General features: G+C 34.4%; 1 protein-coding gene and 1 long non-coding RNA gene across 2 annotated transcripts; one reads left to right on the forward strand and one right to left on the reverse strand.

Annotated features, from left to right (window-relative positions):
- The first annotated feature begins 48,135 nt into the window (after positions 1 to 48,135).
- Positions 48,136 to 112,285, forward strand: LOC138317551 (sex peptide receptor-like). The gene is made up of 3 exons (XM_069259303.1): positions 48,136 to 48,845; positions 103,813 to 103,841; positions 108,342 to 112,285. The coding sequence occupies exon 3, from the start codon at positions 108,402 to 108,404 to the stop codon at positions 109,560 to 109,562; it is 1,161 nt and encodes a 386-aa protein (XP_069115404.1). The 5' UTR covers positions 48,136 to 48,845; positions 103,813 to 103,841; positions 108,342 to 108,401; the 3' UTR covers positions 109,563 to 112,285.
- A 28,775-nt stretch (positions 112,286 to 141,060) lies between these two features.
- Positions 141,061 to 143,167, reverse strand: LOC138319917 (uncharacterized). Its single transcript, XR_011208043.1, has 4 exons — positions 143,142 to 143,167; positions 142,429 to 142,446; positions 142,206 to 142,229; positions 141,061 to 141,170 (listed from the first exon to the last, which is right to left on the reverse strand). It is a non-coding gene; the product is annotated as an uncharacterized lncRNA (long non-coding RNA).
- Between the last annotated feature and the right edge of the window lie 1,012 nt (positions 143,168 to 144,179).

Consider the following 144,179-nt stretch of genomic DNA (forward strand, 5'->3'; position numbering starts at 1 on the left):
AACTCGGTTATCATTCCTTTGGGTAGTCGCGTGACGTCATATAGGTGTTACATTGACAACATCTGTGTTACATAAACGCAGTCTCCCAGGAAACACACCTCTCACTTCACACATGCTACGCACTGCATACATGGGAGGCCGTCCTTACATGACCCTGGCTGCTAATAGGAAGTTAAAAAATAAAACAATCCTACATTTGGTATACAGTTGTTTGTTATAAAAAATGGGGGATTTCTCATGTGGAAGTTTCAATACGAAATAGACTTGTAGTCACTAAAGAAATTGGACAACATGTTACCGAAGTAAGGCACATAGCTGTAAAGTATAAATTTCTATTTTTAAGCGCCTAAGCGGCCCTGTCATTTGTTTACATTTGATGCCATAAGCGACTACCGCCAAATGGAATAAATCAAAATTTGTTACCGCCATATTGAGTGAGAGTTGTTCTTCCAACATCACAATAGCCACCTAATAAACACAGACTTTCTTATTATTGAGACCTTTTTTGCAACTGTTTCCACATGTTATTGACCACGGGGTATATATATTTTATTGACTTATTCCAAGTTACTCGGGGAAAAGGGTGCGCCGAACCTCTTTACGGAAAATAAGTTAATGATGTCAACAGTTTTTGAGCTCTTCTGTGTTCTACAAAAGTATCTTAAAGGTGCGAAAGTGAAACATTCTGACGCGAGGTATCATTGTAATAGCATTGTAAACCGCCACAACTACAGCGCATGACTGTTACACTTACGTCAGACATCATTACATAATATCCCTGCAGCTAATGCGTTCGAAATGTACCTTCTGCTCCTATCGATGATCGTAAAAGGCAACAAATTTTAGGATCTTACCTTTTCTTTCTTCCTAACGCCTCCCCTGACCTTACTTTGGCCTTTTGTTGAGAGCTCGCCCCTGTGAAGAAGGCTCTGTGTTCTGTTCCCTGGCCGAGACACACCAAAGTCTATAAAAGTGGTAGTGTCTGCTCCTGCTTAGCGCGTAGTTGTCAGTATAATGTGATCGGGTGGGATGTGTTGTTTGGTGTCTTAGGCGGCATGTTTCAGTGATATAGCACTCTAAAAAGGGCGATTGTTCAACTATACAAGAAGACACAACACGAATATTCCACAGTCTCCCAAAACACGTACCTCGCACACATACACGCAACACGCCGCATACATGGGAGGCCGTCCTCACATGACCTTGGCTTTTAATAGGACGGTAATTAATCAAACAAACAAAGTATATTTTTACAGTGGGCTACTGAACGATAGGCAGCATGAGCTCCTTTGATTTTGAAAATATTTATAATGTCAAGCTTGCCTTGACTTAATCGTAAGGCGATAAAATAACCTATTGAGGCAGAATCTAAAAGTCACAAGGTACCAACAAAACAGTGAACATTGTATTTTGTACGTTATTGCAGCTTTGGAACTGTTTGTCTAAATATTGATGTCGCCATTTTAATGTTTATTCGTTGCAATGATACTTGGTGTGGATTTATTCGTTCTTTGCAACCACAGTCAGATTATATGGCTGTTGATAAGACTTTTACATCACTAACACAAACTATCGAATTTCAGTGCTATTTTTGAGCTCAGTTTTATTGTAATTATACCATTGGTAACGTGATTTCACACCAATAACACAGTTTCATGCCCAGCAGGAGACTTCACCTCGAAATGCGCGATTTATAATTAAATTAAACCCTTCATTTCTCAGACAAGTATCAACACCCTGTGGAGTATCTCAGCATCAAGTGGAGAATCCGTCTGGAGCGAGACAGCTATCAGTCATTACACTGTCATTTTCACGACGCCTTATGCATATGTCGGACTGGGATTTATGACGTCTCGGTTTTCATTATACTGCCAACTTGATTGATGTATTAAGTACATACGAATTATGAATATATTAATGTTAGCTTCCATCATCACCATCATCACCTTTCCGGTCGTCGTCATCATCATCACCACCACCACCATGATAATCATCATCATCATCATCGTCATTATCATTACTATTATTATCGATCTCGTTTACACGTATGTGTCTGTAGATAGCAATATTCTAATCAACAACATATACATGTTGATTTAATTCATTAAAATGTGAAAGTGTGATTTAGACATAAAAATTCCATTAAAGGTGTTTCTTAGAAGACATTAGAGACTCACTGTTAAATTATTATGATTCATATTTCCCAGGGTAGAATGAGGGACTCCTAGATAGGAGGTGTATGGCCGTGCGGTTTCAGCACGTGATTAAAAGATTACAACACGTCGCATTTGTATTATAGGCTAGACATTGTAACACGATTTTACTTGTTTACCATGATGCCATGGAAAGACAAACTGAAAATAATTCATGTCTATTTCATATTTCCGCCATAGTGCCCTCTTATGACAGCTTTCGAAATAATCGTATGGAACGGCGCGTTAACTACCACAAAAACTGGGCACTGAACAAATAAAAACCTACTGTAAAGTGGCCATCACAGTTGGCGTCGCCGCTCTGCAAATGTTACTGCCGATCATAAATACTGTCAGATTCCCCCCGATGGGGAAATCCAGCGTTTATTTGAGTAGTCTTTCTTGGAAATGTCTCCGATGGGACGAGTTAACTGCTCTCACGTGAAAAGCTCCGAAGTAATCAAAGACACCACAGTGAAACTATTCAATATTCCAGCTAAAACGTGGCGATAACGATATCAATTTACAAATTTCTCATACCGGAAGTTACACTACATCACCAATATGAAATAAATAATGGCATTTTCGAACATAAAAGGAGTTCAATATGTATATAATATCGCATCGTTTATGTATTCTCCACTGCAAGCAATCTGTTATCCCACATGCGTTTTTCAATGCTTTTTGATAGTTGTTATCCTGCGAGAGAGGTCCTAGCTTGAACATTCCATGGTTTGAAAATTCTATTCTATTTAAACGTACTCAAACGTGACAGAATACATGTTAAAAGTTTGCTGTAACTCGACACTATTTTGCAGTTTATTTATTATCATTTATCATTTAAAATACACAATAGTTAAAATACAACACCTAGAAAGACCTGTCTTTTAGGTTCTGGTTTATTTTCTTTTTTCCAACATTTATTATATTCTATATAAGATAAAATGCATTTCACCACCCATTTTTAATTTACACGAATATGACATGTTTAACCCGTAGGTTATAGGATACGGTTAAACGTTCCTCTAAAGCTAACAAGTTACTGAAATGACGATCACAGTAACATAGAAACCGAGACCCAATTTTCGTAGACGGTTACTTGTATATTGATGTACTGTAAGAAATTTGATATACTCCCAATAACTGATATTCGTTTAACCGCCTGTAAACGATCGGATATTATACAAATACTGTGTAATATACACTTCCTATTCAGTTTCTGTCAAAATGAGGTAAAAATGTCTTCAGCATATTGTCAGATTGGAAATGGATGCAATTCCCATTGGTAACAGACTAAGACTGGGGCTATCAAGCGATCCTGTACTCTAGTAATAGACCTCATCAACAGAAATTTACGTCAGCAACAGAAAAACAGTATATTTCCCTTAGGGGTGGAACTCTCCGATATAAGTGTGAACTTATCAAGAAAACACGCTAAGGGTTTGGATTAAGGGAATCGGATTTCAAACTTTACAGGAACTTTATATCTCCAAAGGAAATTTTTGTTCAGGCGTTTATTTGTCAGCAATGTCTTGGTTTTAATGTGCAAAATACAGACCGTTTTCAAATGACTTTCAAACATGTATTTATGTAATCAATGTTATATCAAACAAGCATATTCGTGGAATTATATCACTCGCTTTCGTTAGTCGAAGGCCTATAACTCCGCCAAAAATGGTCAAATGAAAGTGCCGATCAAAGTTGGCCAAGGCCCCGAGACATTTAACCATGTTACCAAGTTTCGAGAAAATCCGGTAATATTTGCTAGAGTTATTGAACAAAAACAGACGAAAATGGCGTTTGTCGTTAATCACAGGGCCATAACTTCGCCAAATAGGGTGCAATCAAAGTTCCGATTTGGCCAAGGCCCTATGACATTTAACTATGTACAAACTTTCGAAAAAATCTGGTAATATATCAAGGGTTACTAAACGGAAACAGCCGAAAATGCTTTTTTTTGTTTGTAAATCAAAGGACCATTACTCCGTTAAAATAGGGTCCCATGAAAGTGCCAAGCGAACTCATCCGAGCCCTTGGCATATTTGACTATGTAACACAGTTATAAAAAAAATAAATCGCTAAAGATTTGTGGCAGTTATTGCACGGAAACCAAATATTACAGAAAGACAGATGGACAGACCCAAATTAATATCCCCCGTTTTTGGTGAAAGCGGAAAAAAAAAGAAAAGTGCTTTTGCACCAAGTTAAATTCAACCTGATTAAAAACTAGTTATTTTCAATCCGTCTAAAACCATTTAATTAGAAGTCTAATTAAGGCGACCTTTATGCTTTCTGCACTTTAGTTCAAATGCGTATGCTCCATCTTGCTACATCTTATCAAAAGAAACGTTGGTATTACAACATCCAAACGCACTTAACTATATTTAATTTTCGATTGTCAATAAATGACATGATACATAAATACCTAAATACTTCCATGCACGCCGTCATGAGATTAAACAATCAGAAGGTAAATAGAACACAATTGTAATTAACATGCTGTCAGATTCATTACAAAACGTAGCGAAAATATGGATCTATTTGAATCAGATTAAAGCAAACCAGGGAACAACCAATTAAATAAAAAAAAGACCTTCGAAATGGCCCCTGTGTATACAAGATTGAGGATAGAAATGACCCGGCCGCTGATTTGCTGGCTAATTATGAATTTCAAAAGTAAAAATGTTTTCTGACAGGTAATTATTCCTAGATAACCATGTTTTGAATTTGGAAATTCATATTGAGATTTAGGTTCAAAACATCAATTTTGATAATGAATAGGTAAAAATATTAGAATTTCAGGATTTTTTTGTGTGCAAAATGCGTCTGATTTCAATAAAGCTACCCTGGTTGGAGTTTGAGCAGAAGGACCCAAACATTTTTCTATCTAGTGTTATATGAGAACCTAGACTTTAATTATAAAACACAATAGCTAACTAATATTCCTTTGTTTTAATAATACAGTACAAAACTTTAACAAAGTTTAACACTGTGCTCTATTTAAAATTATTTAGTTGGTTGCTCTCTACCACAGTCTACCAAAATGTATCGGAACTAAAAAACGAACGGATTTATAGTCACGCACGCCTAAACATACATCATATTTTAAACGCCAGGAAATGAGATGAAAAAAATATTAATTGAAAGCAAACTATAGGTACACATAAGTATATATCAGCGGTATTGTAATATACATGAAATTATTGATGAAATTACAACCAGACACGGTATGAAAGATGTAAAATATTGTTTTATATGTAGTCGCATTATGTTAACATGACATATTAAATAAATGATCTTAATGGTAGGCTGTTTTATTTTGCATTTGAAAACAATCTCTGAGTTTCCCAGTACATTATATTCCATTACATAAAGTATTAACAAGAGATCCTTCTCATATGAATATACAAAGTGCATTTAAAGAGGTAACACAAATAGTGATATAGAAGTGATTCTACGCGAGCTGGTCATATTTTAAATGAATTGTCGAGTGTCTTTAAAAATGAGTATATTTAACAAGTACGAGTCATAAGACCTATTCCTACCACAATCATTATGTTAAGATAATGTATTTGGCGACATATGCAAATGAGGGGTAATTATATTCACATAAGCAAAGAGGCAATAATCATCCTGTAAAGTTCGTCATGATTTGACGATGAATCCATTGACGACAAGTTACAATACAACTTATTAAAACGACCCTCTAAACTTACATTTTTTATTTCTATGTAACCATTAATGGACTACATAAAAACCTGTACATCTACTGCCCGCTAATTAAACCGTTGTGTTCAAGTCCGGTCCAGGATCGTTTTTTAAAAAATGTACCACCATCACGGTACTCATCCTTTTGTATACCCGACAATAACGTTGGGGATGTATTGGAATCACTTTGTCTCTCTGTGTTGTCCTGGCAACCAAATGTATATTATCGCACTCGTCCCACTTCAATTATGCTGAGCGCTAAGCAGGAGTAGAAACTACCACTTTTTAAGGCTACGATGTGTCTCGGACAGAGGACAGGACCCAGAGCTTTCCTCACGGGAGCGAACGCTTAACCAAAGGCCAAAAGTGATGTGGTGACAAGGGCGACATTCGATAGGAGAAAGTAAGGTAGGAAGAAAGAAAATATAGATCCTTCATTTAGTCGCCTTTTTCGATCATGCAATAGGGGCAACAGGTACAATTCGTATGCCCTACTTGCATACAATGGAAATCAATATAGATATTTAAGAGTGCAGAGGAAGGAAGCAGTATTACACTTTGGTTGCCATGATACAATTTGGATATGTGCCTAATCCGTTCCATACAACTCAACCCCTTTGTTATCGTAACTGGTTCACATAATACATGCTTTTGAATATTTGCCATTACTCTTTCGGTCAGTACTATTAAATATGTACCCAGGGTTCTAATTAAACCTAGATTGTCCACCAATTGCAGATTGCAGAGGTATTGGTAAACCATCGCAACCTATTGATAGCTCATAGTGTAAAAGTTGTCTCCGGTGACCTTGCAATAAATAAACAAGTGCCATATCAAATGGAATTTAATACTGTAAACCTTTCAAATAAATCTGATTAGGCAGATGCCACCACGCGCACATGTCTAACTGCTCTTTCAGGTTAAACCTTTACATCTAATTTTGGTGTATTTATCAGAACTATAGTGAGGGCCGATTTGTTTATAAATCAGCACGTGTCTAAGGCTGCCAACAATTAGCTCAATTTTCCGTTTGCCGTTCCTGACACTAGTTATGTCCATAGTTAAACACCATTATCCATGTTGTACTTGGCCGGATAAAAACAGTAGTTTCTATTTTTATACTCTGATTATCAGTGATGATCTGACAGACGCAGGAATGTTTTCTCAGCAGATTTAGATATAAGATAAAATGCTATGCTTCTTCACAAAGCTCATTTGGCCGTATAAATTCCTTTGAAATCGGTTTCTGTTACAAAAAAGCTGTCAATCACATTTTGGACTGAATATTATTGAAACGAAAAATAGAATATGTAAGGAAAATATGTCGTATTAAATATCTACATCATTAATATATCAACATTCACGACCCCCGACTTCTACATCTAATTATCCCACCTACTCTTACTATAAAAAATGTATTTTGTTGTCGCTTCGTAAACTGATTGCTACCATCTCTTCAAATCATCCTAATTGCCTCGACATAATTTTCTCTCGGTTTTTTTTATCGCGACAGCACATACCGCCTCAGACGCCTCTATATTAATACTTATATCGCATTTTACAGGAGTGATACGGAAATACAAGTATATAGGGCCCTTAAAATGTTGATAGCGAATGTTTTCTATACTTTATTATACATATATAAATTACTGCTACAGAAATTGGAGTAGACAAAAGTTACTTTGATCGACTAACACTGGTTCGGATACGGACGCAGAGTAAGCTAGATTTCACATCACACACCTCATAGTTTTTTTCAGAACAGATTCATTTCCAGCGTAAATATATATACTGTTTGACTAAATATTCCTGTATCGCCACTTTTTTATACTAAAATGCACCTAGTGTCTCTACATGAGCACGATTATCACAGTCTCCTGTCTAATGATACTCGCCCTCTCGTTATACCGAGTACTCGTCTTTGAAATATTCGCCTCAATTCACTTACACACGATCGCTAACATATGTCAAATGATCGCCATTGCCGCTATATTAAAACCTTCTCCAACTCCTCATCTCTCCAGTTATTAAAACATCCGTACCGCCCCGATATCAAATAGGAAACATCGCCTTGTCATCACAGGTACATGTATCCCAAGATAAATTAACTGTGTTCGCTTAAAGCATGATAATAAATATGTTTACTACATTCGCAAAGAAAAACAAATGTTTCAGGAAGACATAAAAATAGTTTCATTATGCCAATCGTTTAATTCCTACACATATACATGTTCACCAATAGCAAATGTATTATTTTTTTATTCAATCACATTCAAAATTCAAAGGCGTTTTCGAGGTACCAAGCTGTGAACGCCAGATCATGCTAGTAAAGGAACTCTTATTTTAAGTTTTATCATCTGGTGCTATTGTCAGTTTGGATATATTGATGAAGCGCCCAGACTGGGTTTTAAAGGCAGACATTATTCCGTGCCAGTTCCTAGTGTGATCTGCCAAGCGCATGCATGGCGGTGATTTCACATAGCTTCCATTTATTACCATTGCAAACGTACACATGATGCATTTGAAAACAAAATGTACTGACGAGTTGAACAATTTATGTTCCTAGAAAGGGCTTGACATATGCGTTTGATGCGGGAATTCTGACATTTCTGAGAAGACAGAGTCAGGAAATGAGATGAAAAATATTTGAAATAATGCTTTCTTAGAATCGGTTTTCGGTGTTTTATTATCTAATTAGACTTATTCTGGGTTTTTTTTACAAATAATTTTGTCAAATACTGAGTGTAATATCGCTTATGAAATACAGGAGACAAAAAGAAAAAAAAAAAAACAAAAACTGATGGCAGCATATTTGCCCTTAATAGTTGTTTTTAAGAAATATATTTTTTGTTATTTGTATTATTCTACAATTCAACAAGATGTGGCCTTTATTCGTGTTGTTTAAATGTTTTATCAAACTTCTCAATGCATATGCTAGAAAATGAGATAAACATTTCGGGGAATGTTTATCTGATCAAACTTAATATAAAATAAGTTATATGTCCCTATCTATACCTCACAATATTTTAAGAATAGTTGACTACATTTTACTCGCATGATAAATGTGGATTCCTTAATGTATAAGGCATTTTCTCAATCACAACCACATGTGCGCCTGCGTATACGTCAGCTGGATTTCGTTTGGATCATTAGATTGAACATCATATCCACAGACACGACCTGCCCTGTGTGCTATGTGTGAACGTCAGCATGTTTTACAGTATCTTTGTGTGTAGTGTCTCTTTGTAATAGCGGAACTATTGACCATTTTATTAAAGGATTATCTCTTAATTTGTTTAGTTTATGAAATGTTAAACCCAATGAAGCACGAGGTAAAATGCGTAAATGCGAATCGTTTACATTGAATTTGCCGACTGCTCTATTGAGATTAATCATCTTATAAACAAAGCAAAGTGAGATGTTAATCCTTATATTTACAATAAAATCAACCAGAACGACAGATACAATCATTCACCGTGTGCTATTCGCCGTTAAAATTAAACTGCCGTCATGTTCAAAAGTCATTCAGAAAAAGCGCGCCGTTGACTGCAGCTTAATCCCGTGTCATCATTTCTCCTTTTCTCCTTGACATCACAAAAATAGGTCATATATTTCATCAATATAGCAATTTGAAAAAAATAAATCTGTTTTTGTATGTTTTCGATTGTTTTGTAAATGTGTTATTTGTAAACATTGACACGTGATTTTGTGGAATGTCAAAAGAAGTCTGCCAATGTTTACCTGTACAAATTGTATTCATACGCACTGAATCAGGTCATGGTCTGCACTCAAGTTATTGGGAAATAAGCAGATCTGCTCCTACTTAGTTTACCGGTATAGAAACAGTGGCAATGGTAGATATTGTGTTAAATCACTAAAACACGCCACCGAATACACTAAAGCAGTATTTCTTAACACGTCATACGGTGTTTCTTGTTCTATTTCTGCAGGACATGGTTATAATTGAAAGTCTGAAAACCAATTAAAATGTGTTAATTGGAGAAAAAAACAAAACATCAGTGTACATTTCAAGTGTCACTTTTAATCAAACTAAAGTTGCTATCGCTGATTCACAACCTGAGTGTCCGTAGCTTATCGTTAAAAGGTGGAAATCGAGAGTTTATATGTTTGCATTTATCCAATTAGACAATTATAACATTTAAATCATGACGAATGACGACTGCTTCTTTTTTCTTAATACAAGAAAAAAAGGAGAAAGAAATGAAGCATACTTATCTCCATTCCAAGATGGATTGTAGCATTTTGAATAATATGTCCGTGAAATAATATTTCTTTGATATAAACTCACATTTGGTGATATTTATTATAAGCACAATCCAGTCGATGAAGTTTAGTTTTAAACCTAATGTTATTTCATCAATCTAGTAGTCTGGTGTTAGGCCTCAGTAAGGAGGCTGTCAACCACATATAAACGCAATGGAGTGAGCTGACAAATGTCGGAATCATCAGTCAGATTTACATAATGTGAAACTAGAAAGAGGAATTTGAAAAGTACACTTGACATGTGGATTACTAAAACAGATCGTTAGTTTTAAACTAATGAAGTAGTCTTGTGAAGGACCACTTCCGGACAAAAAGAGTTCCATTAGGGAGAACACGAGATTAATTAGAGATCACTTTAATTAGGGCTCGTAAACGCCCTTCTCTGCCGGAACACATCAGGTGAAATTATAAAAAGTCACATTAAACATCCTATGTTTTCGTAAGAATCTCACATAAAAATATTTTACATTCAGGAAATTAAAGATGTCTCCGTGAATCAAGATGATATCATTAGGAAGTTTCATCAAATGGTAGAGGTTTTATAAATGGATTGAAGCCGCAAATTAGGAAAACGAAAAGGTCGACAAAAAACAGGAAGAATACCTCTGGGAGTGACAAAAATGCTGAGAATATAGTGAAAGAGCGAAACCTGTAAATAACGTCAATAACAAATGAGACACTTAGAAGAATATCACTGAAGAGAATAGTCATTTATTGAAGGTAAACAGCTAAACCTCTTGTGAAGAAGGCAGACAGATGTAAGTACCGACTTGAACGATATAAATGTGTAATGGGAACGAAAGGGAGAGCAATATCTAAACTCTAATCCGCCATATGCACTAAAGATATCTGAAAGAGAAATGACAGTTTCGTTTGTGAACCATGAACAGGGAACTCTCACATTAATGTAACTTATCACACTAGCGGAATTCGGGTTCATGGAGTCAGAATTAGAAATCACTCACCACTACTCACATCAAAACAACCCTCATTAGTGGACCTTTATAGTTAGTTATCTCTGTGTAAATGACACCAAAGCCATTTGTCTCTTATAACAACACATCAAAGACGTGTGTTTACATCCGTTTGGTGACGTCACCATTTCCTGTGCACAATGTTGATAGCGTTGTTATTATCTTCGCCTTTCTCATTTGTCTGCGTACAAGTACAACCTACGGCAGTAGAAATGTATCATTGCTAGACTGATGTGTTTTGTCTTATTTTTCAAAGCCTGGTGGCTTCTGTCATATACATTTCGAAATTATTTTTTTACATTTTACAAGAAGCACGGATGTTACGCTTTTATGGAAAAGTTTTCATTTGGTAAAGAGGATTATGGTATACTGATACATATAAAGATGGAAATTATATTAATGAAAAAAACTTTCGCATCCAGTCGAATACCGTAACTCGAAGTCGTTTAACTTTCCAGAATTTTTTTTAATGTACAGAGCCCAATATAAGGAAGTCGGTTAGAGCGGATTTCAAAGCATAAGGATAAAGCATTTAAATTAATCTCCGACTGCAGCACTACATAACGAAGTTTTACTCATAACGAAACGTTGTCGTTGTAATTAACACTTATAACACAACCATAAAGCAAAACAAATAAACTACATATTTACATGGAAATTTTTAAATAAAACGTCTTGGTCCCTCCTATAATTTCCTAATTGATATAAACGGAGTTAAACTATGATTTCAATATATTTAATGATTTTGATTATTTTGGCGACTCTCATTCCATTGTGACAATTTATGCATAACACTGTTTTTATATTTTACATCCTGTTATGGAGTTTAAATTATTGACAGCGCCAATTTTAGTCGCACCATATCACTTTGTCAAAAACAAACACTGTTCCCTTCACTGCGTTAATTTTAGGTCCCAAGGGAAACCACGACCTTTCCCTCATAACCAGTGTGCCTAATTGGTTCTGTCGATGTGTAACCACAGCAACAAGATATGCATTTAGATTGACAGATTATAAGATCACGTGGTCTCATGAATTTGTATGACGTGACGGTAATAGGTCACCGTCATGTCATATTGGTGACAATATGTTGGACTGGTCGGTAAAATGGCTACATCGTTATTTAGTGACAGCAAGCCGATGAGATAAAACTTGAGGAGTTTTAAAGTTCGAGAGAGCATAGGGAACAGGACAGTGTGTCGGACATCACATTAAAACTTTGTCGTCATTACAGTTATCATCATTACTGTCATCTTACATTATTAAATTTCTCTGCATAACCGTCTTATTTGTTTTCCTTGCCGTCATAAGATTGTCAATGCATTATGTTGTCGGTAGTATAGTCAGAATTGTCGTTGTTTCCATGGGCTGTTTTATCACGGTTATCATAACAGAAGTTATCCCCATTGAATACGTCTTCATTATTGTTATTGGTATCAAGCTAAGTTTGTGTTTCAAATTTAGCATGGTCTCCAATGCTCCTGGGCCAAGGATCATGGAACAGTCTTAAGTCCAAAACTGGTTTATGTTTAGACTAAGCAAATCAAAGATGACGTTATAAAATGTTACATAATTAATGACAGGCTAAATCTAAACTTAAGTCTAAGAATATTTCATGATCCTGGAGCATGGTGTCATAGTCTGAGATTACCTCTCCAGTCACCGCATCGATTGCTGTCCTCATGTCATGTCGACAGGGCTGTCATTGTGTTTGTGTTTTTGAAAAGTTTATTTTGCTGTCAAAGGCCAATTGTAAACAACATTACAAAACATACTGCAGTATGCTTATTGTGTTGAGACAAAAACAAAATCTTGTCTAAACACTTATTTTATAATCCTTGATCGTCTTGACTGGATAAGTAGTTTGCTGCATATATTTTAAAACAATTCCGAGATTTCGAGAAACAATGACAGAGATAACTCTGAATTGATTCGCCGCTGATCTACAATATTTATTGTGACAAGTATCACTATTGTTGCTGGACTGCGTCGAAGTTTTCATCTATACTGTATGTATCGAAAGTTCAATGTTTATGGTTGGTTTAAAACGCTCGACGCTCTGGTTTAAAACACTGAGGGCCTTCTCTAACTGATCTAAACATTGTCCAACAAACTTGTTTTACAAAGGGGCCATAACTCTTGATAATGTTCTATCTAACTAACGTATATCATCCTCAAACATTAAATATATAGTAAACAAGACACGAACATAAAACATTTAACAAGAAAGCATAGATACTATGATGCAGTTATATCAATGATAATGTGATTATTTATAGAAAAATTGCACTCGTTAATACAGATTTAAGTTTTAAAAGAATTTTACCCGAGCAAACCATATACTGATACTGCCATCTATCTCGAGCCGACCTTGCAAGATTAAGTTACTTGACGGACCACCTGACCCTAAGTTGTTGATGACTTTCTCAGCAAAGTTATTTGCTAGATTATCTCCCCCTAGTTTGAAACTTGCAAGTCATCGACAGAAGTCACGCTAGGATGTCATACACATACATTTTTATGAACTCCTTTTTAATTTGAATTTTTCACTCGCAATTTTGTTGAAATGATAAAACATGTTATTTTTTTCTACTGTAGTACATACATTTAGAAATTGAGATTGGTACTTTTGCTGTGATTATAAAATATGGCGTGGGATGCTGTGGGAGTGTCACATTTGACCTATTTATAGTGCTACGTTATTGAAGCTTTCCACGTGAAATACTAGCCGGCACATTCTGTTTGTTCCATTACGGCTCTATAGGTAAAGCGTTTTTACCTGTTGGCACAATTATCTTAATTATCATCATAAAGTGTCACTTTCATCCTTAACGTATGCTTTAGCACATTTGAGGAAGGCGTATGAGTCTATCCCTTGCCCGCGACATACTTTACATCCTGGAAGTTGTAGCTATTTCTCCTACGTAGCACTCAGCAAGACGGAAGTGGGATGACTGGTGTGCCCAATGTCAGTATAATGTGACCTGATGGGGCGATGCAAAATTTATGTAACACTATTAAAAGTAATCCAATATCACAATGAGACATATGCAGGTAGTCTCATATAACCATGAAACAATTCGACTTTAAATAACCTTATCAATCATCCAGCCGTCTTATTATATTTATAACCACCAGGGGTGATAATGTTTAAGCATTGATGAAAAGATAAGAACCGAGTGCGCTATAATGGACTGAACGAGTAAGCTAGCAAACATAACAAAGGCTTATATTTTTCTCACTTTGCTACTCTGAAATGAAGGACCATTTCAAGGCAAGGGATGATACAGAAAAGATAATATTAATCGTTTATCGCTTTTGTGATATATTTGAACATTATCAGTTTATTGTTTTACCTTATCTGGTGACCAGGGGTTATCTTTGTAACTCCGAAGGTTAATATTAATAGCAGAAGCTTATATCATTCGTTCCCTTGTGTTCAAATGTATTGTGATATGCATAGTGTTGATGTATTAAGTCTATAATGTCCATTTGAATATTTGAACTCCATTCCTGTAAAAAGCTCGATAAGCAAATAGCACAGCGACTGCACGTGTAAATGCTGAAGGGAATGAACGCTTTTTATTTGTATCAAACTGTGCCTTGTGATGCAAAAGCCGCAATTTGGTTCTTACCTTAGTGAATTAATTTGGATTCTCGTTCAAGTTATTGAGTTTTCATTATGTAACATAGCAACCTCTGTCTATATCCCTTATACTGTATACTCCGATTACAGGTAACATAGTTCGTTAAGAAATTAATTCATTTCAATGCACATAGGTATATAAGCATATCCTACCAATCATGTTTGCATTCATAAATTACACAATGGAAAGCCCAACATTGAAAATGTCCATGAAATCGATATTCATGTACTGAAATCGCGGTCGCCAAGAACACCATTAGTGACCAAATCAACATTGTATTGAGTGAAAGATATAATTATGACGAAAACACATTTTACCGGTATCCCTAAATTATACCTTGGTAAATCCGACCGTAGTGTGTTCCCCTTGGGCGGGCCTCTTTTTTGACAAAATAAGGAGAAGCCTCATATAGATTGTGGAACACAGACACATTACCGGAAGCCAAGTTAACGCCGCTTAAATCACGTTTTTTCCGGGATCTTGTAATTATAACACGCATATTCCTTAGGCTTTGGGCGTTCGCCGACAAAGCAAGAGAGATCTCTAATCAACACACGAAAGTGTCCGGGATTCAAACGTTCTCTTATCTACAGAATGTGAGTCCTTTCTATGGATTCTTTCCTGTAAGCAAGATTTACAGAAGAACGAAGAAACAAGTATGCATTCAGATGTATTTCTTGATTATCATCAACACATCACTTAAACAAAATTAATTACAATTATCGCAAGTCTTTAATTGTACAATTAATTAATTAATATTAAAAATGTACGTGAATCATGTATGTGTTGCGATTCAAAAAATTTGCAATATGTTTTTAATATAGAATTACATTTCCTACATATAATGAAAGTAGGAGAGGGAAATATCTACCTTCTGCATACCTCGGGTAAGGTACGAGGGATGTTCCGAAATAAATGTTACTTGCGCAATATCTCGTGGAAATCGTACTAAATGGGCTTAAAACTACCTCGTGGCGATAGCGTGATATAGGTAAATATCTCTCTCACAATTACAATTGGTGCTGTGTACATTGTTTTGTAGCGCACTCGTTACACTCTATACAAATATGGTTGGCAAGAGAGTTGAAAACGTAATTGAAATTAGGGCCTATATCAAAGGTAGGTTTCTACATGGCCTAAAGCCGGTGGATATTCATCGTGAGCTGTGTGATACATGTGGGAAGGGTCAAATGTCAAATATGACTATTTGTAGGTGGGTTGCTCGATTTAAGTCGGGACACCAGCAGCTTAAAGATGCTGCCCACACAGGTCGCCCTGCAACAACGACAACAAAGCATAACATTGAACTAATTCGGCAAATCCTTGAAAAAGATGCAAGGTACACTGTCCGGCAGTTAGCTAAAATGACAGGCTTGTCTTTAGCACGTATTCATAGCATTTTAAAGAAATATCTTAAGCTGGGCAAGATCAAAGCCAGGTGGATACCCCATTTACTAACTGACAACCAAAAGAGGTCCCGGGTTGACTAGGCCAAATCCTTATTGGAGAAATACCCAAAATACAGCTAAAAGGCTTTTGATAATTTGGTCACAGGTAATGAAACATGGGTGTATTTTTTTCGAACCCAAAAGAAAATGCTCTAATCGAATCTGGGCAAACAAAAACGCCAGGCGCCCTAGCATTGCTAAAAGAATACGCACCGTGAGGAAGGTTTTGTATGTCATATTCTTTGATAACAAGGGTCCAATCATTCAAATCCCTGTTCCAAAAGGCAAAACTGTCACAGCGAAGTATTATAGAGACGTTGTACTTCGAAAACTTACGAAACTCTACAAACGCCGCCGCCCACAGACAGGTTTGAAGTATTCAGGCTCTTACATGATAATGCGCCAGCACACAAGGCGCGCATTGTAACGGGTTTTTTTAAAGGCAGAAAATGTCACTGTCCTCCCCCACCTTGCATATTCACCAGACTTGGCCCCCTGTGACTTTTTCTTGTTCCCCAAACTAAAATTTCACCTGTCTGGAACAAATTATAAATCAAGAAATGCAATTGGCTCTGCCATTTACCAGTATCTTATGAGTATACCAATTCAAGAGTACGAAAACTGTTTCCAAAAGTGGATCGATCGGTTGAAACGATGCATAAATGCAGAGGGGGAGTACTTCAAGGGACAGGGCAAATTAAAATGATCAGAATTACTTCTATCAAAGAGAAATCACCAAAGTAACAATAATTTTGGAACACCCCTCGTAGTAGTGAATATGCTCCTCGGGAAGAAGCTTCTGCGTCCTACCCTGGAGGTAGGCAAATATCCTATTAGTTTCTATTGGTAAACACTCATATGACATCAATAGCTCGTATGTTTGATTACTGAGCGAAATCTCTCGCATTGCCCAATACAAATGTACAAACAAATGTCTATCCCCTATCGGTATTCTTGATACTCCATTGGTAATTCATACTTATCATTTGTTATTTCTCTCACATAATATGCAGAATGAAATTTGAAGTTGTATCTATCAAATAATCAGTGTGTAATCTTTGATGTGAGGACAAATAAACCTGGGAGACATACTAAATGCAACAAAATTTGCTTTCAGCACAGCCTTTGATTAGACGGGTTTAGATTCCCAGCAATATACACATTACTCGCACCCAGATATTGATATTGAACAAAGGCTAAAATATGAGACACGTTATATTCGTGCATAGGCTTTTCGACAATAACCCATTCAAAAATGGGGAATGACACGAACCAATTGCGTCACAGTAATGTGAATAGCAATTTGCAGGTCACTTACGCCCAGACGACTCCATTCCCGTCTGTACATCTGCAATACTGACCAGATATGTAAGATATTAGCAACGACCTTCATTGTAGACATTGGGTGTTCTGAGACGTACATTAAGAAATCCCATTGAAGTCACATCTATGTGTATGTATTTTACAATTAATGAACAATGTATGTACATTATGTATTTTAAAGTTATATGTGCTAAATGTGGCCGAACATTTTGACATGTTATTTTTTCTTCTGCAATCTATTGAAAATAATAAAGTTTGATGAATTCAGCTGTGAAAATCTTTCAAACAGACAGGCAAACTTGTATGATGCCTAATATACTTATTAGTTACAACACAGAAAGTATGCTTTTGTGCACCACCAATCGGCATTGTGGTCTGACCATTTGTACTTATTCAAATGCACCGTATATATAAATATAATGATTTTTGGAAGTACGGCCAAATACAGTTTTTAGCTCTTGTTTACATTAGTAAAATAACTATACATTGTAAATTAGCAAATATGTTAATACTTTTTGGTGGCGAAGGAAAATATTAAAAGCTCTTCTTGATTCATGGGTATGAAAATAAAGGCACATATAGATTAATTTATTTATTCATTTACCATAATTTAAACTCTTTGGAAATGTTTTTTGTTTTTGCTTTGTATTTTATTAAGTATATCTTATTTAGAAGTTTAGAAGAGGGTCATTATGTACTACAAACGAACTTGACTTGAAGTAAAATTTATGATAAGGGTACCGCGAGAGCCACAGCCGTAGGAAATGAGTTGTATAGCTGTCTGTCACTGGATGCCATCAGCCCTGCAGGTAGGGCGTTAGAATTGTACCTGCTGCCCTATTGCATGATCGTAAAAGGCGACTAAATTTAGGGATCTTATCTTTTCTCGTCTTCCTAAATGACTTTATCTTTCCTAATGCCTCCCTTGGCACCGCCTCACTTTTGGCCTTGAGTTGAGCGTTCGCCCCTGTGAGGTAGGCTCTGGGTTCTGTCCCCTGGCCGAGACACACCAAAGTCTATAAAAGTGGTAGTTTCTGCTCCTGTTTGGCGCTCAGCATACAGGGAGTGGGACGACTGGTTCGCCCGTTGTCAGTATAATGTGACCGGGTGGGGTGTGTTGCTTGGTGTCTTCGGCGGCATGCTTCAGTGTTATAGCACTATAAAAGGGCAATAGTTCCACTATACAAGAGGACACAACATAATATATACCGCAGTCTCCCAAAACACGCACCTCCCACAACATACACGCAACACATCGCATACATGGGAGGCCGTCCTTACATGACCATAGCTGTTAATAGGACGTTAATAAATCAAAAACAAACAAAAAAACAAGTCTAATACTGACACAGGTAAGGGATGTTATCTATGGGTACACCGTCTAACAAGGCATTGTTTGTAATAATAAAATCAATCGTTAAAATGTCTAATTTTCAAAAAATATTAAATGGGATAGTGCATTCGCTTTGCTGTACCGTTAACCATGTTCTTTTTTAAACCTCTACCTAATAAGTTGGAATAAGATTGGAAATAAAATATGTGTCCTTCATTTGATCTAGTTTCATAGAACAAAGATGTTACAAGTGTGCTCCCAGAAATCCTTTACATTTCTTTGGTTTATGATTGCATACAGTTCTGCATTATGTTATACATGTTCGACATAACTATACCCGCATGAGGTATGTTTATTCTTCAATGGCATCTTTTAAGCTATTTCATGAATTCACGGAATCTGTTAGGCTTCTTTGAACCATGTTGCCAGATTTCCTTATATCTTTAGAGCACTGACGTTTATTAGCACTAACTGTTATGTATTGTGTTCTGGATGGTCGAGTGTTTATAGTTAAACATCATATCCAATAATTACTGTGTCTTCCTAATAGACTTATTGACCTAACAAGTTGTTTCTGCTATCACGTCGGCACATGTTAGGCGTGAACATCCTACAAACCAAGTACCAGTCACGGAAACGTGCGAAGATTCAAGATGAATGTTAATCTAGTGGATCGCAAAAAAAACATACATTAAATAAAATTATTACATGAACTGTAGCTAGTCACGTTGTTGAATGTGAGCGTCATGAACATTTTTAAATTGTATTTTGTGGAAATGGCACAGGAATCTTATAGCAATGCCAAAGAGTCACGATGCAATTGCGTGTATCATGCACGAACAACAAAACATATTATTTTGTATATACAGACAGCTTCGTATCTTGTACAAAATTTACTTAAATAAATAACATTAAATGTCGTTACCAAACATCGAGTTATCGCATGGTTTGTATTGTTCTAAATCATAAGTCTAATGCAAATATGAAATGTAGCTATTTGACATGACTGCGGAAACACATCCATTTATATTTGTTTGCGATACCAGAACATTTTTTATCACAAGAAGTAGGATGGATGTCCATTGTAGCCGACCACTTTATTTGAAAATAACGTATTTTATCATTTCATCGTCCAAGCAACTAGGTCATTGTCAGAGCTAAATTGTAATGATTGCCTTTTACAACATTTATAATGAACCTTCATGTTAAGTTTCATATTTTGGCTTTAAAAGCGGATAGTTCATCATTAAATAGTGAGCGGTTTCCGGGAATGGGTAATTTCCAGAAAATTCAACACAGTAAAAGCGTGAGCAGGCGTCAAGAGAGTTAGCTAGTTTGGTTAACGTCGTGTCATTAAAGGACTTATCTGGTTAAACGTCCTTAAATGACACGACGAAGTGGATGAAAGCCGCAGTTCACAGATAAAGAAAACCAACCGAATACAAATTTTTGTTTGTGTTAATGTGTCAACATCATAACAACTCGGACATAGCAAGAACAATAGCATCAACTAAGATGTTTTTATTTAAGCAGGAAATAAGTTTTATAAAAAATCTTAAATAAAATCATTTAAAAATTTCTAAAACTTCGCGTCTTCAAAACTAATTTGTCTAGCTCAATCGATATCATCATACTTTCGTCTGTATGGATTCAAATTAATATATTGAAGGCGTTTATTGAACTTCAAGAAAATGGAAAAATAAAAGGAAAATTGAAATTGCAAAAATAAAAATGGTAAAATTGGGCGCCAATGGAGTCTTATTGCGTGTTAGAGATTATTGGAATCTTGTTTCCCGACAAAATGATTTCAATTTTCGAACAAACAATTACATTTGCCATTGCAATATGAATTTTTAAGCCAGTTATGGCGAATCTGACACGTGGTATAGCGCGTGTTTTTGACATAAGGCGGACTTCATTAAATCGCGGAGAGGAAAACATCATTTAAGCTCATTTTGAATTGCTTTCCATCCAGAAATTCTCCCGGAATGTTTGCTGTGAAGGATCTATGTCATCCTTAATTATATATATTAATAAAAGGCTGGAAACAAGCTGGCTTTACAAATGTTTGATTTGAAATAACATTTGCAAACTGAACCCTGGAACGAAACATTACAATTTAAATGCTTTGTTAGTTTGACAAATGTCTTCGTAACATTTGGATATTGCGAGAGAAAATAAAAACAAGCAAGAACAGGCCATTTATCGGAGTCTGGTATAAGAAAACATTTATAAGATTTTTACGTAAGTAATGGAATAAAAACCGCATAGCCGAATCTATACCATTCATTCAAAACGACTATGTAGATAATGTATTAATCTGAAGATACACCCACGCATTTCTGTCACTGAATATGAGGAACAGTTTTGAAAAATAATGCAATCTGTTTAGATTCAATGTATTATATTCACACATGTACAAATTACATTAAAATGGCGAATTAATGGCCATATCCATGTTTTCAGTATTGTCATTTTTTCAACATAGGTAATAAAGGACATTCTCGTGAACCAGAAGCATGCGTGCTCGCGGCAAAGCTGGAACTACAAAACGTTATATTAACTGTGCATGCGAACATCAAATCGACAAGTATGTGACGGAAATGCGCTTATTTCTTTCGTTTTGGCGTAGTACTTTTTCGCATAATCCGGAGGAAGTTTGCATTTATTTGATAGATTCGACACTAATTAGAGTTTAATCCAAACAATTCTTTTAAGTTTTATGGAAAAAATACAAATATAAAATGCTGTAAAAGTTCATACCATCCGCAAAAGAGTTTAAGCAGAAAACTACGCTGATTAGCAAAAAATATGGATGTCACTTAAAAGCCCTAACTTCCCCTAGAAAACAAAATGGATTCGTAACCTCCATTTTAATAAGTTTCCCTTATTCGTGTCATAATCTTCACTGTTTAAAAAGAGCAACTACAGGCAATATTAATCCCTGTTGTACAAATAACAGTGTATGGCACTGTTTATCATATCATTATAATTATCATTAGGAACCATTGCAGAATAATAGTAATCGTTTTAATATTCATCTAGTCGTTTTAGTCCGACATTCTAAAACTAGAAAATCATGAGTGTGTTCCTCCAACATCAATATGAAGATTTGATTTTTGTGAGATTGTCCCACTAGCACTCTATTGAAGAAGTCATTGACCAAGTGCGTCTGGCACAACATGCGTAGTAAGTAAGTTTTCATGAATATTTATTTTAATGAATCACGATTAATAAAAACTCACCATAATCCATGAAAGTGGTAGAATCATGCTTAGTGTTCGGGATAAAGGGAGTGGACAACTGGTTTAGCCGGCACTCATTATAATGTAGCCGGTTGGTGTCGTCGGCTGCATGTTTTGTACAGTGAGATAGCGCAATAAAACGGACAAGAGTTCCAATATCACAAAGTGACACAACACCATTAACCATAACCTCTCAAAGTATACAGGGATTCAAACACCGCGAAACATAGATATTACACCAAACCAAATAAAACCAACGAGAAAAACTCTGTATCAACGCTTACTACCTAATTGATTAAGTCTTACAGGCAAGGGAAGGTGTATCTATGACAAATGAAATGTTTATTTTTTATTGTTTTCTTTGGTATTCCAATAAATGTTCCTCCATTCGAGAAAAAAATACTTTTTCTAAATATCGTAATTTATTGGCCCTTCATTGAGTAAATCAGATCTGTGTTTATGGATGCGTACATAAAATAAATTGCCACCTCGTTCGCGATTTGCCTTTATCCATTTTGTTGATATAAGACTAATGCTGTTTAATGTATCCTAGCCTCAACGACTCATACTATCTCTGTTTCTCGCCCTTAACGACTGATACAAGCTCTGTTTCTGAATTGATGGTCTTTGTGGTCGGTGAATTTTTTATTTAGATGTATACTTTAAAATCTAATAGCTTACTGTTTCTAAAACTCTGCGGTGTCTCACAATAAGTCACAATTGGTATTGCATTATACACCTATTTTTTCGTAGTGTTTTGTCAAATTACAGCATATGAATTATCGTAAGATTTGTGTTGTGTCACCTTGTTATAGTGGATATAATGCTATTTACATAATATTATCCAATTTATTTATGTATTTGCCTGTTGGCAGTATACTTTGAGCGGCTGGGTTGTGCTGGGGTGTCTTTGGCAGCATGCTACAGTGGCATAGCACTATTAAAGGACAAGGAGATACCACACGAATACATTGGAGCTCCCACAAGCTGGATTCTGACTTTAAAATGTCACAGCAACTTTCAAACTCCGAGCATGTGTCCCACATGTAGACACTCAGTTAAGAGCCCGCGCTTTCCCAGCAGAATGTTCGATGACAATGACTACCAACACAACTGCCCGGCAGGGCATCATTCTATATTTAACTTTAAAATTTCCATCTTAAATTCAATCAAACATTGTTTTACTTTCTTCGCGTTTCACATTAATGTAGCATTAGGGTGTATTGATAAATAAAGAGGGAAATTAAAATCTGTTTTCCATTCAAAGGGGAAAATTAAAACTGTGGTTGCCGAAACATAACCAAAGACGTTCTCCAGCGATATTAAGGATTGGTATCACTGTGAAGGACGGTCTTTCGAGTATTCGGTGTGTTGCGTGCGTGCGTTTTTATAGTGCTATCTCACTGTTGCATGCAATTTAATAACTAAACAACAACACTTGGTTTGGTTTGTTTAGTTCTGCGTCCTATACAGTCATGGCCGTATAAAGAGGTGCCAGAGGTTTGATGGTGGAGAAAGACCGGAGTACCCGGAGAGAAATCCATCGATCAGTGGTCAGTAACTGACGACTGCCACACTTTAGAATCGAACTTGCGACCCAGAGGTGAAGGGCTTATAGTAATATGTCAAGACATCTTAACAACTTTGCTACCGCGGCACCCAAACGTAAACACCATTCCCGGACACTATACTGACAATAGGCAAACTTGATGTCCCTCTACCTTTATACTGAATGCTAAATAGGAGACGAAATCACCAAAATATAGACGATAGTGTGGCTCGGCTAGAGGACAGAACCCAGGTTGGTGTCAAAAATGACTTTAGGAAAAGGAGAAAAATATAAGAACTTGAATTCAATCACTTTTTACGAACAGCGGCCGTAAATCTATTGACCTAAGTAAGTAAAAAAACATGATGATCTAGAGAAATATCATCGGCACGGTACACAAAATAACAATCAAATATAATGTCGCTACACACATATATATATATATATATCAACGTTGTTTACTGAAATATTGCCTTTTGATAATGTGTGATCGTTCTTTCTGATGTGCAGAACCTCGAGGGATTCGAATAACACAAATACTGGTGTAATTCTAGACTTGCTTGTCATATTTCTTCATCCACTGCTTCCCGTGTCAACTGTTGCAATCAAGCATTGAACGTGACGAAGGGATTATGCATTCGACTGTGTTACATTATTTCACAGGTATGTTCCCGACGGGGTCTAATAAAACGTTATGTGATACTCTGACACACACCGATGTTTATTCTAGAGAATATTGGATGACGGGATTGGTTTCGTAATTGTCACTTAGGCGGTACAGTCCTCCTGAGTATTTAATGGCCGATATCACAAACTCAAAACAATGCCCGAGAGTACCAAGGGAAACCCGTAATGGTATGTAATATGAATATATACAATGTAACACCTTAACTTGAAAAAAAACAGATAAATATTTCATTGAAGTGTAACAGGGTGGGAGTAGTGTGTCGCCAGCCGGGTCCCAACCCCGGACACTGGACTTACTGTACCGTCACTCAACCAACAAAGTTTAAAGACCTTCTACAAAAGAATAATTACACACTTAAACTGGTCGTAATTAATGGGAAAGAGTATGTACTTATAAAGAGTGATCTCGTTTAATGAATTTGTTATTAAATTCTCAGACATTAATTTGAAAGCCCACTAGTTACATTTCCGAAACGGATTTTAATTTTCGAAATTAGAATGTGAAACGAAATTGATAATTTTGTAGAGCTGCAAAAGTTATTAGTTTACCGTTAATAATACTACACTTACATGAAATAGCAACTTAATGAAAATGAATCGAATGGTAATTTTCATAACGCGGGTCGTCTTGTATTTCCCGCCTTATCTCAGTTATCACAGCGCATATTTTGACAATCCCTACCAGATAGCAAAACGTCGAGAATAATAATCTTAGCTTACATAAATTACGCAGGGAATTTTGAACTTGTTGGCCATCGATATATAAATTTTGGTTTGTTATTGATTTTAAGATTTTTCTTGGAAATGTAGCAGGTCTTTCATATCATTTGTAAATTAAAGCTTTCTCAACATTAAAGCCGCTACTCCCGCAAACATATCACAACCTTCTGAATATTAATAATTGTTTTAATCTTAAATAGATACCTACTACATACATCCCTGAAACCGAACAGTCAATGTTTTCTTTTTGGTTTCATGATTTGTTTTTTTCGGAAAGTTGTTTCTGATAAGGTGGCATTTTAAAGTTTTATTTTGAATCATTTGGATAATCCCTAGAAGGTTTTAACATTTCGATGAAGACGTTTAACATGTACAACGACAAACCGCTTAAGGTACATTGAATTCTTAATCAACTTATAAAATTATATGTTCATTACAAAGAACAAATGGATTTAAGAATAAAACAGAACCACAAATTGATATTGATACACTCACTTATGAAAAGACAAGTGTTAATCATAGATGACAGACATTACAGAAGTCTCCAAAACACCCCGCAGGCACAATGCATACGCCATCCCTGGTATACCTATATACCAATTTTCATTGAAATAAATAAATATCTAAATAAGTACTGTTCTAATGCAATATCAAGCAAATAAGCAACAAGGATTCAATATAAATATGAAAGGCTTATTCGCATAGTTACATCCATGGTTCGTTCTTGTTATGTTTTGCAAACCTTACAGTGGTTAATATGTATTTATGAGTTTAGACAGTGACCTTACGTCACGAAGGCTAATACATTGACAAAGAGATTCCTCAACTCTATGTTATACCACACTTTGCGTCCGGATAGATTCCGCTATAACGTGATACAAAGCCTACGTGGTTGTATATTTTTTATATGTCTATCATTATTGTCAAAAATGATATAAATATGTCTAGACATCCAGAAAGCCCCTATAGAGATTACACGTTATGTTTAAATATATAAAACAAGATATATGCCTCTATGGCAATAATAATGACATAGACTATGGAGCCTTAATTGTATAAATGACGCAAACCTGAGAGTCTATGTATACATTCTACATCTAATATCTATAAAGCCTACTTGGAATTTGACATTTCAATAATGTTAACTGCTCGCTTGAATTTCAGTTTTTGGCTTTATTGATATTTATTACGAAGTTTTTGAACGATGAATTAAGTATTATTTTTATTTTGAAGCTTCTGTTGAATTTACAAAGGTGACTGCTGTCTAACCATTATTTACAAAATCAGATAAAAACGCACTACATAATATCATTTGGAAAAAAACTATGTACACAAATGCTTTCAGATGTTTATTCGTTTCGTCTAACTTTTGAGAGTGTGCCTTATCGTTTTAGTATCATGGTTGTGTTGGGTTTTTAAGACATTGGTGAAGAGATTTTACAAAAATCATATACGTCAGGGAATTCCTCACATGAAATACTAGTTTAAAGCAAACGAGAGATCAAAATAGAACGATTAAATTTCTGGGTTTTTTAACAACACGTCAATTTCATAATCTATGCATGATTTATATATACTAGTATGCAGACACGTAAAAACAAAAAAAAAAAAAAATCAACACAAGATTGAGTATCGGTTTGTAAGTATAAATAGAAATATTTGATATAAAATAAAACATTGTTTGTTTGATTAATTAACGTTTTATTAACGGCTATGGTCATGTATGGACGGCCTCCCATGTATTCGATGTGTTGTGCGAGGTGTGTGTTTAGGGAGACTGCGGTATATTCATGTTGTGTCATCTTGTATAGTGGAACTGTTGCCCTTTTTATAGTGCTATATCACTGAAGCATACCGCCAAAGACACCAAGCAACACACCCCACCCGGTCACATTAAACTGAAATTAAACATGCGGTTGCAACATATACCAGCTATGTTTTAATTTAAAAAAAAAACTGTATCTGATATTGTGACACATATCAACAGTTTACGTAATATCGCCTGTAGTAGGCCATTATCTATATCAGATAGTGGGTATGGACGTATTTGCCTTATTTTATAACATCTACCATACACTTTAAAGTTTCCGTCATTGGATTACAACACGAGATTTAATTTAAGAACGAAACAGCACCATATTGATACAATCAGGCTTTGCTTTGATTTGCTTTATAATATTTACGTCCTGTTAACAACCAGGTTCATTCCTGGTCGGCCTTCCGTGAATGTGATGCATTGTGTGTGTAAAGTGCGTGGTAGACGGTAGACTATTGGTGTTGTATCTTTTTTTATATAAAGTTAAATTCTTCTATAGTTCTATATCACTGAAGTATGCCATCGGAGACACCAAGTAACATACCATATTATACAGACATAGGACGAACCAGTCGTCCCTTTCCCGTTATATTGAGCACTAATCAGGAGTCAGAAGCTAATACTTACATAGACTGTATTGTCTCGACCAGAAGACAGACCCCAAAGCCTGCCTCATAGGGCCGAGCTCTAAATCGCTAGACCACAACTGAAGTGATGTCCAGGTAGACATAATGAAGGAGAAAGTATTAACGGAGAAGAGAAAAGACAAAATCCCAAATTAAGTCGCCTTTTACGATCATGTAATAAAGGCAGCAGGTATATTGTTGAAGCTCTACATACAGTACAGTCCGCAAAGAGTTGCAGTTAGAAATTAATTATGAAGCAATGACCGAGTGGTTAATGTGTTCCATTACACCGCTCTTTGATCTTAAATGTCTGATTGTTTATAGACAGTACAACAGACATAAACAAATCGATTCACAGGATGCGTGGGTTAGTAGGGCAATATGTGAAAAATAAAGTTGACAATACTGTGCGTATAAAAATATTACAATGCAAATTTCCACTTCTAGTAAATCTGGAAACGACTATTGCTACAGTTAAAAACATACATGCAAACCGAAATCATTACCTTCAAATTATAATGCATCGCTCCTCCGAATAAATTTACTGTCATTTCATATCATAGATCAAAACATAGATTTCGCTTGACCACGCTTTAACCTCTACATGTTCATAACATGATGTATATGATCATATCGGATATTCTATAATTTAATTAGCGATATTGATGTTTATGCTGGACTAATCAAGATCTAATCAGTCATGTTTGATTATTTCTGTCGAATTAGGCTCGTAATAGTTAGGTTTCCAAGATGATATAAAACGTGAGATGTTGATATATAGCTCAAGGCCAAATAACTGTATTAATTGTCATTAGCAACCCACTCACAATTCATGACCATGTGGAACTATGGAAATAATGCTAAAATATTTTTTTATGTAACAAAACGGTATCACATAGGTTGTGATTATCTATTATTTTTCTTATAATGACTTATATTGTATGAGTTTAATGGTATTTTTTGCTCCCGGATAGATTCCACTCTCACGTGATACAAAGCCTACGTGGTTATACAGTTTTCAATGACTATCATTATTGCCAAAAATGGTCCAACAGTATAGGTCACAAATGTGGTACATGTAACTATTCTGCTACACGTATGGATACTATCTAATAATAATAAAATGGTCGTAAAATATATTCCCTGCATAGACACTTCATTTCAACTAATTTATGTTCTAGTACCGTCATATATAGGCATACAAAAAATTACTAGTTTAAACCGGGTCTTAAAATTTAATAAGATGTCAAACCGACATCACTCCTACACGCAATATACCGCATACATCAATATACTGCATACATGTGAGGCCGTCCTTACTTGACCCTGGCTGTTAATAGGGCATTAATTTATTTAAACAAACAAAAAACAGGTTATACCTTTTTAGGATTGAAATTGATCTTAAGAATCACTAATATCTTTCTTGGCAATTACGTATGAAATGGTTCCAATAAGATAACCATTAATATTGTGTGGCTTGTAACTCTTAAATCCATTATCTTAGAAAGAACAGAAGGCGGACGTCGACGCCATTAACACTCAGATCCATCGTTCAACGTTTTAAAAGTAAAAGTGTTTTACGAGACACTGGTTGGAATTTTATGAAACGCAAATAAATGACAAACTAGGAAACCGATGTAGAATAAGGAATGTATACTGTATTTATTAGTAGTTACCAATTGTTTTAGTGACTGTTTTCATACCGGGAGAATGTTAAACCCTTTTAATTATGCCTATAATGGAGAGGAGATAAAATGGGATTTTAGGTTGATTTTGTTTTAATGTCCTATTATCCTATAAGGTCATCAAAATGTTTTTGATTTGTTGATATCGTTGTGTTAAAAGGACAACTTTATCACTTGTCCGTCTGGCACAAGTACGTGTATTCTTTTAGCCCCTCCCTCACATCACGTCCGGATGGTCGAGTCTGATGCGGGAGCTTTATCCCCGACATTGGCGACTGATTCAGCTATGATGTTAGCCAAAGCCGAGAAGTAACGGTATTCTCCTGATCCACCATACCTTATAATAATACTGTAGTGATCAAGAATCTGTCGAACATTGAACCACTAACCCACAACATCAGTGTATCGTTCACCATACTGTCGATGTGAACTCTCTATCGCTTACTCTTTACATCGGCGTTATAAATTGTATAGGTGTTAAACCAATCTTTATCACTAGCCTTGAACATTGAGATAGCCATGACCGAGTCCATCAGTTTTCTTTTCGTACTATATCTGCGCAGTTTATAACAACTTTATACATAGCATGTACTAAGATGGCTTCGGCTTTGTAGATGACGACAATGTTTAATATAGCGACGAATTGTTGTTTATATTCTTAAGCATTATAAAGCCTGCAAGTGACATATTTCCTCATGGGCTACACGAAAATTCTGAATTTTTATAAGATGGCCTATATTTGCTGTGCACTGACCTGTCGCGGACAGAACCCAGCTAACTAATCCCATATCGTGGTTCAGGTGACATTTTCATTACACAATCTGTAGGGTTTAATATTTTTAATAACATACCATTTGTATAAAAGTTCTGTCATCTTAAAATTCCCCTCGTGGTGAGCACTAAAAACCAATATATCTTTAATTCAAATCTATTGACAGAAATGGTTTCCAAGATATATACAAAAATAACTCGGTTATACTCTTACACCTTAGGTCAGACACGAGTCGACACCTTATATGTGAAGGCAGATTTTGTTGTTGTTGTATATCGAGTGGATCAATTTTCTTCGCGGTAGCAATAAGAAAATCAACATTTCCCGAAATAAAATCACGCTCATCTACACTTTAGCTTCACAAAAATACGTCCTATAAAAACCTGACTTCTGTTCGGCATATATTTCAGTATTTATTACCATTGTGGATACCTAAGAGTATAAATACGTTGTTTCTTGAATGCATGTCACTTTTTATACTTTCAACAGCACTCCGGCGGTTTGAAAGGAGTACTGCAGTCGAGTGCTATGACTGTAATCTAATTTCGTTTTCTCCAACTACCAATAATTGGGGAATGAAACGACAGCATGGAGTGTTGTTTGTAATTTATAGGGTCTGTTTGGTTAAGGCGTTATGTCAATCACGTGGCCTGAGAGCTTAACCTTTCAATACTCTCGTCTCTCGATTATAGTCTTTTTGGTATGTTATATCTTGTTAATGTCGCAATTATTGTGCAGTACTTTGCGAACACGTAGATTTTTATTTCTTTTCAGTGATTTGGTTTATGTGCAAACGGGATTTAGGCCTGAGAAATGGCGTGTGCTTTAATGAGTAAATGACCACATTTTACACTGTACAGCAGAGCTACATTATGTTACAGTAAAACTGTGTTTAGTAAATCTTTCATGAAGAACCAAGAGATCTGTCCTAACTCGTACTATAATTGGCTATCAGATAGCCCGTCTGTTCTATTTGTGACGTCATCAATGAAATATGTTGGCATACATGTACAGAAACTTTGTTCAATGACTGGCCAGATAAGAAATCCGTTATGACGTCATTTTAAGGACGCTACGCCCGGTTGCAAGAATGGCGAGATACATAATAATAAGACTCTCTTATGAAAATACTTTGAAATCCATTTTTAAAAATGTTTTTGTATGTTCTCGGATGTGGGCGTCTTATTTACAACTCTGGATCACTTATAGTATGTATAGTTGTGAAGTGGCGAGGCAATGATGACAATTCCATGTTTAAAGATACATCACTGTGTCGGTAGATCCAGACAGGGAATCAGGCTTGTGTTTACATTAGACTTGCTGTAGGCCTATTGGATTCCGACTCCAAAGACTGGCAAAATCCTACCAAACTAATATACCAGACGGATATTTCATTGTTGTCACCAGAACGTCTATTAGATTAGAAAAGGAAAACTGCTTCCGGAACATTAAGAAAGTCCTCCTTGCGTTTCTATTTAATGTTGCATTGCTATATTTTGCGTTTTACAAAAAAACATCTTTGTTTTTAAAAACAATGTCTTAAAATGGTTTTGTTTGTTAACAGAAACGATCCCTGTTAACAGGAGGAACATTTATCCGCGTTCTCATACCAGCATTATATCACTTGGGTATTTTGGGTATACGATTCTTGTCTAAACCAATGTAGGATTATGTTAACATCGATTTGTGTTACCCGCATATCATTACACGATATATAAATAAAACATTTCAAATGTGCGGGAAAAACGTCAGATTTCTGTGAGAAGGAGTATTTCTTCCCCTTCTCAGCGAAACAAAAAAGGCATGATACAATTAAATCTGTTTATTTTCCTAGTAATTTTTAAACAGGATAAATAGTAACCAAAATCATGCTGTGGGCTTGAGACAGCCAGTAAATGATCACATATTTTCAAAATCATCCGAATAATTTAAACTGATATGGTTGAGCCATTAATACTTAAGTTTTGTCCAACAGTTTCTTATTTATTTGGTTGATATATCGGTACTTATAATATATTCGACCTTATTATCCACGTGAATGATAAGTGCATGCACACAATTAAGCATCGGTTGTCTTATTTGTTTCCAGTGGTGCGCGTTAGTGCACCATGATAGATATGCTTGAACATCCAAAGTGTGTTACACGCCAATGTATGTGAAAAATATGAAAACCAATGTTCATATTTACATTAAAAGTAACCATTGTCGTTTAAAAAAGAAAATAGATAAAAATAAAGCATGGAAATAAGACTTATTCGCCTGCATAGAGAAAAATATCAGTCGATGGAACAGCCTATGATTTGGTGGGAAACACTGTGTGGCACTGACTTCCGGTATGTTGTCATAGACAGCCGACTAAACATAAATACAACACTTCAATCTATCTAAAATATATTAATTCGAATTTATTATCATATTGGTCAATTTAAAGAATATTTTACCAGTTTTTGCAGAGAATTCTCACACTGACTTAAACCCAGTGTTTTCATGACCTTTTCAACTTTGATTGTGGTATTAGTACGCCAAAGCCTAACTGCCAATGTTAATATTAGAAAATAGCATACATTGGGCTTAGTAGTAACATATTGGCACTGTGCAGTGGTAATGTAAATATAAAACTGTAAACGAACTTATTATGCCACAGTCTAATTTTAACGAAAACTTGCCCTTCAGGTAGGGCGTTAGAATTGTACGTATGATCGTCAAAAACGACTAGGATCTTTTCTTTTCTCTTCTTCCTAACGTCTCCATTGACATCGCCTCACTTTTGGCCTTCTGTTGAGCGCTCGTCCCTCTGAGGTAGGCTCTGATCGAGTTCTGTCTCCTGGGCGAGACATTCTATGATATCTAAAAGTGGTAGATTCTGCTCCTACTTAGTGATCAGCATACCTGAAGTGGGACGACTGGTTCATCCGTTGTCTTTATAATGTGATTTGGTGAGGTGTGCTGCTTGGTGTCTTCCGCTGCATACTTCAGTGATATAGCACTATAAAAAGGGAAAGTATATATACATGTATATAGAAGAAACAACACGAATATACCGCAGCCTCCCAAAACACGCACCATACATTATATGCTACACTTCGCATACATGGGAGGCCTTCTTACATGACACTGGCTGTTAATAAAACATAAATTTAAACAAACAAACAAACATTTTAACGAAATAAACAGATAAGTGGAATAATTAATACGCGCATCCACAATCTTAGCTACCCCAGCGATATAAAGAAATATCATTTAGCGGAATTATATTTTTAATGGAGTAACATGTTATATATGTTTACACGGAACAAAAAAAACAAAAACAATCTTGCTCAAACTTTGAAGTTTATCATTCAAATTTAAATTCAGTGTTGAATATATTTGATATCAAAATCAAAATAATGTAAATATCGAGAAAAAAAACATCTTAAGACATGGACGTCAAATTCTCACGATTATATGAAACAGTCATATAGGGATTGGATTTCGTTTTTATGTTAACCATGCTTAACATAAAAACGAAATCCAATCCCTATATTTACACTCACACGACTTTTTATTTATATTTTATGCAATAAAATCGTCATTTGAAAGTGACGTAATTATTCAATAAAAGTCGGTCAAAAGTGGGAGGAGCTTACTCAATTGAACAGCGAATGATGACGCTTCACGTAAGGTAGAATTATTCATCCGCGACGACAAAAAGTTCAATATTTTAGTGTAAAATAAACATGACAAACAAAGTAAATTTCAGAGATAATTTTATTTAATCAGATCAGAACTTTAAATATATATTCAATTTTGCTAAAAGTTAATATATAGCGTAATAACATAAAGAATTTGTACACGGCCACATGTGTGAACTCGGTGACCGTTATTGTGCAGCGAGGCGAAGCTGACGCACGCTTACACACTTTAGTTTGCCGAAGTTGTCAAAACACCGATTTTCAAGTAGCTCAATGTGTTTGAGATGTCGTCTGACTTGACGATATTACATCCTTGGGAGCCATGTGATTATATAATCTACGCTTAGATCCATATCTCCATCGATAGATGAAACAAATTCACTTGTGTTCGATGTATTCAATGTATTTGTGGTGACGCGGAACTGTCAACACGTGGATTATTAGCAGTGCATGTTTTATAATACACATGATTAAATACTCAAAGAACAAAGACAAGAGGATATGTTTATAACTGACCTCTATCAGAGGGTCTCACACCCGTCCAACCCAAAGGCTCGATCGTAGGACGAACATAGGCACAGAGGTAATGTTTACATTTGACACCCATCATTTTTAACAAAAATGAAAGCACGTCGCCCCGGTCAGGATATTTTTTCCGTTTCTTTATACAATTGTTAATTTAAAAATTGTTTGAATCATATATAAATATAAAACATGTATATATTGTTTACATTTTCCCAAAATTCTATGAAAAACAACAATATACACGTAATGTTGCGTCAAAATGTAAACAAAGCCATGTGTTTCTTTTTAAAAGTAGTCCTTTTACGTTGCACAGAACATTTCCTTACGCAAGTTCAAAGTTCAATGTTACCATGCAGTTATGGTAAACAAAATCGGCTAGTATCAGCGTATAGTGACCAAGCCTAGCAAGTGTAAATATAAAGGAATGGTGAAGAAGATACTATACTCGTGTCGTAAAAAGATACTCGTCTGAACATAATGCATGCCTATTGATGATTAGAATATTTATGATATTGGTGATAATTGGCCAAAATAATTGGAGAAACCTAACTGAAATGCGATTTACGGCGGTTAATACCGTAAACACTCGAGGGTAAGCGACTGTAGACGGACATCATCGAATTATTGAGTGGAATTACCAGATATAGTGGAGAGGCCGTATTCCTAAGTCGTGTAGGGCTGAATAGCATTGTTTGGTGCATTGACGCTGACAAGGGCTTAACAATGCATATATGGAAAGGCTCGTAACTGAATTATCATGTCGTCGTCATCTTTATGAAGTCAGAACTTTATAATATCCCAGAGGCAAACTGCGTAAACTCTTTGATAAACACACGTCCGGCAGTGTAATAAGCGCTTCTTTGATGTAGATTAGTGCATGTCTGCTGGTTGTAGTTCGCAGTACTTCTGCTACAAGCTTGTCAATGATCTACACTGCACGTGAGCATAATGCTGGCTTTTTTACTAATAGACGCTGTTAACGATCCGTACAACAACAGTCTCTCCCTTACAATGTCTTTCCTACATGAAAGGACATCTAATATAGCAAGCAAGTGACTAATTATACAATGAATGTTGTAAAGGACAGAAATCACAATTCGTTATCATTTGTTACCGTTTCCAAAATTCAATATAAAAACAATGTAAATGAATGTCATATATTATCCATAGTGTCTATGTTACTGTGGCAACAGTATCAATACTTTTATTTCGAGTTTTAAAGCGTTTGAAGAAATACGAATGTTGTCAGTTTTGCAGGTCCAATATTCAATACGCGACGTCAGTTGTGACATTTTGATATCATATACGACGTATATGTAACACAGACTGAAAATGATGTTTCCTTTTGTCACTTCGTTGAATTTTTTTTCAGCTTTTAGTAAAGCATCTTTTAATATAATTCTTAATATATACATCACTATTTTTACGTCATTATTTAGCACTTTTATACGCTTCCAATGCATATCGTTTCAGGGTCAGAATCGTGGTGGAGGCGTTTTTTCCATAACGACTTGTAATTGCAACCAAGACAAAATTCTAGCTGTAACTATCAATGCCTTTCAGAAGCTTCTTGCCGGAAGCAAGCGTGTGTGAAACAGATCTCTGCATGAGCGACCCTGAGTAGAATGTGACTACATGTATGCTTCCATCTAATGTAGAAACTATTTCTCGATAATGGCTGTCTACGTCCTATTGACGTTACTATAGTAACAGACAGATAGCACTGGGGGTACACTATTCTGCCCCCTATCTCCGTAGCTCCATATACTACTTCCTTTATCACTATGCACCTTTTGTGGACAGTCGAGTTTCTATGGTAACATAGAGGTGTTAGGTATATATATGTTATAGCCGTAAGCTGGGTAGTTCCGAATGGATCCGATGTGCGCAGCTTTTCACTCTAATTCAATTTCATGTTTTCGTCGTTGTAATTTTTGTAGGAGCTAATGTAGTTTAATGCATGTCGATGGAAACTTTGGAGGTATAGAGAGAATTTTATAACTAGAAAGAACGTAAATACGGACGCAATATTGAGATATTCTCGCATTTACGGCTCAAGAACCTTGTGTAATACAATTAACGTATTAGTTAGCATTACTTTGAGAATCGCTATTCGTATTTACGACCTCCAAATTGTTACTTCGAATGGCGATATAAATAATATAAAGAAGAATTAAGGAAATACACATATAGTTTCTGAATTTGATTTCCTTTTACTCCCTGTCTAAGAAACAAATGATCACTCAATCCATACATAGAGAATTATTTATACTATAGCGAAATACCAAAGGACATGGCTAAGATTGAGCATTCTTTGTCATATAAAATATTTTTAATTAAAGGGTCAGAAGTTTGAGAGTAGTATATTTTAACCAAAAAATTTTTCTAAAAATATTATCAACAATATCACATTCATTGATTCCTGACAGAAAATGGTACATTGATCAAACTAAGGTGCTTATTTTGAAAGTGCGAATGGTGCTGAAATTAATTTCATGGAGTGAGCGTTCGATTGTCAGTACAAATCGGCTTCCATTTATCTATCTCAGTACATTCCAGACGTGTTTTATAGATTTAAGTCTGGAGAAGCCGCTGGCTTGTCCATGTTCTCGACAGTTTAGGCTTTCAGATACTCATTAACTAACCCAGAACAATGAAGACGCGATTATCATTCATGAGCACAAAATCGACACCTGTTGCATCCGCGAATGGCCACATAATATTGTCGGGGTTTCCTTTCTATAGTGTTGTCCACTCAGCGTACCGTTATATACAGGTCCGTTCTTCCGTCTAGAGAGATACCGTCAAAACTATTACCGAGCTTGTGTTTTATCATACAACAGTCGCGGTATCGTTCCTACCGACATCAAAATCCACGCAAAATATTCGTTCCGTCAGTGAAAAGTATTTGTCGCATATAGTGCAATTGCTAGTGGACGTGATTTACACAAAAATCGAGTCTTGCTGTCCCGCGGTCAAAACTAGTCCCCGACGACTGACCAGCTTGTGCGTAGGTAAGCTTCATGAAGACGGTGCATATAGGTTTGAAAAGAACTCTGCAGTCCCTGATAATTGCGAAGGTCTGTATTGAGCACAGCACCAAATGAAAATCGATTACGTTTAGCTTACAGAACAATGACACGGTCCTCACGGGCTGTCGTACATTATCGTTTGAAACTTCGTGATCGTAGATGTACCAATCCAGTAGCCTGGAAGCGTTTCTACACTCTACCAATGACACTTTCATTCATGTTGAAATTTTCAGCAACATTAAGTTGAGTCATTCCAGATTGGTTCAGTAACTGCCTGTGGATCACTCAAGTTAAGTCTTTAAGGCATTTTGTTCTATTGTCACTTGGAATAACTTTTATTATTACAAATCAAATGTAAACAGCTGTGAAATAACAGTCATTTACCAACGTGTCACCATCCCGGTCCCATTTAGCTACGGTATAGTGGGGTGCGTTAACTGGGCCGGGTATACTGTCTACGTGAAATGACCTTATGTGCAAATTATGGTCGAATGTACGAACGTACGATTTAAAACGTTAAAAAACATATATAATTTTGCAACATATATTTCTTTATTTTCAGGTGCCATTGATGTGTGGGTCCTACATGTAGGGCTTTAAAATTGTACCTGTTGCCCCTATTGCGTTACGTAAAATGCGACTAATCCTAACTGACTTCATTCTTAATAACGTCTCCATTAACACCGCCTCACATGTGACCTTCAGTTGAGAGCTCGCCCCTGTGATGTAGGCTCTGGGTTCTCTCCCCTAGCCGAGACGCTCCAAAGTCGACAAAAGTGGCAGTTTCTGCTCCTGCTTAGCGCTCAGCATACCGTAAGCGGGACGACTGGTTAGCCCGTTGTTAGTATAATATGACCGGATGGGATGTGGTGCTTGGTGTCTTCGGCGTCATGCTACAGCGATATAGTTTCACTATACAAGAAGACACAAAACTAATATTTCGTAGTCTTCCAAAACACACAGCTCACACTGCACACACGCAAAACACCATATTTGTGACCCTTAACTTTTTCTGCTGACTACATTGGAAGGTAGAATTTGCATTTCCAATTGTACTCCGCGAAATAACGGTACAATGGAAAAAAAACTTTGCCTGCCCATTCAAGTTTATTTTTAATATATTTTCTTCGGCTTACTTGTGTTTATAAAATATACTACATTATAAACAATGACAGATAAACACACACGATTTCAAATTGTTGTATGTTTTGTCTGCAGCAGGGTAATTAAAGGCGACGAAAATAAAAAAAATAAAGCTGTAAAACCACAGAAAGATAAAATTGAAGAAAAAATCATAGTGACCTTTTCAACCTGACTGATATTTGAGATCAATTCTGATTTATTTCCTCGTGACTGCTGCTTGAATCCTCACGGGAGACAACGTCAACGCATGATCTAAATGCTGACTATATCTGATTTTATCGTATTTCAATCTGATACTTGCTATGTGACAGAAAAACAAACGAATAGCTAGATATAATTCATCCCCATGGGTTTGCATCGCTAATCTTTAAAATCCGATATGTTTTTATAAAATACTTTTTGGTTTATCTAAATAATATTACAATGGAAATGATAGTCCCCTGGTGGGTGGAACAACGTGACTAAAAGAATCGAGTAACGGAAGGATAAAATCGCTTTCCGATGCGATGCAAGAACGATTATGATACATGTATAATTATAACTAAAACGTGTCAACCTGATTAAAAGAGAAAAGAAAAAAAAAAGAATAAAATAATTTTGGGTGGTCTCTTATGTTACTAATTTTCTTGTTGGTATTGAATTATAAATTACTCTTTTTATTGACATCAGACACTTCCATTTTTTTACGTTCTTATAGTAGCTGGAACGATTTCCATTGTTTGGGTTTGCATCGCTAATCTTTAAAATCCGATATGTTTTTATAAAATACTTTTTGGTTTATCTAAATAATATTACAATGGAAATGATAGTCCCCTGGTGGGTGGAACAACGTGACTAAAAGAATCGAGTTACTGAAGGATACAATCGCTTTGCGATGCGATGCAAGAACGATTATGATACATGTATAATTATAACTAAAACGTGTCAACCTGATTAAAAGAGAAAAAAAAAAGAATAAAATAATTTTGGATGATCTCTTATGTTACTAATTTTCTTGTTGGTATTGAATTATAAATTACTCTTTTTATTGACATCAGACACTTCCATTTTTTTACGTTCTTATAGTAGCTGGAACGATTTCCATTGTTTGGAAATTGCACTGTGTTGTTATGACGTGACATCTAGATTTGAGTGACAAAACAGCGGTTTCCGCTTTACTTTTGCAACTCTATATAAACTTGAGTTTCTTCAAGTGTTCATCTTATGGAACTCGTGTTTTAATTGATACTAGCCAAGTCTTGTAATAATAAAATCGTCTTAGACTTCTTCTTTAAAATCTCGTATGAAATAAACACTCATTTAAGTTATTATATACGAGTCTCGACAATCCCTTTGACATATCGCGGTAAGTACTGTCAGCTTTGCATTTCCAGAAAAAAAAGACTCGCATTTCGACAATAGTATTACTTTCACTTTTTTAAAAATGATATCACTTATTTTGATCACGATTCTTATAGTTTATACATCATTTATATGTTTATATTACAATTGGAAGGCATTTGCAAACAAATGTCCGAGAGATGTGTATGAAAACAAAATATATAACATCTCTGCATTTTACACAATAAATTAAGGAGGGCATTCGAGCACATAATTGTGTCGTCTAACGGCCTATGTAATGACTAGAACATCAGAAAATCCGAGTTATTGGAGATGATTGTCTTAGTTATTACAAACTTAGCCGTCCCCGTCTGTCTGTTGTGCGCATAAAAAAAATCATATCCGAGTTTCAGATTCGATTTGCATCAAGGCTTTCCCGGAAATAACAACAATGACTTCGGCTAAATTATCCACGATTACTTTATTTTCAAAACATTGCAAATGTTCAAAATCGGCAAATGAAAGAAATAATATGCAGTAATTAGACGTTTATAGATTTCAAATGCAAATAAAAGGAAATGTTAATAAAATACGACGCGTTAAAGAAAATGAATATAACTGTATTCTAGCAAAGTATTCATAGAGATTGTAATGTACTCAGAGGCTGGTCTTAGACTTTTTATGTAGGCATTCCGTCTTCATACTCTTGTACTTTAAAGGTTGAGGCCAGTTTGTGAGTTCTGAACAATGACCCTGGTTAATTTTAATACATTAATAAGACTTATGATGGGATACTTACATCGCATCGCTATGATAAAGTACATAAATGGTGTAAACTGCAATGAAAAAATGTATCTTTTGTAATCTTAGACCTTTGCTAATTACAAAGACTGTCTGATTCACTGTTTAACAATTAGTACTAATATGATAAACATTAATTATCACAAAGAGGTGCCTCTATTAAACGTGTTTTGATTATTACATGGATACAAATTATAGACTAAACACACCCCTAATAAAGTGATTGTTACATCCAGCCGACCGCAATAGTTTATTTAGTCATATTGCCACTTTTGATGCGATTTATTGGTTTGGGTTGATTAGAACAACGTCAGAAACCTTACCAGTCTTAGAGCTTATCAGATCTTCAATATTGTATTAAGATGAACTCGTATAAATTACGCGATATCTACGTTTTAATGCTATAAATCAATCAGTGACTAGCCAAATTAAAATGACTCAAATTGTAGCTGGTGTACTGATTCAGGAGGCCGAATCGTTCGGTCTTAATAATGTTAATGTCTTTGCTAAGAGGTTAAAGCGGGTTTTTATTTGAATAACGTCAAGCGTGAAAACAAATATGTATACATTGGTTCATAAAAGATGAAGAATTAGACAACTTGTCTGCTTTAACCATAGTCACGTTGTACAACACTACATATCTTAGAATATACATTAAAGCCCGTGGTCATGTGCTATATTTGTCCTACTGACGAATCAGGAATATATTGTTATTCATCACCAAATGTACCGACCTTTTGAGGTTTACAATACTTACAATGCATACGTTTCAATTTTACACCGACAAATATGAGATCACAATGAAGTTTGACAGTACTGCCACAAATCATTTTATCTACGTCTACATTGCAGTAAAATGAGTTTATACATTGCATGGTCTGACCATGGAGCTAGTTTGTATTCTACAATTTCAGTTCACATTTTTAAACTGTTACTAGTATTTGTAAAGTTTTGCATAAAAATAGGAAGAAGAACTTACAGCATAAAATTTCTGTGTTGAAACGAATGTTTATAATGCATCATATATTTTTGTCTATGCCTTTGAATGGAGTGATATTCGTAACTTATTTCATCAAACCTTATTATTATCAATAAAAAACTGAAAAAAATAGAAAACAGAATACCAACATGTTTGCCATGTTATGGAATATATAACTTTAAATATACCCATGTTCTCAATTTAAGCTCGGTGAGGTAAACGAAATACATATGTAGCCCAATGTCAATCAATGCATCCACTTTTAGAAAGTCACTATGTATGGACAAACACAATTATCTATCAGAGTTATCTCCCTTTGTTTTGTCTACCAGTATTACAATAACTGTTATATATCATGGAATGCAATAATGAATCAGGATCACAGTTTAACAACCTAGTATGCCCAATCATGATAAAGTTGATATATCTAAATAAAACAATTATTTTCATTTTTTTTCGATATTCGATACGAGAAAAAACAACTCCATGGATCAACAACTTCTATAATCATTAAGTTCTTACTAAATAGAGCGATGATGTTATGATAAATCTCGGCCGTATCCCGTGTGCATGTCTACGCTAAGATTTAGTTAGATGACGAAGCTGATTGGGTCTATTAACCGAGTTACGTCAGCACTGTTTGAACGAATTAATCATAATAAAGTCATGTGTATTGAATAATATTGTTTGGTACACATAGTAATGATGCATTAAGATTACAGTAATACTTCATCAGAGAGATTTCTTTACAATATTTAGCATGGTAGTGGTACCTATTACACAACACCTGTTAATGTATGAACGGATAGATTATACACCAGTGATAAATGCAAACTAGGTGGATAAGAGTTACGCTGTATACTAAGCATTGAGCAGGAAATATCTAGGAGTTAATTTCTAATAATATCCCCTATCTATATGTGTCGCTGTTGTGAAGATATCAAGTTTGTTTCGACACATAATTGTCACATGATATTGTTTAATCTCTATATGAAATGTATACCAAATTATATTCAATTATTGTCACATTAACAGCCAGGATCATGTAAGGACAGCCTCTTATGTGTATTGTGTGTATGAACGAACAGTGCGTGTTTTGGATGTAAGTATAGAACATGCTAGAGGACAATAGGTAGGGATATAAACATTTTTATTAGTAACACACCAGTCAGTAATGAAGTACTTAATTAGGATTAACATCTATTTTTAGAAACTATAGGTTTTAATAATGTTTGGATACTCAGATATTATTGTCATGGAGCACACTCCGCCGTAAAACGTTAGGAGGAGGACAGATGTAGTGGACGGATGAGTGACGATTTAGCTGGGTTAATTAATTGTTGACGTCATTAAAGAGTATTCATCTCTTGTAACTTTCCATTATAGTGTTAAGTTAATAGGACGGTTCAATTAAGTGTTTCAGCAGGATCCAGTTTCACCAACATTTCTTAACTTTAAAGATGTTACCCCGCTAACTAATGATATTTTTTCGCTATCAAAAACAGGAGCAGGCAAATTAGTATATTTCTTCAGTTACAAAAGCTACGTACTTAACACCATTACTACCCTTGAACGTTTCAGCCTCTTATTTCACTAAAATATGAATATATATATATATATAAATCAAATCGATTGTGTCCCGAAAAAATCCATTCCACTATGGCCTATATGTACTTACTGCGCATGCACCAAGAGCAAAATATTTTAGTTTATATGTGCATTTGCGCATAGTTATTTTTTGAAATGATGAGTATCGTTCATGCTCTGTCAGCGATGGAGCATCTTAAATTAATTCCTTAAATTAAAATTCCCCAAAGCATTTCAGAAAGGATAAGAAAAGCATTAAGGAAAATTCCTTTCCGATTTTCCCGTAACTTCTGATATGCTTTCCAGTGGATTATATTGGTTCCAGGGATTCTTTTAAGTTATTAAATGTTGATAATACTGGACCCTGCTTAAGATAGATGGAATAAAAACAACAGTACTTTGTACATTTTGCGAACTGAATAATATTTCAGGAAATGCAGAGCTAAGAGAAAGCTTAAATTACATCCTAGCTGTAATAGTGCAATAATTGAATCAATTGAAACGACACATTTTTAACATTGAATACTTTTGAGATATAAATGTGCAGATAATATTGCTTCTATAGTACAAACGTTACCAAGGAGACCGTACGTAATATCATTAGACATAAAATTTGAACTCTATAACTGAATAATTCCATCGCGATAGAGAATTATCTCATACGATGTCCTTATAATTATGACTTCTTATCAAATTAGCTAACCCCAAAGACATGTCAGTAGTACTACAGTCTATGTCGTTTCAATTGCCTTGAGGGTATGGTACATTGTACCTATGTAAATTAATTTCATTATGAATACGCGAAATAATCATGACATCTAAAATGTCAATATATATAAAAAAAAAACCCATCACGATTGACCTTTGGATTACCATACTATCACCAGCACCAATTAGACCACACATTTACTGTTGACAAGAGGAGATGGCTGGAAACGTAATAAATTGTGATTTCAGTACGGTTCTCTGTAAAATATGTTAGTAATAGGTAACTACATATAATCATTCACGTTCAGTCTATACATACTAGGCTAGATCTCGCAATAGTACACTGTATTATTTATATTGTTTTCGATTAAATAACGGTATAGTCAAAATGTATTTCTGAAGTTGGAAGATTGCACGAGGTTATTTCAATCTTAATCTTGCATCGAATTCGTTAGCTACGCCTATTCTTTTAACACTTACAACACTTATTACATATTATGTAAATTCTGTTATTGAGAAGTGATTGGTGTAGCCATCTTCTGTTCAACTTGTACTCAAAAGCTTATGTCATTTCCGACCGCCAGCCTCTCTTTCAGTGAATGTGTATTTGCAAGTCCACTTGAATAGATCGTGGTATATTCAAGTTGTATTTCTGGTGACAGCTTCTTTCAAACTTTATAGTTTGTCCAATTTCAATAGCGGAGAGCAGTAACAGAATACAAATACTATCAATTCCAGTTAAAACAAACAATATAAGTACCTGAATGGGGAAATAGTAAGGTTGTTCCAAGCAGTGACATGGAATGGGAAGCAGATTAACAATTCGGTGTATTGATCAGCAATGCATGTCATCACTTATTTGATAGTTGCACCACTTAACCAGAATCGATATCATTCTTATGCTAGTAACATTTGCAAATTTCAGACTGGTAGTATTATATAGAAGTAAGCGATTTACACTTAGTGTCGTGCATGTTTTGTTTGAAAACAAACATGTAAACGAACGCGTTGTGTTAGTGTTGTTTTGGACTGAAGAAGGCCCTATAGTGGCTTAATATATATCCCATAATTATGATTTTGATTTTAATTTGAATTTATTTTTGCCTTTTATTTCGGATTATTAATATACTAGCTTTATACCATTTTTACCTCATTAGGAAATTGATTTATGCTCGTAGTTTAAATGTTGTTACTGTAAAACATTGAAATGGCGAAATATGTGTGAGAATAACGTCGAGGTATGACTGAAAAATAACCATTCATATAGGGATAGGAAGGGTAGATCTATTCTACCACCAGGATCACAAAATGTTGTAAAACCATCCTGTAGGGTATTCCTATCCTTACTGTCCGCAAATGAAAGAGTTTCAAACATGTATATTGATCGCATAATTTTTAATGATTAACGATGATATGAATTTAGTATAGTTTAACATTTAGTATAGTTTAACACGACGGGGGGGGGGGGGGGGACATGTGGAGTACCGTATCTACGGTAACCACGAAGTGAGCGTTGACACAGAGTTTTAACTGTTGAACATCATACGTATATGGAGGCAAGTTAATTTACAAACAGTGAAATTCACATGCTGCTGTGCGAATGACTGCGTATGATACTGCTGTTGACATAACTTAATCATTGCCACCTCAACACCTATAACTAATATCATTGTTGGGTTTTACTTGAATATTAGCTGACATTGATATAAATGTTGTGTGCCTTACACTTACTATTTACGATACACATGTAGTGCAAATACAAAACTCACAATGCAATTAATTTATTATTAATAATGATATTTGTTTTAATAACAAAGGTAGTAACAAGCTACACGTTGTCATAACGGATTAGTAAAGTATCATAAAAGCTTACTACCAGAATATTAAAACAAACAACTCGGGCATCGCGGCGTCTGTTAGGCTTATATTATTGCAATGTTGTTATTTCTCATTATTTTATTACTTCTCTAGAGCCTGCAATTTAATAAAATATTTTGATAAAGGGAGATTAAAATAACAATTAACATGAACTAGATAAATGTCAGGATAACACAACTGCACACTTAATTAAATAATATTTTAATAACGAAATTAATTATTCGATGTGAAACATATGTCACCTAGCCAATATCGTGTACCGAAAAACTCGGCAAAAACATAATTCTATAAATACAACACACTTGCAGGTGAAAGAAGATGCACGTCAGCTACAGTTTACGACTTTATTATTCACTTTTAAATTTCAATAATTATTCAATTATAAATTTCAAGAAGTCTATTCGGAGACAAGGAGAGGATACTGTTTCTTTCTTTTTAAATCTGTTAACCATAAACTCCGTAAAAGTGCACCTGCTCAGATCTGTCTTAATCTGAAATGGCCGTTTCATTATTCGATTGGTGCCAACGTTGTTCCAACAGTACGTATCCTATCAATTGTCATAACTCATCATTATATTCAGTGATTTATTGTAATGGAAAACAAACTGCTGACTCGTGAATTATCGCTGTTTTCTATGTAGTTAACTGTTTCAGTGTAAACGGTGTAATTAGTTAATATCTGAATATGACGCGAACTATTAATTAAGAACAGTGCATCTGAAACTTAAGATATATTTTGTGCTGTCAATAAACAATGTATATTACTTAGTTCCATAGCGTCTTGATAATGTTAACAGGAAGTAAGAATTGACATGCAACATCTCTTCACGTAAAATAGACACTTTGTCGGGATCTCATCTTCTGTGTCCTTTACTTCAGCGGGGTAGGCAACCCAAAATCATTCGCACTGTCCACCTTACCAAGGTAGACACATCATAGTACTCCTTATTGTTTCTGACCAACTGTGTTTTGTTTTTTGACGCATTGGCCTGCATGATTCAGCATGATAACACTGTACACGGTTTTCACTATTATCCCGCCTTAGACAAGAATCTTGAATTCCTATTGGTTAAAATGACGTCACGTGATATCCAAGATATAGTCGTATCAGGTTAGTAGAAATCGTATCAGGTTCGGACAATAGAGTTATCGTTCTTTACCCCTAACGCCATAAGCAACAAGATGGTGGTCAAGTAACGCTTCGCCACGACGGCACTCAAAGAGATGGAGAAAAAATGTTTGGATGATAGCGCTGATGACCACTTTCAAAGCAAACCGAAATCGGCAACACTTATTTCGGATGATTTAACAGAAATGGACCATGACATGGATATACTCATTCGAGTCGTCAATGAGGTGAAAATTGTTTGAAGTTTTGAGTCGTTTTAGTTTCTATACTCAGTACATAATGCATTTTGCAATTTCTACATTGAAAGGGTCTTCGACGGGATAAATTCTTTATACAGTTTGGTTAGTGACCTAAAACGGAAAAATATTTGGTCTAAAATAACATGTATACAAGTTTATTTTAGACCCAATATTTTTCCGTATTAGGGCATTAACAAACTGCGTAACTAATATTAAAAAGATACGCCATATTAATATGTCGGTATCAGGTAGGATGTCAGAATTAATATGTTGCTAATGCATGATATTTAAATGCTTCTCGATTTTGGGAACTTGTTTCAGTTCTGATGCTTCCGTTATGTACCTATGTGGGACATCACCAAAGTATAGAGACCATAGTGTGCTGGTTGTTTTTCTGGAACACCCGGTTTACTCCACCTCACAGATCTGACACGGCCTTAACAGATCCTATTTGTGAATAGGACGCTAAATCGAAACTCCTCACTTTTGACCTAATTTGAGCTTTCGCCCTTTTATGGAATTCTTTTAAACCAAGTCGATGCAAACAGGTCTGATATCTGAGACTGTTTAACTTAAGCAAGGAGGAAATGAGGCGACCAGTTTGTCCATTTTCAGGATAAAGTGACATATGTGGTTACCTATTTGGTAGCATGTTTTATTGAGAAGACGGCATGACAATGTCAAGGGTAATATGATATTGAAATCCCGAATATACCGCAATTTCCATGAACCACTGACTCTTTACACAAGGGTGACTGTCCTACATTTACTGTTGTAAGGATGTAAAGTTCTCTAAATCAAAACTAGTTAATGAAATAAGATATAATTTCCTTTCATATACATGTTTTGGATTCTAGTAATTGTTCAACAGAAGATATTTATCATTAAAACCTGAAAAGAGTATGGCGCGCCCAGATCATGGAGTCTGTTTTCCAAATCATCATGCATAAAACATAACTGGGATCATGTATACTAAGTCATTTATTGACACGTGTCCAACATGTTTCGCGATACGCTACAAGTCTCTCGTTCGTACATCCTTTACATTTAATAATGTGTGAGAGAACGTAGCGAGATACATCTCTCCCTAGAAATCCTCCCGCATAGATCGATACCAGCAGTGTCAGGATCGTTCTCCGACCATTACTATCATAGGCAGCGGGTGTCCCAGAGGTTCGTTCACTGGGTTTGTCTCTCTAGCCACGCCCCTACTCACGCGGCCCGGGGCCATAGCACACTCGACAAAGTGACACTCGACAATGTTCTATTTGGTAATAGAACCTGTACATCTGTGACATAATTAACTAGTAGTTAACTAACACTAAAACCACATCCTTTGGAAGCTATACGCTTAATATATAGCATTTAGTTGTGTTGTAATCTATATGTCACTGCTGTACATATTTGGAGTTTTTTCTGTAAATACTTATGTTGATGTTGAAATATGGCGACAAAAATTTAAAACTGTTGCGTGGACACTGTAATATTTAATTAAGTCTTGTATCAAAATGTGGATCTCTTTTAAGCGATCATGTAAACCGAAAAAGAAGCCTTTCAAATTGTAGGCGAACGAAATTTGTGAAACACATGAGCAGACTGTGATGGACAAAGGACGTAATATCACTATCCAGGACAACTACCTAACATATGTTTAAATTGGTTGGCTGGTTGGTACCACAAAACAATACCCAGAAGTGACGATATGTTATGGCAACTGTCTATACATATACGTACTAAGTAAACATACGACATTGGAGTATATCGTGCGCATCGCGGACGAACGGGACAATAGGAGGATCAGAACATTTAGAATTTGAATCGCAGGTAAGCAAAATAAATCATTTACATCTGTATTGTATCACAATGTCAAGATCATCAGTGCAGTACTTTTATCTAGCATCTGTCTGTCTTAACATACAGTTTTAATTAGGGTAAAGTTGTTAATTAGTCATGTAAACCCTGGTAAGTAAGTCTCTTTGTACAGAAAACCGTTGTGTATATTAACAGATCTTAAAACTTTCCAAAATAATTTACATTTTTTAAACTATAAATATAATTACTTTCATTTAATAACACACAATTACTGGAGCAGCAGTGGTCGATATGGCACATTATCACAAAAAACCCTTAATAGTCGTGACAATCAGTATCTGTGATCTTTATCTCAAGTAATGGTTTTGAATCTATACAATAGATCAGTGATGGTCTCTCTTTATCTATCACCTGTCCGTGCTGTACAATTACATTTCTTTACAATGTGTTAATCTATTACGATGCCAAATAATTAGTATATACCTATGATTAACAATGTTTATATTAAATCTATTGATATTGTAGTTATTTTGTTATAAACGAAACTTTACAGCAATCTTACTCATGGCAATGAGTAATTACCACTTAAATATATTCGGCATTAATCTGTGGCCATTTCCTCTCTGTAATTACTACATAATATAAATCCTATTGACGAAAGTTCAGGATAAAATGTTTATAATTTGATAAAGCATTAAATTCCAACGCGCCACCAAAATACGGATCTCGTAAGAATTTTCATTGCAATTTTATGATTTGCAATAATATGTTTAAATAAGCAACAGCTGCTTCATTGGCCAATTTATAATGTGAACATTAAACTATACCGATACATTTTATACTTAGTATAGCTTACATTTGAAAAAGACATGTCGATAATGCACACGTTATTTGTGACACGTATCGTAAATTGTTGTTATTTACCTTGTCGTAAACGTTTTAAACCATTTTATTTTTATAATCGTAATTTTAAAATGACAATTTACTACATAGATATATTTCAAACGTATGACTTTTTAAAATATTGAAAAAAAAATCCAACCTCCTTTAACAACGGAGTGTTTATATTGCAAAATCGATATGCTTTAGAGAAACATAAATTATACATTCAATCAGAGAGTTATTGTCACAAACCAATTACATTATATTTTGACGTAAAAGTCGCCATGAAACTAGAAGACTTTCATGAAATTACTTAGGCTATCGGTGCAGATGAAATTTATTTTTCATTTTTTTTTATCATTTTCACATTAAATGAGAAATTCTGTATACCGAGGCGGAAATTAAAGTACCAATTTACATTTTCCATCGAAAGCGTAATCGTACTTCCGATATCGATGCGGTATTTGTTTAATTTTTATTAATTACAGTTAATATAATCGAAAAAATTTCATTGATATTGGTTACAATTTCATTCTGAATGAACAAACAATAAAGAACTTCTATAGAGCTTTTCGATAAGAAAAATATATTATTGCTTTCAAACTCTTAGATGTATATTCATTTACAATGATCAATACTGTAAGACAGATCATATATCAATCAATAATGCCACATGAACATTTATTTTCTATTTTAAATCATTCGTATGCAGCCACCACTTACATGTAACATTTTAGAATATGCCACTTATGTAGAATGCAATTAAACGATTCTCATCGCTGTGATTGGTAGGAAATCCATTTCGACGTCATGGTATAAACCAAAGGCGTAATGTCAGAATAAGTGGACGACATGGCAGAATTACTGTCTTTCCCATCTTCGTATCAATTTGACAATGAAATATTGTCATAAGACATACAGGTTTGCTTATATCGTCTAAATTTTTGTTTATCTTTATTTTCATGAAATATCAAATGAATTACCTGCAATAAATTTAATCAAAAGATAATGCATTCATTTGTGATACAACATGCCAATCACGAGTTCGATATCACTGTGTATGGAGCAGGCAATAGACTTAGTGAACAGATTAATTTGAATTTGCATGAAGGGTTTTCTGTTGTATCAAGATGTGATACGCCTTTGTGAATACAGTTTGATAAATATCATTTGTAAGAGCTATTGTGCAGAAGACAATTGTTTGTCATAGTATGGAATGGTTATAGACTGCAACATATATAATCGTTTATTGTTAACATTCTCCAAATAAAAAGCACCAACAGCAGTCTTTTGATGACGTCGTTGTGATGATGTTAAGATAAGACTGGCTTATATGACCCTGTATGACGTAATGGAGTTCATAGACATGTGATCCTATACAAGGCGGTGATAAAGCCCGGTATGACGTCACTGTATGGGTCATTACAACTACAGAATGGCCGTATAACGTTATGACTATATAGAACTACTGTATGACACTATGGTGTCGATGCGTCATGTCTCTAGACCTAGATAGTCTATAACAGTGGTGACTTCTGCTCCTGCTTAGCATCTAGCATAAAGGGAGTGGGGACGATTGGTTTGCCTGTTGTCAGTACAGAGGTTCCCAAACAGGTGACTGTTGGTTTTCTTAAACTAGGGCTTATTAATGTTCAAATTACAAATTGGGGAGTGTCAACATAAACGATAATCAATAGCTAAGGAATTAATCATATGTTTTTTAATTGTGAAACATACATAGTAATGGGACACTTAACGTGACCGGGAAGGGTATGCTTTTTCGATGTCCTCGGCGGCATGCTTTAGTAATAGCATTATAAAAAGGATTTACACTATCACAAAGCAACACAACAAAAACATACCGCATCCCCTCGAACACAGACATCAACACAACGCAACACATTGCACACATGAGGAACAATCGGTAAATGACTCTAGCTGTTATAGAGCCATTGAGACTATCTTGTTGATATTTATTAGTTCATGAAGGCGTTGATTGGCCATTTAACCATTTTATTAAAAGAAACTGTGACAAAATACTGTATGTTATTATTTTATGTAGATGCTATAATGTTATCGTTTAACCCAAATGCATCAATTCATGTGTTTTTCCGTTTATTATACAAATCAACTTAATTTAAAAATGGTAATTAATTCAAATGTATTGAAGTTCTAGAAGAAATTGTCACATCTCAAGAAAATTATGACTGCACAACAATTCTTTACAGGCGAGAAAAACTCTTTGCTATTATAATTAGGTATTGGGGCTAATTTTCACCGCGGATGTTTAGGGAATTACGTAATTTTGGAATTGCAATCTAGTCTAAAAATGTTATAAACGGTTTGAACATGTGATCTGATAGCGTATTGTCATTTAATGTCCCAAAGGGTGACAAAGGGGATAAGGAAGAAGACATGATAATACATGAATGAAAGAACTTAAGCGAAGGATATTAACGATGGATTTCTAGATTCATTCCGTTAATAGTCATAGTTAAGGTGAAATTCAGATTTCTCGATAATGTGTTATTTAACTTTTTTGACATTTATGGCAATAGCAGTGGAATAAAAATGATGTTAGAACAGAATCGATTTCAAAATTAAACATAATTAGTTACAATCTAAAATGGTAACAAAACAAATTAGACTGTGTGTTATTCAGAATCATTAAGTCCTTAGTAACCAGTAACTACAACATTTCACTTCGGTTAACGGTACAACCGGATAGGGCTTTGGTACATCCTGCATGTATCAAACATCTGACACTTTCCATTTCACATGTAGAATATAACAACAAAGACCAGAGGGATCTGGACGCCCACGATTGATAAGGCTTGATGTAGTAGTGTAGTAGGTTGGCTGACTTGAATGGTTGATTGATTGCTTGATTAATTAGACATATGCAATGTGTTGCATGTCTTGTGACTATCGGTATGACCTGGAAGGCTGTAGCATATTCGTGTTGTGTCTCATCTAAGATAACTTTCTCTGCGTTTCTTCTTTAATTTTAACGATAACAATATATTTGAAGTTGCATATTGGCCATGTTTACAAATGTATGATAATCTAAACCATCAATTGATTTTAGTACAAAAGCAGCAAATCAGCATGTTTAATCATTCGTATGCACAGTATTAAGACTGATCCATATTTTACCATACATTAGAAAATCAGAATAAAAGATGAACGCTTAAACGGAAAAACTAATCAAGTTCCTTGAGTAAAAAATCATTCAAACTAACTTTACGTTCATTTTAATGCTCCGGTGAGATTCTCCTTTCAGCGATAACTCGTATTTGACATAGATAATTGCGATGGGTGTTATGGATGTCTATTTTTCTGCAGTCGAACACGTGCTTGTTTTTTAAAAGTATTTTTCCTCTTTTCAATCAATTTTCTAATGATGATGAGAATTTTCTAATGATGATGAGAATTGTACGTAATACTCCCGTACATGATCATAAATGGCGACATAATTTGGGATATTATCTTGTGTTTTTTCCTTAACCAAGTGTTTCTTCCTTATGTTAGTATTACCATCGCCTAATAGTTTGCCTCCAGTTCAGCGTCCGCCCCTGAGGGGATGGCCCGAAACACACCTTAGTCCACCTGCATATAAGTGGTTCTAGTTTCCGGTTTCAAGTATAATTTGACCAGTTGTGAAATGCTGTTCGGTGTCTGACGGTATGCTTGAGTGAGCTACCAATGACAAGAGAGTTCACACATGCTACAAGTTGCATACAGATAAGGGACCATACTTACATGACCCTGGATGTAAATGTGACGTTAAGCCCACTCATCTAACCAACAAACCAATATGACTTCAACAAAACACAGCATGTGTTAAGATAAAGAAAATATTTATTGTATTAAAAGGAACTGGTCTGTCAATACACATGTCAACTTTAAATTAAATTGCATACGTCTGTTTCTGAACTGTTTGTTAAAATATTCTGGCGTCGTATTATCATAATCTAATTATACAACGTGATGATAGTCTGGATGCAGAACCTCAACACATTTTAAGGAATCCAATAAATAGTGCAGCTTAAAATCAGCAGCATTTTTGTACTCTACATATAATGTGCATCATCTCTGAATACGAATAACTTCATATCTACCGTAACATTCATAATATAAAAACAAAATGTTGAATAGAGAAACAGTAGTTCCGTGTTCCGAATTAGTCATTTAGAATGCACTGGCGCCTTAGTGATACAGAGATGGGCTAATCTATTGATGTCTTTTATTTAATTCTCGTGTTACGTTTAGGACATCGGAACTAGCGACCTTTTCTGGCGGTTTGTACAGCCTGGTCAGATCCAGACAAAATAGAGATTACTATTTTTGGACTATACGTTTTAGTACAATGTCATTAAGACGGCCATTCTCTACATTTCCGCGAAGGACACGTCATTAATGTCCAGCTATTCTATAGAAGAAATGGTGGTTAAATTGGCGTCCATCAGTGGAAATGTTCTCTTGGATGCAACGCATTCAGAAAGAAACAGTCAGTGCTTTATGTGAATATTTTCATATTAATCATGAATATCTCTACATATTACGTAATTTACAATGTAATTTTAATTAAACACTATAGAAATATATGCATCAACATTGAATAAAATATTGATTATATTCAAACCCATTTATTACAACTACTTTATGTAAATTCATGTGTAGTTTCAATCGCATACAAAGTTCGAAGAACTGTAGAATTTTTGAAACCAATATACATGGTAGATACATCATAATATCGGATGAGGAGGGGTATTTATCAGAGTGTCTGGCTAACAACACAAATCTACAACCAAGACGTGGGCATGTGATATGTGTGTTCCTGCTATACGTTTCAATAATCAAATATCGCTATCGATCACCTTACAACTGGATGAAAGATCAGTGGTTCTTCTTCTGTTTAAATCCCTCGTTTATACGTTAATGTAAGTCACATACTGGCCATGTTACATCTGAAAGAGATCAGAATGTCTGACTATATTTATTCATGAATCCCTTGGTGCGGATTCCGCATGTCAAACCAATAGACCACTCGTGTAGCGAATAACTATCCGAACATCTGAGTATGAATAGCGTGGTTTATTTCATTGTGATCATTGGAACTACGAACAGGTCTAATAACAAAAAAAAAAAGATTTTTTTATATAAAATTATATTACATGCCGTAGAAAATTGGGTTTGATAGCATTTGCGCGCCACACGTTGTCACGTGATTTCGATTTTAATCATTTAATTAAATCAATAAGTTACTGGCGGTTACTATTTTGATATATATCGAGAATGATATTTAACCACTTTCATGAAAAAACACATAGTTTTTTCTAAATTGAGTATTATAGACGCATCGAAAGGAAAAGGCAAAAGGTCGCGTTTTACAATCATGCACTGCATGCAACAGATACAATTTATCCCTGCAGTATCAGCATGTATACTTAGGCTGACCCAGAGAACCAACCAAATAATGGAAAATATCATTGCGACATATAAATTAACAACGAAACAGCAGACGTTTGAATTAATTGAATCAATTATTGTATGCGGGTATTTTTGATTGAATGTTGATGAAATTGATCTAGACATCGCGAGTTAAAGTAAGATTTAAGTATCCTTACCTTGAACTAAATAAAATATCATTAGATACCGTCTAGACTTACCATTTAAAACACATTGACTACAATAAAATGTTAACGTTTATCAATGAAGAAAAATGGAGAAACAACAAAACAAAAAAACAAAACAAAACAAAACAAAACAAAAACAACAGCCAAGGTGATTGCAATATGACGACTAATTATCATTAATCGCAATGAACATGCATTCTATTTTATTTTATTTTACGTAATGAAAAAAAATATTGATAATATCCCTAATTTACTTGAGGTGATAATATATTAAATGATAAAACGTGCAGCTATTCGATGTGAAGCGATAAAATCGAGATATTGCACCCGGCAAATTACATGTTTGATCAATCTCATTAATTTCTCATCAAACTCTCGTTAGACAGAAATAAATCGAAATATAAGTAATTGCTTATTTTCAATATCCTTCAGCAGTATTGTTAAAAGTTAATGCGAAATAAATATTAAGCGACATTCTTAATGCATCACACCATATTCAGTCCCCTTATACACCAGTCGTCCCACTCCCTTTACTGTAAGCAGATAAAAATCTACCACTTGTATAGACTTAGTTGTGTCTCGGATGAGAAGCACATCTCAATGCACATACAATTCGCGTGTTTTTATATTATACAATTATTTTGATTTATTATGCAAAATTAGTCCAAAGCTCGCGTTTATTATTTTAATCAGAAAACCCTAGTTTTACATATCACACCATGAACCACATAATCTGTATAACCAATATTGAATATCGAAATTATAACAAAACAAAACTGGAAATGAAATCAGAAAGAATAGTGACACAATATAAAATGCTCGAAAAGTGATACATTAAATGACGTTTAAGTGATTTAAATACAGATAACCAAACGAAAATTCAAATTAACTTATAGAAATGAAAAGAAATCAATACAAAGCGTGCTTGACAATGATTATTTAAACAAAACAATATATGGCATTCAAAATGGCATCCTAACGCTGAGATGGAAGTCTAGATGGATAATAAGCTTGAATTTTCTGTGAAATTTTAAACCATTTATAGATTCTTTGAAATACACGTACATCAGATAATACAGTTTAAATCGTATACACTACTTTAGCAGTATCCGCACGTACAAATAACCCTATGCCTAAATAAAGATAAATAATGTTGTTTTGTTTGCCAATGCAGTTTCTTGGGGTTCGTTGTAAGAGGGTCTAATTGCGGCTTGTTTCCTGGCCTAATCACCTTAGTCCAGCCAAATCGATAAACATCAAACACGCCTGTGTGATTATATTAAGCTTAATGTCGCACAGTTCGAGAATACAGTATTTATGTTTAAATCAGCAGGCCGCGTAGCTGTAAGCTAATTCCAATTGGGAGATAACTATCATGCGGTGAGATGTGCGTAAGACAAGAATTAGGAAGGTTAGCATGCCATATGTAACGCCAGCAACTCGACATTTTTCTATCTATTATGTTTTAAAAGAAACAAGTATTCCACGTGAAATATTATCAAAAGGAACTTTCTGTTGATTTTATATTAAGACGGATACTTTAGTCGTCTTTATATAGTGCAAGTCACTTTATTTGTGCGATATACAAATCTTCGGGTAGTTTCGCAAAATACAAATTTTCGAATAATTTCGCAATATACAAATTTTCGGGTAATTTCGCTATATACAAATCTTCGCTATATATCACAAACGCGAATGATTGTAAAAGCATTTATGCATCTAAACACTGTCGCAAGAATAGCACAACGATAAATATGCATGAAAATGGCCAAAAGTAGTCTGACTTATAATCTATCAATATGTATATTCATCACAATAAAACAATATTGTCAAAAGACATTGTACAAATTTCAAAAATATACATATTGAAAAAAGGGGCCAATGTGGGGTTACAAAAACGTGCCCCTTTAAATCACAAAAAATCAACTCAGCTTAAATATGGGAGGAAGAGGGTGGGTATTTTTTTTTGTAAAAAAATTCTGAATAAAAAGTCTTAAAGTTTAGCCCTTCTCTTCAAAATCCAATATGGCTAACTTATGAGTGGAGCTTCAGCATCCCACAATGTAATTGACCAATCAGCGTGTGAGTTATGCGAAAAGGGGACGCCCGATTTACAAAGGGGAATAACTCTAACAAACGAATATTGCCAATTAAGGGAGGGGTCAATGTGGGGTTACTAAAAAGCGCCACAAAGACATGAAATGTCTTCCCCACACGATATACATTAATGGCGCGAAATATTGTAAACGCAGAAATAAAGTGTTTGGTACTTGTATATATCATCATATAATATGCATAGATGACACATTGTAAGTTCATTGATTGTATTACATATGTAATATCTCGGATAGATAAAATGGTCTAGTGTCGCATTATTACAGACAGGTAGGTTTTGTGTCGGTGTATCATATAGCTGCAATAGCGTAGCTCAAACGACTTTATACAGATAATGGTGTCTTGTTGAGAGCTACAATCGGTGCCTATTACTGCTAATGGAGTAACAAAATAATCATGCAAATCATTATTAAAACTTCAGTATGAATCTGGCATATCGTACTTGTTATATATCAATTACCGAATCACTTATTAAGTATGCAATAAAACTGAACTGTATGGAATATCAATTTCAGAACAGACATTTTTGTTTTCACAGATAAATATGATGGCCTTTTCGAAGGACAATTATACGGCAAATCTACAAATTATGAACTTGACGTTTTATTGGTAGTAAAGTAGATATAAAATATGATCATAATGTTTGAATAGGGAAAAAATATTATAGAAATTCATGCATACTCTTCAAATAATTGGAAATGTACAGTAGGCCGGGTATGTGTATTCGTTCTATGTATCATACAGAAAGGCATGTCTCAACGTGCTTTCTATCTAATATGATAAGGAAGTGTGATTCAGAAATGGAGAAGTCGATATTTATTCTGAAACAAATTATGCTTCAGCCTTTTATTAAAGAGCGCTGTTATGTGTATTACTACGTTGATGTAATTAGAGGAATATATGACCAATAATATTTTATTTTCATTTTATTAACATGTTCACATTGCTAGTATTGTGTTTCCTATCTGTCAAATTGTTATTTTCTAACATTCATAGAGATAGACAAATTTGCTTATTCTAAATTTAAGGTTTGGTCATTTTTGTTTGAACATAAATGTTACCCACTCAAAGTCTTATTCGTTTTAGAGAAACAATTTGATCTTGAAAATAATTCTGGACATTGGCATCACACCTAGAATGTATTTTTTCACAAGAAAAGGAAAACAAAGTATGCAAAACGTTTTCGTTCTTTTTGCTTTGATTGTATTATTGATTCCATAACATATTTTTACTTTTGTTCTGAGATTATGTCTGCAATGAATGCTAAGTCCGGTTTAATTGGACGATTTCTGTTTTCAGCAAGTAGATTAGGGTGGCAACTCTTTTAAGAAGTTTTCTCCTTAGTCTTAGAAGACTCTTATCAACTAATTGCACTTGAAATATGGTGCTATTTCTAAATGTCAACGTTTATAGCAAATTAGATGAAATAAATGTATCATGTGATATTCATCAATAAATAAATAACATATTAAATTCCAGAATTGGAATGATTCATTTAAAATTGATTTTATTTTATAAATAAGGTTAATGTGGTTTTGTTAACATCTAGGTATAGTGCAAATCTATACTTAAATTTCTAATACCTTAGAGTTTCTAAAAGCGCGTCTTATACTGGAAACTTCCCACGTGCTGAATTTATTGGCAGGGTTTATTGGCTGCTTTGATTAATTCTGGTCGCAGGAAGCTATAACATAAAATCCATTGATTACCCTTACGAATAAACACGCGCGTTAAATGCTCTGATACTAACACATTGCAAGCAATTACTACAAATCGAACAGGTAATTGAATAAATTCGTGTTATTGTCTCTGTCTCATCTCGTGCCTTAGCTGACTTTGGCGTTAGAAATCACATGCATATACCATGGCACGCATGACTTCATTGACGTCATTGATCGAACGACTGGTAAACCATATAATGCACTAACGTTTGATACATATTTCTTCACGAAGAGGGTAGGAGCCACACAGATAGTCTGCATCATTACCATTGTTAATGTCAAATGTGCTCCCACGGACACCTTTTGCGCTTAGCTCTCACATCTTATGCAGAGTTATTTTCAGTGCATGTTTTGGTCGTAAATTACGTGTTATACATCGAATTTTACAGAAGCTGAGTTTTAATGCCTTCTTAGGATTTTCACACTGTTCTCTACAGTAAATGCATATCTAAATACATTGTTATAATTGCATATATAAATATATCCCGTGATTCGCAACCTAACCGGCGGATTCTGCATTGAACACTTTCCCGCAATCGTAAATACCATAAAATTTGCATATGCTCCTACGGGCACTTTCACGATTTGTTTCCTAGTGCATTATGCATAAAGGCACTTTCAGAATATTTTTAACCGATGCCATAGTGAATGTGTTTAAGCAAAGCAACACATTGAAGTCCCCAGTAAATTCCTGTACAGGCACTGACGAGACCGACTGTGTTATATCATCAGTATCAATTAACAGTTCCGGTTGTTTTGCTGACACTTTTCCGAGGCGTAATATGAACGTGGGGATGTCTTAAAGTCATTCTGAACCTTTTTGACTATTTATCAATCTCGGATGATTATTACTTTTTACTATTTTGATATACCGTAACATTACATGTGAAAAGGCTATTATCTAGGTTGACATTTACATAAATTGTGTTTGCATACATAACCATGACACGTGATTTTAATACCAAAGATCTGTATTGATATCGCACAACAATATGACGTAATGAATTAATATTTTGAGGTTTGTAATTCACTTTAGAATATTTTGCAATGGTACGGCCCTAACTGTTGTCCATGACGTTCTTCACAAGGAACTTTTTATAACTGTTCAACAGGTATAAATGCGTGACGTAACCTTACCAGTGGACTAAAACTTACTTCCACATTGGGTCCCTTGTCACATGCTAACCAGCATGATTTATCTTGACATTGGCATTATTATACCGGATTCAGTTTGACGTGGAAAGCTGTTGCCGTAATTGTCAACCGACATTTATTCAAGATTACAGTTTATTTGACATCACCATATAGCAGTTTCGCTTGTATTAATGTTTCTAGTAATAGCTTTTTACCTAACATACGGAACGTTATCAACATAATGTTCGCCACATCTTATGATGAAAATGACTACAAATGGTACAGTTTTTTTCCGGATAGTAGCGGATCACTTTGAAGAAAAGTCCGTGTCGTATACACAAATTCGAAAAAATCTCCCCAAAGTTATATTTTTTTCTGGAAAATTAGATGGCATCTCTTAAGTTAATACTCATTCTATTAAATACCGTGGTTTTAAAACGACATTTATTCTTGTCACATTAATGTATTGCAACATGATGGAAACAATATAATGACAGCATATTTTTTAAAGCGATTCTAATTCCAGGAAAGTGAAATGCTACTTTGTAATGTGCCAGAATTCGTGTTCGTTTTTGCAGTAGTTATGGCATAGGCAAATGACGAAAGCAAAATTTCAGTATACTGTGACCTGACGCAGCAAACCCTGCAGCAAGGGTAATTTAATCGTGCCTGCTGCCCCTATTGCGCGATATTCGTAAAATGGCAAGGGTTCCACAATGCAAGCAGACACAACACGAACATACCACAATCTCCAAAATTACGATACATCACATACACGTGAGGACATCCTTAAATGATCATGACTGTGAATAGAAGCATAATATAATTAACCAAATCAAATTAATTCAGCGAGAAACCACTATAAAAATGTCAAATATTCCGATAGTACAGGGTGACATAACACTCTTACCGCAGCCTCCTAAAACATAATGACATCCATACACTACAATACATGACGCACAATGGAGGTCGTCCTTAAATAGACCTGGCTGTTAATAGGACTTTTAACATTATAGCTCAATACACAAGGCTAAGTGTTAAGATGGAGTGTGTTTGCTTTATGTTTTTGCGGATTTATTTTGCAAACATCATTTATGTTTGCAATAGAGATAGAATTTATTAAAAGTAAATCAAATCTTCAGGTAGCTCCATACTTTGGGAAAACCCATGTAATTTTTTTTCAAGAAAAATGTGTGTTATTCAAACCCATTTGTAATTTTTTTTTCAAGAAAAATGTGTGTTCTCGTACTACGCTTTGAGATATTAGAGATTAAAATATACCATCTTTGCAAATTTGCTGGCCGAAAATAGAACAATTCATAAAATTTCTGTAATATTAGGGTGAATGTAGTCTCAATCCTGTTGGTTTTTTGTCCTAAATTTCTAACAATAGAACAATATAAAAAAATGTATTTTAACAAATGCAAACTAATTTTCGTTATTTCCAAGAACCGTTTCTATACGTACTATACGTAATTATTGTGTTTTGCCATATCTTCGCCCCTAAAAAATCAACGCATAGGCAAAAAAGGAAATGAAAACCCATGTTAATTTCACAATATTTGTATATGATATGCCTAAGGTAATATATTTTCAAATGTCATTTAAAAACATGGGGTCCTCGATCAAATTTTCACAATTTTGTACAGTTTTGTACGCTTGAAGCTTATAACTTACAACCCTACCCCTATTCCATCCTGTGCTACGATGGGACATATTAGGCTATGTTTGGAAATTCATGCCGTAAAATAATATCCTACATCAGTTCATATGTTTTTGTGATATTATATCTGGTTTATTTTTATGATTTTCTCCAGATGTATTGTTTTAAGGAAATCTGTATGTGACTTTTTTTAGAATTGAAAATCCATTCCCATTTACGATAGGACCGCAAAAACCTCAGAGATTATCATCGAATATTCAATTTATCGCTTTTGGTTGATTTATTGATAGATTTTAAGCGTTCAATGTCATATGTACTAGAAATTTTTTAATTTATTGAAAAATATTCAAACGGAATATCGTAGCGTATCGAAAACCATTCTGGAATTCAAAACAACCTCTGCAGTTTCCGTTTTAGCGTCAAATGAATTGGCACGGTTTTCAAAAGTATGGACATACCTATAGTATGCGACGGAATTGTATGAACCATTCTCCATGGTTCACTTTTTTTTGCTCTGATACGTTAAGGCTTTGTATTTTCATCTAAACCACGTGCACATAGACGGTCTGCCTTTTTCCTTGTCGATGAACTACGGAATATGTCACAATGATGAACAGTTACAGACAGGAGATAACAGGGTTTTCAAAACGTGTCGGTGGAAACAGGAAATTCCCCATGTGGTAATGACGTTATTGAACTTATTGCAGCTAACAAATAATTAATTTCCACGTACGTGACGTACACTAGACTTAATGTATCAAAACAACAATATAAATGGTACGGATTAAAGGTAAGCTCCTTAGGTTTTTCAAGTGTGTTATGATAAAGGGCCTTACAATGGAAACTTATAGTTAATTTGAAAATTACAAGAAATATGTTATATTTAATCTATATATAAATATATATGAACCCTTCATTACATATGGTTAGTTATGCTTAGTTATATAAATATATATATGTGTGTGTGTGTGTATGTGTGTGTACTTGTTGAAGTGGCCAGTCTTATCTGAAACTTTCAAATCTTGTTTGAGGACTCACATGTTGAGAAAACCGCTTTCACTCCGGCAAGTCTTGTGCAGGAAACTCGTGAAACTGTGTCATTCAGATCAGTAAACAGTATTTCTTAGAGTAATTGCTACTTTCCGAAACGCCTCGCACACGGTTCATCAACAGTCATTTACATTTCATCCCGGAATTTGACTTTTTTCACTTTTAAATTGTTATTATCATGTGAGTGGTTTGTCATGAAATATTATTTGTTAAAAGATCCATCGCCAATTAAAATATGACATTTTAGCGTTAAATACGGAGGTGTCATCATTTTTTTTCATAATTATTTCGCTGTATGGTAATGATTTTATTCCAATGTCCTGAGGACTTTTCTCGAAAATTGTTGTTTATTCAAGTAGGTATAATTTTCATCAAAAGAAAGTGACAGGAAATTGATTACCATTTTACACCAGCGCAGGTGTTGAAAAAGTAATTATCCCTCCATTAGCGCAAACTTTGCTAATTAAGGAAATTTGTGTTCTGATATAATGGTAGACATTAGTAATTGGATTGTCATTCCCGAGGTGTTTAATTTTAGTCATAGTAGAAGTGAAAACAGACAAAAAAGGATGCGACTTTGTGTGGTATTGAAATATTCCTCTAAGTATAAGAGAGAGACGAGATTATGCTTGAACAAGTTTTGATGACTATTCGACATTCGAATATTGATAGTTTGCTGTTATTTGCTCGTCATTGCTTTATCTACTAATCAGCCATCATCATCGGTTGAATGTTATTGATAACATTCCCGTTACCTTAGTTCAGAATCATTTCATACCAAATGTCCCTTTTTGCCCACAGTTAAACTTTTTTTTGTACATTTTGATCGTTACCTTAGTTCTGAATCATTTCATACCAAATGTCCCTTTTTGCCTACAGTTAAACTTATTTTGTACGTGTTAATCGTTGACCAATTTCTCCAATATGTAAGTGCTATGTTATCTCATGTTCAACCACATAGCTTTAGGTGGAATATTTATTTCAAGAACAGCTATTGATTTAAGCACATTTTCCCCTGTATGCAATATGTTCCATGAGGGGCCTGCTTTGTATGATTTTGAAATTGGAATATCCTTGGCTTTTTGGGGTTTTTTGTTGTTTTTTTCTGTTTTTTTGTTTGTTTTTGTTTTTAATTTTAATAGCGGAAAATAGTGTTTATAAGTTATATCACACACAAATGTTTTGGTAAAGACACTGAACAGCACACTCAGCTTTATTCCAACCAGCTAGGCAGTCGCGCTTAATGCTGAACGTTAAACAGGAGCAAAACCTCCCAATTTTGTAGACGAGGTTATGGTTTACCATCCCCCGTACATGTACTTCACGATGTTAGTAGTCAAACGATATATATAAATTACACAGGGAGGTGTAAGACATCTCAAACGTACTAGAAAATTATGTGACGTCACCAATATATACGGCGTCAATTCTATTGCATAACGGCGTTCGTGTTATGGAAACTAGAAATCAACTAGAATTACATCATTTTCATACTAAGTATGGGAGAACAATAGTTCCTTCGTGTATCCCTGTTCAAGCAAACATCCATTTTCGGGCGAAAAATGGAACAGTTATGGTTTTAAATAAGATTTCCTCTAGTGTACACCTCTTTTATCTTTCGCTACACTGTCGAGTGGTTTATTCTCCGTTTTTGTTATCTTATCAATGGTTTTAACCTTTTTAAGTTAAAACAGCGGGTTCATGTTCTTCGTTCTTCGTTCTTACATGTTCAGTGTTATTTTTACGGAATCTGCATTCATGGAAAAGAATCCTAAAAGCTTCACTGCTTATAATGCATCTACCGTAATTGACACGGCATGTCAACACGAAAGCGAGCTAATGCAGGTTCGTTTTCAAAACACAGTAAAGCACTTACTTCAATGATACGCGTAAAGGTTATCCTTTCTTTTAACAATTCAACCACGATTTCGTCCACTTCAAACAGCTGAGTCTTGTGACTTTTATCGTCATATCGGCAAACAAAATGTTAAGATCGATTAGTCTTATTTGTGTGTACGTTACGTCTGCTTATTCGCCAATTATCATTAATGATACTTTATATTCTTTACCAGAAGGAAACTATCGATGAAATACCGAAAATCTCTATATTTCCTTATATTCGTAAAGAGGCTCTCCATCTGTTTCTGATCGTAAAGATCTTCTGATTTCCATTGTCAGAAATATGAGTCAAATACAGTAATTTGGTTTGGTTTTAATCAATGTTGTCATTAGAGTACATTATTTTGGTTAAAATGTTTGAAAATTAAACACGTCATTTCCTCATACAATTGACTAAATTAAGACATCCTATGCGTAGCCCTTTGGCTGTAAGGACCGCTATAACTATCTACTCCGAAAAATACCATTCTACTTTCTGTTTTCCCGGATTATAGAAATGAGATTGAGAGACAAATCATCAGAAACGTTGCATTGAACATTTCAGAGTTTATTGGTAATATTTGTAAACATATTTTTAAAATAATACATGATATTGGATATACAAAGGTAAACATACGTAGAACATAAAATTATGTAAAATAACAAGTGTCTGTTACGGCATTGCATTCTGAATAAATGATTGAATAAAACAAAGTACGTAACATTTATTCAACCTATGGTCGATACGTGTTTTAATTAATTTGACAACAGTGTCCGTTTCTGCGTGAAATATTATGACTAAGTATAGCACTAATTTGAGTAATATAGTTTGAGAAAGACAACGCTAAAAGACTCCGTAGACTAGGGATAAGTTCCTCGGTTAGAATAGCGCTATGATCAGAAATGTAATAGAGAGTTTTGTTTTCATGCCAGAGGCTCTATTTTCAACAACTTATTTCAATAAAAAGGGTTCAGTGACCTAATTTCGATCTATACTCTAAAGTCTGGATGTCTCCGATCAAATACTCACTTTCAAATGCGTCAGAGATGCGTATATAAATCTTCATATTTCCCCCGCCTGGATCGATATCAAAAATATACTTCAGTTAAAAACAGTCTGGTGTTGATGTATGTATCTTTTATGATAAAAATGCATAGGAGAAAATTAGCAGCAATAATACAATTATTAATATTGCTCATATGAAGGACAAATACTAAATATATTTCAAATTCATTAACTATATTGATGTCTATATTGACAGCCAGAAGAAAACCCTCACCGCTTAGTTTATAAATTAATAACTATACTCCAAACTTAATCCGATTTAAGGTATTTGTCTTCATTTCTGGATATAGATCCGTAATGTTGTGTTGTGAAATATTTAAGACTTTCGACATATTCTTTATTGAAACGAAATGTTGCCCGAACGTCAAAACACCTAAATCAATGATGAGTGGGCGATATACAAAGAGAGGATGTATTCATACTGGGCCTCCCCATAGATCAAATTCACTGTTTTGTTGTCTTGCGAGTATTATTGATACTAATCTTAATGCGAGTTCAGAATAAGTTGACTAGATTTAGACTATTCAACTACATCTTATCTCTTTTGGATTTAAGGCTTTATGTTTAATTTCTGATCATAATGTTCTTTAAATACTCTGGAAATCATCGATTGAGGGAATATTATGAGTTGCATGGAGCAGAATACATTGAGCATACTCACTTGCAAATGTGAAACCGTGCAAATAACATTTCGATAAATGGGTATTGGTACTGAAAATAAATAATTTAGATAGATATTGAAATGAAATCTGAAACCCAACGAAAAACAGAAAACTAATCAGAGTTGACATGCTCGCAAATGAAAGGCATTGTAGACTGACATTTAACTTTTAATGTAATAATGAACGCCCGAGTAAGTACTTTCAGTGCATTCAATGTCGTCTATATAATGTATTAGATAATGCCTTATATCAATGAGAATCAAATATCAGGGGAATTAGTGGAAAGACAGTATATTAAATTTCATATATGGAACATTATCAATGCCAGGCCCCCAGCAAATTTATATTGTGTCGACGAGTTATAAATATTTACTTATTCAAATTACGCTAAGTGTTTTGTTTACACCTAATTCCATTTTTGGAACGAGTTTGTTTTCAATGGGACATTCCTAACTCAATAAACAGGCATAGCTATAGTGTCTACAATGATAATGGATATTGTATGTATTAATTTTGAATATCTTTTGTATCTTTTGACACATCCGATATAGTTTAGGTCACTTGTCATTCACGCTCGGTAGAGCTGGGATGTCAATCTCGATAAGTAAATACTAGTTTTATTTGAATGGAGTGGAATTATGACAGGAATGATCCACTGTAAAATAATTTAGCAAAAACCCAACATCTTTATTCTATAAAGGTGATGTATCCCTAGACCTATACGGTCTAGATATTATTCGCCCCTCTGAGGAAGTTTTGTCCCCTGACCATGATACGCCAAAGTCTATAATATGATGGAGTCTACTCCTGCTTACCGCTCAGCACAACGAGAGTGAGACAATTGGTTTGACCATTGGTAGTATGTGGCTAGGTGGGGTGTGCTTGTTCGATATCTGCGGCGGCAAGTTCAGTGAGATAGCACTATAAAAATGGCAAGGTTTCCACTATTACAAAGATATATAACACAAAATATATCGCTAACGGTAATAAACCAACAATGTTCAAGAAGTCGAACGAATGATGTTGATATAGATGAATCCAAAAGGAAAATTATTATAAAGGTAGGGTTTTAAAATGGTCTAAGCAACAAATACGATACGTTGTACGTACAATTGGTAGCTTCTGTAGTCCTTCGCTTAAATAGGCATTTAAGTTCAGACATGCACATTCACAAGAATAAATGAAGAGAAAGAAATAATGTATGTTTTTTTTTTTTTTTTTTTTTTTTTTTTGTGCGGGTGGGGGTCACAATAATATTTAATAAAAAATCAACAAGTAAACATCAACATGTTAATACTAGTATAGGTACTTACAAAGCAAAGTTGTACATTAATGACTAAATTAGGAACAGGAAATAAGGATGGGATGAATTTTGAGTAAGCTAAATAATATGTTGAAAGTACTGAAAGTACTGAAAAATGTTAAAGCAATTGCACCTGCAGTAAATGACAGACATTGCTTCTTATAAACCATTGAGCATTAATTCAATTCAATCCTATGGAAGTGATACAAACTTGAACACCGAATTGAATACATCGTAAAGAGGAAAAAAAGGCTATATATCTCGTCGATCTTCAAAACCTCTTTACCATTTAGGAACTTTGTTCTTGTAGGCCCTTTGGCGTTATATAGGTGACGTTTTTATTAAAGATTCGGCCAGGAGAAGACACTTAGGAACAAAGTTTCACTTGAATCCGTGTTCTTTCCGCTAACTTAAAAAGTGAGCCGCGTCTGCGTGAGGACAGAAAGTTTGTCGCCAGGAAAAGAATCGCAAGACAATTGATTGGTTTCCTAAAACGGTCCAAATAGATCATTGCCAATGCAAGACTAACTATTCTGACATTTAAATAGCAAGCTTTATTGGTAAACCAAAGAAAGTCTTAAGTCCCTTTACTGAAAGGAAGAATTGATTTTCTAGCCATTGTTTGGCTTTTCTAAAATAAATCTGTCGGCCGACTAGATTTTCAACTGATGACTTTGAAGGAATATTTCCAAGCCAAGGTCCCTCTGGACTCTCATTAGCACGCTCTCACGCGCCCAGGTCGTAACATCTATTGTTACCCGCCCTAACACACGAGTGTAAATCACTGACTGACATGTTACATTGTAATAATCATGTACAGTAAGGTGAAATTGGCAGAAAATCATAGCAGTATAATGTATTGTCTTTCCTGTCAAGTTAAAGGTAACATCGACGATTCCGAGTGCAAATTCGAGATACTTCGATGATTGATAAATGACTAGTGGCTCTTGACCTCTACGTTGAAATATCAAATCCCCCGTGAAATAGGTAACAAGGTAAAGCCGGTCGGTGGTGATACTCCGGAGACTTTTTTTCTACTACTGAAACCTGAATTCAGCTTCTAGCATTGGTTAATTGATTTTATTTTTAACTTAGCCGTTTTGACCGAATGTCAATATGTTCGCCATTCTTCCTCTCCTAGTAACACGGAATACCTTCTTACGTGACCATGGCTGTTTATAGGACATATATAGAATAAAGCAAAGCAAACGAAATTCCAGTTAAAAACTTATTTCTTGCAAGTGTTATATAGGTAGGTCGATGTAATTTCCTCCAGGTCTTCCAGCTTCTCCAACATTCCTATCCTTTACCTTGTTATTCATACAGAATATTAGAATAATAAACAATGTGATCCATTGCAAGATTGGCAACTCTCACGTCATAGACTTGTGCTAGTAGACCTGAATACATTGTCGGGACCTAACCCTTTCCCATCTTACATCAGATGGCTTGTATGTTTATTAAATCTACAAAAAAAAGTAAATTTTCATTGAGGTCAGTTGACAAAAAATGCACCCATCTACCTGCGCTTAAAACAGTATTGTCTTTTTAAAATTGAGTTCTCCCTTGACTGTTCAATACTGCTAAATATGCAAAGATGTAGGCGGACTTTAAACGTTAAAATAGTTGCAATTTTCATGATTATAGAATCTGCTAAACGTTTGAAATAGAAAAACCAAATCAACGATTTGAAAACAAATCCCATTTGAAATATCTACAGTGCACAGTATAATTCCTGTAACGTATACAGTATCTACAGTATACAGTGTATATCAATCCTGTAACATATACAATATCTACAGTATACAGTGTATATCAATCCTGTAACATATAGAGTATCTACAGTATACAGTATATATCAATCTAGTATACAGATATATCAATCCTGTAACATATACAGTATCTACAGTATACAGTATATATCAATCCTGTAACATATACAGTATCTACAGTATACAGTATATATCAATCCTGTAACATATACAGTATCTACAGTATACAGTGTATATCAATCCTGTAACATATACAGTATCTACAGTATACAGTATATATCAATCCTGTAACATATACAGTATCTACAGTATACAGTATATATCAATCCTGTAACATATACAGTATCTACAGTATACAGTATACAGTATATATCAATCCTGTAACATATACAGTATCTACAGTATACAGTATATATCAATCATGTAACATATACAGTATCTACAGTATACAGTATATATCAATCCTGTAACATATACAGTATCTACAGTATACAGTATATATCAATCTTGTAACATATACAATATCTACAGTATACAGTGTATATCAATCCTGTAACATATACAGTATCTACAGTATACAGTATATATCAATCATGTAACATATACAGTGTCTACAGTATACAGTATATATCAATCCTGTAACATATACAGTATCTACAGTATACAGTATATATCAATCCTGTAACATATACAGTATCTACAGTATACAGTATATATCAATCCTGTAACATATACAGTATCTACAGTATACAGTATATATCAATCCTGTAACATATACAGTATCTACAGTATACAGTATATATCAATCCATGTCACATTACAGTATCTACAGTATACAGTATATATCAATCCTGTAACATATACAGTATCTACAGTATACAGTATATATCAATCATGTAACATATACAGTATCTTCATTATACAGTATATAGATATGTATCAATCCTGTAACATATACAGTATCTACAGTATACAGTATATATCAATCCATGTCACATTACAGTATCTACAGTATACAGTATATATCAATTCTGTAACATATACAATATCTACAGTATACAGTATATATCAATCCATGTCACATTACAGTATCTACAGTATACAGTATATATCAATCCTGTAACATATACAATATCTACAGTATACAGTATATATCAATCCTGTAACATATACAGTATCTTCATTATACAGTATATACATATGTATCAATCCTGTAACAAATGCAGTTTCTACAGTATACAGTATATATCAATCCTTTAACATATACAGTATCTACAGTATACAGTATAGATCTATCCTGTAACATTTACAGTATCTACAGGATACAGTGTATATCAATCATGTAACATATACAGTGTCTACAGTATACAGTATATATCAATCTTGTAACATATACAGTATCTACAGTATACAGTGTATATCTATCCTGTAACATTTACAGTATCTACAGTATACAGTTTATATCAATCTTGTAACATATACAGTATCTTCATTATACAGTATATACATATGTATTAATCCTGTAACATATGCAGTTTCTACAGTATACAGTATATATCAATCCTTTAACATATACAGTATCTACATTATACAGCAACAGTTCCACTATACAAGAAGACACAACATAAATATACCGCAGTTTCCCAAAACACGCACCTCGCACAACATACACGCAACACACCGCATGCATGGGAGGCCGTCCTTACATGACCATAGCTGTTAATATGACGTTAATTAATCAAACAAACAAACAAATCATTACAGTATATACATATGTATCAATCCTGTAACATATGCAGTTTCTACAGTATACAGTATATATCAATTCTAAGTTGGTAATATAATATAAAGAAAGGATACTGCATGCTGTCAGGCATTGCCTTGGAGTCTTTAATTAGTAAGTATCTAATTATTAGTTAGTTAACAATTGCGTAGTTGTTACTTCGTTGCTTTTATTAAGAAACTTGATAGTTAACCGTATATTAAAAGTTTTGAACACACATTGAAACTAATAGTAAAGAACGAAATGGTTTGTGACGCAGTACTATCTTCTGCAGGTGGAGCGTTGAGGCGTGATGATTGCAGGGCATATTGTACTCAGCTTGAGTGTACTAAGTGCGACTGACCATATGTGAAACTATGCGGTCACTTTTATCAAAGAAAGCAGTTTATCTAGAGTGTATTTTTAGACAAAAGTTGTTTCCTCTACCGGAATCGATTCCAGGTTCTCCCAAGCACTAATTAACCGGGACGTACAAGATCGAAGAGATTCTATTTAGGATAACAACCAGTCACAATTCACGTGGGTACAAATATAGCCCGGCGTTATCAGTCACCGCGCTATCTCGTTATTACGATTTCTATTATTTAACTTATCTGTTTTTTATATTGCTTTTTCTCAAAGAATGCAAGTTAGTTAAACAAAACAAAAAAAAACTTTTTGAACACGACAACATCATACTGACAATGTACGTCATATTCATACTTTGATGTCGAACATAATTCAAAATAGGTGTGATTTAATAGGATAATCATGTGATTTTGTGAATTTAGGTCCCAGTGAAAGTATATACCGTCATCGCATTGGTTAAGATTTGGATTTTAAAAATATACATATATTTCTATGTATAATATCATACTGAAATGTACGTTTTACATAATGATACTGTACAGATGTCACAGACATTAGCTTGACTGAAATAGTTTTTTTTTAAACCAATATCGTTATGTTAAACACGTGATACATGTCAATAACTCCTATACCCATTGACGCAAGCGACACATCGAAATTATGTAAACAGAAGAGCCGTCCTAACGTCATGGCGTTCGTTGTTATTACTAATTGACATTTATTACAAGTTGGCATTTAGATTGTATTTTTGGTTTCCACTGAAAAAAAAGCTTTCATATCGAATGCTAGCTTAATTTCTTATTCGATATAACTCGGTTATAGGGTTTCTTCACAATTGTGTAGAACCATATACTATTTAATAAATTTATGAAGATATTTTTTTTCAAAACTTGCAATTCTATTTTTAAAAAGTCATGTTAAAATCAGGCAATCACGCTGCAACAGTTGAATCTTGCAGAATTGAAATTGAAAATGTATCGAATGAATTAAAAAACAAAAAAACAAAAACCAACTAGCTGCGAGCACTTGTATGTGTTATGAAATTGGAAATATGAGCGAACGTTAGAAACACTAATTATAATCGATAACCTTATTGGCCGAAACTGATAACTCGTCATGTGGGCGAGTGCTCCATTAGCATTCATCAGCAAACTTTAAGTATTAACCTCTAACCAATTCAGCTTTATGAACGAAAATAAAAACAAGTGTTTTTCATGTTTTTATATTTCAAATTGTGAGTTTACACAATGTAACCTATGACATTAGCTTAGAATCACTATATTTAAGAGATATGTGTTGGAAGTAAAATACCTGATTATAAAATGGATGTCTCCAACTATATCGTTTGAGAGACACGGTGAACCGACAAAGCTTTTTTTTAGATAATATTTTGGCTATTAACTCTTATGATCGGGTCGACCAAATGCACGTGGCAAGATTTCTCTAGAAAGGTTCCAAGTTATCTTTGCTTGTTAGGCAACATCACAACAAATGTCAACACAGAGAAGCAGCATGGATTGTTTTGACACACAGAAAAGCAGCATGGATTGTTTTGACACACATAAATGCATTTACTCAAAAACAAAAGCTTTATCAAGCATAACAAAAAGATAATCTTATTTCCTTCTCAAAAAATACTGAACCAAATTCAGGAAAATGCCGCATAAACCAATGTGAATTATATAGTCCAGGGTATTACTTTTCAAAAAACAATTTTTACCTCATAGATGTGGTGGAAGCCGCCACTCAAGATTAAAAGGTCTTAAGGCCCTTGAATCAAGTTTGCTATAATATATGTATTACTAAGGAAACATTATTTGTTCGTTTTCTATAGGAAAAAAAACGTGTCAATATTACTAAAATCACAAAAACTTTCTTTTCAACTCACAAAAGTGACAGATTCAAAAATTTTTATAAATTAAAAATTCAAATAATTTAAATAGATTACGTCATTGTTTTTATATCAATTTCCTTACCACAAATTTAAGATCTCTTGTGATAGTACATACTGTATGTGCTTATATTAATCCTCACTGAAATCAGACCGTTACGGAACAGAGAGTGTTAACACATCTTTGTAATAATCTGTATCATAATCTCTATCTCTATGCTACGTATTTATCCAAACTCTGACATATCTATGCTGGTAATTCCACGGAGAGTGATAACATACAAACTTGTTTACTACATGCATAAGTTAACTGTATTAGTCATAAATAGTCATAATAACTGTGTTAGTGTTTTTGTAAATCATAAAGTGGTAAATAAGTGATATTGTATTGAGATTGAATGTGTATTGGCTTCCATATAAATCTAACATTATATCCACTTAGTTTTAATGACAAAGCAGTCTCTAAAACATTTCACGTCAACCTATTTACCCATTGCTATGCATATTTGACGACCATAGATATACAAGATAAATGGATGTTATAAAAATCCCTTTCAGTAAGAAAAAAATTGCTCATTCATCCTAAACATTGTTCAATTGGCACTGACAGCTGAAGTGTAGAATTATGTATATTTAATGAAAGAGCTGTCAGGATTTGGATAGTAGGTCACGCACATTTCCCACGCAATCCAGCGTTATTTCTGCATGAGTTCTCATTGATCATCATTACTCTATATTTGTTTCTGCGAATCTATGTTTTAAAAAAACTAACTGCTTCCATGTATTCCCCAAGTATGATTCGTTATTTTCTTAGGGTGTCGGTGTCCTTGATATTTTTCAATATAAAACACTCTGACTTATATTCGCTTCAATGGATGTCGTCAAGGCAATTCTTTAATTTCAACAACTGGTATAGTTTATTTATTTTTAGTGATAAAAGCATGCTTTATTAGATTGACGATTTAAATAGATAAACGTATGCATTATGCATCACAAAATTAAATCGTTCATTAGCAAATAAATAAATCAATTAAATGTTTTATTACCCTAATCCTTTCATAAAAGACGCCTGTTTGTTGTTTATTTATCTTCATCTGAATGATACTATCGGCCTTGTTTATATGATTTCATACCACATTTCTATTTAATGGACGAAGGGAAATCCCAAAATAGCATATCTTAACATATTCGGTATTTGCATATTACAGAGTTGTCTGCCCTTGTGGGTAGGTGTCGATTGTAACGTAATGTGTTTACGAGTGTAACGTCATACTTTTCGGGAGAAAACGACGTAAACTGCGCTCACAAAATTATGACGTAACAATCGATACCTACCCGCAAGGGAGCTAACTTTGTAATATGGAAAGACGGAATACATAAATCACTCAATAAGAGCCAGGGAAATGAATAACAAAAATACAACAAATTGATCTAATCAATTGGGAAAAGTAAAAAAAAAAAGATGCAAAATCAGAGACAATTTCGATACCGATTAAAGAATGTGCTGATTTTGTTAGGTCCATTGAGAACCTTTACAGATCGATCAGGCCCATCCATCATTTGGATCAATGTATCATTAAATGTCTCGCATAGCTTTTTATAAACGAAAACACGTATACACATAGTTACAAGTATATATGCAATTTTTACATGTCGGCATATGTTACTGATTAAAGGGACGGGAGTTAATAAACAACCTTTATAAGTGAGTATTGAGTAATGCAATGGTCAAATGTATGTGGTATGACGTTGTTATGGGAGAGAGCAATCCTAAGTCGTTTGCCGAAGTCCCTTTTGATTTTGTACTAGTGCACAGTGTCTAATCAAGACTAATTTTTGTTTGTCTATTTAAGCATTGATGTCACTATTTTTTTAATTTTATCGGGGTTTTATCTCTATTGTGACTTCACGATAAAAAATATTGGCCAATCAGAAAGCCAGATTTGGTATGAAAACAAAGAAAAATTAATTATATACATGTACATGCAATTTTGCATTATATAAAGTAATGAAGCACGACGCCGTACAAATGTATGCAGCTCGCGGTGTGGAGTATATTTTACCAAGATTAATCACTAATAATAAACCCAATCAAAACGTAAGGAGAGAACGTATATAGACATGTTATCTGTTGTACAATTTCCCATGTATTTGACATCTAAAAATAAAATATTCTGAAATGAATTCAAAACAATGAAACCAAAACCAAAAGCATTAACCCTCAGAAAGTGAAAATAGGTATATATATATATTTATAAAAAAAAAATCAGCATTTACAAAGTTGCCGCCGTCTCCATACAAAATTTGGACGGATCTGATTAAATCCAAGTCTTGATCTTCAAGCTGTTCCTAGTTAAGTACAATATCATACCTGAACGGTGATTTTAAAGTGTTGTTCTAATCAGATTGAAAGAGACACTGGACGATACAGGATTTGTATGATACTTTCTAATCAGGAAATTTAAGACGTTGTCATTTATTTTGCCTAAGAAAACTACGTGTTTTTGAAATGGAATTACTCATTATCTTTTATTTCGTCTGCTCATTCCGTAGTTGAAATACTGTTATCTTACTCGAGAAGATGTAAGATTACATATTATTATCGCCAAATAATTACATAATGTCATCAATCCATGCAGCGTAGCCGAGGCGTATGTTCTGCACTAATAATATCATTAGTTTGCCGCATAATGCTGTACATTTGATGTTAAATCTTTTGATTTAGGGAAGTTTAAAGACCGTAAACACTGATCAGTGATACGTTAATGTTGCAATTAAAAACGAGAACAACATTTCCGTGCTATAAAACCTAAGAGTACCCCATTTCAAAATCTGATCAAGGCAGACATTTGGCAGGAAGCATAAAGTGAGACTTCTTGAAGGAACCAACATATTAAAATTTAACCTTGTAATAAATCCATGTCATAGCAAGAATTTTTAGAATACCCAAGAACGTATATCTCACTTATAAATCCTTTAAATACCATTAAATACAAAAAATAAAAAAAACCCAAAAAACATTTTAACTTTGTTTATCAAAATATCCTCCATACCATAATGAGCATTTAACATCGTGACTCGATTTAACTGCGTTTTAGTTCCAATGAATTTGATCGAGTGAAATCGGTAAATCTATTTATCAAAATGTCTACCTGTCGCAGAAATATGTTTGATCAATGATTTTGTCTTTACGTATGTAGAGGAATACACTTAACACGATTAATAGACTAATTGCGTGTTGGTTTTAGTGCTGTCCGTGCAGCATTTCACTACACAATACGTAAATATTAAAACAGGTTTGAGGTCGTTACATGTATATGAATACGTTAGCCTTGATGTAGCTATAAAGAGCGAAATATTTCATTAAAGTGTGCAGGATGCGTTGATGTTATATAAAATAGGTCAATATCTATTCTTACAACATTGATGTTCTATAGAATAGGTCAATATCTATTCTTACAACATTGATGTTCTATAGAATAGGTCAATATCTATTCTTACAACATTGATGTTCTATAGAATAGTTCATTATCTATACTTACAGCATTGATGTTCTATAAAATAGGTCAATATCTATACTTACAGCATTGATGTTCTATAAAATAGGTCAATATCTATACTTACAACATTGAATTTCTATAGAATAGGTCAATATCTATACTTACAACATTGATGTTCTATAAAATAGGTCAATATCTATACTTACAGCATTGATGTTCTACAAAATAGGTCAATATCTACATCTTGTATTCTTACAGCATGGATGTTCTATAAAATAGGTCAATATCTATTCTTACAGAATTGATGTTCTATAAAATAGGTCAATATCTATACTTACAACATTGAATTTCTATAGAATAGGTCAATATCTATACTTACAACATTGGTGTTCTATAAATCTATACTTACAACATTGATGTTCTATAAAATAGGTCAATATCTATACTTACAACATTGATGTTCTACAAAATAGGTCAATATCTATTCTTACAGCATTGATGTTCTATAAAATAGGTCAATATCTATACTTACAACATTGATGTTCTATAAAATAGGTCAATATCTATTCTTACAGCATTGATGTTCTATAAAATAGGTCAATATCTATACTTACAACATTGATGTTCTATAAATCTATACTTACAACATTGATGTTCTATAAAATAGGTCAATATCTATACTTACAGCATTGATGTTCTATAAAATAGGTCAATATCTATACTTACAACATTGAATTTCTATAGAATAGGTCAATATCTATACTTACAACATTGGTGTTCTATAAATCTATACTTACAACATTGATGTTCTATAAAATAGGTCAATATCTATACTTACAACATTGATGTTCTACAAAATAGGTCAATATCTATTCTTACAGCATTGATGTTCTATAAAATAGGTCAATATCTATACTTACAACATTGATGTTCTATAAAATAGGTCAATATCTATACTTGCAACATTGATGTTCTATAAAATAGGCCAATATCTATTCTTGCAACATTGATGTTCTATAAATCTATACTTACAACATTGATCATGACTAGATTTAGAATGATGTATTGTTGATGACGTGATTTCCATCAAAAATGCATCATCTGTATATGCATTTGTCAATATATATACACACAACCATTTGATTCAATATTCTATAAAATAAAACAATATTTATTGGTCATCTTACGCTTTAATAAGCATTCACTCCGAGCAAAATAACAAAACAAAAATCAATGCAGGCAAATATACATAAAATCGCCTTGTGCAATGTATACTACTCGGATTTGTTGAATTTTTGAAGTCTGAAATAAGTTTCTTCATAGTACGATGAAATACCATATGAAATGTCGATGGTTTTCATATTTGACTTAGAAATTGTTAATATTGGTATTTTTTTTACACTCGACATATGTTAAAACATTAGGTACAAATGTACCACAGTTAGATTTTTTACTTCCACTATAAAGAAAAGAATAGTTATATTCCCGATAAACGGACAGTATTGAATCTCGATGGTTCCGTCCAAGCAATGAATCACTTCTCCAACCTCGGAACCTATCTGTGAACGTTGGCATGGACTCCAATCACCTGACAGCTAGTAGCCGAAAACTGTCTATTTGATAAAGCAAAAAGATTAATCTGAACTCGTTAATGTTGACCCCCGGGATAGAAACTTTCTCGGCTTTGTCAGCTTCCACTGTCTATGTTATTTGTTAACATTACGTAGCATTATATACAGGGTGAATGACATAAATCTCTTAAGTAAGTCGTACTCCGACCGTGTTATACTATCGTAAGTGGTGAACTGGTGCATTTTCTAACGGATGGCTTTATATAAAATACAGGATGGAAGGTCAATGTTGTAACATTGTTCAATATCTCAAAGGTGGCCTTGGTGACAATATAACTTGTCTTGTTCCATTACTAGTTATATAAACACTGCAATTCTGTGTCCTTGAGGTCGGTTACTTGACAGCATTTTTGCTTCCACGCTATACGGGTTTGGCGTACAGAGCTGGAGTTGATCCTGCTCGCAGGTTATTTGAAATGTGAGCGCATGTAACGATTCACTAAGAAAAGGTTTTGTCTATGAGTTGTTTTAATTTGGTTTGGTTAAGATATCAGTAATGCAAGCATACAAATAATGCTCATATAATATTTTATTCGGACTTGATCGAGCGTGTGTTTTTATGCTCTCATGTTGTCACGCAAACCCGAGTTACTTCATATTATTGTTCTAGACTAATTAATTCAGATACATTTTGTGTTATATCCTATTTCAAGCAGGGGCATTTAACGACGTGTCAGAATTTATAGTTGTAGCAAAAACCAGCGAACTCAACGAGACAAGGAAGACATGTCGTTAGCATCTGGCGACGTTTGTTCGACATAGGTTTCAAAATATGACACCAGAAGTTGACGGCTAGATGTAAAATGCCGGAATATCGTGGTCAACCCGGTAACAACCATGCTCCATAGAGTGTTATATTAGGCCTATCATAATGAGATATACACGGTATAAAAATATTACATTAATAATCCGATATAAAAGGCAAAAATGAATTGAAAGTAAAATAAAAAGAAATCATTTCTATGGATATTAGGCCTCTAAATGTATGAAAGATTCACATTTACATCTTTGCCGTAAATTCTGTAGGATCTTGTGGACTGGAAAACATTTTATCACATGCTTATCTTATCGTGTCAATGGTTACATATTATTGAACATGTAATATGTCACAAAGCGGTAATAGCGCATCTAGTAACAGAAAAATAGGAATCTAATGAAATTTGTATCACAAGAAAATTGACCTATCTGACTTCCTTTGGAAAGTTTTTTTTTTCAATTTAAAACAACAAGCCATTGTTTGATTGTCTCATTCATATTATCTAGACATTTTATTCGTGAGTTAATTTTTTTCGTAATATATATACATATAAAACGTAGACTGCAAATAACAAATAGCAGTTGATACAATAGCAAAAAAATGGCAATGACATCGAGACAACAGCTTGATATGACGTTTGGAATATCTGTATCACTCTCCTCATTTTTAAAAAAAAACCCACGTCCCCATGGTACTTTGATGTTGACAGACTGAACAGACCTATATCTGAGATGTCAGCTATTCTAAAACACTCCATGGTGCCAGTTTCCTACATAAAACAGCCATAGGCTCTCTGCCATACCATGGACTTCCTAATAGCTCTCTCTTTGTGAGATACTCTTGTGGATATTGATCAGACAGATTCGTCTTGTTCTCGTTTGAGCTTTCACGCGAGAATGCTACTCGGAGTTCCTTTTCAGCATGAGTGTAATGCCATTGACTTATCTCGCCGGTTTGTTTTCTCTGTAGATTTTCAACACTTAATCTCTTTTACATCTGAAGCGGACACCTATGCATGGCAAATGGAAAGTGAAAGTAGATTAACAAATGATGATAGTGTGCATTGATAGATAAATAAAACGTACAAATTGTATTGATTGAGATGTTAAAAATAACAGGAACCGGCGAATCGGTCGAGGAAGCGGGATACGTAAGGAGAGATATCAGTGACACGGAGATAATTTGACAGGCCCTCGCTTTATGATAGAGTATGTGCCATATGCAATTTGATGAAATTACGAGATAACGCGATTTCCTGGTGAGAGGGAAAAAACAAGGACATCGAACGATGTAACATACTATATCAAAAATGCTGGAAAGGCAAATGAATAATGACAATGATAAAATACCGACATGGAGTTGGGTTCAGAACGTTGAGTGATCTGTGTCAAGGTTTTCCGAGGTTCAACATAAGCACGAGTAAAAGTTTATATAGGTTCAGAAGTTAATGAAAATATGAAATCGGATTAACAATGTTTTGTTTTCTACTGCTGGCATTTTGACATTAGATCAATTGTGTAATTAAATGACACTTAAACCAATATAGCGTTACAGTTCTGCTATTTACCGGACTATTTTAAGGTTATGGAGGTTTATAACTGAAGTCTATCAACTCATTATTAACAGAGGAAAACTAATGTCTCTAACACATTTCTATTCTTGTTCTGATTTTGTTTGGTATAGTAATAATAGCCAGAGATGCGTATTTTGGGAGACTGTGGTATATTCTTGATGTTTGCTCATGTATTGTAGAACTTGTGTCCTTTTTATAGTACTATATCACTGAAACATGCAGCCGAAGCTACCAAGCATCACCCCACCCGATCACATTATACTGACAACGGACATTTGTTCTCCATTTTTCCCACAAATATCTAGCATGGTTTGTGAGTGTGCATTATTCTAATCAAACAGCAATGGCGTAACGAAATTGGTTCTGATTTGTCAAAATTTAGATATTGACTGTTTGCAGTGCAAATCTTTTAGAGATATATGTTTGAATGGTAACAAGAAAGTAAATTATAATCTATTAAAATTTATATACAAGCCGATTTCATTTTAACCGATAGGTAACTAAGATGGAATGAATAAGAATATTATCCGATACAAATATTGCAAGGAGCGTTTTGCACGTTAGATTCACTATGGGGGCGTTTTCTGTAATGGTCATCGATCGTAATCAGCACGTGCTTGTTATTGACATTTTAAAATGGATATAGCATCTATTTTTTCCAATCTCGACTGGTCTTCTGTGAAACAAACAACTTACGAACATTCGTTAGTCTGAAGACATTTCAGTGCATTAGCCCAAAGCCAGCGACGTTGTCCAAACCACGTAGTGTTGGACTTGTAGGGCTTAGCGGAAATTTGAAATGTCACCGAGTACTTTTATGTTGTATAAGTTGTTATTCAATATGACGAATTAATTACCTGAAGCCAACCATATCTGCATATACTAACATGTCAATGCTATTGCTTACAGACAGAGATATTAAAAGAGTGTAAGGTACGATTGTTTTATATCAAGCAGCCTGTATATATATTTACACTGTAGAGTTAGCAAGCTAAAATAATGCTAAATAATTCAATAATTTCAAAGATGTCGTTATCACTACGGAAATAAAGGTACATGTAGTACTATTGCAAGACATTTTTTTTCTTTATAGTTTAAAATTCAATTTTGCTTGTAACGAGCATTTCCATTGGCTTCAAAATTTACTTTATCAGCTAGCCTATAAAGAAAAAAATGGCGTCGCCGTTTGTGACGTTGCTTCTGATTAGCTGTGATGAGGGCGTAATGCTTTCATAGACAAAAGAGTCCCAAAATAAATTTTGAGTATTGAAGAGATTATCTTTAGTAAATTGATTTATAATGATTAATTTGAATAAATTTGTTATGCTATGGAGATAAAACACAAAAATCTGAGTGTACTCTCATCATAAACCGCTTCGCTCAAATCTCAAATCTTTTCAAGTTAATCCTTAATTAGTCACAAAATGACTGTTTTAGATAGAAGACACTAATACCATAATTATGAGCCATTGATTTTGTGGCTCCCTGTACTTCCAATAACGACTGATATTTAGAGGAAACTAAATGCGATATACAACACCACGGAAAATATATGTACATGCTTTGCGACGTCTCAACAACTTGACATATAAATGAGTAAGATCAATGTAAAATATGATTTGGTGATAGGTACAGTAAACTTGTTATATGCTGTGAACTTAACAAACCTACGCTATGAACTATTTGGTCATCCAATAATTTACAGTATAAAGTGTTTTCCATATGAAACTATCTTGCGTTTAGTCTATCGCGGTTTATTGTCGTACACATGGACTGCTGACCCAAATTACAACATTTGTGGCACATGTGTGAGAGTCATCTTAGTGCAACATGAAAACTCACGGTGTAACATTCACGGTTCGGCGTCATGTTAACACCTTGGTGTATTCACGACATAAATAAGGGCTTAATGTAGTGTCGCGTGATACATGACAAAATATAGATTTACACTGAAAAGAACCTAACCTACATGTACTTATGGTAACATTGTGTTTATAAAACATATCAATTTGATATTGGGGATGTATGAGTATGTTTATTGTGGCCAACAAATCACAGTTATTATAGCTACCTCTAAATGACAGGCGACAACTCTGGGTGATTGTCCGCTCCGTTCAAAGGATTGAACGGAAGTGTAACCACGTTTGATTGAGAGAGCAAAGTTACACAAACATTTGTGTAGAAGGTTAATCACAGCTTGTTTTCTGTTTTAACACTTTTTACTTCAACTCTTCAACTCTCTGGTGGTGTCTGTACCTTTAATGTCATTTCCTGTTGACCGTCTACAATCCTAAAGGAGTCTTCATCCACAAAGATAAACATTTTATTTATTACTCAACACGTTTCTTATAAATAAACATTCTTCTTACGTATACTTATAAGAAACAACAAGGAAGGAAATGTACATATCGGGAAGTGTTTGTTGGTTTGTTTGATAAATTAAAGTCTTATAAACAGTCAGGTTCATGTAACGACGGTCTCCCACGTATTTGGTCTGTAGCGTGTATGTAGTGTGTTGTGCGTGTGTTGTTAGACTGCGGTTTATTCGTATTGTGTCTTTTTGTATTGTGGAACTGTTGCCCTTTTTATAGTGCTTTATCACTGAAGCATGCTGACTAAACCACCAAGCAAAACACCCCACCCGGTCACATTATACTAAGAACGGGCAAGCCACTCGTCCTACTCTGTATGCTGAGCGCTAAGCAGGAGCAGAAACTACCACTTTTATAGACTTTGGTGTGTCTCGTCCAGGGACTGAACCCAGAGCCTACCTCATTGGGTTGTGATTATATGATATAGGTTTATTAGTCGTCGTATTTTTACACCCATTTCAAGTGCTATAGAATTATGTTGTTTCAAGACGTATATTTATTCAGTTTTGCTACCGCAACCCTAGTGGATATATGAGTTATTTTATCTGACTCTTAATTTACCGTTTATTTCGCTCTTGTATCAAAACCACAATAGTCTGTTTTTCAGATTTAATTTCAAAGACATAAATCAATAATTAAATGATAAATTGTATTAGAGGATGCTCGGAGACATTAATGCAGACACAACACAAATATGGTCACGTTGCAATTTATTTAAAACAAGACAATAAATAAATGACTTATAATATTTACATTAAAAAAGCATAATAGAGCCAAAGTCGTGAAATGTGTTTGAGAATGCATCAAATTTACCATTAAATGGAATTGTAAATAACATGTCGTCTTGATCAGAAATTGTTTTGTACGTACACTTATAGCATGTACTGCCAAAAAAACCGAGATATCATATTTAGTCGTAACGTCAGACAAAGCTTAAATATAATGAAATATTGTACAGTATTTATTTGTCCATGGAGTATCCTAGATTTGCTATCTTTTGGAAACAGAGAAACTTAATGTAATTATTGTTGCTCTTTTCCTTATGTCAACAAATATTTAACCTTATTACCACGTCCTAATATTCGGACAACACAGCAGGAACCTTGCTGTAGTCTGGAGATAAAAAGTTATTGTCTAATACTGGAAATATGGTTGTCGCCAGAGAAGGCTACGAACAGAAAGATGTGACATTTAGAAGCGAGCCAAAATAGCACAAACCACAGATGGACGCAGATTTCTGATGGTCCATAATAGAACAAAAAGTATACCACGGTGACTTGTGAGCGCGCTAATTTGATATTAGAAACAAGCTCTCGACTAATGCAGAAGGACTGATGGACCACATACTTTACATCGCTCATCTTCAGGAGAACGAATTCGCCACATCAGACAACATGCGTGTATATAAATAATTTACCACTGAGAAACGTAATGAAATTTAACATTCTCAAAACGTAGTTTTATTTCTGTGTTTATAAACACATAAGGTGACGGATTTGAATCTATTTTTCTCTTTTCTTCCTTACCTTCAACAGAAGGTGTGATGTATATGTTTTATATCAACGCTGCGAACTTTGCAAATTTACGGGGAAAATGTATACATATTGTCTAACATGTGCATATCCCAATTATCTTAGTTCTCTCGTACGTTGCACTACCCATGGCTCAGGGCTGCCTGTTCTGGTCATAATTCTTATTTCGTTTCACATAGACAAATACAGGAATGAAAATAACTTTGATACATTAAACTGAGATTCGACTTCATGCTCTGGTTGTTTTGTTGGGGTATTATGAGCATATATATAATACATCATTTTGACTATGTTGAATGAAATACTCAATCACCAATATTAGATATTCAGCCTATTTATGATTGTAATGAGTTAATACTATGATTATGATATCAGTGATAATTGCATGGATTTTAATCAGTGGAATATTTATCCTTCAGATGTTTGAAAAACGTATAAGATAATTTCAATATCTAAAAGTATTGATCTCATAAATCATTTCAAGTAAATGTCTGAACCCATCTAATGATTGATATGAAATTAAAGCTTACTATATGCTCATGACAATATTCAGAATCGAAAATTCAAAAACAATGTAATGTCACATGGAATCTCAAAGAAAGACATAAAAGATACATTACAAACCATTATTTCATATTAAATTGAGCATAATTACTGTTTCCAAGAATAGATTTTGGCAGACGAAATATAACAAACCAGGACAGAGAGAGTACAGAGTGAATGTCTAACTCTTTTGAACTATTAATCTTCTTGAAGCTGACTAGCCTTACAGAGTAAACTATACTATACGTTAGTGAAGGCATCAGCTGAAATCAGAATCCCGTCGGGAATCATGTATTATAGGCACCGATATACTGCCCTTGAGCAATCATCTAAAAAATTCTCACTTTTGATATTCTGGTGCGATGAGAATGGTTCTCAACTGGAGACTTTCATGTGCCACGGCGTCTGAAACAGCTGAAAAAATCTGATAAACTTAACACGTGAATCGAGCAGATAGTTGATATTTTAGTCCCTGATGAGATGCTGAGAACGGTTTAAAAGGGTTAGGGCCGTATCAATATGAGAAATACAACTGTTGTATGTATACGTCCTTTATGCTTTATTTACTGTAACAATTATTGCTCTTTCCCTTCAGTATCGATATCTCTATCTAGGTGACATTACTTCTCTTATTGTTGGGTCCCAATTTAATGCAACTGGTTTGTTTTAATGCATAAAATATTTACATGATAGATTATATAAGAAAGTGATTTACAACCGAAACTGATATTTGTTTGACAAAAAAGATGTAGTCGACAGGGGATTTACAGTTGTATCTGGGTAATTGGCTGCGAGTTGAAAAGGGATGCAATTTATAATATAGAATCTGAAATGAAATGACAATAGCTGCATTTGTTTTTCGCAAAATCTGAGCTAGAATATCATTCTCAGTACCAATAGATATGATAACTAACTATATAAAAATTGCGGTCGATTAATCATACCAAATTAGATAATCGAGAAATACAAATGTACACTGAACTGACGTGTGATAATCCGCCCACTCATTCACGACAAGTTGTCGAGTTTGTATCCCAGATAGAATACATTATACGAAACTAATCGTTTCTCGTATTGCTGGCTTTATCTTTACGCTCAAAACAATATAATCACAGAAGGCCCTTTTCCACAATTAAGAGACACTTTTTTTTATTTCTAATGCTATCGATTGTTATTCCACAGAGCTTGACGATTCGACAGTGGAATTCTTTCACGTTTCGTTTGATAGTTAGTACGCGATATGCACCCGTTAAAGGCAAGAGCTATTAGACTGCTTTCCATTTATGAAAATTTTATTGTGTGATTTCATAAAGATATTGTTGCGATACATTACATTCGCCCGTATTGTTTCAAATTAAAAGTAAAATTGAAAAGTGAATATTTTATGAGCAGTGCTATGACTTTATTTCTATATTGATTAATACAAACAAAATTATTGATTATGATACTAAAACCACATTGGTTACGTATAACGGTAACAGTTCCAACGGAAGACGCTTCATCAAATGGAACACATGGATGGGAAGTAATATCTAACATATGACTATTACCTGTGTAATTAACAAAAGATTTGTCGATCGTAATTGCAGCCAGATTTTAATACATCTTTTTTATAGATGATAAGTGATGTACGTGATATTGTTCTCTAATTATGACTTTCGGTATCTATAACATGTTTGGGCACAGCTGGTGGATAGGAAGGGATATAGTGATACTCCTTTATATACACCCAATCTTCTACTGACTGTACATAATATGTTATCAAACATTTTACATGCATGATTAATTTTTTAGCGTAAAGCATCAATTACGGCAGTTTCTGATTAGCTGGAAATATATTTAAATTTTATTTAAATTTTTGTTGTTGTTTTTTTTTTTGTATTAATGGTGATGATGAAACTTTAAACATGACACTTGCAGACATTTTTCAACATTTTTTTTTTCAATTGGGATGATGAACATGACATCCAAGACGAACAAAATATGTATTTACTTTAAACATGGCACTTGCTGGCATTATTCACTTAATTTTTGCCTAATTGTGACAGAACTAGTTTGAAGAGGTAATAACATCCGTATAGAGTTGACGCTAAGGAAAACCAACTTAAAGTTTTTATTGTATTGAAACATTAACATTTTAAGATTGCACCTGAATAGTCCCAACGGCTTACTTTGGTTTATAGTATAATGTTTTGAGTTGGTATAAAATGAAGTTAAAACTTTGGTTATTGCCTTAAATGATATCTGAACCTATGAATACAGTTTATTTTTCATTATCGTCTTGAACATAAATTGTTGACAGGAGCCTTTTATGTCGATGATTTATGCCCATTCAATACTCTTCTAATGTCTTATATGGCATGTTTATATCCATTCCAGCGTTACTAAATGACTAAATTTCTAAACCTTTTTGACTTTTATGGCTTAACAAGGAAACATAGGTGAATCAGGGAAAATGTCAGAAATATGATCTGTCAAGAATTATACAATTATTTTGCAAATCTTTTATGATTTTCCATGACATTTCCGCTGAGTAACATAACATCACAACAATTATCTCAGCTGACGATAACATTATAGTTTGTGATATCAACATATTCTATATAAGGCTAGCCTCATTGACGCTTCATCCAAACAGATGACATGATATGTACCTGTAAATCAAATAATAAAGTACTCAATACTAATCAAGAATATATTCATGAGTAGAGAATATATAATTCGAGAAAAAATCCATTTTAATTGTTTGGAAGAAATTTACCTTGAAGATTTTTATTTTTTATTTTTAGAAGAAAATTATATGCGATATTTTAGCTACGTCTCTCACTGGTAACATATTAAGTTATTTCTGCTAAAATCATTCTTTTATTATCACTTTAATTATAATTGTTTTTTTCCATATGCTCACAAATAATATTATGGTGTTCAGGTTTGTGGATTCAACACATTTGTGATACAATGTATGAAAAAAAGGAAATTCGTTCTCTAAAATGATTGATCAGCTAACGTCAACATCGTTTGCATCAACACTTTTTTGTGTATGTCATATTGCATAGAAAATCCCGATGAGTTCCGAGTACCGTGCTATTTAGACTGTAACAAGGTTTAACATGTACCAATCTTTGTTAAAATGTTAACTGTGCGTTCAATGAATCGTTGATGTATATAACTAATATGGGATATTGAATAGTTAACACTATAACTAGTATGTTAATATGTTCATTAAATTCTAATTGGTATCACCTGGGTAAAATTTTCGTCTAGATCTAGAACATTTTATTCATTAATAGATGAAGCGTATAATTTCTCTTTTAAATACAAAGCATCTTTATCGAAATCTTTTGACATTTTTTTTTCTTTCAGAAAGATTCTCCCTTTTAAAGGTATTTCATCCAAAACAACTAAATTTCCCTATTTCTTGTGAATTTCGTAAAGTAATGCTAATACATTCCGTTCTCTTGTCACAGACATCAGATGTCGCAAAGTGGTATTCAATAACCCATTAGGATGACGAAAAACACTGTATTGTAATTTCTATTTTTATCTTTATCAAATATTTCAAATCAATTTGCCGTATTCCACATCTTAACTTATTATTATCTTTAAAAAAAACCCTAAGTCAAACTCTTTATACAGTTAACCCGCGCTAACTCGAGGTCGACGTGGCGATGATTCATCGAGCATATCTAGGGTCTTTCATTGAAAGGAATCATCTAACAGGTGAACATGTACGTTCTTCAGATCGATCAGCAAAATATTACGGTTAGGGAAAGTTTGCTACCACTGTGCCGTTAGACCTATCTAAATGAAAGATTCGCGTTTTAAGTATATATATAGAGAGATATATCAAAGAAAATTCAGCATTTCAATACGAAAACCTGTCAACAATTTATATATCCCACTGCGTTCAAAAAGAGGTTTTATCGGTAGTCCGCTGCTCCTTGGCAGGAAGTAGGGTTGCCATGACTCCTTCAGTCCTTGTCGGTGACTGACGGCACCCGACTAGTCACGCAAAAACATCATTATGTCGAAGTTCTCGACGGCATGATACGTCAAATTAAACGAATTGCCGTATATAAACTAAACATTCTGATTTATCAAACATACCGGCTCCCATATACCATATGTGCCTCAGACATTTATTTTTAAAAATATTCACTAGTATACTTACTGAATTAGTTCAATATCGTAGATGTATGACTTCAAATGATATTTTGTTGTATAAACAATTTCTTTCGATAAAAAAGACTCGAACGATTTTGTTAAACCATTACCCCAAGGTGTTTGAATAATCATTACAACTTCTATCAAGCCGAAAAGGCAACTAACCTATAAGTATGAAATATGATAATTATAAGCAGAATAATATATCACACCCACACCAGATATTATGTTTAATATTAATATGCCATCAACTTGTCAGAAATGAGTGTTATTTGTAGCAATTTTATGTCTACAATATAAGCACAAGTCCTTTCAAAGAACAAGGAACACGACAATACAATTTACCTATTTCCAGAGCAAGATAAACTTTGGAGTCTAACGACAATTTTGCCAATTTTGCGGAAGTGAAATCACCACCATAATGATTATCGAAGTGCATTATGGGAGTTGTCAGTATTTTCCTTAAAGATCGATACGAACTTTAAGGTGCAACAACACCAAATACACATGGGTATTAATTTCGAACAATGTGTCTTCAAAGTTCCAACGGAGCGACATACGTAGCTATATAAACGCCCGATGGTTTTCATTGATTATTGAAGGGAAGTAGATTAAAGGGTCCAAAATCTCTTTTGGGAAGTATATCAAACATGGATTTATCTCATTAAGGTTAAGGGAGAACAAGACCAATATATAGAAATTAACAAGAAATGTGTATCTTTTACGAGCAATTCAGTTATATCTTTGGAAACGAGGTCTGATTTCCTCATTCGACCAACTTTTTCTCCATTACATATCGGAAAACATATCAAATAAATGTTCTCCTGTTAGTGATCCAGGTACAAACATATCGTTGTCTCTACACAAGTATATTTTATCTAATCTATTTCACACATCATTTATTCTGAATCAGCATTAATTCCAATTGCAAAAGCAGTTTCGCTCTAAGTAGTATTAGAGGTATGCAGATACGATGATAAAACAAACTTATTCCATTTGGCAATAACGGAAATGTCATCGTTCATGTATTTGAGAAATAAAAAGCTGACAATTCGTTTATAGATTTTGGTACTGGTTGTTTATATTCGATACCATGTACCCTGGAGACTGATAAAAGCCTTGTAAACACCATCGTTTACAATGTTGATCATTTACTGGTCGTATCTCTACACAGAAGTGAGAGTAGCACATACATATTATATGAGCTATTGACACAACGTAATTCTTTAAAACACAATGTATAGCCGTGAAGCTATCGATGTAATGACTTCTCTACGTAGCGACATACAGGTTTTGCTTTGTGTTACCTTGGCACCCGAATGAAGCCATCTACAATGGACATTATAGGTGCGTGAACTGTTTAATGCACTATCAGCTGAAGCTATTGTCATCAGAAGATAATTATGATGTGTGTGGAATTGCACCTATTATTGAAGCCAAGGTGGTAATAATGATACTGAGTATTATGAACATGGACATTGCTCCGAATCAGTTTGGGGTTGGGAAGATAGTTTTACTAGTCTAAGGCCGAAATTTGTCGAAAACGAAATAGCTTATAAACCAAATGAAATGTGCAGTATGTCCGATAACTGTCAAGATTAGAGTAGAAGACTTACCTCTTATTTGACAATATGTTTGATGCGTACAATTTTAAACCAAAATCTCATAAAACGATGTTAACATCCTTGGAAATGGCCTTATTTGTCAAGAGAGCTGCTAATAACTGTATTCAAAATGATAAAAAAGGGAAACATCGACGTTGGAACAAAGGCATATCCCCAAGTATAAAATAAAGATAATATGTACCAAGCCGAATACACCACTGTATTGAAATTGTCATAGCCTATCACTACAATGACAAATAGTAACAGATAGTGTTGTGTGGTTGTTTTTATCATCGGTCAAAGAAAATACCCGTGACTTTTATGGAAAGATTGGCAAAAAGACAGCCTGTGTATTGTTAGACGATCCACGAAAATGTTACCAGAAAAAAAAATCGCGATTTTCCCCCGCGAAAATAAACAACCATATAGTAAGCTATTTTTGGCGTCAGAAACTATTTACAACTGATACATAATCCTAAAAACAGAATGTTGACAATATCAATATTATTAGAATACACAAGATTGCGTCATTCAATGCTATTGTTGTGATAAACAGTTATCCAATTGAGTATAACCCCAGTAAAACTCTTTTCTTAAGAACAGACAATTGATCTACATGTTTTAGCAACAACAAAGTATGTGCTAGATACGCCAGGGACATCTCCATCAATAACATGTATATTAAAAACACTGTGACAAACATATGTCCAATTTGATGATACAATCGATGTTTTTCTAATTCAATTGACGTCAGATTAACTTATATAAAACACTTGTTCTTGTAAAGTCATTGGAAATAATTATTTATTTGCTTAATATACTTTTGTAATATGCATCTGTTTTGCCTTTATATGTCAAAACATTATGTACGTTAATCAAAATAAGGATGCCTCGTTACAGGAGAAGATATTACGCATATTGGAATGCTACTGCATAGTTCAATTCAAAATGACCTATCATTCCAAATCAACTTAAACTTATTATGCTATGGTCAAAATGATCGGCTGATATCCGAGGATAGCGGGTAATCGGGAGTACACCGCTGGTTTTGGCTATATTTCCGACATCGGACAACACCGGTCAAAATATTTGACACACATCATTTACATAAAAAGAAGGCCATGTGGTAATAGTATGGCGTCTGTTTCCAAAGAGATTTTTTGGGGGCCGGCGAGGTAGTTACACCGATCGAACATATAATGCTAATCGGCCAATTATCATAAGATATCCGGGCGATAACCGGCCTATTCACTGGGCATCGTACGAATATCACCCGTGTATAGTTGTACCAGGCGCCGATTGTCGATCAGTGTGCGGGCACTTCCCCGATGCTGCCTGAGAGCCTCGGCAATGCCTGGTTCCGGTCGTGAACCAGGGCAGAATGGCTAAAAACCACGCCGGGAAGTACATCCGAAGCCTAATCGGAAGGGGTTGTGACCAAAGCATTAGACTCACCTGATATTACATGTAACCAAACAACTGTCAAAATAGGAGATAAAACAAAAGAAAGAACCGGAAAAATATCAATAGAAACCAAACTAATTCCCATGACAATGCGGAGTATGATATTGATGATAATTTACTTTCAATAATTAGCTGATTTTTTTCGATCACTAGCGCAAGATTGGAACAAGGCAACTAGTGCTAGGTTGTATTTTGTAAATAATTTATTAGTCAACGGAAGAATGAAGTAGGCTGATAGACAAGGTGGCATCAGATGATAACTGCAAAACAGGATAGTCGAAGTAATTTCTACAAAAACCAACATCTAAAACCACAAGGATAATACCTATAGTATGGTAACTGCTACAATATGTTAATCACATTACAACCTAGAAGTACTAATGATTGAAGCATGACATCACTCTGAAAAGCTTACAAAGCAGTGGGTGTGTAGTGGAGCTGTGGTAGAAAGGGTTTATTCAGAGGAGTGTGACGATATGACACGCGAATGGCCCATGTTTGTTTGTACGTATACAGAAATGTGGTTAATCTGCGTTTAACGATCAGTCACGTGCCTGACGTTCTGTGGCGTACTTGATGTCTGTTGTGTGAAATGGATAATTTGAATATATTTCAAAATGGACACTGAAATGGGATTTACCATACAACTCATAACATACTGATATGAGGGATGTGAATCTTACACCAATATTTTCATCAGCTGCGGGTTGTAAATTTACAAATATAGATGCAATTTAGGTTTTAAAAGAGAATCAATAGGTGATTTTTGGGATCGCATCTTTAAAAAGAACGGAATCTGTTAATTCTATATCGACTGCGTCTAGCTCTCTCGATACATAGATTAACTGTAGACATATGAATCTAACTGACCTATACATGAACCAGTGTCCAGATTGGTATTCGCAACATGTGAATGGATGTTGCTATTTAACTGAATAACAAATTTATAGATGATTTATTTTATAAGCGCCATTCATATTCGAATTGTATTACACCATATTCGATTGTTGAAACTGATATATCAAGATTACATATACAGACAATAATGGCAAAACGTACGTAATTGTTACCCGTCTTTATATAGTATATTCAACTAGTGACTTGTGATCAACATTAACACTGTTACTATATAGCCACCAGGTCGTCAGCGAATCTGACATTTCAGGTAGCATCAATCGCGATAAGAGCATGTAACTACATGATCAAGCTTTTAAGCACACCATTGGTAACCGTACTGGACGCTCAACAGCTTAACGGAGGAGGCTTTTCATTGGTAAGTGCACCATAGCTCGAATTGCAATTTATAGATTCTAGCTATTTGATTTAGAATATATGTTAACAAGATAACACAAAAATATTCATAGTTAATGTTATAATATCAAACCTTTTACATGCTTTGTGTTTTTAATACCAGATTTCAGTTAAAACCATAGAATGTTTGATAATCATACAGCAAGGAAAACTGTTTTGGTAACCAATGTATTGACTTATTATTTCTTTACTCTCCAACACCAAGGATCAGAAATAGTGAAATAATCTATATATCCTAAGTGTTTCCTATTTATCGTACATCATAATTATGTATCCATGATATCATTTTGCCACACATACATTTGAATTTCTTGTCACTATAAATATCATTTTCTTAACAACTGCGGGAATTGGGGACATTGCGTTTCCAGGAAAACGTGTTTAATCCATAATCTGTTGGTTAATTATCTATCATTCAAGGTTTCCCCTGAGTTGCATGTGTCACGTGCGTGTTTCGGAGACAGCAGTATGTTCGTGTTTGAACTTTCAGCTTTTTGAGCTAGCTCACTGAAGCATGCCAATAGACACACAGACAAATCCCGTCTCAATCGGTCACTACTTTCATGCTAAGCGCTAAGCAAACGCAGAAGCTTCCACTACTTTAGACTTTCGTGTGCAAGGGGACACAACTCAGACGCTTACTCACTGGGGAGAACGCCGAAGTCATGGTCAAAATTTGGGCAATATTAAGGGAGATTAAGGGAAGAAGAAACTCATGTCAGTTAGTAATATTAGAAAAAGATCAATTCCCGAATTTAGTCGCCTTTTAAACACTTCTAAAGCCCTACCTGCAAGACAGAATCTGGGTAAACTTTGGCCAAATTGCTTCAGAAAGATTTAAATGTATTCCTTTTGAATTGTGTTACTGTGAAAGAGATACAAATTAGAAACACAAGATTTTGAGAGCTAATATCAACTTCTTCATTTGAATGACAACTCCTATAGTGATACATTGTATATGACATTTAATTATAACAAAGGATATTTTCAGTTGTTTTTTTCCAATCATTTATACGGTTTATTGGTCTGTTAATCTCACACATGTTCAATACCTAATTGATATGGACATGGAAATCATAAGGTCGTCAAATGATTAGGCATTGTTATGGTGCTATTCTAGAAAAGCCATTTTATATATTTTTTGTTATATTCTACTGTTTCTATGGTAACACATAAGACATAAGCATTTGTAAAGCAACGGCACGATACAAAGAAAGTAACACTTGCGTATAAACACCTTTTCTCTCCTTTCAGTTCTCCGAGGTCTGATATTGAATCTCATGGGAGGAGCGTGGTCGCATGATGCAATTCATTTGTATCTCAATAAGCAAATTGCTATTCAAGTGTACATATATATACGGGCCCATTAGCATATAGATATCTGTGGTGAAACATCATGGCGTCTGTTCGAGCTGCTAATTGACACATGATAAGCTTCTTGCTGGCTTGAGTGGAGAAAAACAATGCCCACGTTTTCATAATTGAAGGAACCTTATGTAGGGTCGTATTATTCTCAGAGAATGTAGTGAGCTGGAACGTTAAAAAATAATGTAATTTATCATCTAATGTTTATCCAATTCAAAATATTTGTATTATCTGATAATCGTCATGTATTTGCTCTTTACAGACGACAAACCGCCTGACACTGAACAAAAAATGTATCAAACAAAATACATTTGTCTAAACGTAGATTACAACTGTAACTGGCCTGTATATAGACATGTAACTGAGCACTGAGCGGGAACAAAATATTCCAAACCTGTTTTTCATCGTGAAAGCAAACTTTAAGCATGTAGCCGACATGATGGCATGACCCTGTTTCATGTTAAGTGTAATCATGTACACTAAGGCATATTTTAGTTAATTCGCTAATATTTCGTTCATCGTTATGTGTAAATCTGGATTTCTTTTAGCATGTTTTTTTTTAATTTACGTTACACTATGTAGAATATCTTTTACAACGAAACATTAATGCTGATATTTAATTCCTGCTTGCAATACTTCAAATACTGACTCCGTATTGCATTTTTCTAATATTTCTAATTTCCGTTCCTTTAAAACATATTTGTATTCGATGGATGGCATACCGAGTCATCCCCTCGTTAGGACGAAACAATGGAGTTCAGTGGTGATCAATTGATTACTATATAGATACCTGTATATGTATGCTCACAGATGGGGGCGGATTGTCAGGCTGTTTGCAAATAGTCTTGCATGACCAAAGGCAATGTTTAACTCTCATTTCCAATCAAACACAAACACATTGAAACAATCGCTGATGGCGTCAGCTAGATACCGCTTTCCTGGTCCTTGACATTGAGATCAAAACAAAACAAAACAAGACTGTAGTTTAATGAAGTCGTATAGTTGAAGGACATTACACAACTAACCTTGGGGTCAGAAGTTCGAGTCTCGGTACTGCGTATAGCATTGCGATGAACTCACACCCAGCATTAAATGTTCCGCCCAATGCGTATGGATAGTCTAACATTTCACCTATAAGGCCATGTAGGATATGTTTGTTTTTAAATCTTATGATTTCATTTTACAGGTTGTGGACTCCACTCATATTGGTTGAAATTTAATCAATAACACAGTCATATAATATCAAATACTGTTTTAGCCACGCAGATGATATCGTCTTCTGATCAAAACGTTCCGTTCTCAATTTATCTTTCATTTTACCATCAATGGCACCATCAAATCGTTTGATGTATCGATTAGTGTTGCATACAGCTTGCTAAAAAATTCGGCGTAATTGCGATATATCTGATTTGACACAGAAGCTGATAATATAAAAAAGTATTATATCATCACAATATCCCATCAAAGGAGTGAGTCGTAAAGACAGGCGTAGCATTATATATCACACAGCTTTTTTATACTCGCGACATCCACCATGAAAATGAATAGAACTTCAGCATCTTATGTAGAGAGGTTACAGTCAAAACTATTTATAACAACCAATGAAACGACAACAATAACAATTTCACCCTAGTGGTTGTTCTACCACGGTTACACTAGGACCACAAAGACAGTGGTCTTTTGGAGCAGATGGTTTTTTCTACAGAAGTGGTCACTACTTCAGGTTTACTTGTGTTATGTTGTGTATGTGGGGAGATAATGGGATACCAATATGTCTTGCAATATTATCCAACGTTTAATCTTATCATAGCTTCCTTATCATTCATTCGACTACAAGCCGAACAATAAGCAGGTTGCACCAAAGACGCGCAAAGTCAGTGAAGGCAAGAAGAATAATTTCGAAAGATTTGGTAGCAGCTTCGTTGATATCGTATAGAATGTTGATGTTGAGAAACATTATTGATAAAAGCAGCCATATGTGGATCAAAATAGTGTATCCAAAGTAGTATTTCATAATATATTGAAGACCAATAGCAGCCTTAGTCTATATATTATTGGTCGCGAATTCCAGACCCATATATTTCAACGATCACACTGGAGACAGAATGCATATTGACAATAGTTATGCTCGCAAAGCGTTAGTTTTTAATATCGAGACATAATGACTAGTGAACCGGGAGTTTTATCATAAAAACTGGACGATATACACAATTGTCTTCCTCATATCAATAGTAAAGATGATTTATTCCGCACTATATATTTATACCTTCTTTATTCGTTTATGAGAAACATAAGATCCAATACGACAAAACCACAATGGTATAAGTGGGAGTGCGTTATTCATGGTGTCGTAACAGCGTCCTCTTTAAACATATTTGCGAGCATACAAAATTATATTTTAACTATTCACACACGTGTCAATATACATGTAATTGCTGCTAAATTAAAATCATGTTGAATTATTCAATAAAGAATGGCAATTTGGATATGCATAATTCTAACGCTTTATTGCTTTTTATTATTTTGTTTTCATTATTCTCATTAGTTTTATAGGATCGGTCATATTTGCACCACCTATTTCAAGTGTCGAGTCAAGGCTTTTTTGGTATGTTTATTATCACCTTTGTCACACTTTAAATGTGGATTATATACAATATAAGCATCATATATATATATACATATCTATGTAGCTGTTTGTTTGTTTCGCCAATATTATCATACAGGACGCAGTTTTTGTCTGATTAAAAAAATAACACTATAAAAATGACTTGCATGTAATAAAATCAATCAAGCTGGTGTTGAATTACGTATTTGCTAGCTTACAGATGGACTCCTGGCGTATTCACCCGTATTTAGTTTTTATTTCTTCCACGCCGTGGTGTATGAAAAAACCCAGCATGTATCTGGTAACTCTTTGAATAAGTTTTTATTACCCATTCAACCTATACCAATACTTGTTAATCTTAAAGTTCACTCTGTAGCCAAAGGACACGATCGCTGCTTGATAACTCTGCCATAAAACAGTAAAGTTCAATATATACGACAGTGTCAATACCACTGATCTCTCCGATACAAAGTACAGGTTATATAAATGTGTTTACGCAACCTCATATAAACAACCCAGGACACTGAATGACGACTGAGATGGTGGATCGAGGACATAGAAGGACGACTGATAGGATGGACTGAGGATATTGACAGACGACTGAGAGGGTGGACTGGGGACATTGAAGGACGCCTGGTAGAGTGGAGTGAGGACATTGACAGACGACTGAGAGGGTGGACTGAGGGCATTGAATGACGACTGATAGGGTGAGGACATTGACATTGACAGATGTCTGATAGGTTGGATCGTGGACATTGACGGACGACTGAGAGGATGAGGACATTGACGGACGACTGAGAGGGTGAGGACATTGACGGACGACTGAGAGGGTGGACTGAGGACATTGAGAGATGACTGATAGGATGAACTGAGGATATTGACAGATGTCTGATAGGTTGGATCGTGGACACTGACGGACGACTGAGAGGATGAACTGAGGACATTGACAGACGACTGATAGGATGAACTGAGGACATTGACAGATGACTGATAGGTTAGATCGAGGACAATGACAGACGACTGATATGTTGAAATGGGGGCGGGTGTGATATTGAACTTTATTAGTTTGATATCATCAGTCTACTAGAATGGTAATGGTGCTGATGGCGTTTAGATAAGTATATGTTAAACGCACCGACCATTTAGGCCCCCTTTTAAGTGTCACGTGTTGTATGCTTGGCCTGGAGAGCTGATCGCATAATTTATTTACTTTTAAGTAGCCTTGACGGAGCTGACGGTTCATGCTTTTAAATTTTCCAATTAAACAATGTATGATCATACTGATAATATGTAGATAATTAGCCATGGGCTGATATGATTATAGAGAGACACACTAAGTTAGGATGTGAACTGTAGTGAAGACTTTGAAACTAAAAAAATATCCCTTACAATTGATAGTCCTGATAAATGCATGCAAATTTTCTCAAATACGAATTTGGAAGTCCATGCTGTTCTCTGTTTTCTTAATGTCTCTCTTTTTAATTAATATTGAATAGCTAGCTTCCGTTCGTCATGATCTAACTTTTATCTTCACCTGTTCCTTAATTATAGGATACTCTTTTAGACGTGTTTTCATTTAGGTAGTCCCCGAGGTCGTGTACAGTGTTATGCTTCAAGAGAGCTGTTTTGATGAAGTCAAGGAAAGTTAACACTTTCTGTGTGAGACGGACGTATTGAAAATGTATTGTTTTACTAGTCTTCATTGTGAATGTGATGTAGTCGTCTATTGTAAGTCAGGATCCTCTTTGATAACCTGCAATCAATCAGTAAATACTATATTTTCACTAAAACTACATAATGATGCTGAGTAATTTATATAGGATTGCTTATGTTGAAGATCTATCATGTCAACTCCCAATACCCGTACTACATCCTTTGGATGTATATATATTGTTTCACAAATCGAATCCTCTGACACCCAAGTATTTTCCACGTGCTTATAATTAAATCAATACCTCGTGCACGCTTCAACTGTGGCTGTGACCTGGTTGACTTGTTAATTAGTTTTTAGATGATAATAATCGTCTGTTGCTGCGTTAGAACAAGAACAACGGTATTATTCCTATATTGTACAGCATGAATAGAATTCGAAATTAATTGCGAAAACCGTGGTCTGATGAAAATATTGTTTAGGACTGTGCCAATGTTTTTATTACATGTGGGAAACCTAAATAAACTCAAATACAGAAATAAGTCCATGAAATAAGGCAAACGCTGTACATTGCTTTTTATGCAATGTAAGTTGTATTTGCTAACCAGAACTAGATACATTTAAACATACATACTTATAATTTTACGTTATATGTTGTTCATAATAATTGCAGTTTTAAAATTTGATTTATATTTCATATGGAAATTATTTCACGTTTACCGAACTGAAACATACAAACAATTCACGTATATTCAAAATATACAACATAGCATTTTATCCTGATTTTATTTATGGTGTATGAATGTAAAATGAATACAACCGTTTAATATTTTGGTCAGTACGGATACCATCTTGGATGTTAGGATTCAAAGTCTTTTCAACACAGATATGGCCTACTATAGGAGTCAAAACAATTCTACTAGGCTCCTTTGAGTATAGCAAGTGTCAAGGCAATATATATCATTGAAATGTTACCATGACAACGTACCGTTGGTAATGTAGATGCTATATACAAAATATTACCATACGGCTTGCGAATTAGGCGGTAACAGTATGATTTCCGTTTTTTTCGCAATGATTAGCGGTCTCTGCCACTGCCATTGAACGTTTTAATGTTTATAAAATAGAACAGATTAACAGTTTAACGCAAAATAAGGATTGATGACAAAAAACGATGAGTACATACCCTATTAATGCCAACCATACACCAGATCAAGAATCGCATTTCTTTTACCAATGTAATAATGGCACGTTAGTCTATTTTTGCCATACTCAATACTAAAAGTACACGTCAAATGTTGTAATTAACAATACAAATTAATATTTCATTTACAATTAATTGACGATAAACAGAAGTCAGCAGATCATTACAAACGGTATGCAAAATTGGCAAAAACTTAATAATTTATTAACATATCTTGTATTCAAACTTGGTCAATTGGTGTAACATATGGATGTCTATAATTTGACATATCATATCCGGTTATAAGGGAATTTGATACAGGATTTACTTTTTTTGCCAGGGATCTATTTTGTACTATTAATTAACATATATATTGTACTGTTAACATATTGGAAACGAATTCCAGTTTTGACATTACAAATATCGTATTGTTTACAACGTTGTAACAAATAACACATATATGACAGTTTGGTATCTTAAATGAAAGCTATCTTGCTTTGCCTTCGTATATTTGTGGTGACTTGTGTTATAAATCTTGGTTTATAGTGGCAAAAGTTTCTTACAATTCTCGACTGGCTTTGCTAATTAAATCAATTTTACATTGAGGTCAATCCAGGTTTGTACTATGTGTAAGGTTATCCACTCCTTTTTCCTCTATTAAAGATATTCATCTGCCCTTTCTACTATTTAATACAAACACAATTAATCAAATATTTTAGTAAGAGTTGCCTAGCTATTTAAATGCTGTGTGCTTCCAAACGGTTTTCATTCTTTTCCCTCGACAATTATCGTTATATGCACCACAACTTGCGTTTTGACGTAATATGTGATTTTCAATATTCTTGATTGTATTGTCACATTCACTTTCCCAGCATGGGCAATTATCAATAAAGCACTTTTGAAATAAACACCAGTTGATTCCAAATAGCGAACGACTCTAGAGATCAATCAAATTAAATCAATGGCACCACGCACATTATCACACGCACTTCCAACTTAAACAAAAGCAAATGAAACATTATAATACCATATTTGTTTTCTTACCTATTCCTTAATAATTACATGAAAGGGTATTTACAATGTACAATGATAGCCATGTTGATTCCCAAAGACATGTTTTCATGTTTAATTTGATGTGTAATGTTAAATACATATTTCCATTGATGAAAGTCTCGTGTAAAGCTAACATGTTAGTTTCTTGACCGTTGACACTTGAATAGAAGTGTGAATATAGTGTGCTCCTGTAGACAAGTACACAGACTTGAATAACTCGATGCTTACCTAACGCCAAAGGGATTAAGGTTATTGAGTTGAATTTGGTTTTCACTACATGCACATAATGTGTTGTAAAGACATGTTCAATAGGATTTCGGTGTTAAAGAGAGAGCTATGTGGTCCCTTCACTAGAAGCGTTTTTCCAAAGAAAAAGTACATCCATCTCATTTTTAAACATGCGCCATAACGCCGACTCGTAAGATACAAGTGCCAGTATTTGAAGTTCGAGTTATTAGCTGTTAACTTTGAATTTCAAATCTCATAAATCATTTGATATATTCGATCATAATTTAAAAGTTGCGGAACAATAATTGTGACAGACAGGGAAGCTTTCTGAATAAAATAACACTTTAAAGTATGTAATCAATACAATATATTGAATTTACAAAATTGTTTGTTGAAAAAAAGCGTTCTCTACTTTACAGTTCTTTGATAAGAGACAAAGAACGGTCGATGTAGAAGTGTTTTCGGTTCTTCTTTTTTTAATTTCATTTTTATATTCGATTCATAATATTAGTCGGTTCTTCTTAAGTCAGTGTATACTGCAAACGTAAACGTATGAGTGTAAAATGTTTTAGATGTTTCACTAAATCTTGTTTATAAATAGACTTATAAGTCTTAACGGTAACTAAGTTTGATACATATAATTGATTTTATACTTGTTTTTATTTTGTTTTATTTGGGTTAAATAAAATCATTATACAGTTAACGTAACGGAGACTAGATGTACATATAAACTATAACTCTTAGTAATGATAAAGATAATTCTAACCATGAATAATAAGAAGTCTTGATGTCTTTCTGTCGGGCCCTTGAACGTCAAATATCCAGGTTTGACTCTATTTTTTTTTTTTTTTTTTTTTTTTTTTTTTTTTGCGATATTGATGAATATGGTGCCTATACTGTGCAGGTTTATTAACTAATTCATAAAGGTTACATTAAACAGTTTCTAACAAATATGCTTTACAATTTATATTTTTTTTATGAATTCGCATCATATCTATGGAGAGAAGCAATTACTTCAGGGTGTCTCATGTGATAATTATTTTCATGGGCAATGAACGCATCTTAATTAAGAATTAATATATCATATTGAAATTCTAACATTAAGATGAAAGAAAACAAAAAGCGGGTAGTCACGGGTTATTTATTTTTATTGATTATCGGATAGTTGGTAGGGCGATAAAGAGTACTATGGCTGAATGCTCTACAGAGTAGCAAGTCATCCAATATAACATATCATTCAGTGGTACTGGGAGAAAACAAACCAAATCGTTACGTAGCAACCATTCAAGTGAAATTCATACGTGACATGAGAGACAGATGCTAGATCTATTAATATCAATGTTTTTATTATTTCAGTTGTTTTGTCATAAAAATAATGATAACTGTACAGCTTAGAAATATTTTGTAGTTTTAAATCGATGTAAAAATGATGTGTTAACAGTGAATAATTAACCTTAATTTATTAATGAAAACATTTATTACAAATGTTACAACATTTTATTTGTATAGTAAATACCTGGTTTTTTTTATTTGCAGAGAAGAAGTAGATGAGCACTTTTAACAGGGTAAGTATCTTACATTATGTATACTTCATCTTAAACTATTTCATAATTGATAATGTTAAAAGTCCCAAACCATTGTTCACCTGACAATGTTTATATATGTTGATCGATACTTTGTTCATTTCACTTCAACCCATGCCATACGCGTTCCAGGCTAGAGTTAGGATGTTCCCTCTTAGAAGTCCAGTGTCCAATACAAAAGGTTAGATAATGTTTTCCTAAAACGTCCATATATACTGAAAGAAGCATAGAGAGCTCCTTGGACAGATCGCGATTGCACTGTTTTATAGGGAAGTATTAAGAATACCATAGCCGTGGATAGTTTGCCTAGGATAACTTCTCAAAGGACCTTAATCCATAATCTACGAGATATAACCCGCCATGACCTGACGGTTGTAAATATAGGGATGAACTAGGTCCCAAACGATCTGTAATGTTTATGTATGGCCAACATTAGCACGTAGAAGGCCAAAAGTCAGACAACTAAATCTAAATAATTATTGTTCGTCTAGAGACTCTAAGAAAGACCGGTTGAGAAAGGTGAAACATATTTCTCCTGACTTTTCCCGAAACCATCTGTATTTAATGTCAATGTATATATCAGTCGGACGCCTTTTTCGTTATTTATCGCTCTTGTCTTGTGATATGCTCCACGGAGTACTGGTTCCAATTGAAAATATGCGGATTAATGTAATTAAATACCTTTTGTGAATTTAAAAATAGGATTATTATCAGATTATAATTGATTTGGAAAAAATTGTAACAAGGCGACGCAATGTAATGAAATATATAAATCTTCAAACATAATTCATAGGAGATTGCATTCACAGTCTATGAGATTTCAAAGCTCAAATATGAGAATACATAAATTGTGAATGTAATCTCCAATGAATTATTTTTGTTATTCATTCATTGTATTACATTGCGTCCACTTGTTAATGATTATTTCAAATACGTTGTAATCTGACAATGATCCTATTTTTTATGTATCCACAGACTTTCATTAATCCAGCTAGCCATATATGCCCATAGCAACATGTATAGATATGTACGGGTGGATTAACGTGACACTTTACAATGCCAAACTGTAAAAATCTGTGTAATACCTACCAATTACACGTGGTTTCATATAATCTGACGACTATTGCGGCTGTTTTTTACATATTAGTCGCCGTGTATTTATAAAAAGTTTAAACCAATACATAGGCCTAGAAACTGATACAGAGACCCGGAGACACCACATCGGTGCCGCCGATAACAAAAGATGTCTATAGTCATAATGAAATATACTTCACTTTAACAAAATATATTCAAATAAATCAGAGTCGTCTTTAACTTACGGTCATTGATAGAAGTGTTCATGTTAACTACGTTTGACAGATTCTGTGATAAATCTTCATTACTGATTAATCAAAGAATGTGCAAATAATGGGGACATTTACAAATGATGAAAAAGAAAAACTGGCTACAAAATAATATTGAGAAAACAATCCGTGTATAATCTCACTTTGTGCCTTAGAGGTTCTAACGGAGATCACTTTAATAGTTTATGCAATATAGTGATATGTCAGATCCTATATGAAATGGGGTGAAAATAAGTATACGGTACTTTAATCAGATTACTGAGAACAAAAGTAGTCGAATACATGTTTCTACTATAAAGTGCTTGTTCCTCGTATTTTATTCTATTGATTTATTTTCAATTCAAAAGAACAAAAATATAAGAAACATGTATACTCGTATACAAAGAGTATATATATTATTAAAGCAATAGTTCGTTACTTGCCGTTATTGCTTGGTTATCGCAAAAAAATAATAGCGTATGGTAAAAGAACAGCGATCAGATTTGGCAGTTCGATAAAGGGGAAGTAATTTAGTTATACCTCCAATAACTTATTAGATTAGTTGAAACCGCGCTAACCTCGCTGGTCATATTGAATTTATTCCGTACAATAAACATCTATTGACCATCGGAGTGACCATTACGCTGACGCAGAGAAAATCTCCTGTTGCTACAGTATGTAAATGGACAATGATTCAGGGCAGTAATGAGGATTAGAGATGCTTAGTGTCTAGTAGGGGCCTCTACAATAGACACCCAAGTGGATAACGCAATTCTACATGACTCCGGTAATAGATACACTGTATAACTCTCTAGATAATGGATCGCCTAAGTTAGATATGATACACACGTTACATACCGATCATTGACTATAAAATCCCGTACTAATAATTGTCCGGTATTGATAATAGAGACATTAGTTTCATATATGATTAATTCTATTAAGATTAGTCTTTTACACTATTTAACCAGCTTTGCAGAAAATATTTTCCTATATGGAAAAACGGTTTATTTATGATGTCCTTATCAACGACTTTGGCAGCGACACTAAAGAAAATAAAGATATCAGTTATCTTAAAAAGAATACGCATTAGTTATACCATGATTCACTAAAACTTTGCACCTGATCTTTAAGTGAAACACGTACACAACGACAAAGCGTCCGATGGAGAGATAAGCGCTCTAAGTCAATGGTTTAGGTATACACTAGTATAGTCTACGGAGCCAAGTATATATACATAACGACATAGTGTCCAATGCCACGAAACTGGATATCTTATATAGCGGTGAGACTATCGAAAAATGGCCACAAATTAAACACTAATGGTCATCGTCAAAAAGGAAGTCCATAGACTAATTCATTAGCGGTAGTTTTTAGGTAACCTATCATCTGTTGTAGAACGAAGACCGCCTATATATGATATGTTGCAACAACACAGATAATGTACGTACAGGTGTCACAAGATACCATAATCAAGATACATTTCTAATATTGTTCATGATGATAATAAATTCATTAAAAAGAAGTTTTACACATTACGATATGTTTGTTATAGTGTGTTAAATAACTCGTGGGTATTTGTCATCATTAAACATTGTAAAGAAAAGACCGTGAATGACTGTTTCAGTTTTTTTATATGCAGTGTAACGTCAAACTTAACCATAACATATATCGATTAATGTTCGATTTGAAAAAAAAAAAAAAACCTTTTGATTTGCATCTTGGTTCGACGCACACATTGATCAGTGCAACATGTTGTGTCAGAATTGATAAATATCATGGTAAATAGCATGCTTTGATCACAGAATGGCAACGTGCTTAAAACATCCGAGTTTAGAATGCATAACGCGTATAAGAGCTTCAGTGTTAGAAACATTTTGAGTGTGCATCATGGTTTACGAAATGCATTCATTAATGTCAATGTGACATGAACTTACATGATCCTTCAATATTGGGGTTAGCAGGAAAGTCAATATCGGTCACGTGTTTAATTTATATATCCACCAATACCTCCTGTAATCGATGACGGTTCTTGTTGCATTCAATATGCATAGGGACAAGCACCTCTATTTAATAAATGTCAGTGTCGCGCAAATGTAATACAGTTAGCATGTGTCTTGGTTTGTAAATGTACTTTGACTTTTACTCGTAAACGAATTAAAGCTTCTAAAGTTCTGTCTGGGGGTATCCGATTCTATCCTATTCATTTTGTGTCCGAGCTTTAAATGAATAATTCCGTGTCTAAGATTCTTTATTTACAATTCATTTTAACCTAACATTCAATTACATTATAACTCCAAATACATACACTGCCATATTCGACGCTAAATGAACCCTCTTCATGGCAACTGCCAACCTACATTTACATTACCAGAATGCAAAGATAGATCCATTCTGTTGTTTTGTTTTTATTGTTTTTTTATTAATCTTTTTTCAAATTAAACTTTTACTTTTTCAATAATTGTATGCACCTGGATTCCCATATTGTGTCCGTCAATATTCTTGATTATCAGCGTCCTGTCTTCTTTATTAAGTCGAATATAGCATATTTCTATACATATGTACAGTAATAGATTACTTCATACATGTTCAAGTCAAACAGGCCGGTTATCATTTAAATGGCAGGGCTGACTGTATCAAAGTGCAAAAATTAATATAACTCACAATTTGTTTTACCTGTTCAACTTAAAATCATGCTGATACAGTTGTATAAGATCGATGTTGCGAGAATATGTTATAATTTGGTGAGTAAAGAAATGGACAATTTGAATGCTTTATAGTAATCGTCTTTGTTTGAGCTTTATATAGTGATTTGATGGAGTGAAACTTTAATGAACATTTTTACTGAGCTGCAGTAGGATAATAGACATTCCTGTGTATTGTTGGCTGATCATCAGGCCCTACCTGTCTCTCTAGGGATAGATCATCTTAAAGAACCTTTGTATTGTTCAAAAAGGTTGTTAATTGTTTGCTCTTCATTCTCGATAAAATTATTTTCAGTTATTAACCTTATTTTATCTATATTTTGATTTTTTTTTTAACATTATGATGATAATTAATAAATTCGCATAACCGAAGCTTAAAATTAAAAAATGCAAGTATTTTCAAAACAAATCAAGAAACATTCCGATGCAAATTGTTTCTATTTCTCTCTTTACAGACGCCGTGAATGATATTTTACCGTCAAACCCTGTCAGCATTTTACTAGCATCATACCATCATGGCGGGAGACACAAGAATGGACAATATGACGTATGCAAATATATCAATGGATATGTCGCAGTATGTCCTTGACCTGACCAAAATGTTCCCAATACGATATGCCGTTCCTCTTTTGGGCTTCTTATCGCCAGTCCTGATTCTAATCACCCTGGTAACAAACACATTGGTCGTTGTTGTGTTACTGAAGAAACACATGCGTTCTCCAACCAACGCTATTTTGGCAGGAATGGCGCTTTCTGATATGTTCACCGGTTTGGTTCCTCTACCAGTATTTGTTTACTTCTTCAGTCTGGATAATTACAAGGAATACGTTTCGTATAACTGGTGCTTCGCTTACAAGTTTATGTCAGAGCTGATTCCTACAATCTTCCACACAGCTTCGATCTGGCTCACAATGGCACTTGCTATTCAACGATACATCTACATTTGCCATAGTTTTCAAGCTAGAAAATGGTGTACAATCCGAAATGTACTTTATGGAACATTTGCAATATACGCCATAGCTATCTTAAGCCAGCTTTCTCGGTTCTTTGATTCAAAATACATATCACACGAGATGCCATCACGATTAGTTCCAAACAAAACTATAGCGGTTTGTATTGTTGCCATGTCGTCTTGGGCTGAGAACCACGTAGACCTTTACTACAATGTGTACTATTGGTTCAGAGTGATTTGCATACATCTTATCCCCTGTGCTTTTCTTGTTGTTCTCAACGCTTTGCTTATCTCAGCCATGCGTACCGCCCAGCTCCGCCGCATGCAGTTGCTGAAACAGAATAAAAAGAGCGAAAGCAAAAAGCTCAAGGACAGCAATTGTACAACTCTAATGCTCGTTGCGGTTGTCGGGCTCTTCCTGTTGGTTGAGCTGCCTCTTGGAATTATTATGATTTTAAATATTATTGACAATACATTTCTTCTTGGAATTTTCTCGGAACATGAGACATTTGGGATAATGAATTTGATATCAAACTTTTTCATCTTGTTGAGTTATCCCCTGAACTTCTTTATTTATTGTGGGATGTCGCGACAATTTCGGGAAACATTTAAAAGAATGTTTACGGGCGCGCCGATGCCTATTGACCGAGACTGTTCTCAGTATATGACACTTCCGACGGAGAATGGTAAGACGACTCTTACCAATGATGAGACGGCACTATAGGAATAAAGTGAAAGTCTCTAGACCATGGCAGATGAACCTTTCCAAAGATATCGTTTTGGGATTGTGTGTTATACTCAATAGTAAAAAAAATGCGGTATTGCTCAGATAAAGGGTTAATATTGATACGGTTACACGTATATATTATATGAAAGAGACTTGTGGTTCATATCAAAAGCGTGCTTTTGGACTGTCAATAGTAAAAACTTATTAAATGCCACTGTATAATGTTGATAATGTTGCAAAGCAACTCATGTGAATATTCCACGCTGAAGGATCCAAGCTCTGGCAACATGTAGTGTTAAAGTAAATACCCAAACATTAGTACTGGTCATCAGATATATAAATATATCGACTTGTGGTTTATGATGTACGTTGAGCATGGCGACAGGAAAATATAATGGAGAATGCATCGTTTGATGATTCCCTTGCCAGTTTTATTAACCCAATCACAAACAACTACCAGGAAATGATTCGAATGTAAAAAAGTCTCAGCCATGTCACCTGTAAATATGTCATCAAATGGCCATTTGAATAAGTAAATAATGAAAAATGATGTTATGAATTAGCATTACTAACAATTTAAGCTGTATTGATATCATTGAATGAAGGTACTGTATATGTATCTTGAGGGGAGGTATAGCACTCGACTACAAAAAGGGATGTTGGTCATGCATTTAAATACAGTAATTATCGATCATTAAGAAGTTTGTAAATGTTCTATATTCTATTTTGCCTGATATGATGCCATTTTGTAATGAGGTGAGGTCTTTACAGAGTACAATCCCTGTGATTCCCATCACGTCATCATTTCAACTACCACGACGATGGTTCCATAACATACGCTTAAGGGGTTATTATCACATATAGTTGTATAAAAACATTTCCAATAAAATAATGTTCAATTTGAAACATATAAAATAATATGTTATAACATATTTTATCTACATGTACCTAGAGCACATAGGATGTATATTTGCTTGTGTCCGAAATTTGTAGTTAAACTGACATATATAATTATAAATATATAAATCATGTTATATTATATATAATTATATATAGCATCTCCAGCCCGCCTGTCTTATTCCGTTCCTGAATGACGGAACGTTTACTGAACAATTGAACAATTAAATGATGATTTTTTCCATGTGAAATTTTTGTCTTGTTTGAAACTTTATAATTTTCTTATTTGCTTGTCAACAAATGAGTGTCAACTTATGTATGATAAACATATTGTCGTATTAAAATTCCGTTGTTAAATTTTGTCCCATTTCGTCTGATTTGTGAAGTTATAATTATGATTTTTTGTTGATATTGCAAAAACTGATGTGAGGCAATCCTATCTGTTCCTACTGCATATTACAATCAAATATATAGTCTAAATCTGCAAGTATAATATTTGAAACTCTGTTACCATTTCATTGTTTTGATATTCAGTATAAAGGAAGAAAATAATATAATTCGAAAAGTTTCTTCTTCTTACAAATTTTACTGTGATAGATGTAAGTTATATATAGTCCCAAAATATAAATAAAAATAAGAAAAAACGAAAATAGATAAATACTTTTCAGTAAATACAATGTAATAGGTCGTGAGTGTTAAATAACTGTTTAAGTGTATATGACGAGTGTTAAATTCATCGTTGTATGTACTTTGTCATGTTTTTAATGAGAACTATATTATGATGAAAAGAAGAAGAACGATGACGTAGCAGTTTATGTACACATATTACGATTTATTTATATGGAGCTTATCTGTACTAACTGCAGTTCATCAATCTATGTATTTCATGAGCAAGTGTATATTTTTATATAAAAATGTATCTGGGTTTCCCCCAAATACAGTAGGGTTTTGGTTATAGTATTCTAATCGCAAATCTGCTATTGCACTGGCAGAAATTATTTATTCGACCATTGGTCAATATTTTGTGAAATAGTGTTAAATGCGTCCCCTCCAATAATGATAATAAAATAATCCAATAACTGAAAAATATACATATTGTTTTGTATTGAACAAAACCTGCAACCTTTCAATTCAATGATGTCGGTAAGTAAGTAATACTAAGTTTCGGATTCCTATGATCGCCTCAAATGATATTTTCCAAGATGTATTCTAAAACAATACCTAATCAGGGTTTTGAGAATTGAAGATTGTATTATTGTAAACCACAATCTAGTAGCATGGGTTTAAATTCCTCGTGTGTAGTTGACGATTTGAAACCGGGAAAATAAAGAGCAAAAGAAACTGTTCTACGACAAGAAACTGTGAAGTGCGAAATTAAATTGTGACAAAAATAATAATGATTATTTATATCTCAAATGGTATTATTTCAAATCAAACGCATATGTCGTGGTTTCTGCTTAACTTTTTCTAGTACACAATAGATAATAAATAGATAATTCGTTGCTGGTTACATGCTAGCCAATTACATGTATGTATCAATTATAAATATAATACTAATATTACTAAGCGAACTAATGAAATACAAACAAATGAATACATTAAATATATTTTTGTCACTATCGGTGAGTCTGGAAGCCTTATAGAAAATATAACATCATATTAAAGTAACACATGGAGTATATGGCACTATAAGGGATTCCAAAGAAACACTTTGATCTTTATGAATGATAAGTTGATCACGTGTTCTGTCTAATTCCTTATTCCGTATGTTATATCATGTGCATTGAATGAATAAGTGAAATAAAGATTTAAGTTAATCAAAATTGTGATTTTATGATTTATTTTTTTATATAATTATACGAAACATCTAGAATTCCCGATGGCATTCGACGGACACACTCATTACAAACAAGCATAGGACATACTAAAGGATCTCTCATCAATTCTTCCTAACGTCTCACCTTTGGCCGTCTGCAGAGTGGTCGGCCCCGTGAGGTAGACTCGGGGTTCTTGCCTTTGGCCGAGACATATCTTTGTCTATAAGGGAGTAGTCTATGATTAGATCTCAGCATAAAGGGGGTGGGACGATTGTTTTGTATAATGTGACCGGATAGGGTGTTTTGCTTGGTGTCTTCATTAATATAGCGCTATAAAAGGGCAAAGGTTCAATTATACAAAAAGATTACTCACGCAATACACCACATGCACAGAATGTTGTCCTTATATGACCCTGGATGTTAATAGGACGTAAATGAAAGAAAATGATAAACAAAACATCATGTAAAAGTAGCCTTTAAATTAACATTCAGCAGAATCAAATACATCAAAGAAATGTCATATCTAAACTGATATGACAGTGATGTATGTATGCTTTTAAAGTGACTGAGAAATGATATTTCAAGTTGATATTTTCGACATTTTTGTTTTTGTTTTACAATCTTAATAGCATATTGCTGATAAAAAAAAGAATATGCCAAAACTTTACCCATGATTAAAAATAAAACCATCCTATACGTCTATCACGGACATATCCTCCTACTCAGTCTCTGTTCCGAATGTCTCTCTCTTTCTTTAGAAGACCTTTAACTTATTGATTACCCTAGGTCGGCCTCTTTTAACCCGAAAAGCCGGTGACGTTGCCAATAAGGAATGTTGTCTGTCCTACTTCAAGCGTCGAACTTCACACCAACGCATCAGTGCAACGTAAACTAAAGTTGATGTATAAATCGACAGACTTGTCAAATCGGATTTGTCATCATTTCATGCTGACACAGTCCCCAATTACTCTACAGTGCATTGACCTGGATTCCACACAGAGACATTCCCCCAATTACTCTTCAGGCTGACCAGGCGTAAAATGTGAACATAATTCTGGCGAAAATCAACTCCTTTTCGACGCTTGAATGAATTAGAAGAATTGTTTGTCTTTCGATTTAATATTTATTTTATTTTGTATTATTAAATTTTGAACATTTGATCTATAATTGTTTATCAACCATGTTCTTACGGTGCGCTAAGAACTTTTGTAAAATCTTTTGTAAAAATATGTACATTAATATATTTCCACAATCTGAATAAAATGCTTTCCGAATTCTCACTAACGCGCTCCATTAATCCTTTGCCAACTACGTTCATACTGCCGTATATTTTTTCTCGTTGTTGAACAACACTACATTGATAAAAAGTGAGTATGCATCGGGGATTACAACAGGTATTACTGTTGACTCTTACATTGATGTATTTATAAATTTAATTGGAACACAACAATCAACAGTCAACAGCAATGCCTCCGTTAGGTCTGATGCACAGACACTTTTGATCGACTTAAATATTTTCAAGTACACCTGACAACTGATATAAAGCCAAAAAGTACCACTAGTGTAAACAGAAGCAAATACCATAACTACAAATTGATGTTTCACGCATAAAATTTGTAACAGGAAAAAAGTAAAGGTTTTAGATTTGGCATTTTTTCGACTGTGTCGACAACTTTTCTAAGTCATAGTATAATTCTTTAGCACATAATGAAAAAGAACTTCACATATCCATATATTATGTTTTTTTTAAATGCCCTTAACCTGACAAAACATCTAATATTTTTTATATATCTGTTTGGTCTTTTTTGCAATGTTACCTTTTTACCTATTTCGTCCATGTTTTTTTCGACTCTGAAAGATGTAAAGTACGGTTAGTAAGTGATTTTATCCCTGATTTCAGAAGTATACATGCTCATGAATACAAAATACGTAGCATTTCCCTCACCACCCATGCTTCACGGATGCTACCTAAGATTAACTTCACTTCCGAAAAACATTGAATATCTTTATAATGTAAAACAACGTAATACAAAATTAAAATGACATATTGAAGTATGATACACAACATTACACTTATATACTAACGAGGTATTTTACGTCCTTGCGTCAGAATATCATGATTAAAAAGTAATACATGTATACATTTACCAATGTTTCCTAGACTAACAAAGTTCGCTTTCATACCCAAAGGACCACTTTACGGTCAAACAGGGACAAGCAAAATATTTAAAAAACTATTTCGTTATGTCACCTGAGTTCGGATACAGAATGAAACAAAGACACAAAAACACTATATATTGGCCCATCAGGCCCTTGAAACCAGTCAGTGATTTTATAACTGACTTTTCAATCTATGAAGAGTATCTGGTTCCATCAAATCTGTGAATTCAGAAGATTTTGTTTTCTTATTTTAGTCATTTTGACCCCTTTTGGCCCCGCCCATCTACCCCTGGAGGTTGGCCAGGACCAATATGGATATGATGCTAAAATGCTATCACAGGATAATAATTCTAACCAAGTTTGACCTATTGAAAATTAAGCAAAAAATGCTCATAAAGGTGTTTTTCCAATATCAATTAAAATAGATTTGACCCCTAATCAGGGGAAAGTCTGAGATGCCAGGGCCATGAAATTCACAATTTTTGTAAAGGGCCTTAAAAAGACCATCAAATCTATGAAGAGTATTTATTTCCATCAAATCTGTAAATTCAGAAGGAGACTTTTGAAATTTTAGCCATTTTGACTAATTTTGGCCCTACCCTCTGGCCCCTGGGGGTCGGCCAGGACCAATATGGATATGATGTTAAAATACTATTTCAGGCTAATAATTCTAACAAAGTTTGACTCATTTCCTATTACACATGACCAAATAATGCTCAAAAATGTGTTTTCCCTATATAAACTATAGTAAACTTGACCCCCCTCCCCAGGGGGGAACGCGAGACCCCAGGGTCATATAATTCACAATTTTTGTAAAGGACCTCAAGACCTTTCAATCTATGAAGAGTATTTGATTCTGCCATTTCTGGAATTTCAGAAGAAGATTTTTGAAGTTTTAGCCTATTTGACCCCTTTTGGCCCCACCCCTCAGGCCCCTGGGGGTCAGTCGTGGAAAAATTGTTAATAGGATTCAATGGCCTTCTCATACTGATAATTCTGACAACATTTGACTTATTTCCTATTACAAATGACCAAATAATGCTCAAAAATGTGTTTTCCCTATATAAACTATAGTAAACTTGACCCCCTCCCCAGGGGGGAACGTGAGACCCCAGGGTCATATAATTCACAATTTTTGTAAAGGACCTCAAGACCTTTCAATCTATGAAGAGTATTTGATTCTACCATTTCTGGAATTTCAGAAGAAGATTTTTGAAGTTTTAGCCTATTTGACCCCTTTTGGCCCCACCCCTCAGGCCCCTGGGGGTCAGTCGTGGACAAAATTGTTAATAGGATTCAATGGCCTTCTCATACTGATAATTCTGACAACATTTGACTTATTTCCTATTACAAATGACCAAATAATGCTCAAAAATGTCTTTTCCCTGTATAAACTATAGTAAACTTGACCCCCTCCCCAGGGGGGAACGCGAGACCCCAGGGTCATATAATTCACAATTTTTGTAAAGGACCTCAAGACCTTTTAATCTATGAAGAGTATTTGATTCTACCATTTCTGGAATTTCAGAAGAAGATTTTTGAAGTTTTAGCCTATTTGACCCCTTTTGGCCCCACCCCTCAGGCCCCTGGGGGGCTGGGACCATAAAATTCACAATTTTGGTTGACCTTTGGCTATGGAAGGTTTCTGCAAAATTTCAACAAATTTGGTTCTGTAGTTTTGGAGAAGAAGTCGAAAAAGTAAATTGTTTATCGCCATACGACGCACGACGCACGACGACGACGCACGACGACGGACAAAAGGCGATTAGAATAGGTCACTTGAGGCTTCGTCTCAGGTGACAAGCAAAATATTTAAAAAACTATTTCGTTATGTAATATAAGTGTAATATCTCGAAAAGTAGCCATTATTATAGAATAATACGTCGTCCTTCTTTTGTTACTAATAATAAGCACTCATTGGCATTGATATTGTGTATTTGTAAAAGTTTCTTTGTGTAAGATAAATATTATATGCTATCCAAAACTAAAATAGACCTTGTTCAATCAGCAAGTTGAAGAATTTGATGTCAAAGTCCCGGTCTATTATGTAACACTATTCCAAACGCTACAAAATTGATAAATTGGATGTTTTATGATATTTTTGTTTTGGGTGGTAAATGCGAAAAAACTAAAAATGTAAATCAGTACGCATTGTTTTGCAGTTGAACATCACAAACAAAAAAACTGCAAAAAAGGATATCCCTACAAAAAATGTGATGAAAGGAAACCCATTTTCACTCTGTGACCATTGCCCTCCGAAATTATCAAGAAACTAGAAAACATGAATCTACAGCATCTACCTTTCTGCGTACAACATTTGTCAGAAACGTCGTAGAAGCGACCAGCTAGAAGATGAGGACGCCGCCGAGTCAAGTGATAAAAGCAACCAAAGAGACATCAGTGAAGTAACTCCGTATTCTTCAACCAAATATCAGTCTTCAGAAGCATCGGGAATTCAAACAACAACAGCACCTCCGGAAGATAATGTTTTGAGTAAATTTAAAAGTCCAGAAAAGAGTCACGAAAAGATCAAGAAAAGTCACAAAAAACTTAAAACAGCCAGATTCTGATGAGGACATTAGAGTATTAATAATATATATGTTATCACTGGATATACTACATGTAGATTCCACTTTAAACAAAAATGCAGTAGGTCTAGGCAGATTGCATTGTGAATGTCCTAGGTTCAACATAGGTCAAATTGGTAATTCCGACAGGTTTGTATAATTTGTCTAACGGTTTAATATTTTAAAGCATTCTAATGAACAAGTAAAAAGACCAGTACACTTTAAATACAAAACAAATGAACTATTTATAAACATATATTTATAAACAGTATTGCTATACAAACACACAAAGAACTTCAGTGCCTAACTGGACACTGCTATACTACAAAATTTTCGTATTCTCGCTAACTACACTAATAGGTAATTTTTTAATGCAAAGAATAACTTATTCTGATAGATTTCTACTAAACATACTAATAAAAGTCAGAAACCAAACAAGACTATACTGTCTACGTGTACCAAACAAGAGGGACCATGATACTACGGTTCTACTGTACAGGCAACGATCAAGGTGCGACAGCTGAACATGTATCAATATCAACTGCAGTTTATTTATAAACTCATGCTGAGTGAGGAAACAACCAATCTTTAATTTTCAACACATTTTTTTTTGTCTTCTTCAAATGAGGAGAGTACATAATTAAATCATTGTCGTATTCTAAAAAAATGAATAGATAATGATTGAGTAGTTAAAGTTTCATGTTTGCTTTTAGAGTTTCAGAAAACATCATAACACAATAATCATCCTTCACGTTTGTTTATGGCATCTCTACAAAAGTGATTGGGGCAATGAGCTGAACCATATTTTTAGTATTTTTCAACTGTTTTCATATTAGCATGTGTCTCATATATACTCATTTCGTACCCATGAATGATAACCCGCGTCCTCATTGTGCTAAGATCACTACAGTTTAATAAGCACCTGGGAGCCGAAACCATCGAGCGCATGGATTGTCGTGCAACGGGCTTCTCAAAACTTGAATCCTATACAAAATAACTGGGGTGTACTTCAGAGACAGATTCAGTGCCGTTCACCAGTCGTCAATTCCTGATAGCGTTACCTGGTACAATTGACCATCCTTAGAATTATCCACACCTCAGTAGGCGTTGCCTTGCCGTCATTCAGGTCACACTAAGTACTAACAATCAAATTATCATTCCTAAATGAAATTGACTTTTCAGCACTATACATGCTTTCACCTTGAAATTAGGGGTATACTATGGTGCATGCCTGAAGGGTGATAAATGTTCCATGTTCTGGCCATGAGTCATTTCAAATCTTTGAATGAGATAATGTTGATATTCAAATTGTTTGCTTAACATCTACTACACTCAAAACTTGTGACCATTAACTTAAATTTTGGGTGAATATAATTTTATATTGACTTAGAACTTAGTTAAACGTCTAAATAGTTTTAATAATCTAAAGATTCAATCATTTAACTTCGTGAAAGTCCGAATATATGCGTAAAACCAAACCATCGAGAGCATTGCCTTAAACAGAAACAAAAATAAATCAAACCCAAAAAATATAATAATCAGCGCAGTCAAAGTGTTCTTTACCACGCGGTACCTCATATACAACACGTGAAATTTCTTCGATATAGACCTTTATGAACACTCCACATACAGAAAATAAAGAGTTAAAAAAATTGAAAATGGCATCGTAAGGTCACATATTTATTATAGAAATTATATATAAAAGTAACATAATAAATATCGTGCAAACAAATTGACACATAATTCAGTTTTATAAATTATGTAAAGAGATTATGATACATAACATAATCTAGAACATCTCAATATTGATATTAAGGTGGGGATTCGATAGAATATGAAATTAACACATAATTCAGTTTTACAAAGTTATGTTAAAAGATTATGAAACGTAACATAATCTGGAACATCTCAATATTGATATTAAGGTGGGGGATGATATTTATCTCGTTTGTTTCGACGTACAAATTGAGATTTTATCCATAATGTTTATTTTTATCGCGTGTTGTTACATAATTATATTTATAGACGATATGTAATGTTAATGTATTTAACTTATGCAGGGCACATACTAACAATATAAACTTGATAAAGACTATTCTCTAGTATTGCAATGAAAGAACATAATGGTCTTGTTAACTGGACGATATAATGCCGAGCCAGTGTGCGAGTTCCTGAGTTACCAGACAGGTTTCACACGTGCCAGCTAAGATTACCCTTGATCAGCGAGGAAGTCTGGAAATCCGGGAGATGAGGAAACCGAGTGACGTGAAAAGTTCTCACCCTGTCAATCACACGATCAAGATGGACACGACGATAACGACTCCATAGTTCAGGACGGGATCAGTTTCCCGCCGTTTTGTATTCGTTAACTACATCTATTGTCAAATACTGATCTGGTCCTGACATGACTCGCAACTTACAGTGTACTATGTTTTATTTATAAATGAAACGTATTAAAATAGTATGTGCATGAAAACCACCACAATTGCTTCTCTTATAAGTATTTAATAGGTATATCACTGTAACGTTAATATAGGCATGAAGATCACTATAAATGACATAAAGGCTCCCTCGGAATGGAAGCGTTCCATGATTGGAATCTAACAAGGCTCTGCTGCAATATACATTTCTTGGTATCTAATCGGGTTGTTCTAAATTCCCTCGTAAACAACAGAAACAATAAATTTCAATCAAAGTCGTAGCTAAGTGATTGCAATATATGGGTTTAGGGAGATGGTCAAAAGTTCGATATCTTGTGTGGTTTGAACGCGATGTATCTTTAGATATACCATCTCTGTCTTACAAACTGTGTACATAATGTATGTTATATTCCCTGATAATACCTTCTGTTGTTTGCATTATGCAATATGTTATCCAATAGATACAATCGTATAAGACTCTTTCATACGTGGATATAAAGGATAGGGATATTCTTCCCGAGGGTCACAAAATATTGTAAACCCTAGGTTTTCCGAGGGTTTTACAGCATTTTGTGATCCCGAGGTTAGAATATCCCCATCCTTCATATACACATATGAAAGAATATTTTTCTTTGATTCCTCGACGTTTTATTGCAATTTTACTAATATGATTGTCTGCCATTTTCGAAAGAAAATGGAACTACAAGTCAATTCCTCATATATGAAAATGCGTGATATTTTCAACTCAACTTCCGTTGTTTGTATCGTTTAATGTAAATCTAGCCTAGATTCTGAAAAAAATGTTAAAATTGTACCTTGAAATAGCAATTTTGTTAACGCTGTGACGTCACGAGGCTTTATTGCATGGGTAGCCTTGCAAAACAGCCTGAGGCGATATGAGTGTATTGTCTTGAATCAGCCAGTAATAATGAGAGAAAAAGTATGTATTGTATATGACATACCATAAGCATTATCATTACCAAAATCACTTCGATATCAATAGTTTTAAGTTATAAAATCAAGATTTTAGTACGAGCTGTCACTGTCGATTCATTTTCGAGACATAAATATGCAGATATCCCAAATAACAGAGGCAATAAAACGAAGGAGGGAAAGGAAATTGAATAATCACATGCAATGCATTTCGGACAGATGTACTCCATACCGTTTATTATTAACATTGGGATAATCATAAAAAACTGTTCTTAACAACTGCGTTTATTACAATCTACAACCAAAACTCAGAGAATGTCGCCGGTCGTGGAAATTATATAAAATGTTTAATAATTATCACTCAATACTCTCTTGAAACAACAATATTACATATCCGTACATCCTGTGTGAAAAAACGCCTCTGTGGAGTTATATTCGTATCTGTTTTTTCTCTCATACCTACACGAGTAATACTGGGTGGTCCAGGGCAATAACCTCATGTCGCCTGAGGCTGTATTGCATGGCAATAAAGCTTCGTGACGTCACAGCGTCAACAAAATTACTATTTTCTAGGTACAATTTTAACTCTTTTTTTTCAGAAATTAGGGTGCATTAACTTTTAAAGATAAATACAACGAAATTTGCGTTGAGATATTATGCAATTTTCATGTATGGAGAATTGACTTGCAGTTGGGTTTTTTTCAATTTATTTCAAAATGGCGGGGAAAATAGTAGTAAATTGCAATAAAATGTCGTAGTATGAGAGAAAATACTCTTTCCTGTGTGGATATGAAGAATAGGGATATTCTTCCCTCGGGGTCACAAAATGTTGTAAAACCCTCGGCAAGCCTTGGGTTTTACAACATTTTTTGACCTTCGGGTAGAATATCCCTATCCTTCATATCTACATATGAAATAGTCTTAAATTATACACCTTTATAATATAATACACGTATTCTAGGTCTGTTGTCTTTGGTGAGACGCACCTCGCACTATATACATGCAACACACCCTAAGCACGAGAGACCGTTCTAAATGACCGTAGCTGTTAATAGGACTTTAATTTAATGCGGACTATTTTTTACATTAAGAAAATAAACTCTAAGATTATTCATTATATCTATTCATATTGATCAGATGTGGATGAATGGTTTGTACTAAAGAGCGAGTGATGTAAGCTTGTGTTAAATAAGGAAATGGTGTGAGAGTCCTTTTACGAAAGGAACATATATTGTTATATATATGTAATATTGACAAAAAATGATATGACATAAACTTAATCAACTAACCAATTTACAAACTACCGTTAATGTTGTTTTCCCTATGCATACCGTATGTATGGAGACTGAAACATATGTAACATGTTAACAAAATATTAAAAAAAATTCTTTTATTCAAATTATTTCATATTTTTAATGTAATTTAAATACATGTAGATAATGTTACTATATCCGTTTTGTAACACCCTTTCTGCTTTGCACCTCAGTAAGAATTTTTTAAATAAATACATATATGAAACAAACACTAGATGCTGATTAGAATAAAAATGTTCATTAAGTATAGGAGAAACACTGAAAACTGTGAAATAGTCAAGATAATGAATTGAAATAATACAAAATATGTGGAAAAAAAGCATATCAAGCATCTGTAATTTAATTTTGGCAGAAAATTCAGCATTTGTCTCATGGGATTTAATCTTCTCTCTTCTGGATTTGTTCAAGTGAATTCTTTCTGGGCTATGGATACAGTGGCTGTGAAAGAAATGATGAAATTTATTTTGGAATGAAGTGATGAAAATTGTATACATATAAATATGTATATCGGTATTATGAAAATAAGTTTACAAATACATCACAACAACTTTGACAAGTACATGGGTTAATCTTTAATCCATTTCTCGGAGGATTTAATGACTCAGGATGTATTTCTGACTACATGCTAAGCTATGTATATGTTCACCTGAGTCACTACATTCACCTTCAACCGTGGAATAATTACCTTTTCCCGTGGAATAGTTCACAAACTATTCCACAGCAAAAGGTAACTATTCCACAGTAGAAGGTGATAGTAGTAGACTTTGCTCCGACTATACCTCAAGCTATAACAATAGATTACACCACAGCCATGTTTTAATCATAGTTAAATGCAAAGAGATTGTGCAGTTATCTCTTGGAAATATGTATATACATACATAGGTGTTCTTTACAGGTAAAAATAAGAGATTGTATCATATACGCCCTGTCCTCTATTATATATAAAATGTCTCCGGTTACGTTCTGTACCAGTTATTTCACGGATGGTATACTGAAGTAGTCACCATCAACCAAACTGAATTATTGTGTGAATGCAGGTAACCCAATGCATCATCTAGTGTCATTATATTGATTTTTGTCGTGATGTACTTGTGCACATGTTTGTATCTATAAACACACGCACCAGATTATATGATTATATTAATTAACTGATAAATCTTGAACTATTCTTTGACGGTTTTACTTGAATAATGCATCATACATGTTTATAAAAGTTCTTAAATAATTAACTTATATATATGAATATACCATAAATGTTCTTACGAAACGATGCCTTTATGTATGTTTTCTTCAAGCATTACATATAGGTGCATAACTATATTGAACTCAAATTCTTATTTGCATTAAGTTTTTCAATCGATTTACATATATATAAGGCCATTCCGATTTGATTTCTTGTTCTTCATTTCTTAATGATTTTTCTCGTGAAACGCTTTGGGTAAATCAAACGCTAATATACATACAACCTATCTACATAAAGATGAAGGCAAATTATTGTTATATTGTTTTAGAAGTCTGAAAATGATACACACATATAAGTAACACTAAGTTTTAATTCCAGTAAAGTGTGAAATTTACTACCGATATTTGGCCAAATAGCACACGAATCGTCACCTAGCTATTACTAAGTCACGCAGTCAAACATGTTTGAAAATGCAAGCTATGTGGGCCACGTGTCAAAATACACATTGACCAAGTCTTAAGATATAAGGTAACTGAAGTGTTAATTAATAAGCGATTGCCATAAAATAATTGACATGCCTAATTACCATTTTTCGTTCGTTAGTCGGCCAGTCAAATCACCTGTCATGGTCGCAATTTTTAATGTGAGATCGAATGCAAAGTCTTCGTCTTTTAAATGAGTCGCGGACATCATCATACACAGACTGAAATCGGGACACGTCCTTTTAAAAAATATGCGTCCCTCTGTCTCTATCTCCAAGTACCATTCAGTCTGCACGTGGTGGTAAAAAACTTGACATTATGTTGTTGTAAAGGTTTGTAAGGCGCTTGCATGTTCGAATAGACAATGCACGAATAATTCAAACATCTGAGTGACCAGGAAGCGGTGACTAGTAAAATGAGCCCGATAAAAATTGCCCGGGTTCGTCAGATTCACGAACAAAAAAATGAAGGGCTGTAACAAAATTATTTTATCTTTATTTCATTTTCGGAAAATAGGAGCGGGAAATCCGTCGAACGAGAAATCAAATTGGAATGGCTAATAAGAATGTTATTCAAATGTAATAGTGATACTTCGATTTTTTCACTATTCGCAGTTGTCGATATCTTGGTTCATATTTATCATAAATACAATGTATTTACACGGTATTTCCAAATTTAGAAAAAAAACGAGTTACTATTACTGCTTGGATCGAGTTAGCGATTCTTTCATGAAAATTATACCCTGACCTTTTCGGAAAGAACTATTCTGGGCTTTCCTTATAATTTTTTTTCAATGCTATGCATTGCTTAAAAAACCAATCTACTCCATTGGTAGAATACATACCAATGGTCAGTGTAACACCAGGTGAACCTCCAAAAACGCCAGTAACTGATAAAAATATTTATCAATTTTGGATCTTGGTGAGGTAAAGATAACGTTAAGCCGCTCTGGTAAAATCTAAACTAATGGCCATGTCTCAGTTATTATTTAAGATTCTACCATGTCGGTATAACATCATATTGACCAAACCAAAATTCTTCAATTTTGATATAAATATAGATATTCTATGATGTTGTTCCATATTCATGTTACTTATCAGAAGAATTATGGCCATACGACACCACCCTGATTAACTCCTTGTTTAATTGGTTGTCGGCTTCACAAGCACAATATCAACAAGTCGATAGACTATGTAAAGACTTACACAAGGCCATGTATTTGGCAATGAAAATAATGAAAACTTTCGTATGGATATAAATCAATTAGGTTGCATTTGTATTTACACACGTACATGTATATGTGTTCAAACCTATTTTGATATATGTGCATGTTCATCGAACGTACGATAGCTACTGAAAACACCAAAAGTTTCTGATTTGGACAATCATAAATTCATCCACGCGGCTCCAAATTGCGCGCGACATACTCAATCTATCGAGAAATAAAGTTGAGTAGCCTTTGGTTGAAATCAACAGGGTTTATACTATCAATTCACCACTGACTGTAAATATTAGTAAATAAAACACCTAAGCATTTTGGACAATCATAAATTCATCAAAAAATATCATAAAAAGCGTTGGTCAAAGAACGGCACCCTGAAAAATGCAACGTTTTGTGCAATGAAGTTCACAAGGAAGTACTAACAGTCTTTTCAAAAATGGAAACACCGAGTTAATATGCTATATATTGAACACCACGTGACCATGTATTAGCCAATGGAATTAGTTGAAAATCAGAACATATCTTGTATCGGCATATCGAAAAATGACTACCGGATATCTTATTACACTGGTAATTACGGTCTTTGTTCGTTCGAATTGTGTATGTTAAATTGATAAGTATAGTTGACAGCTTCCGATTATTAGTAGGTTATTATGAATTTCGGGGAATATCGAGTACCGAGTCATGTCATCATAATTTACTCATTTTATTTGATTTTAAAAATAATCATTCTCATTTTCGACAAATGTAATTATTTTGACAGCAATCCTGACTAGACACTTCTCCGTATTTTCTTTATTAGTAATTGTTGTTTTTTTCTTTATAAGTAATTGTATACATGTGTCGAGGCATGTCTCTGACTATTCATAACATTCTTTATATTCCAACGATAAAAAAGTTGTTACTCTGATTTGGAATTTGTTTTGCACTTTATGGATACACCTGCGTTTATATAGGATAATAAATCGGTTGACTCATCATTTCATATGTATTTAAGTATTTCCTTTTGGTTTTTATCACATAACAATGTTTGACCCACATTGTAGTAACGTCATTGTGTATTGCAAATGTTACTTACTAAATGCTGAAATTGATTATAATTATCGGGATGTTTGTCGAGATGTCCTTTGGGGCAACCAAAACATCAATTGAGTGTGCCTTAATTTTATTTGAAAAGGAGATAGATAACTGGTTATGCAAGCGTACATAAGACTAGAGAGTGCAACTAAAGTGGTACGTTTTGAGAAAGAATCGTAAATTCCACGTCTAAAAGTTTGTAATTGTTTTCGGCTGTCGCTGGTGGATGTTAATTATTGCGTTTCATGTTTGTATGTGTAACGATAGATTCTCAAACCTCGGTCTAGTGTAAACCATGGATAATTCGTGGGTACTTTGTTTCTTTGTTGGGTTTTCTATTTCGTGAATAGAAATAATCGTTACCCAAAGGAAAAAGAACAATAATGATGTATTTTAGCATATTTCGTTGTTTTTTTTTAATATTCGTGGATTCATAACACAAACAAAGAAATTATAATATTTAAGAATGTGACTGGAAAAAAAGAGCAAAGAAGATATGTAAATGAACCTGGATGTGAATGAGTTGTATGTAGTAATAATGACACTGATTTAAGTACATCTACAAAAATTTAAACCTTATCTGCCCAAACAAGTCCAAACTTTCGTTAATAAACGTTTTGAGAACCTTTCACATTTACTGCAATTTACTTTGTACAACATCCTGATACTTTTGATATCAAACTCTTCGAATACACCAAATTTTTATATGACGTATTACACATTACATGCAAGATTAATATATTAAATATCTGTACTAACCGATAGATTTAAGATTGCTGACTCATCATTTACTTGTATTTAAATATTTCGGTTTGTGTGACTGACATGTCGATCTTTGACGCAAATTATAGCATAAATTTGTTTTTATACCAGACGCTATCGCCTGTTACGCTGACATACGGTGAGATACTCATAATCTCTATATCCATAACGACGCCGGAAGTGTGCGGTATTAGGGCGCCCTCTATGAAAGGACAATGCCGGAAATGAGCTCAATTTGAATAATTGAGTTTTGGGTTAAGAACAAATGTGATTTACATAACTATGGAATCACTGTACTGAGAATCTCTAAAAGAACCAATCTAATTGTAAGCTGAGGTTATTCAAATAAATCGTATTTTTCTGCTAGACGACACTCTCTTCACTCGGTCGTGCTACATTACCCGGTTGAATTGATTGAACTCAATTTATTCATAACCATGGGAAATTGTGCAGAAGAAACAATCCATGTGTGTAGAAATGTATATTGGCTTTATTTTCGTAGTAAGATATTCTTTACTTCAGCGAATGTTAGTTAAATTATATTTTCATCTATTTTCTAAGCATATAACTCAGTATTGTTTTTTGTAAAAAAATATGTGTACTCGTGTTGTTTTGTTTTTGTCACTTTGAAATCAATATTAAGTTGTCTTAAAAAGAACTATTAATCATTTAATTGATCGTAGTCATTGGTATAGTAAGTATACAGTAATGCGATTGGAAGTATAGTGATATACAAAATGTATATATATATATGTAGGCTATATCGTAATTATTCAATGAGGATACAATATCAGGTACAATTCTACCTAATGATATAAGTCAAAGAACGGATGCAATTCGATTCAGTCAAATCAAAATATTTCATAACTGAAGCCATCATTTTTCAATTGTTCTTAAATCACAACTGCGAGTCTTAAAAAAATGTTTTTACCATTGTATATACTTTTACCATTTTAGAAATTATTTTGGGACTGCCCTCATGGAATATTTGACACTTGGCTACAATGTTATTGAATTCTTAAAGAAGGAGTTTATCTGATGTGATGATAATTTAAGACTTGGCTTCGTTATGTATGTAGCCTCTATAGTGGACTGACTAATCAATCGCCGGGACTACCGGAAATCAGATCGAAAATCCTGTGCCATAGAATGGCTTTGTGCTAGTTTCCTTGGTGTAACCGGTGAGAAGATTAATCCAATTGTTTTAACATTCATCACACGCGTATCTCATATACCATACTTTGATATCATTGTACGAGAAATAAGAGACTTGGTTATTTTTGTCGATCAGATCGTATTTCACTTAAGAAGGACAAAGTAATCAATAACAAAGAGAAGAGCAATGTAGTCAATAAAAAGCCACGTCTATAGACATGAATGATCTTGTCGATACATTGATCAATTTGTTGAGAACCGTTAAGATTGTTGATGAAATATTTAACAGGAAGTATTTATCGGTATGTTAAACATGTATGTGTCTATAAAATTATTACAAACGTGTTTTTGGAAGCTTTATTCTAATTATGGGGAAGTAATAATTGCAAATGCACAAAATAAATGTGCTTTTTAGAGGCAATGTGGTAAAATAGATATTTCATTGCCGAGAAAGGGGTGATATATCTATATTTAAGATACTGTTTGTTTACGTTCTTGTTTCCTCAACAGTCAAACTACACATAGGAATAACAAGCTCAGACATCAAATATTCTGTACGTGAGGACTTTATACTAGCTACAAACATATTGGGGTAAACACTGAAAAGACAAGACATCGGAGCAACAACTGGAAATACGATGTTCTACATGATTGGAGAATGGGGACAGCCAATGTTTTTTTTATCTTGGCTGACAAGCCTATCTAAATGCTTGTTTGTGAATGAAATCTCAGTTACCTGGCCAGTATGTGTCTACTTTTTAGTATACGTATACAATTAACATTTTCTAACATATATTTCAAGTTACAGGCGTTATATCAAAGACTATAATATATATGTATTTGGCGGTGTCTGTGGTGTAACGTTCCTGATACCATACAATGAATGATACGCCTTTTCAGATAAGCATAAATATGTCAATATATTTAAATATCTAACGAACAGTAAATGGAAAGACAAACTATGTTCCCTACGAATGGCAATATACTAGTAAATTCAATATCTCTAGCATCAAACAGAAATGTATCAAGCATACATGTGTTTGATTTCTAAATTATTGATGATCGTGATTTCCTTTGATACCTTTAAATACACAAGTTACGTAAAAGGGTCATGCTGCAGAAAATCAATATTTTCTTTTGTCTACGTTGAAACATGTAACTGACCATGCAGGTAGAATATACTGCCACCATTGCATGCCGTAAAGGTCGTCTAAATTTAGGATCTAATATTTTCTTTTAGTCTCAACCTCCTTCGTTTTTCCTAACGTCTCCCCTGACACCGCCTAACTATTGATATGTAGTTGAACGGCTGCCCCTGTTACGAAAGTTTAGGGTTATATCCTACACATCATAGTCTATAAAAGTGGTAGTAGCAGGAATTGAACGATTGGTTCGCCGGTTGAATGTGACCGGGTGAGTGTGCTTGTTTGGTTATTCGCGGCATAGTTCATGTGGTTGTTAATATAATGTGAACTTGGTTGATACGAACTCGGTGTGACAACCTTGTTTATACGGTGTTCTTTCGGCGGAATTCCCTCTTTAGTTAAAGAACTTGGATAATTCGAATTAGGTCGAAAAATGATAATACGAAGTAAATTTTGGGTCCAAATAACAAATATCATACATCAAATGTTTATTTAACTCGAAATGAGATTTTTTTGACAACGAATCGCCGAAAACTATTTATTTTTCTCATTTCAAAACAACATGTTATATTGTTTTATGATTTTGACATCTTCTTGTTCGCATCGTTTTACGAATGGAACTAGGCAAGTAAAGAGATCGCAGTAGACATGAGAACTCGCTTAATTCGAATACTCGGATAACTCGAAGTCTTATCTCGGTCTTTTCGAGTTTTTAACAGAGGAATGAATTAATACATATTTCCTTCCATGTAGTGATTATTCCACTCGCTGACCTTGCGTTTTAAATACCAGTTTATTTGGGAATTACCTTTCCTTTCAGTGTTCCACTCGCGACCTTGCGTTATCATCAATTCAAATTGAACTAGCCACATAGAAGGTGGATTACGTTGAAAGAAATGTGCTCGCATTTGGTGATTGCTCTTAATAGTCACACAGAACAGAATGTTCTCGACGATCATGGAAACAAGAAAAGATTGTTGAACGATTGCGGCAGATTCGTATTAAAATGAATTCCAACAAAAATGAGTCTTAAATCGAAATGAGCTCAGCAAATGGAATTTAGAATTAGATTTACGTGAAGGGGAATTTCATCAGATTTTATCGTTAATATGTATGGGATTTTTGTGTTTGAGTACGGAAATGTGAATCGATGGTAGGCAAAAATAAATCAGTACTGTCTTTTCAATAACCATGAAATTCCTGAAGCACTGTGCACGGGCTTATGTGATTTCGTGTAGCCGGGATACGTAATTATATGGAAGAACCCGGATGTTTCCAATCCCTTCTAACATCTTATTTGGACATAATTGTTTTACAACATCAATTGATTTATATACTGCTTCATTTCTATCAAAAATAATTGCACATAAGGATATTTCTTCAATTTATTCTATCTAACAAAATTATTATCTTTGCATAATTTCATTTAGCAATCTTCTGATATTGACAACTCAATAATATTAATCGATCTCTTTTTTAGGATATAAAAAATTGAGAGTCCTTGAATGCAAATCTAGAACTGAAGAGAAGCTTACGTCGTTTTACCTTGTGATACATGGTTTTCTGTGAGAGCTCAAGACGAAAATATCATCCACTACCCTTGTTTGAATTTAGTGAAGCGTAATTGAGCTTCTGGATGGGTATCAAATACTGTACCAGCACGATTTATCTTAAGTGGAATTTGCGTACAAATGATCCAAATTCAAGGAAGTATGTTTAGGTGCGGGGGAAATATCACCGTCTTGGAATTATACATATATTAGATATGCCCTGAATTTCCCCTTTTCTCATTAGCTACTGCATGGTCACGTGTGGTTTTATATATAGCATTGCTTTTCCACTTTTTGGAAACATCAAGTTAATTTTTCTTCTGTGACATCATTACCTAACTGTTATGTTCTTCAGGGTAACGTCCTATGGCCATCCTTATTAACATATACATCGGATAGTTCTTTTGACATACAGAACTATCCAATGTTTATGTTAATGACGATGGTTTTTTATGACATTGGCCAAATGGCACCGCAGGTGGAGCGTTAATATTGTACCTGCTGCCCCTATTGCATGATCGAAAGACGACTAGATTAAGGACCTTATGTTTTCTTTCTTCCTTCATTACTTTCTCCTTCCTAACGTCTCCCTTGACATCATCTCACTTTTGGCCTTTGGTTGAGTGCTCGTCCCTGTGAGGTAGGTTCTGGGATCTGTCTCATGGCCAAGACAAGTCAAAGTCTATAAAAGTGTTAGTTTCTGCCCCTGTTTAGCACTTAACATTAATGGATTTGGACGACTGGTTCGCCCGTTGTCAGTATAATGTTACCTGGTGGGGTGTGTTGCTTGGTGTCTTCGGCGGCACGCTTCAGTGATATAGCCTTATAAAAAGGACAAAAGGTCCACTCTATAAGAAGACAAAACACGAATATACCACAGGCTCCCCCATAAAACACATATCGCACATCACACACTCAACACATCACATTCATGGGAAACCATCCTTACATGGCCCTAGCTGTTAATAGAAGGTAAATATTATAAACATGGTTACAAAACCAACAAAACAAATATGATATACTGGGCGCCGATGAAAACGCACCACTGTTATAATATGCTAAATTTAATGGTAACAAAAATTTTACAGAAAAAAAATCATTATTTCATTACAAGGTATACATTTCGAGAGTCGTTTCCTACCAGTGAGTTAGTCAAAGATTGCCCGTGAATTGGGATGAGACAAACGTTTTAACGCTACCCTCCAAATCATTTTCACACTTTCAATATCTAATGTGGCCACCATTTGCCTCCACACAAGCACGACACCTACGTTGCGTGGACCGAACCAGACGCTGAATTCTTTCTGGCTGAATGTTCCTCTACTCCTCCTTAAGGACAATTTCAAGTTCATGTCGATTTTGCGGTTGCGGTTGACGTCGTTTCACAGTTTGACCTAACTGGTCCCACAAGTGTTCAATCGGACTGAGGTCAGGGGATAAGGCAGGCCAGGGCAGTGTATGAATGTTCTGTTAATGAAGGAAGTCTGTGGTCAACCTTGCTGAGTGCGCATGAGCATTGTCTTGTTGTAGAATGCCGACTTCGGTATGATTACGAAAGAACGGTACAACGGCAGTTTGTAGGACTTCGTCGATGTAACGCCGTACCGTCCAAGATAACAAGGGGCGTCCTCAGGTCGAAGGATATCCCTCCCCACACTATGACACTGCCATCACCCCACCAGTCACATTCGCGGACGCACGAATCGACTTAACGTTCTCCCCGTCGTCTCCACACGCGAATTCTAAATTCTAAAATCTATTACGGAGATGGAAGCGGGATTCATCCGTGAATAGCACACATCTCCATTGGCGCATGAGCCAACATCGATGCCTCTGGGTTCACGTCAGGCGATTTTGACGTCGACATTGTGTCAACATGTTCCCACGGAAGGGTCTATAGGCTTTCAAACCGGCGCTACGCAAACGTCAGCGGACAGTAGAAACCGAAATTCGTCTTCCATTGTTCCGGCCGTTTGGAAGGCAGTTTGGAAGCGGTCACGGAGATGGGTGACCCGGATGTAACGGTCCTGTCGATCCAATGTCAGTCGTTGCCTCCCAGGGCGCGGTCTATCATTCAGAAAACCCGTTTGAACGTACCACTGTTGAAATTTCACAATAGTAGAAGGCGAACATCCCATTCTACGCGCAATTCCACGCCGCGGACGTCCGCCTGCCAACATACCATCGTGATGTTGTGTATCCGTAAGTCTTGGCATCGTTTTCCAAACTAAACGGCGTTTTCAAAATCTGAATGTGGAAAACAGTCTTCCTATTCACAAGGACTGTACACGTATAATGGGTAGACCAAGCGTTCATTGATACCGAGTGCACGTGCAGATAGGTACTTTTTCAACAATCGACCGCTTTACGGCCCGAGAGCAAGTTCAGTCATGCGAATCATTAATGTATACATAGGTAAGGTGCTCAAAGATTTACATTACTAATTTGTTTGATATGAACAAACAAAAAATAATTGAAAAGTATTCAATTAAAAAGTGTTGCGTTTTCATCGGCGCTCAATATATTATACCACCCTGATATAATCTAACGTAATGACCTCATGCTGCGCTACAGGCCATTATTTAACACCATATGAGCCTCAAGAAAGGTCCACAATGGATGAATATACGTGTGTGTAGATCCAATGTTATAAAGTATAGAACTGTTGACATAACGTCTTTGACCGATATAAATATTAACTTATTGTTATACACCGGAGTGCGTATCGGGAACCTCAATTATTGAATCTTGCTGGCGATACCATGTTAAGCCCTCAACAGGCAATTTCGAAATATAGAAATTATCAAATCAAGTTAAAAAGCGAATAATACTGCCATTTAAAGTCGACATTCCACTTTGAAAAAGCCTGCGTGAGGAAAGTTAGTCGACACATAGAATTGCACAATAACGACTTATGCTATACAATGTAACATCCTTCAAGCGGGACTTATTCCTTGCATTACAGCCTTTGAAATGCGTGCATTTGTGAAAATGTCATCATTTAAGTTCTTGTTGTTAATCATCTGAAGATTATTGTTATTTTGTTAAATTATATTCAGTATAGGGAATACGTAAGAAAATATGTTCTGCATTGGTCGTTTCATAAACAATAGTACGTTGATATTTTCACTATCAATAGTGATGCTTCGTCATAAAATGTTGTATGACTATTGCAGAGAACACAGACACACCAACGTCCGGGGAATCACGCAGTGTGTATTTAAAATATGAGTATTTCAAAGGCACACGGATGCAGATTTATGAATCCATACATAATTGGCCCGAGAATAATACTGAACGGAAATCATTTGTAGCTCATTTTCTAAAAACTGACTTTGCATACAACAAATTTCCATAGGGGTTAAATCGATTGCAAGAGAAGGAACAGATGATTTTGTACATAATTCAATTTCTAGTATCTGGTGACCTTCCCCGGGAGTCGATCCTGAACGGTATGACAGTGTTGAGCACGGGATCCAATTTTGCCGTAATTTATGTAGATATGCCTGGCTACTTTCCCTGGTTAACCTCCTCGCTAATTCTACGCCCACAAATAAATCCTGATTTTACGCTGGATTTGTGACAGAATTCGTGCCAATAAAGGATCTGCAAGTCTGGAAATTTCTAGACAAGCTCTTTATTCCTCACATTGCATCGGTCACACATGTATCAGGAGTGCTTGCAGATAACTAAGAAGTACGAGACCAACGTAGTCAGAGTTTATCACAGAAGCAATTATATATATAACAAAGCCATCATTGAACGGAACTTACCCACAGCGTTATAAATATATTGCCAACCCACACATACATAATAAGAAAGTGCCGTTAGCTTTGTTCGATAAAACGACAAAGAGAAAAGGTAAGCTTTCAGAGTGCATAATTTATATCAAGCAATGTTGGGTAACGAGGATAAAATTTCATATGTGTGTGATAGTACTTGTACTATGCGAATGTCTTTGTGTATGCTAATGAAATTTAGATTATAATATAGGTGTCGCTCTCCCTCTCCTGACAGACTCTCGCTTAGTATAATGGCGTATAAGGCCTAAAATATCCCCGGGCGATCTTGGTTAAGGTATAGCCGGAGTCTAGTCTAGTGGAGTTCTGTTTTGAAAACTCATGTTTGATTTATTGGTAAGTTCTGCGGGTAGGGCGTTAGAACTGTACCTGCTGACCCTAATGCATAATCATAGCATACGACTAAATTTGGAATCATATATATATTTTTTCCTAATTTGCTTTCTCCTTCCAAATGTCGCCCTTGGCAACACCTCACTTTTGGCCTGTGGTTGAGCGCACATTTGTTCCCTGGCGGAGACACATAATAGGCTATAAAGGTAGTAGCTTCTGCTCCTGCTTAGCGCTCAGCATGAGGGCGTAGGACGACTAGTTTATCCGTTGCCCGTGACCGGGTGGAGTGTGTTGCTTGGTGTCTTCGACGGCATGCATCTATGATAATGCACTATAGAAAGGGCAAAAGTTCCACTATACAAAAAGATAAAACACAAATATACCACAGTCACAAACACAAATATAAAACAGTCCCCCTAAAACATGTACCTCGCACTTTACACACGCAAGACACAATTTCCAAGGGAGATACTCAAACTGGAAGTGAGTGAAACATATTTGTTAATGGCCGACAATAACACTCAAAACAACAATTTCTGTCAACAATTTCTGTCTTTAAAATATAGACGAAAATTTCAATTGTTACAATTTACCTAAAATGTATGATCATAATATATATATATAGGTACAATTTATACTCTTAAGAAAATTAAAATAGTTTAATGACATAAAACATGACTTTGATACCATTTTGGATAACAAATGGAACCCTGTCATTGTTCTGTATCAAAAATAGAAAGGTCCTTGAACTGTTTTCCTACTTTTAATGCAGATCCACAAATAACTGTATAACTGGGGCCACATAGCTGTTACATTTTAGCAATGTTTTTTCTCTCGAGAGACCATGCTCTCTTTGGGCGGAAATCACAGTAACGCACCTCTACTGGACAGGTTCAATTTGGCCATAACACAGACAGGCTCCGATTTCTCGAAACAAAAGTGCAGACTTAAGTCAAAACTTAAGTTTTTCTCCTTATGTAACTTATATGAAAACTTTAGACTTAAGTCAGTTTTGGACTTAAGTTTGTTTCGAGAAATCAGGGTCTGGGACCTTTGAAATGTTTTTAAATTTTTAAACCATTGTTCATTAAAGTGGTATGTCCTAGTGGTACGTTATGTTACTATTTTAATTTGCAATATATGCTGCATAAGTTTGATTCATCTTTAACTGCAAATTTATGTAAAGAGACATGTTTCCATAATAAAAAAGGCACTCGTTAATATTCATTCATTATTTATTTACATTGTATAATAATTGTATTGAAAGTCGATTATCTTATTTATGAATTATTGAATAATTCTACGATCAAAGCTTACGTAACGATTTAGATTTCTATAGTACCTTGAATCATTGAACTCATTGCCAACTTTATGCGGGAATGTTTATGGCAAAGTGTCCTGTCCTTCCCACGAAATTATAATTTTTTTACAATTGTAACCATGTCCAAGATAGGTGTGTTAAATCTAACAAACTAAACGGAAGAGTATTTCCGATATTTGAACACTATAAGAACACTACAAATTCTGACTCTATATTTGATGCTACGAATGGGACATCATGATTCTTACAACATCCTCTATTCGGTTTCAACAGGGGTTTGTACTGCAAAGAGCAATCGGGGTACAGCAGTGTGACTTTAGTCGATTATTGGTAACAATCTGTGAAGTGATACCTAGAAACGGCAGTTCGAGTCAAATCTAAAAAAGCTCTCTGGAGTTTAAACTGTTAAAAACGATGTATTGTTGTATTTGTGGTTTAGAATTAGAGCATGATTGTACGGTGCGGCTAAAAAGTCCTGATTGTGCTCTCCAAAAGCATGAACATGAATTATTTCAATATCGATGTGGTTTCAAACTTAATCACGTCTAGTTTTGTTGACGGGTTTATAGGTGTAGACAAAAGAACAGCTGTGTTATGTAATAAAAGTGAATTGTCAGAACATCGACCTTTCTCGAGATTTGATTACGCGTCGCAATTTGACATAGTACGTGGAAATGCCAAATGTAAACACACTAAAATTAAACACCCTATTTTTGTACAAAAACACAATAAATTCCCTGACGCTAAAATATCCTTATAGTGTTTTACAACTGCTTAAAGCACTCTCTTCGTACAAGGTGTCTACATTGTCTGTTCTTCCTTATTGACTTCGTAACGTGTACGTACTTGTTCGCTTACGTTACTCTTGGCATGAAGATTGCCTTTTAATTTGACCAATCTCATTATTAACTTTAACCGGTTCATGCCATTTCCTTATTTAGCGTAGATCAAATAGTGTTTTCAGAATCACATTTAAAACCATTTTGGATGGTTGCATGAACAAACACGAACCGTCGAAGTCATACTTATGACAAAATTATGAATTCAAGCAGTTCCGTGTCTTTCTTAGTCTTGCGTCATTCATAGAATCCCGTGTTAATTAAGTGAACCAAATCATCAGGCTGTAAGACGCAATTGTAAATCTGATTACAGAAATAATCTATTTCAAAAGTTTTTGTTACTGTTATACCTTAAGGGGGTTCAGGCACTTTTTCTTCTAAAACAAATCCTTATCGAAATTAATGTAAAATCGCTTTATATGATCATTAAGTGCAGAGAAACTGAAATATGTTATCATTATAATCTACAAGCTATTCCGTAGCCACGAAAAAATGCAAATCAATAAATGATGTTTTGATGGTTATTTCTAATAATCGAATTTGATGGACAGCAAAATCAGAAATGTTTGTTGAATAATTATTTTTATTTGCCTTAAAATCTTAAAATAAATTCATTAAACAGAAAATGTTATGTGAACGTGTTTTTAAAATACAATGTTTGCTCCTTTGAAAAGGTGTGAGCTGTTACATTTTGAGATGATAAAATAAATTCAACCTGATAGAAATGCATATTTCACAGCAAGGAATAATTACACACAAATCACAAGTTTTACTTTTATTTTGTAAAAATAAACCCACCATTATACCTGTACTGTTGTAAAGGCAAATTCCTGCCAAGAAGTGTTCTTAATCAAATTCGCACTCCATGTTAACCGATCAATTTTAGTCTGATAAGACATTTCTCTTTTCTTTGAGTTTATGAGAATCCAGTTATAATGAAATAAAAAGTTTTGGGCTCTGATGAATCGGTTTGTCACGCTGTCATTGAATTAATATATATTTCATTATTTAGCTTTAGCCGGCGTGCAGACATATTAAAAATGTATACATGAAATAAGGTACATGTCTTGGAGTGTTTAAGGACCAGCGATTGGGCATTAATTGTCCTCAATGCAATATCATAAGGGACAACTAAATTAAAGGTATTTACTTTGCGATTCTTTCGAACCCTGGTCCTTTTTCCCAACATCTCTCTTGCCCTCTCCGCCATGACTTCAAACAGAACCAAACAAACAATGAAACCAAATGTATATCCAATCAATGTCTTTATTACGTTAGATAATCCGACTGACCCCTGCAGGTAGGGCGTTGGAATAGTATCTGCTGACCCTATTGCATGATCATAAAAGGCGACTAAATCTATGATATTATCTTTTCTCTTCTTCCTAACTGACTTCATGTTTCCTAATGTCTCTCTTGGTACCGCCTCATTTTTGGCCATGAGTTGAGCGTTTTCTCCTGTGAGGAAGGCTCTTGGTTCTGTCCCATGGCCGGGACACACCAAAGTCTATAAGAGTGGTAGTTTCTGCTCCTGCTTAGCGCTCAGCAAAAAGGGAGTGGGACGACTGGTTCGCCCGTTGTCAGTATAATGTGTCCTTATGGGATGTGTTACTTGGTGTCTTCGGCGGCATACTTCAGTGATGTAGCTCTATAAAAAGGGCAATAGTTACACGGTACAAAAAGACACAACACGAACATACCGCAGCCTCCCAAAACACGCATCTCGCACGTCACACACGATACACACTTCGCACAGAGAGGCCGTCTTTATATTACACTGTCTGTTAACAGGACATTAAAATAATCAAACAAACAAACAAACGGACATAACACTTCCCAATATAGTGGAACAAACAAATGTTTACTGTCGTTTTTTTTTCTTTCTATGAATCCTCTGTGAAGGGAGATGTATCTCTGACCTACAGTGTACCATTAGATTAGTAAAACGATATGTTTACCTCAATTTAAACATGATAGAAATAGCCAACACTGTGAACGATATACATATATTCCGATGACGCATATGTTATTAGATGAAGATGAAAATAATTAATATTAAAAAAACCCACAAAGTCAAAGTTTGTAAAAAATCATCTTTTCTTGTGATTAGTAAATAGTATAACCATATCTTTTTTAAGCCTGACAAATAAATAAAATGATATTTAATGATGTTTAAATTCACACGACATTATCTCTTTGACGGCATCAAATTAATAACATTTGTGGATTCAACCTTTTTTATTTATATTGCACAAAATGCAAGGGATTTCGACAATCACATATTTTACAATTAGTTTGCTACAAAATATTCTGGTCAATGATCACTAGAAAACCCAAGTGAAGATCACAGGAAAAGATCAAATATGTTTTAATGGAATGGTCGTTTTCACCGTTCTTCTGTTTTGGCAGGTTATGTGACTGAGGCTGACGAAGGGGAGACAACTCTTGAATGTTATACAGATTTCTTGATGCAAACATTTGAAGTGTAGTTTGCGACTAAGCTGCTGTTGATATTGGAATATTTTTGTAAAAAAAGGTGTTTGTTATTAAAGTTCACTGGGTATACACTATACGTTCTTATAGTTATATTAGACAAAGTCAAACATAACGTCATTTGTCCCAAATTGGCACATTTTTTTCTTATTTTAAAGCATCAATTTGTCAGGTTGAAGTATAATTCCTATTATTGTATTAATCTTACAAAAATACCCTATTATCTATCTGTTGATCTACAACTGAAATTCCTTATCTGCACACGTATTCATAAATAACATTCTTGGATACAGGTCCGAAACGCTTATTACTTGTGTTGCCTACATGACTTTACGACAGTATACACGACACTATACACAAATGTTTGCTTTTTCAACCCTTGACACGTTCAATTAACGTATAAGTGACATAAGGGAAGTAACTCGTAGATTCAAAAGTGCCATTTGAGCGCACAAGTATTTCATTTTACATGCGACATTTTCATAGATAGAGTTACGTACTAGAAAATTGCAATACAGATTCATACACGTAAGACACCATGTGCATAGGAGGTCATACTTACGTGACAGTGGCTTTTAGAATGACGTGAATCAACCGAAAACAAACATCACAAAACATCTTGTAAGAACAAATTGCAAGATGTTTAGTTTAGACGCCTTCGGGGAAAACAGTAGACTGGCCACCAGACCCTAACTTGTTGATAAGACTTTCTCAGCAGAGTTCTTTACTAGATTACTCAGCAGAGTTCTTTACTAGATTATCTCCCCCTAGTTTAAAACTGAGGATCAGGCATGTAGTTGAGACAAAAATGATCAAGCCAAATTTTAGTGGGTTATTTTAATATTCTAGAGACTGGTGGCCAGTCTAGGAAAACAGGTTAGACATTCTTTTTTAGAGATCATGTTACTAACACCATTCGCATCTTGCCGGTCAATCTATATTTCTTCCTGTTATAAAATTAGTGTTGGAATGCTATATACAAATGATCAGTTACACCACTTAAACTGATTTTTCCATTTGTTATGTTGATTGCAGTTTAATTCAAGATATTTTAAACAAGAACATTTTGGAATGAAATAATGTAAACCGTCAAGATAATCCTGTCTACAAAACATTTTCAATGTCTTTTTTTGCTGACTATAATTATATTGTTTAATGTTTCTGTTACTGTTGTTTGCTGTTACTTTGGTGTTATCCTTGAAAATTGGACAAATAAAATCCTTAAGATTTTGATATTTTAAATCAAAACTAAGGTGCTATTAATTTTCAAAAAAATACCATCTTAATCATTATAAGCATTCTCGGTTCCATGTATTCGGTTCACTATCGCTTACTAAATCCCTTGACCAAAGCCGCATCAGCCATGGTAATATCAAAAATTAATTTCACAAATCCTGGTCATTTAGTTGACTTATTTATTAGAACCACAGCCAATGCGGCGGATGGTGCAAGGGGTTAGTAAGCTATAGTGGGACGAACATCTGGGACCGAGGATGACTATAATTGTTAGCGACGTTAAAGGAACAATTGGTGATGCTAATTCTGTTACATAACCACGAAGCAAAATATGATATAATGTAATGTAATGACATTCCTTATGAAAAATATAACAGAAAATGTTAACAATTTTAATGACATTGTTAAGTATTTTCATTCCATATCTTTGATTTACTTCACTGACAAGAGCCAGGTTTTCGGCATACAAGCCATCCGACCACATTATGTAATGGCGGACAGCGAGCGAGTTTAACACACATTTCACCGGAGTGGGCTTTTCTGGCATAGCACATATAAACCAGATAATGTCACCTGCATTAGAACTGATTCCGATATATGTGCACATTTAGTGCACTCTTAGACTGCATTGTCCCTCAATATGATATACAACATGCCAACATGTATGTAGCTTATCTGATTGATTTACTTATATAACTTCTATTACATGATCTACTATGTCATGTCCGGACCAAGGATTTAGTAAGTTGATTTAAACAAAAAACATCTGATGGAACAACTTTTATTTATCACGAAATGCAATTCAAATCGAACGTTTCTAGTTTACAATCATCATAACCAGTCTGGGTTATTTGAAAACGAAATTCAGTTGTTAGATTCTTTCAGTACGGTTGATGCATTCTGTAAAAACAAAGGAGTTAATACATGCATAAATATATTTTTTTAAAAGCTTGAAATCGTGGACACAGTTTGAATATAAAATAGCGAATCTAAAGTGTTTTAATAATGAATATAAAATAAACAATAGAACCAATACCGCTATGATTTATTATAATTATTTCGGAAAAGGTATTTTATATTTACACCAAAACCCATAGGATATGATCCTTTTTTATCATGATTCCAGAACATCAATTGTAAGAGGGGTGTTCCAAAAATCATGTCATCTAGCCTGTATTTTGTGAACACCATGCCCAATGTACTCAAAACCGTCTCTAGTCGATAGTTTGATCAATGGAGCATAGCACAGGTAAACTTCTTCTTCATAGCCTGACTGAACTTGCTACAATGTGTATTGCTTTATAACGCATTCATTTTACTATAGACAATATGACTGAGAGCAGAGCTTTGATATGCGATTGAGATTACAGCCTACGTATAAAGTAGGTTGCTAATTGGCGTAAAACCGACAGATATGGGTAAGGTTTAAAGTCTCATATGTCTTTCTGTAGATGGGTAGTTAAAGTTAAGACTGGGTAACAGCGGCTGAAAGATGCTGCTCGTCTGGGATGTCAAAATTGGCAGTCTAAAAATGGCGTATTCCGGCAGTTGATGAGTATTTGGAGGGACAAAGAAAATTAAAATAATCAGAACAATAAAAGTTTTTGTGAAATAAAGTATCATTTCTTTTGTAACACCCCTCATTAAAACTGTTAAATTCAAACTTTGGTAGAGTTAAAATTTTAGATGAAAGACAATATATATTATGACTGTTTGTAAAATGTTTGTAACAATATGCTCATTCAATTTTTGATTAATATTTAAGATGCAAAATTTGTGCGGAAAATTCTTCATTTCATTTAGACTCTTTCAAATCTCAAATACCATATGTATCATTGGTTTTTGACTAAAATACCACGAACTTATCAAAGTGTATGTTTTTCCCCCTTATCAACATAGATCAGTGAGCTTGTTTAAATCCCACACATTCCGTACCTTATTACAGTTTTTCCATGGAAGCTAAAACAAAAGATCAAATATTCATTCAAGAGTTTTATTTTTTATCAAAACATTTTCGAGCATATTTACATATACCTTTTTGCAGAAGAACTGACACAATAATTATAATCACTTTGTAAAAAGATGTATTTGCAAAACTTTGATTTGATTAACACGGAAAGTGGAAGAAAATTTTTATGATCACCTAGTGCTTGCTTACCTGGCGCATGTATTGACACTGAAATAGAACGAAAATTGTAAAAATAAATAACTGAAATGAGCATTTTGAATTGTGTGCATTTATTAACATCGGATATCATTATATAAATGCTAGAAATAGTACTTGTTAACGATAAAATTTCCATTTCCTGTGAATAAGTAATTTAACATTATATTGTTTTTCTCTGTAGAGGTTTGTATTGTATAATCTTTTTTATAAAAGAACATAAATCGGACTGTTTTCTCTCTGAATTACACCATTTACACATCACATTCAAAAGACAAATAGAAAGTTAATGACTCTTGCCATATTCTCTAGATATTTGATATACATGTTATATTGTATTTGATGTAATCCAAACCTAGAAATATATACCTTTCCACACATATCAAAACAACTCAACAACTATATGAAATTAGAATAGCCACCACAAACATAGTGACCTTTAAATCAATAACTAATAATCCACCGTGTGGATTAACATGAAATAATTACAGTTGTTGCAACCAACAGCAACTACCAAAAGCACTATAAAATTAAGAATAAAACTTATGCTAGCCTAAGTTGGTTTGGCCCAAAACCGCCGGGACGCACACCATTTTTTTTACATACATGTTTGTCGGCAACGAAATTTAAATTTCCTCAATCATGTTTTTATATAAGGTATTATTGGATATTTCAGATATAGCGGGTTATTTGATTATAATACTTACCCGTAAACAAAACGTCCATCTATGCTGAATGTTTAAATCCAAATATAAAATAGATATATTATAACAAGTGTATTAAATGTATGAATATAATGTATATGTATGATTTTTTTTTGAAAACATTTTGTGGAAAAATAACTATGATACATGCTTTAGAAATCTGATTATTACAATTCATATATTAGTTCATATAGTCACCGTTTTCCTAAGTGTACAAGTACAACTGTACAACTGTACCCGCTAATGTTCCGGTTAGCATTCTGTTGTTTTTCGTTGTCTTTTTTTAAATAAAAAAATAAGCTAATAACAAACACTATTTGATATTTACTAACATTTTTCATGACCAGTGACATATTAAAGTAAATAGTTTTTACCTACCTTCTCTCTGCACTAAAATACAGAAATAACAAGCATTATTCAAATGTATATATGAGTATAAACCGTCTTACAAATAAGTACATAAAATTCATTTATCAAAATAAATAGAAATTGTATTTGAAAGTTTTCATAGTGAATTTGTAAAATATAACAAATCATTGAATTATATCAAAGCGTTGTTTTTTCTTGTATTTTTTTGCGCAGTCATTCATTCAATTTCATGCGTTAGTGTATATTTATTATTTCTGCTATGTAAACGTAACAATGAATCCATATGTCTTGTTATTTATGTCCCTTGTATTTGTAAGTGTATTCTATACAAAGAATGGAGGCGGAAGATAACATAAAAATATCTTTTCTAAATTAATGTCGAAAACTAGATTTGCATAGTGACCTTTCAATGTTTAAATATACACACATAATATATCTTCTTTCCGGCTTGTACCGAAGGAAGATTAGTATTGTTGTTTTCTTTTTTAGTTACTTATCAACTTTTAATCGGACAAATGCTTTTGTTTATTTTCTACGTGGTATTCTGATCTGATATACATACTGTACATTTTAACTACTCGCAGTTTAAAGACATTTAATTATTAATAATAAAAACGTTAAATAAAATTTTGAATTTCCATCTACACGAGATGAAACGTCGATCACATGATA

This window comes from Argopecten irradians, chromosome 3, assembly GCF_041381155.1.
Source record: "Argopecten irradians isolate NY chromosome 3, Ai_NY, whole genome shotgun sequence".
Taxonomy (NCBI): domain Eukaryota; kingdom Metazoa; phylum Mollusca; class Bivalvia; order Pectinida; family Pectinidae; genus Argopecten; species Argopecten irradians.

Bases quoted from the DNA above. Each gene is read 5' to 3' on its own strand.
- LOC138317551 (XM_069259303.1), top strand. From the start codon at position 108,402: ATGGCGGGAGACACAAGAATGGACAATATGACGTATGCAAATATATCA.